The sequence below is a fragment of the Cryptomeria japonica genome, chromosome 7, assembly GCF_030272615.1.
Source record: "Cryptomeria japonica chromosome 7, Sugi_1.0, whole genome shotgun sequence".
Taxonomy (NCBI): domain Eukaryota; kingdom Viridiplantae; phylum Streptophyta; class Pinopsida; order Cupressales; family Cupressaceae; genus Cryptomeria; species Cryptomeria japonica.
In genome coordinates, this window is record NC_081411.1 from 119792262 (window position 1) to 119936440 (window position 144179).

The following is a 144179-nucleotide window of genomic DNA, read 5'->3' on the forward strand; positions in this document are numbered from 1 at the left end:
TAGTAACAAGCAATGAACATCTGCAACACCAACACTACAAGATATGTTTTCAACACAGACATTCCAGACCAATGCCAATCTGGAACAAGTTTGACATAAATGACAACCACAAAAACACATACTTCCAACAAGAAAAAGTGATAACCTTTGTTGTTTGGTGTTGGTTGTAACATGTTTCTTCATTGACAATAGAAAGAGACATATTTTACAAGAGTTTCCATGATTTTATGAGCTTTTCAAGTAATTTTTTGAGTGAGGTGTCTCCTTGTTAGGCTAACCTCCTCTTTGTCAATTTAGGAGTTTGTGGTAACCATCTTGTGGTTGCTCAGTGTGGATTTTGGTTGGTTTATCCTTCACAAGTATAGGCAATCCCTAGACAACATATTTACAGGGGTTTATGAATGATAGCAGCAAACAAATACCACATCTAAGTTGTATTCTTCTCATGAGCTGACCGTACACCTAAGCGAACATTTAGGGAGCTAGTCACCTAGGGTTTGAAGCCCAACTTGTGCACCTTGGAGTGCCCAAATAACACCTTAATGTTGGAACCCTTTTGAGAGTGGAAAAAACTAATTTATCATTGCTACAATAAGTTTTATGGGTGACCTATGTGGCTACCACCTTGTGTTTCACACCTGCTATCAACTATTTTAGAGCTATCTTCATCAAAGTGTAAAGAGCTTTTTCTAGTTATGCCTAAATCAAATATGTCAAGCATTTGCTAAACTGGGTTACTTGTTTTTTTATCAAATTTTGAAGTTACAGCTCTGTAGTAAAATTTGGAATTATTAATGTATGAGGCTATTTCATGATTTCACTTATTAATGACATTTCTAGTTGTTGAGACTTTTTTGAGTATTTGATAAATGGATTTTTAAAGCTATCTTAAGTATATGTGTTGCAAGTTCTTTTAAAAAACAGAAAACAAAAAAAAAAAACTATAGTTTGCAGTTTATAGTGTTCCAACTTTGGGGTGGGACATTACAAAAATAGAGTTAAAACCACCATCTCTTCAATTACAACCAAACATAAATAGTCTTCAAACATGATTTTGATCCAAGCTTATGCTAAAAGAATGGCTAAAGCATTCTACTTATTAAGAATATATTTTTCTTATCTCCTCTTTATCCCTAAGAGATATATGAAGCATAAGGAGACATGCTTAACAATGTTGTAAGGTTGTGATCTTAATTTTTCATTTATTCCCAAGCAATTCCTTAAGACTACATGATTGACATAAGAAATTACATAGTTTTATAATCTCTTCATAATAGAATTAGACAACTACAGTGTCAATAGAAAGAAATTGGAACATACCTTGCTAAGGAAACAACTTACATGTCATATGTAGAAATTCTTTTGAAATTTTGTGAACCCGTCAATGTAAATCCTTAGAAAAGAATATATGAAGTTGAAAAGCAATGCTTAACTAGAAAAGTATTTTTAATTTCCTACGAGAATCTATGCATTAAATGAAAAATTCAATAACCATCTCAAAGACTTCTTTCTTCCTTACTTGTAAAGTTGGTCTAAGGAAGCTCCAAGCCATCACTATCATAATTTGATATTATTAAATGTAAATATGTGATCCACTATTTAAATAATTTCCATAGAGGGAAAAATGAGAGATGCTTTTAGAAAGTGAAATTTGTAATACCATCAAAATGACTTCTTTTTTCCTTCATTTGTAATTTTGGTTTAAAGGAATTTTAAGTCATCATTCTCATAATTGATATTATGAAATGTAAATATGTGATCCACTATTTGAAACCCAAATCGGCTTCACTTTTAAACCCTATACTATAAAGTTTGAGGTGAACTCAAGTGGTGATAACATAATTCTAGGAAAGCAATAGCCAATATTCGTTTATGTGCAAAACATAAAACAATTGGTTATTGGCTCTAAATCAAAGCGTAACATTAGCTACACAAAAGATGAAGTTGGAGTTAAAAAATGTTTGACAACATAAAAGTTTAGACATTGGGAATTGCTAGTTAGAACCTAGCAACAACAATCTACAACACAAAGTCGGAGTTGTTAAAAGTAATTGTAATGGGCACTCGAATAGCTCATGCTCCTCCAACATCCAATCACTAACAATATAGCCATAATAGCCATAATGGAAAAGCTTTCTTGTAGCTGGCTTATAAGTTAAAAAGTTTTCTTGTAGCTGACTTATAAGTTAAACTACACATGAAAGCAGAGACTTACATTGCAGGTAAGTCACTTATTATAAGCTTTTACTTATTCTGTATAGAACTTTATGAATGAGCTAAATAGGTCAATGTGATGTGATGTGTTATTCAAATATAGAGTTTGAACGTCTATTACAACCAATGAATACAAAGAAAGATTAAAGATACGAGGTTTTTATTCGAAAAATTATGAATGTTTTAGCAAGTGCACCTAGAGAATGGCATAGACCGACATTCCCTAAAACCTGAGAAGTAATAAAGAAAACACTCCTAACTTCCGTTGTCAAAAACTCGCCCATTGAAGAAGCCAGTAGTGTGCACATAAAATGTCATGTGAAGCATTTGCCTTTCAATTTCAAAGCCCACTTGAGTCGCCTTTCACGCAGTTTAGTTTGTTGGTCATCGTTTGACAGATGTGATTTAGCTTCTTTGGATTATTCTTGAACATATGGATTCAACTGTTACATTAATACTTTTCTTTACTAATGCCTATGTTATAATTTCCAGACACCTTGGGGGCAAACTGCATCATAAGATGGACAATAGACATAATGACAAGGCCATTATTATTCAGCATAAGAAGAAAAGTTGAAATGTAAGCTTAGCAAATAAACGTACTATATTAATTTATTAGCATCGACTCTTGTGTATATTTTTTTATATAAAAATGAAGTTCTCACAACTGGTTATATTTAGATAAATAAAACCAAGTAGCCGTTCCAATCTCAAGACTCCATTGAATTTCACGACCCAAAGTAAAATATAAGGATCTAGAAACATATTAAGAATTTTATTTTACACATTTCTTCCTATATTATGGTTTTCTTTTTTGTCTTTCCCTCTTACTTTACCAGGAATGTGAAGAAAGCCCAAAATCGCTGAAGACATAGAAGACACGATGGAATATTGCAGCAACTTGAAAATAGTGTCCCCATTACTGTACCCCACAAAATTGATCTTTGCCATTATAATCTTGCAGCAATTTGGGAATTCTTACAACACATGGCCTGAAACAGGGAATTACATGCCTGATATATTATGAAATCATCCTTGAATCCTCGTTGCATTTCAATTACTACATAAAACCTCAAACATTGAACTCCTTTTCTGCTTGACTCATGGAAGTGATTGCAATAGGCTACACCCAAAATGGAAATCAGGAAACATGCTTTAAAAGTCTTACTCAGGCCACCAAAATTAGAGGCCCAATCCAGAGTTAGAGAAAACCCCACAATAAATTGGTGCTTGGTATGCTGCAGATGCAATTACCATAAAGACCCTTTAACTAATCAATCATCTAGCTTTTGGCAACAGATATTAACAATAAGACTCCTACATGGAATGATCACCTTACATGATGCATAAAAAGAAAATCATGCAACCTATAATAAACCTTGCATTGGCTAAGATTGGTAGGGCATTTGCTGCAGTAAAGGCATTATAACACTCCATAGTGCCATTCCAAATTTCACAGCACTACAGATAGATAAAAATCATGCTCACCCAAAACCACAGCAAGTCTCCTCATTGTATGAAAGCTTCCACAACTTTCATGGTCTCTAAATCATAAGTGTTTACCTACGTACACAGCATGCACTCCTGAAAGCTGAGAATTTGTGAGGAACAAACATTGTTGGCAAATGTTGGATTTTGTAAACATAGCATTTCAAGATTGTACAGTATCTTATATTAGACAAAAGAACTAAAAGATGAAGTCCTAAACATTTAAGGTGATTACGAAATTCAAGTTTTGTGTCTTCGAGGTCTGAATAATTTTCATTGTGATTTAATGTGCTGACAACACAAACACCACACCAGAAGATATAAGGTGAGTCTTTAACCTTTGGAAGAAGGCAAACCTAAATGTTCTCCCTCTTGAATACCCAAGTATAAACATTCAAAAATAACAAAGCTGAAACTTCAACAGTTATATATCTTTTGTGTTTGTTTAGACTTCATTGAAATTTCAAATGTGAATCCCATTGACCTAGATTTTGCAAGCACTATATGAATGGCAAGATTGCATCTTGTGCTTCATAAACTGAAAATGAATCACTATCTGAAACATCTTGAAAGTCACACTCACAAATCCAATATTACAGTGGACATGAGATCTTGAAGACACTCAACAGTTTCCAGCTCCTTCCCAAACTAGATTCTCAATATAGTACATCCAACTATGGTTCCGCGACATCGGTTCATACGTGTTGCTTGATGCCACACATGTCGCTCATTTTTTATACGTAAAACATCGACATCAGAAAGTGACTCTATAACATGGTTTGATCGACCAGGACCAATAACTCCACCAATTACATACAGATCATGTCCCATTCCTATCATTCCAAACCCTATCCTACGCGCACAAGAAGGTGCAGAAGCAATATATCTTCTCGACTCTGGATTCTTATGTTGTCGAATAATCATACTATTACTGACTACATAAAGCTCTCCTTTCACAATTGCCATTGGCCCTGGCAGCCAACCATAATCTTCCACTATCCATCCCTGCTCAGAGCCCTCAAATATCTGTACCTTTGACAAGCCCTTATGCAATACATGTAGTTTTCCTTCATATACAAAACCAGAGCATGCAGAATTATGAGTATGTTGTAGTTCAGCTATTGGTTCCCACACGTCTTTGTCAGGATCATATATCTCAGCATTGGAAATAGATTTTCTTAAATTAGTAAATCCACCAGCAACAATAATACGCCTATCAAGTACACAACAAGCAAACATTGCTCGAGCAACTAACATTGGAGCTCGTCTGATCCACTTTCTACACACAGGTTCATATGCCCACACCTCATCAGTTGCAAAAATACCTCCATGATCACCTGTCACTGGATTAACATCATCGCTACCTCCACCCAGAACAAACAGCTTCCCAGCAACAGACACCGCCCCAAAGTTTGTCAAGTGCTTGATTTCGGATGGCAGTGGAGGAATAGTCATCCACATTTCACAGACAGGATCATAAACTTGCCATATATTTTCCGGCTCAAACGCACTCACACAGAGAAACTCTTCTGTGACTCCTATGTCATCACGCACCTTGAAAAGCTCAGGGCTACTTAATGCAGAACGCCAAGCATGGCAAACCAGATGGAGTTGTGGATGCAATATGAATGGCACACGAGCTAGACACTGAAGAGCCACTGCATCTGGAAGCCCCTCAATCAAACCAGACATACCTACAATTTCTGAGCAGATTTAATCATATAATGCCGATCACAGTTCTGGAACTAGATATTGATTACCAATTGCTTCCTATGACAGCAATGCATCTAGAAAATTGCAGGAACTTCTTGTTTAATAGTGTACATTGACCCATCAACGTGTGCAGGCAATTTCTAATGGCCATAGCAAGAAGGTAACCAATGCAACTGCTTCAGGAAATTGTAAAACTTAACTCTAGATTAAGGTTTCTGACACCTTTTGCTCAGTAAATAATGCAGAGCATATTATCAGCAAATGACCTGTTTCAAGAAAACATGTACAAGATTTAGTTTCCCAAATATTTCATCCTTAACTAGTTGAATATGTCTTTCTTAACTTTAGTCCGTGATGACCAAAAGTATAACAAAACATATTTTTCATAACTGATTATTTCAATGTGCATCACATACTGCTCATTTTGACAAAAAAATGGCGTAAGGAACAGTAGCATACAAACATCTAAGCATCAATAATGTAATTTATAAGCAATTTTCTATAACGTGTACCTTTTGAAAATCATGATAATCATATGTAATTTTTTTATAAAAAAAAAAAAATTCAAATTTTGCTAATTGTCGAATCTAATTTTTTAAAAATTCTTTACAAAATACCTGTAACAATACCATGTCTCCCAGAATAAGTGAAAGCACTCAAGATTATCACTCATGCCGATATGCACATCTACAATCATGAGAATATGAGTGGATGGGAGAAGGTTTCAATCATGCATTGGTTTCTTTGTTGTGTTATGTCTTCATTGTTTAAGCACCAAACAAAACAAATAAATAATAAAAATATATATCCAACCATGTATCAAATGAAGTTCCAAAGCAATTCAAGAAGATTTAAAAATGACCCAAAGATGAGCATTACGGGAGCAAGAGAGGACCGAATGATGGTGCAGGAAAAAAGACCATCACAGAGGATGTAAGATTGGTAAAAGCACCTATTAGCACCTAGCAAACCAGTATTCAAGAGTCAAAATGCTACTATCTATAGAATCTATACACATGGCACAGAGATATTCTTAATAATGAAACAGTGACTAGCCTTCAGGGCAGAGAGGCTGCAAGCATGGTGCAGGAACCAAGGCCATCACAGTGAGTGTAAAATTGATATAAGCACCTACTAAAACAATATCAAACCAGTATTTGTATGGATCTCTTATATAATCATTGCACACAAATATCCTTATCATCCTAAAAGGGGACTGAAAAAATGAAACGAAGACTAGATCTTGCATGCACTAAAATATCAGGAAATATTGAAGGAGATGTATCACATAATTGTAGATGCAGGAAAGGATGGCAGCCAAGTGTGTAGAAACAACAATCAATTATGTGTGAAAAAAAGAGATACAATTATTAGTTAGGTGTCCAGGTTAAACAGAAAGTGATCAGAAATTCTATATGTAAGAGTGTAACGAGCCCGGGCAATACAAGGAAGAGTAACCAGCAAACAGGACATGGCATTCAGGATCATTAGATGATGATGTGAACGAGTTGCCACCAGCATAGATACAATTTGTGAAATAAGTTTAATGTGAAATAAGTTTAAGGAAATATTTAAATAGAAATTTAATTTAATTTTTTTGATATGTGTGACTTCCCCCCTATCATATAGCCATTGTACAATGTAAGGTTATGGTGCTTAATCTATCTGGTTTATTTTTGTTTGAAAAAATTATTTGTCAACAGTCTTGGTAACGTAAGTGTATTCAAGGAAAAAAGAAATTTTGTGACCTGCCTTGATAAGATTTTTTAAGGTGCTTAGTGAAGGGTCCTTTCTTTTTCAGGGGGGGCCTTGATAGCCAATTGATTTGTCAAATTAGTCTAGAACTCTAGAGTCTAGACTTCAAACCAGAGATTTTTTTATTGTCTAACATAAACATTGGCAAAGATGTTCCCATCAAAGTCATTCTAAGATTTTTATTTTGACTGGGTGGAATTCCGAATCCTAGGTATTTTTGTGTCCCTTGTGGGCAGTTGAGTGCAGCAAGGGAGGTTGTGATGGTTTCTTGGCAGGATTTATCAGACTGGAAAAGACGATAAAGTGTATAAAGCAGTATAAATAAATTACTGGAAAATAGAGGGCCTTAAGGACACATTATAGATTTTGATTGCAAAAGCTTCATAAGGGATTAGACACTTGCCAGTGATGACTTGCATGGAAATCCAACCAGTAGTATGACCAGCCAGCATCCTATCAGTGGTAGAGATTGTACATTAGTGGCATTGTGCTTTTAGGAGATAGGGATGAATAGATCTATTTCTGATTGAATATCAATAAATGATTGAGGGAGATGTATTGTACTTACATGTAAGGTGAACTGTAAATATAAGTGATCAAAATATTCAATGCAATAATGTAATTGCTATGAAGGAACTTGTAACCTCTTCCAAGCCTTGATAACTTTCATATTCTGTCTCGCTACATAAGACTGCAAGTGGTTGTATAATAGTGCAAGTAACCAAATGGCATCATGCTTTGCTTCCCACATGCAATTCAATTCCCAAAATAATGGAATTTAAACAGACAATAAAGGTTTCATGTGAAATCAATGCAGAGCAAGAGAGAATTTCATTCTGGATCATATGATGCTGAGATAGGAGCCCGTGATAGACAATGACAGTGAAAAGTTTGTCTAACGCATAGACTTGAGAATACCAATAGAATCAAAAGAGATGCCAATGCAGGGATACTCCTAGCGACTAACCTTATTTGTATTAAAAGGCAAACGGAGAACATTGTTACACTCTATTACATATAGTGGCCTCCAAGATACAAACATTTTGTTACAAAGTCACCATCTATATGCATGCAGACAACAAACTACAAACCAGCACAATCTGTTGCACTTCTCATCTATATATGCACACCAAGCCCTTATATATTCAGAAAACAAAACCTAAGATATCTATTACAGAAGGAAAAACCACGTCATAAAACAAATTTAGCGATATTCTGGATCATATGATGCTGAGATAGGAGCCCGTGATAGACAATGACAGTGAAAAGTTTGTCTAACGCATAGACTTGAGAATACCAATAGAATCAAAAGAGATGTCAATGCAGGGATACTCCTAGCGACTAACCTTATTTGTATGAAAAGGCAAACAGAGAACATTGTTACACTCTATATGCATGCAGACAACAAACTACAAACCAGCACAATCTGTTGCACTTCTCATCTATATATGCACACCAAGCCCTTATATATTCAGAAAACAAAACCTAAGATATCTATTACAGAAGGAAAAACCACGTCATAAAACAAATTTAGCGATATTCATTTCAGATAGGGCACGTCATTATAACTTCAACCAGCTAAATTCCAATTTTCCACCATCTAGACAAAAACCCATGATAGTAAATAAATCAGATTGAGATCCCAATGACTTGAGACTTGGAGACACCACTCAATCAGTGGCAAGGGATACTAGAGAACCTCAGTGAAACCAATGCTTCACGGAATTTGAATATTTCACCATCTCAATCATTTGAAATTCCAAAAAAAATCATTATCAATACCTAGAGGCATTCATGGACACAATATCAATGACATCCTGATCATTGTTGATATTGTATGCTTATGCACCTCTATGGTCATTAAGTGATTATTTTTACTTTGTTTTATCCACCCACCTACCAATTTATTCTCTTCCTAGAACTCTCTATTGTATACTATTGTTCCCTTGTGTCTCATTGACCTACTTTTGGTCATCCATAGATGGTAATAAAATTTATTCTTTCTTCTTACTTTCAAAACCAAAAAACGATTTTATGTTTTACCCTATATTACCAAGTCCCTCTCGACCACACACACCAAACCCCCCGGCCCCCCTTTTGCAATACCTATATGAGTTTGGTTCAGGTCCAGGTCCCAGGCTAGTTCCCCTCTAGGCTCGCCCAAGGTCTCCCTTCTTCAGTACCCTAGTTTCCCTATGGGTCCTTCACAAAAGGACCCACAAGGAAACCAAGGTGCCTGAGAGGGACCGTGGGTGAACCTAGGCCAAACCCAAGGGAATCCCAAGGGCTGCCCAAAAAACAAGAAAAAAAGAAAAAGAAAAAAAAAATTCAAAACATTTTTATAAACAAAAGTCCACCGCATACCTGATTTTTCTCTCAAGCGATAAAATTGTGAAAATGCATGCATCATGAAGGTTTGTGTGTTTTCAAAGGCCTTAATTTGGGCTTGGTGTCAAGAGGTATTGCAACAAGGAACGCATCAAGGGTACTACACCACTGGTGGCATTGCCCCCAACCCCCATGAGGGGTGCTGCCCCTCAACCCCACTGGAGTCTCAACTCCAAGAACCCCAGTAGTTATTAGGATCTCTTGTCACATACGAAACTTGATTACAATGAAGAATCGACAAGGAATTGGGATCTAACTCTTGGGTTGTTACATAACTAGCCAAAAATCTCTTTAGATGAGGCAGCTTGTACAATACATGGCTAGTGCAGGTGGCATTGTAATTCATTGTGGTTCAAGTAAAATCAAACCAAATATTTTCTTTGAAGCTTTTGATGAAGAGAATAAGAAGATTACAAAATACTGATTGTAATTTTCATTGTGTATTGACATTTGACAAATCACTGAATTATGAATTCGTGAGTATTTTCATTTATCATCATGAAGTAGTTTTTGAGATATGACAAAATCATCAGTTTCCACAAACAGTGAATTTGTCTTGACATCAGTGATTTTAATAATGTCTCCAAAGAAAAGTTGCCAAAATCCCTATTTTGTAGCTTTTTCAAAACCACATCCCAACTCAAGTACAATTGTCATCATTGTGCAAACAGAGTCGCTCCTTTCTCCCAAGCATGGAAAAATGCATTTTTGTAACTCTAGAGACCATAGTTCAAAAAATCACTAATAACTCACCAGACGAGCAAGTGTTCAAGGTTAGACAAGTCACACAAGTAGCTCGCCTACATATAACTCATGAGTTTCAATCAAAAACTTGGTCACATAGAAGTAAGATTGTTCATGCAATAAAAAGGTCATTTTCATCATTTATTTTTAACATAGGAGTTGTTTTTGTTTCAATATTTGAGCATTTGCCATGAAGGTTTGTGTGGTCCCAATGGCCTTAATTTGGGTTTGGCAATGACGGCTCTGCCACTCAACCCCACCCTATATTGCAATAGGAGTTTAGCCTCTTGACCCAACTGGAGACTTTATCATTCCCAAACCATGGTCTGATTTTAAAAAGCAAAAAATAAAATTGTATTGGGGCCATGTTTTCTACAAATGAAATTTTTAAAATATTAATATGTAATTTATTATCACATGACATTGTGATATGAATTAATCTCGTTATTTACTAGATTTGTAAACTTCTAGAATATTTACAAATTTATGTGTTTCTTACTATGTTATCCAGGGACGCATCCTCGGGCCTAAATCTTTCGTCCCCGTCTCGAGGACGTTTCAGGGACGGCCAGGGGATGTCCCCCCCCTCCAAATCCCCAAAATTCAAGGAAACGTCCCGGAAACTTGGGGATGGCAGTGATTCTCAAAGGGGACGCCCCCCTATCCCCAATTTGGTTTGGGACGTCTGTGACATCCCTTAACCATCCTAGGGGCAGCCAGGCATCCCCCTTTTCCCAGCACATTTTTAAAAAAAGACCCAAATGCTCTAAAAAAACATTTTTTAATTTTATTATAGGTCTGAAAAACTGGATCTTCACTAATATGGCAGGTAAACATGTCTGACTGACTTCCAAAAGCACTTAGAAAAAATGAGCAGCAGCGTGGTAATAAATTTCACAAACACTCAGAACTCGGTAGTGCGTAAAAAGTGGTCGCAGGTCTGTCTACAATATTGGACTTTTCACTGATATGAAAGGCAAACAGGTCTGAATCATAGCCAAAAGCACCCAGAAATATGAATAACAGCTTAGTAATGAGTTTCACAAACACCCAAAACTTGGTAGTGCATAAAGAAGCAGTTGTAGGTCATAATAGTAATGGAATACTATCAAAATATCCTCCAACCAGAAAGAAACAATGAACTACATGCAAACAAGTGCTAGCACATTGACAATGAATTTCAATTATGAATGCAGACTATTGACAATGAATTATGAATTATGAATGAATATTGAATATTGACAATGAATTTTGAACACAAATGTGGTATGTTAAGGTTCTATAATGTACACATACATGCTTTATCCATGTTTTCATATGAATATAATGTATATATAGTTATACATGTTTTATCTATTTTTTATATAAACATTTAATATTTCCCTATATATTTTAGATTTTCCCTATATTTTATATAGTCATCCCCTTTGTCATCCCCCCGCCGTCCCCAAAATTGGCAAAACAATTTTCCATCGCGGAAACTCGTCTCGCCGTCCCCTGCCATCCCTATCCCGGAAACTCAGGCTAACATAGGTTTCTTAATGTTTAGAAATTTTGCTTTTCTTTTTTCCCCAGTTTATGACGAATTCAAGTTTTTGAGCTATACTAGAGACATTAGAGGTATACATGACACTATTCCACCCCTTGTGCAGGGGTTATCTCTCTTATTATCATCATTGTAAGCTTATTTTTTAGCTTTTGTCATTAATGAGCAGAGTTTTGGTGGTTACAGACATCAGTATGGGTTTACCATAGACTAAAGACCCAGTGAGTACTCGATGATTCTAGGATTAATCACAGGTTTGCAGATTGGACAAGCGACTTGTGGGATAACTTGCAAGGCAAAATTGATTAGGTGAAACCAATTGTAGAAGAAGCAAGACATAGAACAAAATATATATAATCACTCATGGGTGTCAAAATATATATAATCACCCATGGGTGTCAAAATATATATAATCACCCATGGGTTCTTCTCTTGATGAGAGATCACACCAAGAGAAAAGAGCTTGTGGAATAGAGTGCTACAAGGTTTGCAAATAACTTTCTAATGTTGCAAAGTATAACTAATTTATTGACTCACTTGAAGCACATGTTTGTGAGTCGACCATTGCTAGACTCAACTTATTCAAAGAAGGTTGATGGAGAAAGCATCACAAAAAAAAAACACTAGAGCATTAGAGATTGTCAAGGTTACTTCAACTTAATTTCATTTTCAGCTTGAGTCCTCTATTTTTAATCTTTAAAAGTATTTTGCTTCACTGTTGTAATTTAAATTTGCCTCTACTTTGTACGTAACCGAGTCGTTGGTGTTGGATGGCGAGAAAAATGCAATGGGATATATTTATAAGGCCACGGATAAGGCCAAAGAGGCCATTCAAAACTATTACAAGGGGTATGCAAATAGATGTGCCCTTATTTGAGAGAGCATTGATCGGAGGTGGAAGAATCAACTCCACCAATCCATTCATGTAGCGAGGTAATATCTCAACCCCAAGTTCTCTAAAAGCTTCACAAATGCTAATGGAGGGGTTATGGAGGGCCTATCCACATATTGAGATGATGAAACCTACAAATGCAGTGAGAGGCATCATCATTTTAGAGTTGCAGAATTATAAGGTAGCTAGGGGCAAGTTGTGTTCTTCACAATTAATTGTATGAGGAAGAGACACCCAAACACTAAGTAAGAAAAAGTGAAGCCTTCTATCTTGCAAGTTATAAATTACAATTATAACTTGAACATTGTTTATTTACAAAAACTTGAATATCTTATTTGCAGGTTCTTGGTGGGAAGATTAAGATGGAAATACCCAAATTTGCAAAGGCTAGCCCTGTGAATTTTGTCTCAACCTTCTAAAGCTTCTAGTTGTGAGCACAACTAAAGTTTGCTTGATGCCATCCACACAAAGAAGCATAATAAGTTGACTCGACAACGCCTCAATGATCATGTTTTTATCCAATACATTTTTCAATTTTGGACAAAAAAGGTGAAAGACCAGCCAAACAAACTTACTGATTTGGATGAGATTGATCCCTACAATGATTGGATTGTGCAAGATGATGAAGCCTCCTTGTTTATAGAGGATGGGATTGTTGATTTCGAGAGGCAAGCTATGGAGGATGTGGTTGCAACAGAAGCAAGGGAGATTAGATTGGATGACATTTATGTGGTGGAGGAGCCACTGTCATCTAACAATAAGGTGGAGCCGCAAGCACAACATTCTATGCCAAGCAGGGAGCCAAAAATTAAGTGCGAGAACCATACCCTTTACCTTCCAATTTTTCTATAGTGTGGTGAAGAGAAAAATTAAAAAACTTGTAATGGTTATCTTGTCTAGATATGAAATTTATGATGGAAATTTTCAACGACAGTCATCTATGATATAGACCATCACTCTTTTTGATGCAGGTCGAAAAGAATGGTTTTCATCTTGATTTAACTATCATGAGAATCTATTTGGTAGTAAATGTCAAGAATCTTCATTTATTTGAGCCCTCCATGTTGAATGGGAACATATCATGTTGCCTTTAGATCAGGATCTTTCTCCAAGAGTATTAGATATACAACATGATGCATTTCTTCAAAAGAAAGAGAGATTAACACATGGAGAATGTTGTTTGTAGCTAGGTTGGATCCCTTCTAGGGCCGACCTAGTACATAAAATGCTAAGTAGCCTATCGGCCTTAGTATTTTGGCATATAACCCTATTTGGGTCAGGCCCTATTTGGGCGATGGGTGTAACTTGTATAACTGGCTGTTATATGTAAATTGTAATAATGATATAGGTCAAGACCTATTCATATAACTTGTAAAGCATTTGAAATTATATCGTATCTTGGCGCCAAAATACACAAGGCCAACCAAGGGTTATTGTATGTGTCATCTCCTATATATGAAAGGTGATTTGAAGATCACAAGCGAATTATCACTCTCATATGCGACTGATCTCTGCACTTGCGAATCTTCATAGGGCAGCAAATACTTGTCTCTGCATCAGCAAAATTGCCTAAGGTGGAGCGAATCTATGTTACTGCTGGCGAGGTCATTCTAAGGCTGAGCGAATACTATCCTGGGCTGCCGAACTTGTCTCAGACTGGGCGAAGTATCTTAGGACTGTCGAATTCAGTCTCAGATTAGCTTACTGTAACAACGACCTGCATATACATTCAGTCCTCTATCTTCAGATAAGTTTCGCTCTAGTTGATGTGTGCCCTAAAGGAGGGTAAAGATTGTAATCTGCTACTGTGTTTATTCTAATCAGATCTGAGACATTTCTTGCTGGGTTTTTTCACCTCCAAGAAGGAGGTTTTCCCAGGGTATCAGTGTGTTATGTGTTGCATTTGTGCTTTCTGTTTGTTTACTTTCAGTCTGATTGCTAAAATTAACAGAGAAATTCATAACACTTGGTTGATTGGCTTAAAGAATCAACTTCAAACCATGGCAATGTAATGTCCTCAACCCAAAATTTAATATTACTTCCAAATCTAGAAATAGATTCACAAATATTATACCGAATTTCGCCAAAAGCACCAGAATTAATCGACTAGTCTTCCATAAAAGGACATATGATTGAATGAAACTTCGAAGAACACCACTCAAATATATTTTATGATATCTTAAAGCATATTATCATCTGAAACCTGATTTATAACAGCAACAAAGTAAATATTGTCAAACTCCAATTTATAAGCAAAACCCATTAAAACTATTACAACTAAACACAATCAATGGCACTGTAAACACCACAAACTGATATTGTTTAATTTCCAAATGGAAAATACATACATATGATCTGATACAACATTGATATCAACAACAAACCCCTAAAAAGATATTTGGAATCACTGCAACAACATCAATAAAGCCTAGAACACAACGGAAAACTGCTGAGACTACTGAAATCTTGAAGCTCCAATGGAACCCCTAGATGAAGTTGCTCTACCTGAATCTCATGGGGTTTCCGTCCACTATCCACCTGAATCTAATGGGTTTCCGTCCACAAGCCTCCAATCTCCAATGGGTTTTCGTCCACTATCCACCTGAAACTCATGGGTTTCCATCCACAAGCCTCTAATCTCCAATGGGTTTCCGTCCACTGAGGAATTTTATGGAACAAAAAGTTCATACAATGAGAACTTGAGAAGTAGAAATGTAATAAAGATCAATTTTCCCATATATGCTTTGTATTTATCTTGTCCTTGGTCAATTTGGTGGGAAAATCATTAATTATAAATATTACAAATTTCCGCTCCTCTTACTTTCCAAATTTCCACTTGGTGGGAAAATCATTAATTAGAAATATTTTAATTTCCCACTCCATTCTTGCTTTCCAAATTTGCTCTTGGTGGGAAAATCGTTAATTAGTAATATTTCAATTTCCCACTCCAATCTTGGTGGGAAAGTCATAATTAGAAATATTTCAAATTTCCCATTATGGCACAAAATCCAACTCCCTACTAAGTGTTGTTTCCAAATATTTAATTTAATATTTGAATGTTCGTTTGATATTGAAAATATTTGGACATTCATAAATATTAAATTAATTATTCCCCTTAATCATGTCTAATTAACCCATAGAAGAATAAAATGGTTTAATATTGACGTAAAAGCAATTTTTAACAAAAGGGGACATGAAAAATCCTCCCTCCCAAAATTGCTTGTCCTCGAGCAACTATGAACATAGAGCTCCAAGGTCTTAATGTCACAATGTTTATTCATGAAAACTTGTATAAAAACCTTGATCCTTTTCTCTGTGTGGTGTAGCATCTTACACCAAGAGACACTATGCAAACTTGAAAGATCAAATTCATGAGTGACATTGTCATGAAACTAACAAAGATATCCAAGAAAACCTTTTATATATTCCAATTCCAAATAATAACACCACCAATGTGATCAATGTAAAATGGGTGTCCAGCCATGTAAAAAATGAAATTATCTTTGAAGGTACTTGCATACTTCTCAAACGCTTCAAGATCATCATCCTTGGAAATGCTTGTTCGATTGCATGTAGAGGATTGTAGTAGCTCATTATGAAGATAACATTATTACAAGTAGGACCTATGGTAAACTCTTATCTCTTTGTGATTATGAAATGTTTTCCACCTTTTGCAATACTTTACACCAAGATTATGCAGTTCTAATTCCATGCTATACTGATTACTTCCTTGAAATTTTCTTATGGTGCCGTTTGCTTCCTCAATATGCAATGTCCCCTTCCTAATTTGCCCTAATATCACAATTGCAACAAATTAGGGTTAGGGTTACATCTTACCAAATAAATCTCTTTAATCCGTTGCCACAAAAGGTTGTTCTTCAGTAATTTTGAACTCTAGAGAAGTCTAGAAAGGTCCAACTTCATCAACCACGACATCTCAATTGAAGCTCAATCAGTTGATGTCAACATCAACCAACCTATAAGCCTTATTAGTGTTCTACTCAAAAATCGTCAATTTCTTACTCTTGAGAACTTGGTTTTCTTCTCATCTGGAATCTTAACATTGGCAGTGGAACCAAAGACCTTAAGATAACTTACTTTCAGCTTCCTCTAGGTTCTTCTACTTCAGCGCCTATATTGGATATATGTTTAGCAATTATACTGTTGTAAATATTAATACAGTGCGAAAACACGCAATGGATTTCAAAGAATTGATTGAATGAACAGAATGAGCAAAACGCTCATAAATAATACAAGCTATTTACAAGAATAGCAAGTTTCTAAAAGAAACTGCTGAGAAGATCGAAGACGATCTTTCTAAAATAGAATATACACTGAATGAGCATTAATACTAAAATTAACATATTTTAATATTCTATTACCCTCCCTTAATGCTCAATCTATTAACTACACCTATAGACCCCCTGAATTTTACAAATTTATCAGGACCAAGGGGCTTGGTGAATATGTCTGCTGGCTGCTCCGAGGTAGGAACATACAGCAACTGGATGGATCCGTCTTCAACCAGCTGTCGAATATAGTGACAATGCGTTTCCACATGCTTGGTTCTTTCATGGAAGACTGGATTCTTGGCGAGTTTGAGCACTCCCTGATTATCACAGAACAAGGGAGTAGGACCTGCCTGGGAGACATGCATATCCGCAAGCATTCGCCGAAGCCAAACCGCCTCACAAGATGCCTTAACTGCTCCCCGATACTCTGCTTCCGTCGAGGAGAGAGCCACTGCCTGCTGCTTCTTACTAGTCCATGTGACAGCACCAGATCCCAAACTAAACACATACCCTGCTGTAGACTTACGGTCATCAACTGAACCTGCCCAGTCAGAATCTGTGTAACCACTGAGTATAGGATCAGAACTCCGAGTGTACAGAAGTCCATAATCAGAAGTGCCACTCACATAACGCAGCACACGCTTCGCTGCTAACCAATGATCAGCCTTGGGAGCTGTCATGAAGCGTGAAATGTAGCTCACTGCAAAACTGATGTCAGGTCTAGTAGCAGTAAGATAGATGAGACTGCCCACTAGTTGCCTGAACAGAGATTCATCCACAACTGGTGAGGATGACTGAGCTGAAAGTTTGAGCCCGGGTTCCATAGGAGTAGAGGCAGGTTTGCAATCCTGCATTCTGAACCTGTCCACAAGACTTCTAGCATACTTGGACTGAGAGAGAAAGATACTGGTCTCAGTCTGCCAAACTTCAACTCCTAAGCAGTAATGTAGAAGTCCCAAATCTGTCATATCAAAAGTGCGGCACAAATCCTGTTTGATCCCAGTGATCAAATGTGCTGAACTGCCAGTAATGATTAAGTCATCCACATAGACAACTACAAACAGAATATCATTACTAGTATGCTTGATATACAGGTTTGCATCAGATGGACTCCGCTGAAAACCATGATCTGTCAGGTACTTATCAATTTTCATGTACCAAGCCCGAGGAGCTTGTTTCAGACCATAGAGTGCTTTGACTAGTCTACAGACCTTCTGTTCTTGACCAGCAACCTTGAATCCTGGGGGTTGCGTCATGTAGACTTCTTCCTGTAAGTCACCATTCAAAAAGGCACTCTTTACGTCCATTTGATGGACTTTCCAACTGAACTGGGCTGCTAAGGCAAGAACGAGCCGTATGGTACTCATTTTGGCTGTAGGAGCAAAAGTCTCCTCGTAGTCAATGCCTTCTTTCTGTGAGAACCCACGAGCAACAAGACGAGCCTTATACTTGTCTAGGGTTCCATCAGCTTTGTATTTTACTTTGTACACCCATTTGCAGCTAATGGGCTTCTTCCCTGAAGGAAGATCAGAAAGGGCCCAAGTGTGATTCTTCTGAAGACTCTGGAACTCAGCTTCCATAGCCTGTTCCCACTCAGGTATACCTTTAGCCTCTGAATATGTCTGAGGTTCAAAAACACTGTGTATGTTAGCCATGAGAGCAAAATTGACTGTATGCTGCTGTTTGCTCTTATTACGGGAGGTTCTACCCTCAATGAGCTCAGTATCCCTGAGATCACCAATAGTCTTGGCCCACCATTTAGGCCGGAGAGTAGAAGTGCTAACATCTGGAGGAGCTGGAAGAGGCTCAGGATCAGGAACAAGAGCAGCAAGAGGAGGATTATTCTCCGGAGGGAACTCAGGTAGTGCATCATCGAAAATAGATTCTGCATCATCCCTCCCATCAGGCGAACCTAATGGAATAAGAACACTGTGAGGCTGACCATCAGAAATCTGCTCAGAAGAAGGGGACTGAAAAAATCCTCTGTCTTCATCAAATACAACATCACGACTGAAGATAAGACGTTCAGTGTCTATATCTATCAGTCTGTAGGCCTTATGGTGATCACTGTATCCTGTCATCATAAGTTTCTGGCTTTTGGAATCCAACTTGGAGCGCTTAGCATCTGGAATCCAAACATAGGCAACAGAGCCAAAAACCTTCAGATGGCTGATCTGAGGCTTCCGACCAGACCAAACCTCTTCTGGAGTCTTCCCCTTAACAGCCTGAGTAGGAGAACGGTTAAGAAGGTAGACAGCAGTAAATACTGCTTCAGCCCAATACTTATTCGGAACACTCCTGTGTTGTAACATAGAACGAGCCATCTCAACAACCGTACGATTGCGACGCTCAACAACACTGTTTTGCTGAGGAGTGTAGGGTGTAGTCAACTGGCGTTTGATGCCATGGGTATCACAGAAGTTGGAGAATGCAGAAGAACAAAATTCCCCCCCGTTATCTGTCCTAAGAGTAATGATACTTTGTCCAGACTCTTTTTCAACAAAGGACTTAAACTTCTGAAAGATACTAAATACATCTGATTTATGTTTAAGAAAGTACACCCACATCTTTCTACTGAAATCATCTACAATAAGCAAAAAATATTTGCAACCAGTAACAGAAGATGTATTCATAGGACCACAAATATCAGCATGAAGTAATTGAAGTACCTTAGATGCGCGCCAAGACTTTCCATGTGGGAATGAAGTTCGATGCTGTTTGCCAGCTTGACAGGCGCCGCATACTCCAAGATGCTGAGTCTGAATATCAGGTAACCCTAAAACAAGTCCCTCCCGAGACAGCTGAGAGAGATACTGAATGTTGAGATGTCCATATCGCTGATGCCACAAAGTGCTAAGAGGAGAAACACGAGCTGCCAGAGCCACTTCAGGAGAATCACCAGTGTCAAGGAGCCTATATAGGCCATGATCCTCTAGACCAACAGCAACAGTAAGACGAGTCTCCCGATCAATGATGGAGCACTTGTGAGCACTGAACACCACATCTAGTTGAGGAGAATTCCTCATAATCTGGCTGACAGAAAGCAGATTAAGTTCCATTCCAGGAACATAATACACATTCAGAAAAAGAAGAGTCCTGCCACCAGACTGTATCTGAACAGTGCCTCTGCCAACAACTGTATACTCCTCACCTCCGCCAAATACAACGGAATCACTGAAAGGTGAGAAGTCTGTAAACCAGTCACGCCGATGAGAAAAGTGACGTGATGCACCAGAATCGATGTACCAAGCAGAAGACCTGGCATGATCTGAAGACCTCTTAGCCATAAAAGCATAAAAGGCGGACTCCTTCTGCTCGGAATGTTCTGCAACATGCGCCTTCTGGTGTGACCCTCCCTGCTTCTTTTGTTCAGAAGCGAGCCTCTGACGGCAATCTTTCTTCATATGGCCGTACTTGTGACAGTAATTGCACTGCACATTTTTCTTCTTAGCTCCATCCTGTGTCTGAGAAGAGCCTTTCTGCTGAGAAGACTGAGAGGACTGAAATTTGCCTTTATCCTTCTGAAAGGATTGAGCTGTGAAGGCATTTTCCGAGGAGGCTGATGTAGTACTACTACCAAATTGCTGTTTCCAACGATCCTGCTGTAGAAGTTTGGTGCACAGTTCTGAAAACTTCAGATCAACATTAGTGGAAGTAATATTGAGGGTTTCAATGAAGTGTTCATACGATTTCGGAAGACTTTTTAAAGTGATTACAACCATGTCTTCTTCCTCCATAGTCCGACCAATAGCTTCGAGTTGATCTCGAATGTCCTTAATCCTCGTGAGGTGCTCCTGTAAGGACATACGTTCGTCCATCATAATGGAGAACAACTGATTCTTCAGAAAGAATGCTCGGCTCTTGTCGGATGTCTCATGCAATTCCTTCAGATGCTTCCAGATGTCAGAAGCTGTCTTGCCAGAAGGAATCTGCGGTAACTGATCATCAGTTACTGAGAGTTTGAGAAGCATGACTGCCTCCCGATTGCGTTCATCAAACTTATCTTGATCTGCACCAGGTGTACCAGGACTGAGTTCTTTGCCCAAAACAAGCTGGTCAAGACGCCTATATTCAAAAATGGTCAACATACGCTGCTTCCAGATGTTGTAGTTATGACCATTAAAGCGTTGACTGCCTTCGAGCATCAGATTGGTGAGAGAAGCCATTTGCACGGTTCCCAAGAAAGATTCCTGGCTGACCCAAAAAAATCCAAGGACAACCTAGAAAAGCGTGCAAAAAACCCAGAAGGATTCTGCTGTCAGAATCTGAATTTGCGGGCTCGAAAATCGAGGCACCCAGAAAAATTGAACAACAACCCAAATTAGGTTTCGAAAAACCCACCAAGAATCTGTAAGAAAAAAATATTTTCGATAAAAAAATGGAGGTAAACACCTCAGTCGAAAAATGCAGAATCCGTGGGCGCCATTGTTTTCTCAGATACAGTGACAAGTTGCAGGTGACTGAAGAAACCTTGGCCCGGAGAAGGAAGGCACAGTCGCGTCACCCGAACCAAGCCCAGAGTTGAAGTCGCGACGCTGTGTGTAGAGAGTTTCAGGTCGCGATCAACGCCGAAGACAAGTCGCAGGTGCCGAAGTGACGCAGGTCGCGACGCCGGAGGTCACGAACAGTGGAGGTTGCAGGGCAGATCGACGCCGAAAATAGAACACGACGCCGGGAATAGGTTACGAACCACGAACCGAACATAAATCGCGAAAAAACGCGACACCCCTGCAGCTCGCGCCAAAAAAAACGATCCCGCCCAGAAGCCAGAAAAAAAAAATTTCCAAAATAATTTCGAAAATTTCCACTAATTGGAAATTAGGATTAAAAAATTTTCGAAAAAATCCCTGTAGCTCTGATACCATAATACAGTGCGAAAACACGCAATGGATTTCAAAGAATTGATTGAATGAACAGAATGAGCAAAACGCTCATAAATAATACAAGCTATTTACAAGAATAGCAAGTTTCTAAAAGAAACTGCTGAGAAGATCGAAGACGATCTTTCTAAAATAGAATATACACTGAATGAGCATTAATACTAAAATTAACATATTTTAATATTCTATTAAATATTGCCTTGGCTGAAAACCTCTTGAGAACACTCCTCTTCTCGATCATACCTTGAACCATCTAAGTAATAGTACAATTCTGAATCTCAACTACTCCCCAGTTCTGACAAACGGTTAAGGAAAACTAAAGATCCAGGCTGCTGATGACAACTACAATGTTTCTCCTGCTTTCATTCAATAGGGATGTAGCATTGCAGAGGCTTTTCTCTAGCCCATTTTCACTACATCGAGTCTTTTTTCAGCTTGACTTCAACCCTAATACGGCAGCTATAAATTTAACATCTGAAAATAAAAAATGGCCAGTTTATTTTCAAACTACTTTGTTATCCCAGTATGTCATCATGATGCTTTATACAAGCATTGTGGAAGGAATCTTACTTTTGACTGCATATTGTTGGCATTTTGACAGTTCTGTTTTGAACTAATCAAAATGGATCAACTCCTTGCATTATTTAGACTTCTTGGATTGTTTCCTTTTAAGAATTTTAATGTCTCAATAGATAGGGTCGTAGGCTGCCTGTTAAGTTTGATTCCAATCAAATGATACAAACTATTAGAATATAATGTTAGAATACAATTTATATACACAGGTTTTATTGCTTATATTAATGATGTTATAACACCGCATTCATTATTTCTAGAAACTAACTTACAATTAAGCTCCAAACGCGATCTTAACTTCCCCATGCCATAATAAATACAAGCATACAATCACTGAAGTGTGGGCCATACAATTCTCTGAAACCCCATGCATTCATTCTTCCAATATTTGATATCAAAAGTAAGGATGCCTCTTCCCCTTAGAGTGGCTACATTAAGTCAGAGCGAGGAAGAACTAGGAGAGAGTACACTGTCATAAAGCAACTGCATATTTATTTCACTGTCCAATCTGCTGTCAAAACAGAAAGGTTTAAATCTGTTGTTCATCATCTCTACTGCTCACAGTCAAAAAGCAGCTAGCTGTAACTGTTGCAAAATGATTCTAGAAAATCCTGATTGACAGTCAACTGTCTTTGTTCAAGCCTGACTAATGAATGGAGACTAACTGAGATCGTCAAACAAGAAAGAAGACCTACTCTCAAAGTTTTGAAGGGCCAACTACCTGGCAGCTAACAGTGAAAAAGCCAATGCACAGATCAAAGCAGTTTGCTCAAGGGCCAGCTGTGCAAAAACCCTAACAAAGAAATAATAGGTCATGCAAAGAAGAGTAAGCATGGAAAGCAGGTGTGATCAGGGCTGCAATTTCTGTTCTTTTTCCATTCCCACCACATTTCTGGGTACTGAATATTCAAATTCTTTAACACTGTTTCCTAGGCTGCATAGTAATGGCTGATATGCAAAATCTCATATGTCTGAAGCCAAAAAATTGACAATTAAAAACTTTAATTTCTGGAGTCACAAAGTGCTAACAACTGTTGTGCAAAGAAATTGTGATAGAATAATTCTAGAAAAGGAAACCAAAATGAATTCAAATTTTGCATATTTTGATAACCAATAAGGAAGGCTAGTTCTTATTAAAAATTAAAAATTAAAAATTATGCATTTCTAATGAATTTGTAGGAGAAATAAGCCATACCAGAACCACAATGAGGAGCCTACCAAAATGGCCAAGTCACAGAAAGGGCCAGTAACTTAGTGGTAGAGCACCTCAAAAACTGGTATCAAAGCCATGAATAAGAGTAACCTATTCCTGCAATTGACTGATCGACGTGGTTGGCACTCATTTGGCTTACATGTCATATTATTATCTGTGTAATAAGTATTTGTTACATATAGAGCCTAAGTGGCATTCAAGAGGCCACCAATGAGCAAGCTGGATTTCCTGCAGCGAGTTTTGCAGTGGAAACAGTAGGCATTTGAGAGATTATAGGGATGGAATATGTCTTATTCATATAAAACTTCAGGAATTCTGGCTGCATTGACCTACATATCCAAAGGCAGCATAAAGTGCCAGCACGTGAATAAATCATCTGCACCAAAGTCCAGCACTTTTTCGTTTGGTGGTCAAAGCACCTGTTCTAGTTGCACACAATAGGCATCCTGTGGTTGTTACAGATCCTCCTAAGTGTGGCAATGTTTTCTTCTTATAGCATCCATTTTTGACATAATAAAAAGGACTAACTGTTTTTTATATAAAAGCTCATGAAAAGCAATCTATCAAGAATGTTATGATTTTGTTTGTTGATTTTAGTTTTTGGTAAGCCATAAGGATGGATTGTTATCTTTTTTTCTTTTCTATTTTTAAACCAACAGGGATATGATTCTGTTTTTCAATTTTATTTTTTAGTAAGCCATAAGGGTCAATGCACAGAGTTAAATGTAAATTATCTTCTATAATAAAAAGTTCATCCATATTCGTTGTCGTTTTTGTTTGTAAAGTTGGCTTAGCCAAATCCTAAGCAGTTGTTGAAGGGATCAAATTACCCAGCACGTAAGTTAAAAATGAAGACCATCCTCCAATGTGAATAAGTATGGCAGGTTGTCATAGAAAAGAAAGATGCAACTCTGAGTGCAAATGAACAAAGAGACTGAACTATAATGAACAGAACGGCATTGATGCTAATCACTCTCCATGGATGACCAAGTCAGACACATTCACAACAATGACACAGCTCATAAAGCCTGGTCAAAACTATAATCCATGAATGACATAGATAACAAATCTAGAGTGTCATACCTCAATCACAAAGTACATATAATCAAAATGTGAGGAGGATAAAAAGTAGATGAATCTTGCTGAGACTGACTGGCATAAAGAATCAGTTATTGGAAATGCAACAAACGGTACATGATGATAAAACTTGTTTTGATTATTCTATTAACTCTTCTACATTCATACAAGCATTTTGTGGCATCTTACAACACAGTTAGCAGATATGTCATTTATTTTGATATGGTTTGACTACTTCAACAAGATGACACCCAATAACAAAAAATTGAAGACAATGAAGAGAAAGCCTCTCTTCAAAGCAAAAAGAAAAGAAAATTCAGAATCAATGCCCGCAGTGGAAGCAATCTCATTGGCAACAATAAAAAGGGTTTTTTTTTTAATAAAGTCATGGCTCACAACAAAGATCAAAATGTCACATTTACAGAAATCCCATGACACCAAGGATTGTTAGTATAATGGGTGGGAACAGAAGAATATAAGGAATCAACAACGATTTAAAACAAGGCAACATCAAAATAATGTAGTCAATAGTAGAGACGAATGTGATGAGGAGGTCCTCCAGTTGCTTTTGCAATCAAACCTACATGCCAAAGATGGATATGATATTTGGCATATTGGCTCACCTGCAACCAATCACATCATTGGAAGAAAAAAAGGTTCACAAACCTGAATGAGCACAATGTAACTGACCATCTTGAAGAACACTACTCAAGAGAAGTCAAAGTTAAAAGGAATTATTCTTCTTCACCTCTAACAAAAAATGTTAAGTGCATAATGTTCTTTTTTAAGCCAGAAATGAAGAAGAATTTACTTCCAATTAGTTAGATGCTTGACAATAACCTGGAAGTGATTTTGATAAGGAAAATGGCAAACAATGTTGCACTGTAGAAAATAATAACACTTCTAAGATTATAGCTCAAGGTTTGCAAAGGGAGAAATGTTTATTCTTGATACTATTCCTTCTTAACACCTTGCTCTTCCTGTCATTGTTGAATATACATGTACATTGTGTCACCAAGGTATTGACCATATGAGTCCAAAATACTTAACTACATTAAATAAGCAGAAGATGATGATGCTTGGGTTGCATTAAGGATAACATGGATTTTTGCTTCAATCATCCTGATGCAAAACAACACAGAAATAAGTTTGTGAATAGTCGCTCATTTCAAGCCACAAATATTCTCAACTTAAATAAGAGTGATCTTTGTCAACCTTTGAAAAATCCTTCAATGGGAATACATATTTTCTTCTACTTGTTGATAAATGCCCACGAAAGATGTAGGTATATCTCTTGACAAAAAAAGCAGAGAAATTTCAACACTTCAGGCATTTCAAGGTTGAAGTGGAAAATCAATTTGGTAGTCCCATTAAAACTCTCCACACAAATCAAGGAGGAGTACATGTCTAAGGAATTTTGGTTCATACAAGGCATCAAATGGTCATTTGACAACTGCTCATACTCCAAAACAAAATGGAGTAGCAATCAGTGAGAACCGATCAAAGATACGTTCCATAGACCAATACTACCTCAGTTGATCAAGCACCAAAACAGGGAATCATGAAAATGCTCAAGTGTTCTTTCTCCCCTTTTCCCTTGCATCTTGCCTTTGTGCCTGAAGTCCTTTGGTCCTTTCTCCTTTCCTTCCCTTTTGGAATACCGAATGCGGGGAACTAATCTACCCCTTCCCTTTTTGGGAAGACGTATACTATCTCCCCGGACTCCGTAACCCAGACTTCCCTTTCCTTCCGGATTATGGAATGCAAGGAACCAATCTACCCCTTCCCTCTTTGGGAAGAGGTATGTCATCTCCCCAAACTTCGAAACCCAAAGTCCTCCTCCTCCTCCCTCTCATTCCTTCGGACTCTAGGATTCCCACCTCCTCTTCTGTTGCAGCATTTTTTTGAGGGTTCGACATTCATCCTCTGGTGACTACAACACTTCTAGGTGTGATCAACACTTGAGGCTCTTAATGCTCCACCAACTCCTGCAACTTGTCTACTTTCATTCATGGAGCTACAGGGGCGCATTTAATGATTTTTGCAAGATTGCCATCAAGTGGAGTCCAAGGCCATGCTTATTTGTGGTTACTTGATGGCCTTCATGTCAGGTCTATACCCTCTAACTTTGGAATGTCAAGCAATCTACCTTCTAGAAGTACTTTGCTTCTTGAGATTACCTTGTCAAGGAATGGATGGGTTTCTTGCACACACAACCATGTCGGATCCGTGCACTTCCCTACCTTCCTAGACTGACATTCCTCTGCGTGCACCAAGGTCAAGAGTTCCCCTCTTTGACCATTGGTCTCTTCTCTGCAACCAGTTTGCTATATATGGAGGATGTCAAGCCTCATTGTAAAGGGTTCTCTCCCTATTGGCTTGAGCTACTTTCTACACTTTCACTTCTCTTGAAGATTTGTATATTTTCTTGCATTTTTACAACATAAGTTTGGCCATTGGCCTGAGTGAATTGATATCATCATTCTTGCCTCTCTTCGACTTATGCATGTTGTGTATGTTTTCTTACCTTCATGATAAGTGTATGTTTTGTGGCTTTCTCTCATGTATATGATGTGTTAACTTGTTTCTGAGTGTGACTTGTGGGAAACCTTCTCCCCTTTTGACATTCAGGATATTCTAACCTCCATACATGTGTTTGGGGTCGTTCATGCAACTAAAGTTTGTGCATCTCCAGTGTATTTCAATTAATTCTTTGTGTCATTTCAGGATGGGGAGAGGAACATCTCTTATCTTGGTGCATCACTTCCTTTCATTTTACCATCTCCTTCTTCCCTTTTCCTCCACAAGTTGTTAGGATAGGTTTAGAAGTAGAATTTGGAGCGTTGAGTTGGTTCAACACCTGTACATGGATTGAGAAGGAAGTCGGCTTTCTCCAGAGATTCAACCCCTTTGCGCAAGGTCCCACACTTTGGGGTTGTTTCCATGTTTCACGAGGTTACTGAGTTGATAGCTCAACAAGGGTGCAAACGTTTGTGACAACAGTACCCAAATGAAAGAATAGAGTCATCCAAGAGATAAAGCACTACATTCTTACTAGAATGAACATGGAGAGCTAGTTGTGGGCTGAAGTTGTAACCACAATGGTGTACTTAATGGCACCACTAGGAGCTTTGGATTGTGTTACCCTTGAAGAAGCTTGGTAAAGAAGTTGAAAATAAAGCATCTCAAGTTTTTGGGAAAAACAGGTTATATACATGTCCCTAGACAAACATGGAATGAACTAGATGGAAAATGCATCAAGTGTATCTTTCTTGGGAATAGTTAAAAACCTAATGCTTATAAGCTAGTTAATCCAACAACTCAAAAGATATGCTCAAGTATAGATGTGATCTTTGAAGATTTTAAACAAGAACATGCAACCATGTCGTTGGAGGAATTGATGCCAAGAAAGACAACAAAAAAGAGATCAACGAAGACCTTGAGAAAGAAGATGAGAAAGTAGATCCTAATAATCAAGAAACGCTAGACCTGCAGATAAACAAATAAAAAGGAGGATGCAGTGTTTAAATTACTCCTAGAGTTCTTCACTCAACAAGAATTAGAGGCCAACTTGGACAGTGCAAGAAAATATGGAGCAAACCAAAAATGCATAGATAAATATGGTTCAATCTACAAAACCACAATTTATTAGTGAAGTATACGAGTTGAAAGAATGGACTAGTGCAATGAACATAGAGCATCATACCCTCGACAAAAATCACATATGGGAGATTGTCGATTCTTTAGCACAAACAAATCCCACAAGTTGTGGGTATTCCAAACAAAGTACAAGGTGGATGAAACTATTGACAAAGACAATACTCCATTGGTAGCAAAAGGATATGCACAAAAGGAAGGAATCGATTATGAAAGAACTTTTTCTCCACAACAAATTGAAAACAATCATGGTTGTTTTTAAGTATGCCACACAGCTCAGCCAACACATTCATCAAATGGACATTAAAACTTTAGGGATCTTCACAAGGAAGTTTGCATACATCAACCTAAAGCATTTGTAGCCAAAGGCAATAAAATCAAGTACGTCAATTAATGAAATCCTTGTATGGTTTGAAACAAGCACCCCATGCATGGCACATCAAGATTGATAGACATCTATGCACTTATAGGTTTTCTGATAATCTTTTGGATTATACCTTGCACATTTGGAAAAGAGCATGAAGAAATCATAGGTTTATGATCATATCATCACTAAGAATTGAGAAAAGCTCATTACTCAAGTGAAAAAAGATCTAAATAGATATTTGGCACGAGTGATCTTGGATTGTTGTTGTATTGCCATGGATTAGAGGTAAGGGAAAACACAATGTTTTATTTTTCTCTCAAAAAAAATATGCTAAAGAGTTTCTTCATTACTTCAAGATGACCAAATCTTTCCAGATCTAATAATTCATAAAAGTAAATGACACAATCTACAAGAAATTGGTAGGAAGACTCATATATAATACCCAAACACCTCATATGTCTTTTTCACCCTTAAAAACAGCCTCATGGAATCAATCATGCTCAAACCTCTTTGGGGAGCATCAACTCATCATCATTTATACTCAATTTCCTCACTTGGCCACTTTATATACTCCTATTTACTATATTACTACACTTATTAATGTCCTATCTTTTGCTTCCTTCATACTTGCCCTTACCATGGAGCCAAATTTGTGGAGATATTACTAGATGCAAGAAAACCCCTTACACATGTTCTTCTCACCTTTGCACCTTATACTTCACACCTTGGTCCATCATCTACAAACTATTAGGAAAATCAACCATGAAGATTGTTGATTTTCCCAAGTTTTATTGGGGATGTATTTTAATGTATATATCTGATTCAATCTGATACTTGCATTCTTGGAATTCTATGTGTTCTCAAATTGAATAACATTATACTATATATATTCCTTTGGAGAGGCATGTCCTTGAGCGGACATGTCTCTCCTTTAATTATAATAATTTAATCAATATTATAATGTTTCATCAATCAATTATTAATTTAGAATAATATAATAGATTAATATTGAATATTAAATTTATATGATTAATAATAATATAATAATATATTATTATTAATCAACATATATTATATGTATTCTAAATGATCATTCGACTGAAGCTACAAACATTAACACTCCCTCTTAGCTAGGGAGGATGATCAGACAGAATGTGTAGTGATCTCCCATGTCAACACTTGTGGCCCTCACCATAGATACACAAAACATAATTAACACTCCCTCTTAGCTAGGGAAGATAAAATCAATGCAAATGCATTAAGTCTAGATTAATTATGGAATAGAGAAAATATTATCTCACTATGATATCAAGAAGTATGGCATAAACAAGAATATCAAGGCACATGATATTCACCATAACTCAAAAATATCATCTCATGATATTGGGAGTATTTGCATCAACCATATGATGCTCATCACAGAGGACCATAGTCTCAAGGTGTGAATTTGCCTCCGTCGGCGATTCTATTCACAAGCTCTTGCGTGGATTGCCTCAGTCGGCGATTCTATCCATGAGCTCTCACGTGGATTGCCTTAGTCGACGATTCTATCCACAAGCTCTTATGTGGATTGCCTCAGTCGGCGATTTTATCCATGAGCTCTCACGTGGATTGCCTCAGTCAGCGATTCTATCCACGAGCTCTCACGTGGATTGCCTCAGTCGGTGATTCTATCCATGAGCTCTCACGTGGATTGCCTCAGTCGGTGATTCTATCCATGAGCTCTCACGTGGATTGCCTCAGTCGGCGATTCTATCCACGAGCTCTCATGTGGATTGCCTCTGTCGGCGATTCTATCCACACGCTCAAGTTATTGTAAGATCGTCACCTTCCAATAACCTCAAAAATACAAGTGGAAATCAATTGGAAGTCGTCACTTCCTTATGATTTACACAGGGCCCATAAGGCATTAAATGATTTCATTAGTATAATAATCAATTGAATCAAGTTTTACCTCATAAGTGTTTCACCTTCAATAGTGAAAATCCCTCTCAATCACTATGATCGAAATTGTCACAAGTTGACTAAACCATCTACTCCCTCTAAAGCTCAAGTTCTTGTATCAACCTCTTGTCCTCTTTTGAAATGTCAAACTCCCTCTACATCTGGTCTCAATCATCAATTCGTTTATAAGCATCAATTTATTTCTCCCTTTAATTCAATTTTATTGTGCTTTCGTCCTTAAGTTTAAAACATTTCCTTTCATAAGGTGAGCCCATATAAGAAATATCACGCATGAATCATCTCTCATCATAATTCCCTTTTAATGATGTAGAACATTTTCATAATTTTGATCAACACTTTCATTATGATCTGCCACACACAATCGTTAATAACTTTTGCAATTTACCAAATTTATCCAATCTCTTCGGTGAGATGTTAGAAAATCTAATTACAAACATTTCCTCCAAGTTATAGCTAGATCCAACGGTTAAAACAAAAGTTATGACATTTTTCCCAAAACTGCTAACCCTAGGTAGGGTTTCAAGTGACCTGCACCAAAGTCGTCATATCTTGCACAAAACTAAATCAAATTTGATGAGATAAACATATTTGAAAACTAGAAACACAAATCTTTCCATCCATATATTATAGTCCTCATTTTGAGGCCAACCAAGGGCCGTACAATGGCATATTTCAGACTGAAAATTCTAAAAAAACTGAATTCTCCAACCCTCTCCAACCTCCAAATTAAACTTCACGGGCCTGAGCTCTGATACCATGTTGATTTTCCCAAGTTTTATTGGATGTATTTTAATGTATATATCTGATTCAATCTGATACTTGCATTCTTGGAATTCTATGTGTTCTCAAATTGAATAACATTATACTATATATATTCCTTTGGAGAGGCATGTCCTTGAACGGACATGTCTCTCCTTTAATTATAATAATTTAATCAATATTATAATGTTTCATCAATCAATTATTAATTTAGAATAATATAATAGATTAATATTGAATATTAAATTTTATATGATTAATAATAATATAATAATATAACATAATAATATAATATAATTAATCAACATATATTATATGTATTCTAAATGATCATTCGACTGAAGCTACAAACATTAACAAAGATCAATGTAATGTCCCCTTTAATTAAATAATTAAAATTATGTTTTAATTATTTAATAAGGTTATTAATTCCTAAGTATTAAGTGACCACTTTTACATCAATGTGAAATTATAAGTGGGCCACATTACTATTTCCCAAGTTAAATTTTAAGTGACTTTTTAATTATTTTATTATATACTTAAGTCACTTTATTATTTTATTACATATGCACTTTATAATAATATTATATCATAATTAAAGTGCACACGTCCCATGATACGTGTTATCTCTTTAATTTGCCATAAAACCAAGTAGAAATAGAATGTGAAGCCACCAATTTCTGCCAAGTCGACCCCCTAAACAACTCCTTGGCCTACGAGGGTCAAATTATAGGCCAAACACTTCTGCGGACCGATCCTCATGAAAATGGGGACATTACAACGAATGTGTTAAAGTTATGAATATTAGTTATGAACAGCCACGATTGAAAAGCCATGGTGATAGATATTAGTTTTGTCAAAGAGCCACAGTGGTAACTATTAGATCTGTTTCCAAATGCCATGAGTTAATAAAGGTGACTGTTCCATAAATGTATATATGGATGCACACAGCAGTTCAAAGGTTTGAGAGAAAAAAGAATAATAAAAGATTGACATTATCAGACCTAAGGGAAGGGGTTTTGTAATGAAGAACCTGTATTGAGTCTACAGAAGAGTCAAAGACAATCTTAATGCAGATTGTTGAAGGAAAGAGAGTGATTATGATTGTGACAGATCTGTGGCAGCATTTATAATCAGATTTTCTCAGAATTAAGTGATCAGCATATAAGGTTGATGTGGAAAACATAACTCTTGTGAATACTAGGTTGAATGAGGGGTCGGTGCCTCTAAGTTGAATGAGGGGTTGGTATTGGTGCCTCTACAAATTGTAAAAACAACATTTATATAAAAGAAACTATTTATAGTTTTTATATCTATATTGTGTACTTGTATTCTTTAAACTTGAATTGTTTCAACAGCCATGGTGGATGAAGCAGTTGAACTAGATAACCTTAATAAATTACCCCCGATTGTACTACCATCAAAGGAACCTAAGTTTGAGAGATGATTATTTGGAGAGCATCATAGCTGAGAACCTTGATATGGATGATCAAAATGTTGAAGAGTAGACGATAGATTTCTGATTTTTGTTTTTTGTTTGTGTATCAGCATCAAACTATCAATATTTTTTAATTTAAATATGTAATTATAATCCAATACAAGATATGTAGTGAGTTTTGAACTCTTTGACTCTAACAAAATGACATTTGACGTTTTGATTTGTGTATTTAAACTTGAGTTGATGTTAGACTTTACCATTGTTCTTGTTTTCAAAGTTCTATGTCATGATATTTTTTGGAAATTATTAAATTATATTAAAAAAAGATTTGGCATCTCCAGGTACCCCGTCCCCTGTTTTTGAAGATTAGTTGCACCTGTACTAGTACAAGTCTCCAAAGCCTCCAAGTACCCCTATTTCCCAGTGACCTTGCTCCAAGACTTCATCCAACCCATTCCTCCAGCCTCTTATCATCTTTAGTCTTTTGCAACCGCTTCCATACATGATCTCTATAACTCTCGAATTTTTGTTTTGAGTTTCTTATGTAATCCCAACTCTAGCATCACACTCGCAAAAATTGGATTATGAGGTAAATAAATGCTCTTTAGTAATTGAAAGTAAACTCTTTAGTTTAAGTTGTTTAATTTTTAATCTACATTTTAGTGAGCCCAATTTCTAAGTTAAGCATAGACACATCCTTATTAAAACTCAAACATAAACACATCCACAATCTAATAACAATCCTAAACCACTAATAGTGCCACTTAGAAACTTGTCCTTATGTTGCTTGCCAAGAAAGAACACAAGTTTGATAAACTCCATCTTTTTTATGACACTAGCTTGATTCCAATATGCCATGTCATGCATTCTAAGTTGTTTTATGTACAATAGTTGAGTTGCCCAAATGCTACAATCAACTTAGGTCATTAGTATATGCAAGCATAACAACAAACAATAGAGAATGCCCAAGTCGACAAAATTTGTACAGCTTAGTTTCACAATCAACCATACCAATAGATACCAATAGCTATAACTAATGACTTGTCACCACAATTTTTTATTACAACACTATGAGGCATGAATTCAAATCTCTTGCCTCCATTTAAATGGGAATGAATAAATGGATAATAAGTCTGCAAATATGGAACATGGAAAACATCAGTACACATGTTGCTTTCCATATTAATGGAGCCTTTGCAGTTTGCACATAACATTTACGGGACTCAAGTTGCTCACAAATATATCATCCATAGGGCTGTCACTATGAGTACAAACCAAGAACTCATTGTTTGACAAATGGTGAATAGTCCCTAAATCCAAAGTCAATTGTGAGCCTTGTGAAACTTATTCATGTAGTAGATAGTGCAAAACAACCTAGATTGGAAGAAGACGGGGATTCTTAGTTCAAATTTCTTCTTATTTACCTTCTCCCTTATCTTACCTGCGTCTCTATCTTGCTAAGACTTAATACAAGGTGTAGATGGTTGAATCTTGGTACCTTTGGATCCATTAGGTCCTTTACCTATACCCTTTCCCTTCAATAGCCTTGGCCAAGCTTAGAACACTGATTAACTACTAATGCATGATGATGACAACTTCCTTAAACAAGTACTCCAATATGGTTCAAATTACCATGTTATCTTGCAATTGCTCACAAAAAGAATCACTAGTACCAAATAAGCTTCACCCAGAATATCTTGTAGAGTGTTAAAAGTGTAGACACGGGACTAAATGCAAACTTCCCATTTTGGAGAAGTATGTTCACAATCCATTGTTAACATTAAACTACTTTAGTTGCCATTGTACAAGCTTAACTTGAGAGATGACGCCCTCAATTTTAGAAAAATCATAACAGTTGAATGTAACTAATTCATTTTCCAATTTACATTACCTGGGCTTATTCTTGTTTCCAAATAAAGCTTCCATTTTTGTCTATATCATTCAAGGCTCAATAACCCCTATGAATGAAACTTAAAATCAAACAAAACAAGCTTGCTTATGAACTCTCTGACTTCATCACATCTGTTGTCAGTTTCGCTTTCTTACCAATACCATTGGTTTAATTAACAATTTCATGAAGGCCTTTGCTAAGGAACAGGTCCTCCAATGCGGAATTTCTATGCATAGTAATTCTAACATGTTCACAAGAAGAATAAAGGGCAAATAACTACACAATAGTGTAAAGCTTGAAAAAAAGCACTTTCGAACATATCATTTACTAAAAAATATCTGTATATGTCAAAGTTATGGTTCTTTGAACATTAAACATAAAAAAGAAATTTAAATGGTCATGGCATAGGAACCTTCTTTAAATTTGTGAAATAACAGGTAACACAATCCGAGAAAAAGGACCACAAGATTGTGTTGCCATAAAAAAATGCTCAAAGTGAAAAAAACTCTAAAGGCCTCCAAATATGAGGGAGAAAATGCCTGTCAAAGTTGAGACTTGAAATTGGAATCTCCAGCATTACGGTCAAAACCCTACCCACCTTAGCTAAGCACCTAGTTGCCCATGTGACTACCAAATGACACTAAAGGTGTAGCGCATAGTATCTTACCAACATATAATACAATGTATAATCTGGTTATACAGAGTCAAAATCAGCACAGAGACCTTATCTCAAATTGTGTTACAGTTAATAATGGTAACATGTGTACAACTATCTATAGCTAAGCAATGATGGTTGAGCCAGTTCACATCCTTGAAAACCTTGGGCAAATCAAACAAACAATGATAAACCACATCTTCCGAACCAGCAATGAATGATCAATTTGGTTGAATTAATGCACAATGAACATTAGAGGAAGAACAGGCGAATAAAAAAACTGATCTCAGACAATTCTAGGATTTTCCAACAAGGTCAGACAATCCTCATTTCAAACATAAAAACAACAAACATCGAAGTGTTAATTCCATGCTTCTGAGTGGGGGGCCATTGGTAAACCTTACAAATTCTCTACGTTGCTTAGTGGAAGTAACAGATCTTGCATCATGTGTGTATGGAATTGAGGTGTTAATTCCATGCTTCTGAGTGGGGGGCCATTGGTAAACCTAGCTAATTCTCTGTGTTACTTAGTGAAACTAACAGATCTTCTATAATGCATATACAGAAGTAGACTTTAAGGGGAGACTGTAATGCAGACCTTTTTTTAGTAGAGAGTAGTACAGATCCACTGTTGTACTGACCATAACATGAATTTGATTTAAGTGCGAGCAGATTTCTTTCCTCAGAAAAGAAGAGAAACATATATTGACTGAACACGAGTTGCATTTACCCATAAATAGAAATAACAATGTTTGTCCTTAATAAGCAATAGATTTCATCAATTCACAAGTGCAGCTATATAAATTCTGACCTCAGGTTGCCAAACCAGACAGACGATTTTGTAGAGCTCAGAAATACAAACAGCAATCTTTCATTATCGATATAAGTCTGCAATCTGTATTGCAGACATCAAAATTGCACAGAAGGACCCTTCGCACCCTTGAAAGGTATTTTAGTCAACAAATATGCTCGAACTGCCAATGTAGAGACATACCCAGGTCTGATGTAAATTGCAGCAGATTCAACCTTTATTTTCTTCCACACCATTAATGCCCAGCATAGTGACAACTTTCCTTATGCATAGCGGGAATTAATACACCACTTCACTGCTAAAATCCATACCTAGGGCATGACAATGTTGATTCATTGTCTTAAACACCTTTCTTCAGCAATAGCTGCTGAGATTGGTCAAGAAAGACCCGCACAAACAGCAAAGACAGACTAACCTCAACGTCCAGCAAATAATCTTTCCAAATGCTCATGAACACTGCAAATGACTCCAAGGTCTCACACCAATACATATGCTTTATAATGTCCACAACCTCCACAAGGCAGAGATGCACCTCAATGCAATCTTAGTTCAGCACTGGAGAAGATGACTTAATCCCAAGCCTAGTATAATCTCGCAATCCAACAAAACCATCAATATCCAAAGACCACACTACTTTGGCTCTCGCCCAAGAAGATTTGAACTCTTATGCCCAACAAAGAAGAAAATAATATCAAATTAAACCACAAACCTTCCAAAATTTGTCTCCGAAGAAGACCTCACAAATTTCTGGAAATCCAAACGTTGAATCCAATTACAAATTCTGAATGACTGCCAAATATTAGCCAGGGTAGATCTTTCACCACCGAAGCCAATATTCTCTAAGAGGATTTTTGTCCTCAAGAAAGCTGAGATGAACCAAGTCCAATCTCCAAAACCACAAGGGTTTTCAGATAGGGAAATAATAATCTCCAACATACCAAATGAGTTCTCAATTCCCTTTTTTATAAGCTTTTAAGGAATTTTCCACAAACTCCTTTTAAAATCACTTTATTAATTTATTAAGTCTTTTAACTCCAAAAGGTGATTTATTTTACTTTTAAAACATTTTTGGCACTAAAAGTCACTTTTTAGTGTCTCATCATTTAAATCTTTTCGTTCTCTTTCCAACGAGCTATAATCAAAGATCGGAAAATCGCCAAACTCAGCGAGTCCGAGTACGATTCATGCCCCCCGAGTCTGGCGAGCTCGAACTCGGACTTGTCCAAGTCCAGGGGGCGAACTCGCTGAGTTGGCGAGTTTGGCATAAACTCGCCAAACTCAGCGAGTCCTATGCTTGGGACTCGGTCGGCGGCAAGGCCCAAAAAAGGCCAAAAAAAATGCATTTTTTAAAGATTTTTTAAAATGAATAATCTCGTCTTTGTTCACTACAACCTTCGCCTGAGAATGAGAAAAATTAGGGTTACAACATGTCAGCCAATAGAAAAATAACACTTGATGCCCCTTGACCCCACCTTGGGGGCGCTGCCCCCAAACCCCCATTGAAAAATATGGGGGGAAACTGCATCAATAGAAGTAGGGAAAATTTAACCTCCGAGTCTGAAACTAATTGGATCGACCAGGTAGATATAGACGCTGAGACTGTAGCCATGGCAGAGGAGGAGTGGAGAGCACGAGCAGAGAAAGGAGATTCAGAGGCATATAGTGACACAGATGTTCCTAATGTTGGTGAGCATGGCATGGTGTCACGGGGAGCGGCTATGGCTGTCGAATCATCTAGGACCTACCTTAAATGCCTTCGCAGGGGGCCGGGGCCGGAGGGTGCAGGCTCCTCTGAGCCATAGGCTTGTAGTTGTATTTACCTTTGGTATTTGTATGGAACATTTGATGATGATCATATGATAACATGGATTTTTTAATCCATGAGTTTTGTAATATTGTATACATTTGACAATATTTATAAATCTATGTTTGTTATTTCCTTCACCTACAATTTGCATTTATGCTTATGTGATTGATATATACTTGTGTATGTAATCAAATGAGCCGAGTTTGCTGATGTTATTGTGTCTTTAAGGTGTATTCAATAAAGGGTGCATGAAACAAATTTTAAATCTTTAAAAATCTCTAAATTTCTAGAGTTTTTCACTTTCCCGAGTCCAGTCGAGTCTAAAGCCGAGTTTGACTCCGAGTCCCGAGTCCGAGTCCGCGTCAGCCTTGCTGAGCCCAAGTCGAGTCCGAGTCTCGTTTCTTTGGCTATAATACTAAGGTGCTCGATCATGTAATGTCCCTTTTCTGAAATAAGGTCTACTAATAAACAATAATAATAAAATTATAATATTATAAAAATTAAATAAAATATATTATTATATAATTAGAAGTTAATTAAGTTAAATGAAAGGTCAAGAGGCATGCCATGAAGAGTTGGGACTCCTTCAAACATGAGATATAGAAGGAAGAAGAGTTCATTTGAAAGAGGATATGGAATAAGGAAAAAAAGAATGGAGCATACAAATAAAGGAAGGAAAAACGGAAGAAAAAGGAATGGGAAGGAAATAAGGAAGTGATTCTCTCAAAGGGCAGAAATAATGAAGGGTAGTGACTCTTTCAAAAGGTGACAATTATGAAAGGCTGTGACTCTTTCAAAAGGTGACAATTATGAAAGGTTGTGACTCTTTCGAAGAGCATCAATAATGAAGGGTTGTGACTCTTTCGAAGGGAGATAATTATGAAAGGTTGCGACTCTATCAAAGGGCAGACATTATAAGTGCTTGGTATGATAATTATCTCCCAAGCAAATAATCTTTCGAAATGCTCATGAACAGCTCAATAATGTAATGTCCCTTTTCTGAAATAAGATCAAATCAAGCAAACAATCATTCACCAATATATCAAACCAGCATTCATTACATCATTACTCACCAATGCCTGAAATCATGCAATCAAAAAAAATTATTTAATCAATCAATCATGCATACAAATATCAATCAATCATGCATATTACAAGCATCTCCAGCAATCAATAAAAAGGAACCTCAATACAGATCAATGAAAGAAAGACAATCAATCCTAACTGTATATCTGATTTCAGAATTAATCTAAGGATAGTCAGCAGACTTGATAAGTGCTTGGTATGATACATAACGCATGGAACACTTATCTTGCTGAAATAATATGAAGGTATGATAAGTAATTAACATATTGCTAATATATATAAATATATGTGTGCGTGTGTGTGTTTCCATTCTTGCTATTATATTCATGCATAATAAATTATATTAAGGATTCCTTTAATACTTTATCCAACCAACTGTCCCATTATGGAGGGGAGAATGAAATACATAATAAGGAAGCAAGAAGCACTAAGATCCATCAAGTACGCCAACCCCGGGTGGGACCAAGAGGCCAAATGACAAGGTGTTCATTCCATGCTCTTGGGCTTGATGGAAAGGGATAGGCTCGAGGCACCTCATATGATTTCCCAAGGGACTCCATAATGTGGATGGGTTGTTAGGAAAAGTCTTATTGAATCCCGCATGCACATTATGTAATTTGCAATGGTGACTAGGATTCTCCTTATAACATTGTTGACTATACGTTTTCCAATCTTTCATGGATATTAGAATGATAACTAATTTGGTTGCAGGATCTATATCAAGATTCAAAGTTGGCAATTTGCAATTCCTAAATATACTTCATACCTTGTTTGGGAATTCTAGGGCAAAATATAGGAAACCCCAATAGGGGAAATTACAGATAAATTATTTTAATTAAAATGGCCACCTTAGTAAAATTAAGTAAATATAGCTCAATAATACACCCCATTAGCGAAAATGGTCAAAAAGCCTCGAAATTGAAAACTGACTGCATTGGAGTGATCCCAATGATGAAAGATGATAAACAGGCCCAAATAGGTGACTTACTAAAAATAGACCCTCCCTCCAAGAATCTTGGAGCCCAAACCAGAAGTTAGAAATTACATCTAAAAGTGTTATATGACTCCTCTAAATCATTTGAGCTCAGTAGTAACATCAAATTACCCCTCTGAACATGTTGACACAAACCCAAAAAGTCAACAGCAACTGCACTGCTAGAGAACCTGAAAATGGAGACATTACACTTCAGCAGTGACGAACTATCTGGTATACAACATGGATCTTTATGCATTAGTCCAAGCAATCAATAAATGCACACACTATTCAATTGGTAGGGATATAGTTGCACACATGAACCACAAGCTTTTTACTTGCATGCTCAAAATAAGTTGCAAAAAGTGTGACATTACAAATAGATGGGTTTTCTAAGCAGACTCATTTGGTGATCAAGTAAAAGATCGGAAGTAAAAACTTTATAGCAGAAAAGTTGTCTGGAGTACCTAATTCGAAGCCCATATCAGCTGTTACTACAATCACACGATTGGAGCCATTCACTAAAAAAACCTTTGAAGAAAAGTATAAGAAAGACTTAAATTTTGTGGATAAGTACAAATAGCTCCAAGAACAAGGGGTTGCAGAAGGAAGAGATGATACTTACTTCAAGGAAGGATTATTCTTTAGGCTAGGTAAATTGTGTAGAGCATAATATATTCTACTAATGAGGGAATCACATACCTTCAAAGTGGTAGCCCATTTTGGCATTGGAAAAACAATGACCCAATTTCAAAGAGATATGAATTAGCCTAGAATGCAAGTATAAGAGACAAAAAGTTTATTCAAGGATGCAAATTTTGTTGCACTTGCAAATCCACAATGCAAAAATGAGGACTGTATATGCCTCGTCTAGTGCCTAGTAGACCATGGTAAAGTGTTTCCATAAAAAATGAGTGGATTGCTAGTCAACAAATATGAGTATGACAATTTATTTGTCATTGTGGATAGGTTCAACAAAATATGAATTTTATCACCATGCAAGAAGACAACAACCAGAAATGACACAACAGATTTAACCTTTACCAAAGTGTAGGTGCACTAAGGGCTACCAAGATTGATTGTTCTAGACAGGTATACTCATTTTGTGAGTAAATTTTAGTCCACCTTGTGAGAGAAGATGGATACCGAGCTTCAAAAACAGCAGTGAATTTCATCCTCAATCAAATGGACAAACAAAGACGATGAATAGGACATCGGTGGTACAAATCATAGATAGTTATTACAGTAAGATGTTGAAGGCTTGGGATGGGTATTTGCCGTATATCCAGCACTCATATAACAAATGTAAAGAACCTGGGTTTTCTTTTCTTTTAATAATGTAACTTGAGCAGAATAAATTAGATATTCTGAAAACTCAGATCTGAAATGAACCTGAGTTTACTTTTTGACATTGCAACTCAAACAGAATAGATCAGATATACTGAAAACTCAGAGCAGGAGAAACAGCATGGTGGAAGATTAGATTGCCAGCCTGAAATCAACTTCACTTGCCACACAGTAAATAGTAATACTCAACACCATACATTATAGTTCAAATATGGCAAGGATCTGAGTGGTGAAAGAACAATGAATTCTGTAGATGAATAATGGTTCCCTTGATTTTGTCTTAGGGCAATCTGCTACTCCAAGTTAATCACTAAAAAACTGAATTCTGTCTAAGAGTGATCTGCTGCTCAGGTTTTGGCCTGCTGTCTCCCTTCTGCTGCGCTGAAGAATTTGTCAGGAGTGGTAGGGGTTTACCGTTTTGTCCTACCAAAATCAGCCTTCTGAGATTTTTTCCCCAGTAGACCTGTGTGCTTCATAAGCAGATTTGCAATGTCCAAAAGACACCTCAAGTTGAATTACCGATGCTCATATATAGGCACCAGCCAAGAAAACAAATCACGGGTCGGCCCAAAAGAAATAAAATGACCTTCTATAGGTAGGCCACCAGAATAACAAAGTAATTAATATTATATTAAATTTAATTATTTATTAAATTATTTAATGCTTATTTAATTAATAATATTATTTATTAATTCATAGTGTCAAAGGGCACTTTATCTATCATTTCCAACACGTCAACTGGGATTTTCAGTTCGAGAGATGACAACAAAGCAATTCATTCCTCTACAACAAAGTCACCAATTAAGGTATGCCTGGAAATTTGGAATCTACACCAACTAGTATTCCAAATTGCACTTGAGCAATAGGGAGAGCAAGGAAGATTGGACTCGCAACAAAATACATTATGGAGATGCAACTAGAGAAGACTCAGATGAAGTACAAGGTGACATGATTAGCATCATGAGGAGCATGGTCTCAAGGTTGGAGAGAAGGTATGGCTATCTGCAGGTAAAGAACAGATGCAAGACAAGCCAAGAATACTAAACCTTTTTAAGGTATGGACCATTTACCATCTTAAAGGCAGTAGGAGAGGATGCATTTAGGTTGAATCACCCTCCTTTCATAAAAATCCACTCAATGATCAATTGTGAATATATCCAACTATATGAGCCATCCACATTGGTTGAAGAAGAAGATGAATTTGTGCTACCTTAATGGAAGACTTGGTTTATAAAAAACAAGCAATACTTCCCAAGGATGTAGTACTTCAGAGGAAGCAGAGTGAGACCAGAAAGGGAGTTCATGAGTCTTGGAAGGCAGGACTCAATGAACAAACCACTGATCAATCCCATTGGCACTCCAAACAGAGGATGGGAATATTGATTCCTCATCTGATTTTCCCAAAAAGTCTTTGAGGGACCAAAAGCTTTCCTATAAAAGTAGGTATGATTTGAAAAGGATCCTGAAAGTCTATGGCATGTACAAAAGTGTTCATTTCAATATTTGGACAAGAGTGATTCCTTGTTGTTTTTCAATAGATGACACTCCCAATTCTCTTAGGGGGTAGTTTTGAAACTAATGGTGGGAAGAAGTGTAACTACTAGTGTAGTCCTATAACATAGCAGTGATCATAGAATAAATGGTGCCCTCACAAAAGTGTTGGGACAGTTTTGGGTTTAACAAGAAGTAATTTTGGTCAATGGGCAGCAATTTCGTAACACAAACTCAAAAAGAAAGGAAACAGAAATGCCATGACTCTTCATGTTATCAAGACAGTTGGGCTACTCGAATGCACAAGATTAAAGGCCAACATTCATTAAAAGTGAAGAGGAAGTCACAAATTGGCTACTCAAAGAGTGGGAATCACAAACTACTAGGCACGAAAGCAAAATGAACTCTCCAGTTCAATTTATGAGCAGACAAGAAAGATATGAATAAAAACATTGTAATCCTGCTTTCTGTACTAGTTGAATAGTAATATGAAAGATAGAAGCGCTATTTGGCACCTATCAATTTGGGCTTTTCCTTCCCAAATTGGGAGTTTCCCATATCTGAAAACCATGTGCATTGTGTTTTGTTTTCATTGTGCAACTGTTTTCAACGTAGTTTCATTCTAGATTTCACTGAAATATTCTATCAAAATGTATTTCAGTCTTTAGGTGATTTCATAAGTAACAACCCCAACTCAATACAAAAATAAGAGACTCAAAACACTCCAACAACAATTATATTTTTTTCTTCTAACAACATGCATTCAAATTTTAGTTTACCAATCTGATACAATTTACTGAGTACTCCCAACTTACAAAATCTATGCTAAATAATATGTACTGATCCTTAGGGTTTCCATTCTCAAAATGATAAGTCCACACCCTAAGGCCTTGGTCTCCAATGCAATATGCTGCTACAGCAATGCCACCTACATTGAACTGAGAGTAGAATGTTTTTTTATTTTCCATTAAGTGCCTTCTTTTCTTCCTTATGCGCAGTTCTATTTACCCAGCTGCCAATGAGCCTAAATTATGGAAAGTCGGTAAACAAATAGTGGCAGCTAACTACCAATTTGTCATGACCCCTTCTTTAGGTGAAGATAAATCAGAGCAACTTAGTCTATTTCCTATACGCTAAAGGAGATGATGAGGGAAATAATTTTAAAATAACGACTTTAGCCACTTTATGATATAACTCTCATAAAGTCCCCTTTTACTAAATGCCCTAGTTTTTGACCTAAATCACAAATCCTGGTTGAGACCCAAAACACAGTTAAAATAATAAGCTTTTTATATGCCTGAATGATCTGTATCTGATCTGCTGCTCTTCTTCAATTAATTCTCCTTCATTATGCCTGAATCTTACTAAATTTGATCAGATCTGTTCTTGCTCCCTTTCTGATTATCAATAATAGATTATGATCTAGTCATGATTGCTTTTATGCAATTGCTGATGCTTGTCCCTGTTCTGTCCTCCTCAGATTATCTCCTCTGATCCAATTCTCTTTCTGCTCATAAGATCTGTAACAATCTGCTCATCAGACTAAGACAAATATGCTAATGAATTTGGAAGAGATCTGCTCTTGAATTCTGAACACAATCTTCGAGGTTCTACTCAATAAAGCCACTCTAAAATTCTGAAAGTGATCTTCAGAATTTTGCTCACAAAGTCTGCTATTGAGATAGGAAAGATGAATTGAATTCCTTGCATAAAGACCTCAAATGGATTCTTATTTATATCTTCCAAAGCACACCCCTTCACCAAAAAGTGCACCTCTTTAAGCAAATCGGCCAAGTAAGAGGTAATTATATTTAAATTTACTTTTCCTCCCAAATTGGACGCCTATCCCCATGAGGTCAGCCCAACTAAAGTTTTTTATCTAATTTTTATTTTTTTTACAAAAGTGGGCGCCCAACCAATGGAGGGTCAGCCACACTAGTAAAAGTACTATTATTTATTTATCTATTTGTTTGTTTGTTTATTTATTTGTTTTTCTATAGTTGGCCCTAACCCTTGTTTAACCTAGGTCGGCTTTTACCAGAATTTTTGACCTTGGTCTTTTAAATTGCTATTATATATAATTGTATTTTCAGTGCTTACGGCTGTATTATGTTTCTATTTTGGCAGGGGCATAACAGTCCACCCTTCCCAAAGTTGCTTGTTCTCAAGCAATGTAGGTTTCTATTTCTCGAACTGAATCATGAAGAACCCAAACCAATCCTTGGAGATTTGTATTCCTTATTTGGTTGTTTGACCCAATGTTTGCACAATATCATGGATATCTCTTTGCATTAAATCAAGGGTGATCTTAACATATATTAAGATGAGAATTAGAAGCATGACACACATCTATGACCTTAAATGCAATGTACTTTCCTAAATAAATTCATATCTCGGTTTTTGTCAAATTCGAGGGGCAATAATTAAAAAATGTGTTTTTTGTTAAATCTGGCTCTCCAAAAGAGGCCTGGGATGTAAGGGATGGCCAGAACTCCCCGGGACGTCCAAAAGAATCCTAGGAGACCATTGACTGTCCCAGGGACTTCTGGCCATCCCCTACATCCCCAGTCACTCCAAGAAACATCCCAAAAATCTTTCTTGTTTTCTGCAGAATTAAGGGACGGGTAGAGTACTTCCAAAATCCATCCCCGTGTCCCCATACCATCCCCGGTATGGGAATGGGGGTACCAACACAGGGGACACATCCCTGTGGAGCATAGGGAAAAAGTAGTTTCTTCCAATGAAAAGAGATATCTCCTGTGTTGATGAAACATTTGAGTTGCCCAATGACGGGTTCATTAGGCTCTTCCACATGTTATCACATTTAAATTGCAAAAGTATAATCTTTTATTTTTGTGGCAAAGACCAAGTTGAGAATGTAATATCCCTACGTAAATATTAATATTTCCTACCTTATCAATTTATTTCTTATATAACCAATTTTCATTTTTTATATTTAATCAATGCCTAATATTTAATAAATTAATTTAATGTCTAAATATTTAATAAATTAATTTAATGTCTAAATATTTAATAAATTAATTTAATGACTAAATATTAATTTATAATCAATAATACCCTAAACCCCAAAGCATGATTGATTCAAGAAAGAAGTATTAAAGTATACAGCAGTGCGTTAAAAGTAGTTATTAGAGAAGCATCGAATTAGTAAGTGAAAGGACATGGTCCATGTGCTGACCAATGTGCACTTCCAAAAGGTGTGATTTGACTTTAAATACTGTTCAAATGGTGCGATTCCTAAAGGAAAAAAGAATATTGTCTTCCTTAAAAAAGGGTACAATTTGCCTTAGAGATTATATACTTATTGTGACTATCAACAAAGAGAAAGATACGTCTCTTGAATCTGAAAAGGCATATATCTTAGAAGGATATAAATAAAGATTAGAAATGAAGTTTGAAGGCATGGAAGGAAAATACAAGGAAAAGGCTGAGAATCATGTCTCACAAAATTAAAATTACAATTTGAGATTTGAGATCTGCTTGCCATGATAAAAGGGAACAGCCTGGTATGTTGGCTGATCCATATAATACGATGCTCTCATTAGGTATATATGTTGTCTATTTTAAGCAATATAAACAGTAATACAAGTCAGAAATATCTGACATGTAATGCAAACTAATATATAAAATAATTAAGATAAACAGTTTAACAGTCTTCTAAATCAGAAAAATTTAATAATGAAAATCAGAAAGAATATATAATATATATATATACACACACACATATAACAATAATAGATTGTAAATCAGACAGAACTCTTAAATAAACATTAAAGAGAATATGAATATACTATTCATTGTTGCTATTACTGTTAGTATTTAAGGAGATGGGAATGAGATGTTCCAAAGAGGGGCAGTCTAAATCCAAGCAATAGGTTAAGTCCCAAGATAGGGTAGGGATCAGCATCCCGTAAACTTTGAGGGCATAGTCCCAAGATAGGGTAAGGGCTTGGATCTGTAAACTTTGAGGGAACCTATTGTAGTTGGTCTCTAAGCACTTAGGTAACACGCATATCCTCCTTCCTTAAAACTGAAGTAGTAACAAAGGTTGGTAATTGCATTAAGAGTTATGGAAGACGACCTTTATTACCTAATATGGTTGATGAACAATTTACTTATTAATAATTGATAAATTAATTGAACTATGGATAGCACAGATTTGATTCATGTAAAAACAGGTTTGTCTCCTAATCAATTTAGTTTAAGTCATAAGTATATTGAAATAGATTAATTATGGTAATCAGGTAGGGGGCATTACAGAGAAGGCAAGAGGTCAAGTCAGCTTTAGAACTATTGTTAGTATGTTTGTGAGCAAACAAGTCACAAAATCAGGGCGATTTATTGGGAAAAATCGCCAAAAAACAGGAGAAAAACTCAAATAAATCTGCAGTAATGATTTGTCAGGTGTTCTTTTACTGAATACTATCATACAATTGATTGCATAACCTTGTACCTCACCATTTGCGAATCAATTAATGTAACTGTGTACCTATCCACAACAAGTTAAAAATAGGTGCCTTCAAGGGATGTGGCATCTCTGTGGGAAGAATGTGAATCCTTTGGGTGTATGTGTGAGGAAAACTTCAGTATGGTGTTTTTGCATGATATGGTAGTTTCATGCGGAAGTCTCATTTTCTTGAAGTTATAGGTATGTTGTGAAGGCTAACAAAGTTCATCAATGTGTATGAGATGAGCAGAAAACTTGAAAGGCTTTGTGTGCACATGCCAATGCCAGCTATTGAACAAATTATTTATTTTATGGAAGATGTGAATTAGAGGAGAACTTTAATTCTACAAAAAGGAGATTCAAGGAATGCAAATCCTCTATAATATGCAAGGATGTAAATATCGTCTAAAAATCGGCTAAATCGCGATTCAGAACAGAAAACGATTTAATCGCTTTTAAAATCGCGGTCGATTTTTTCTAAAAAATCACGAACTTCTGATAGTTTAAATCGCGAGCAGGGCATAAAAAATCGCATGTCGAAAAGCGGATTTAGTTTTAATGTGTTATTTTCATGCAACCCTAAAAAGCGAATATCTTTTAACACCCAATAAAGTCCGCGTATTGGTTTTTCAGCGCGCGCGAGTCTTCACGCGACGGCGGCTGAAAGAAACAATAGTTACAAACTTACAGGTGTGTGAATTCGTTTTTACCTTTTAGCGCTCATTTGTCTTCATGGGAGTCTTTGGCAAATTTGCGGTCTTAGTCAAGATTCGACGGGACAGGTAAGAGCACGAATTTCTCTATCATAGTTAATATTTATTATTTAAAGTTTAAACTCTATCAAAGTCTGCGATTCTGCCTGCCAGAACTAGAGACCCTTGATTAATGTTAATGTTACATTCATGTTGTTACATTCTGTGCAGTATTATGTCAATGTTACATCATGTTGTTAATTTCTATAACAAATTATGTAGGAATTATGTGCTTTTTGTATGAATTTGTAAATAATTCATTCAGAAAGCACATAATTCCTACAAAATTTGGGTAGTATTGTTACAAACTTACAATCAATGAACGAATTATGTACAAATTTGTAAATAAAAATAGAGATTTTGTAACATAATGTGTATCTGCCCAGAAAGCACAAGGATAATATAACAACAATCAGCAAATACTGCCCAGAAAGCACATTATGTTAATAGAAGAGAAAAAATTAGAAGAAAAAAACACACAACTACAAATACAATCTCCTCCTTTCTTTCTTATTTATTGATCAATAAATATAACAACAATCAACAATGGACAAAGTATATTTATTGATCCATGTTTGGTCTCTTTTGCTAGGTGTATTTCGAATTTTTATAAAAGATAATGGCTTCTGCAACTAGAGGTGGTACAAGTAGAGGTGGTGGTAGAAAGAGGGATCCTATGTGGAAACATGGCACACCAAGTGCAGTGGCAGGAGAGGTTATTTGTAACCATTGCAAGAAAACTATGACTGGTGGCATATACCGACTCAAAATTCACCTTGCACAAATCAGTGGACAAAATATTACAGTATGTGACAATAGCCCTGAAGAGGTTCAAAGGGAGGCAAAAGCAAGGCTTTCAGAATTTGAGCAAAAGAAGGGAGAAAAAAAAAGGACAGCAGAGGCAATGGCAGCCCCATCGAGGAATATCAGTTCTACAAAGTCAGAAAATATTGGGGTGGGCAGCAATACATTTGGTTTTTTCATTCCTCGTAACACTCCTGGTGCACAACCTGGATTGTTAGATACTTCATGGAATAAGGAAGTGCATCAGCAGACAAGAGCGGCAGTGGCTAGATTTTGGTTTTACAACAATATTCCGTTTAGTATTATTGAGAGCCCATATTGGGAGCAAATGGTCAGTGGATTGACCATTTCTGGTAAGGGGTTCAAGTCCCTCGTTACGATTTGAGTGGGCCATTATTGCAGAATGAGGTCCAAAACACACATCAACTGGTGGAACAACAAAGGAAGAATTGGGAAAGGAATGGCTGCACCATTTTATCTAATGGGTGGACGGATAATAGGAATAGGACACTCATAAACTTTCTAGTTGCTTCAGGGGGACAGGTGGTATTTTTAAAATCGATTGATGCCTCAGATCAAGTGAAGAATGTAAAAACTTGTGCAACATGTTGGATGAGGTGGTGACCGAAGTGGGAGTACAAAATGTTGTTCAGGTTGTGACCAATAATGCAGCTGCATATGTGGCAGTCGATAAACTTCTACAGGCTAGGCATCCATCATTATTTTGGAGCCCTTGTGCTGCTCATTGCCTTGATTTACTCCTCGAGGACATAGGGAAACTTAGTTGGGTGAAGAATGTGGTTGAAGATGGAAGGGAAATCACAAAGTACATCTACAACCACACATGGGTCTTGGAGCTTATGAGACAACACACTGATGGTAAGGATCTTGTGCGTTCAGGAGTCACACGTTTTGCCACAAATTTCCTCAACTTACAAAGCATATTACATGCATTGCCCAACCTGAAAAGGATGTTTGTGAGTGAAAGATGGTTGGAGAGCCCTTATTGTAGGAAGCCTGAAGCAAAGAAAGTCGTGAAGGTTGTTTTTGATGATAGATTTGCCAAACTCGTGGAGGAGATCATCAATGTAAGTGTTCAAGGTTCAAATTTCAATAGATGATTTATTTTTTAATTTTCTAGTATTACACATTGCTGATTTTTTTTAAATTTGTCATGTCTAGTTGTCAGAGCCGTTGGTGAGGGTTCTACGGATGGTGGATGGGGATAAAAACCCCATAGGGTATCTATATGAGGCCATGGATCAAGCCAAAGAGGCAATTCAGCACTTGTATGAGTCAGACAGGACCAAATATGAACCCATATGGCGCATAATTGATCGAAGATGGAACCGACAACTCCACCAACATATCCATGCTACTGCCTACTATTTGAACCCCAAGTTCTTTTTCTCCCGCAATTTCAAAATAGATGAGGAGGTTCAACTTGGCCTTGACACATGTATTCAGAGGTTGGTTCCTGATGAAAATATTCAAGACTTCATTGTTGATGAGTTGCAGAGGTACAAGAAGGAAGATGGGCCATTGTTTTCTTCACCTATTGGTATTCATAAGAGAGACACCTTGCTGCCAGGTAAAAAAAAATGTGCTCTTAAATTCTTTACCAAGTTATAAATGCCAATTTGTATGCTTGCAGATCTGTGGTGAGAAGATTATGGTGCCACAACGCCTAATCTTCAAAAGCTTGCAATCCGCATATTATCTCAGCCTTGTAGTGCTTTTGGTTGTGAGCGCAACTGGAGTGTCTTTGAGGCCATTCACACAAAAAAGCGCAATAGGTTGACCCAAAAGCACTTGAATGACCTTGTATATGTGTGGTAAAACCTTCGACTGCATGCAAGGAGGATACAAGGGAACAATTCATATGACGCACTTGTCATTAATGAGATTGATCCATACACAGCTAATTGGATTGCTGAACCTGATGGTGCTACTGGTGATATTGATGTGGATGCCTTTATCACTGATGATCAGTTAGATGAGATGGAGAGGGAGGCAACTGAATGGGCGGCAGAGGTGGCAGAACGTGAGGAGGCGGGAGATGAGTTTGTTGATCCAGAAGAGGCAGATTCCTCACCAATAGAGGATATTGCAGCAGCACCAACAGCTGCTGTAACACCATCTACTTCAGCACCCACTCAGCGGCAACATAGTTTTTTGAGCTTTAGTCAGACGCAATCTCTGATTTCCAGTTTTCAATGATATGAAACCATGAACTTAATATGTATTCAGACTTCACAGATTGATTTGTTTTGTGGTCTAGACTCTACAATATGTATTTGACTCAAATGTATTTTACTATTTACTATTTAGAACTTGAACTTGTTTTTTGGTATATCACTCTGCTATACGGTATGTATTTGACTCAAACTATGATTTATATATGATGGAAACCAGTAATATGCTATTGTGTTCTATAAATTTAGTGTATACATGTGTTTTTTTAGAATATTTTAAGAAATTATATATTTTCAAATGTTCGATAATTTTGCCAATTTTTTCCCGATTTTTTCTCGATTCCCGATTTTTTTTTTAAATTCGGCCAAAAGATTTATTGTCGATTAAGATATTTACATCTTTGATAATATGTATTGAACTCAAATTCATTTAGAGGTTGCACTTATTTTTTGGTATATTATATGTATTTAACTCAAACTTTGATTTATATATGATGTAAATAAGTAATATGATCTACAAATTCAATGTATATGTGTGTTTTTCAAGAATATTTTAGGAATTATATATTTTCAAACGTTCAATAAATTTGCTGAGTTTTTGCAGATTTTTTGCCGAGTCCCGAGTTTTCGAAAATTTTGAGCCAAAAGAGTTATTGCCGAGTAAGAGTTTTTTATCTTTGATTTGGAGATTCAATTTGACATTGGCCATCAAGTTTTAATGACAAGCAGGTAGGTTAGTAACAATTGTATAATCAAGTGGGAAGCAGAAGCATATACATAACAGTATATAGACATTGCGAAACCAGAAGAAGAATGGTTCCCATCAAAAAGATAAAAATCACCCTATAGTGCTGAAGAAATGAACTATAGCAATATTTTATATCAAAATGAAGGATTGTTTTGGTTATATTTAAATTTCCTACATATTCTACCAGCTTAATGCTTTGTTAATAAGTGAAACTCACTGCTTAAATGCATGTCTTGCAATTGCTAGGGAACTAGCTCGTCATTTAATACAATTTTTCCTCACTTTTTCCCAAATTTTTCAAAAAATCTTATACTTTTGGTTTGCCAATTTTTTTACTAAACGATTTTTGCTGCTATAGTTTAAACACGGTTATCTTTGCCAACAATGTACTTATCTAAGCCCACCAATGTGCCTATGGAGACTGAGAGAAAATTTATCAAAATATAGTAGAAATTTCTAATGCTAGTCAAATCTCTAAACAGCAAGAATATCACCAACTTCATTGTGGTTTTATTTATCATAAAACAATTGGTCATCCTTCGTAGCTTCCATATGATCTAGATTAAAAGCAATGATAGGGAGCATTGTCCACTTGATAAGACCATATTGCACATTGCTTGAGTTGGGTTGTGCTACATGGACATTGGCAATAAGCGTGATGAGAAAGACAAAGTCACCCTTCTATTTCAACCCAGTTATTCCATGGAGTAGTGCAAGATGTAGGCAAAGACATAAACCAATGAGTTCTACAAAATTATTGGTCTAGGCTCATATATCCTTGGAAAGCATAAAAATAGCTTGCTCTAGAGTCCCTGACAATAACTCCCATAACTACTTGTCCAAGATACATTTGTTTAGACTAATGGATACATTTTCCACTATATTTGTAGTTAGTAGTACACATACTGCAATATAGATTGCAAGTCACCATACATCCCTTCCAAAGCTCAATTGCATTTTGAGAGTAACTATAAATAAAATTTTAGATCACAAATTCTGAAAATTTGAATAATGCCCACAACAATCTGCTACAAGGCTAGTAAGAGCCTCACGCCGTTGTGACATTTTCACACATCACCCCATTGCAAATGGGGACCCCCCACTTTTTCACTTTCTAGGTTGGTTGTCTTAGTTTAAGTCATCTAGTAGTGTCTTTAGCTATTATTCTTTTACTAGAAGAGGTGCAGTGCCTTAGGTTGTCAGAAAGTGATCAAGTCATGTCTCTCTCTTTAAGTTGGAATGAGGTCAGTTTAGCTCTCAATGCCTTGGTGATGAATGATTTCTGATGATCATTTCATTTGATAATCACCATGCAGCTTTCAAGTTCTAGGATAGGAATGTTGAGTCTAAGTGTGGAGAACTGTCGGACAAAGTGACGTGCTTGATGAGAGGGTAGTCAGGGAATAAGCAATGACGAATAAACCTTGTTGATGATGAGGTTGCTTTTATGAGAAGTGAGGAAAGCCCTTAAAATGGATGAAGTGATACAAACAGCAAAATGGGACAAATTAAGTCACTTGCAGTGACCCCCTGAATCCACGACTTGCTTCATCACCACTTCCAATCAATGCCAAAATCCCCGACCAACTTCTTAGAGCCACTTCCAATGACCCTCAAAAAGTCCGACCACCTTGGGAGCATTTCCAAATGGCTATCAAAAGCCCAATTAAGATGAGCATGTCTTTCTTTTGGTGAGATCAACGCTTGTTGAGGTGAATACTTAAGGTTTTGAAGAGTAATGTTGCTTGTGATTGGTTAAGTCAGCTAAGTTAGAGTGGAAACATATTGAATAGTTCATTGAGTGAATTGTATTGATATCTTGAACCCACTTCCAATGAGGCTCCGAAACCCTGACCAATTGAGATGACTTCCACTTACCCTCCAAAACCACGACTTGCTTGCTATCATTTCCAGTTGGGGGTGAAATCCATGACCAGCTAGCAAGCACTTTCACTTGGGGTCCAAATCCACGACCAGCTGACATGACTTCCACTTACTCTCCAAAGCACAACCAGCCCTAGGACATTTCCACTTAGCATTCAAAAACCCGGCCTAAGGACATAAAAAGGTGATTGTGATGCTAGTGCCTTCATGAACGATGTTTGTGCTGCTAAGATGAGAATGATTTCAATGTTTAAACCTGCAAGTGATCAAAATTGATGAAGAGATGCAAATGGTTAAGGGAGGAAGTTAGCACTTCCAATACAGGCCATGACCACCTTGTGGTCACTGCCAATAGGGGTCAGAATTGCCAGTAGCACCCAAAATCCACGACCATCTTATGGTCAATGTCAGTGGTACCCCAAAAGCCCGATCATCTTGCTGATATCCAGTAGCACCCCAAAACCCCAACCACCTCTATAACATTTCCAATAGGAGCCTAAAAGCCTGACTAAGCATGTAGCATTTCCAGTAGGGTGTCAAAAAGCCCGACCACCTTGGAACCATTTCCAAAGACCCCTCAAATCGACACAAAAGAGCAGAATAGTGAAAAAACTCAGACCTTGAAGCAGTTCAAATCAAAAACTCAAATCAGGCCTAAGGCCTTAAAACATATAAAAAATCAGACAAGGTCAAAAAATCAGAGCATCCTTAGGAATGCATATCAGATCAGAAAGTTGGAAAAAAGAGTGAAATTTGTTTGATGCTGTCTTTGTTCATTTTGCAGATGAGAGAAAATGAAGGACTTCTATTAGAATATTTAATTATATTTTAGTCACCTATATTTAGTTCCTTGTTAATGGTCATTTAGCTTTTTAGTTAATTAGCTTTTAAGCTTTATTTAACATTTAGCTTTTTAGTAGTTCACTTTAAACGACTTGTTCTTAATTTAGAACGTCGTCCTTGTAATCTCTTTATATACGCTTGTATATTGTTGAATAGATTGTCCGATTATTGAATCATTCATTCAATTTATTTTTCATGGTATCAGAGCGGGTCGATGGGATTCTTTGAAGTTTGGCGAATTTTTTAATAAAAATTCATGGCCTTCTTTCTAGAATATTTTCCAGATTTTTTTTTTATTGTTTTTTTAATTAAAAAAACGATTTTGCTTTTTTGAAGGCTTTTTGAGGGTTTCGAGGGTTTCTGGTTCGTGGGCAAATTTCTTTGTGCTGGGCAGCAATTCATGTTTTTTTTAGGGTTCTGGAGATTTTCAAGCCTACAACCTGGAGGTTTTTTTTGCAGATTGAAAATTTTCCTAGGGTTTCTATGATTTTCGGCTAGGGTTTTGACCCTTTAGTTCAAGTCGAAATTTTATTCTGGTTGCAGATTCTTGATTGGCTTTTTTGAGACCTCAGCTGGGTCGTCGTCAGATTTTTTGGGGTGCATCGTTTTCCATGCCTCAATTTTTGAGCCGTCGGATCTGCATTCTAATTTCATATTCTTGGTGGGTTTTTTGAGAGCTTTTTTGGGTTGGTCTCAAATTTTTTTGGGTGCCTCGTTTTTTGTGCCTCTAATTTTGTGTCAATGAATTTGCCGTGGAATTTTAAAACAGTCAACGATTTCTGCTAATTCTATGGACGTCGGGAATTGTGGTGTCTTCTGGGCATCGTTTATGTTGTACATCCAACCTAGGGTTTCTGCCCCTTTTTTTTTGCATTTTTTGGGGAAAAAAATGGTCAATATTTTTCTGGTTTTTCTACAAAAAAATCAGAGGTATTTTTTTATTTTCTGCAAATTAATTTTTTTTCCAATTATTTTCAAGAAAAATTTCAGGTTTTAAGTTTGCAGAAAATTTTAATTTTTGGGTTTCTTCCAAACCTCGAAATTTGCACCTTGAAATTCGTGCCAGGATTCTCCTCCAAAGGTTTCAGTTTTTTCAGCAGCTGCTTCTATTCTGATTTTTGAATCAGATTCTTCTGTCTCATGCTTTCACTAGGTTGACCTCGTTCAACCTCCATTTTCATGATGGCATCTTTGACCAACATCATGTTGGAACACAGTCAAAAGTTCAACAGCTGCCACAACACCTGGAAACGGTGCATGTTCACGATATCTGAATATCGTTGCCTTGATCAAATTGATTTAGGCCAAACCTAGTCCAACAGGTCCCAGGGTTTTCACATTTTTTTTCCTCAAAAATTGTTCGCAGGGTTCAGAATTTTTTCCTTAAAATTATTATCTGTCATCTGCAAAGCTTGCGTGGGTTTTCTGATTTTTCTCCACAAAAAATCATGGGAGGGTTTGCTTGATTTTTCCTCAAAAATCAGGGAGTGTTGTTTTACCACGTGATGTCTGCTATTTTGCCGTGTGAGGTTTGTTGTTTTACCACAAGATGTCTGTTGTTTTTCCATGTGAAGTCTGGTGTCTTGCCGCATAATGACTAGTGTTTTACCGTGTGATGCTTGGGGTTTTACTGCCCGACGTTCCGGGGTTTTTTACCATATTTTTTCCACAAAAAATGATGATTTGTATCTTTAGTTTTGGAGGGTTTGCTGATATTTCCTCAAAATCATAGTTTGAAATTTCAGTTTGGTTACCCAACATTAGGATTGGATGGATTCTGGTATTCTTGGTCATTAACACTTTTTAGATCCAGGGAGGGTCTCCACCGCAGCAGAGTGTTCTTTTCATTTGTGATCAAAAGACCTACAATGTCTTTTGTAGGGTAGTTAGTAGATAGAATGACCATTAAGGGAGGGTATTAGAGTATTTAATTATATTTTAGTCACCTATATTTAGTTCCTTGTTTAATGGTCATTTAGCTTTTTAGTTAATTAGCTTTTAAGCTTTATTTAGCATTTAGCTTTTTCTTTTTAGTTAATTAGCTTTTAAGCTTTATTTAGCGTTTAGCTTTTTAGTAGTTCACTTTAAACGACTTGTTCTTAATTTAGAACGTCGTCCTTGTAATCTCTTTATATACGCTTGTATATTGTTGAATAGATTATCGGATTATTGAATCATTCATGCAGTTTATTTTTCAACTTCAAGATCAACATAAGGATGATAGCAAATGCAAAGGACATAATCAGCACAAAGATACACTAGTGCATTTCAACTGCAACATGTGACAAGACATACATGGAAGGCTTTACCAGCAGGTAGAAGGATACAAGGAAGTTGCTCGAAGGATATCAGCATCTTCAAGGCGAGAGAGAGGCATCATGTGCATATGCAATGACCAGCTTCAAGGTTGTCGTTGAATGAGAGATGAAGAAGACATCAAAGTCTGATGCAAGAAACAAGCACATGGAAGAATGGAGGGAAGACAATACAATTTGAAGGAATCAAAGATATTCACATTGATGGATGTAAGGGAGGGACGTCACATCATGAAGGCATCAAAGAACGACACTATAAGGCAACGAGTAAAGATCAATAGGACAACATATGACTATCTTAAATTTCCTCTGGAAATCCAAGAAATTATTGCCAATATAGCAAAAGAGTAATCTAAGACGAAGGCTTCAAGTGAAGGTAATCAAGTCAGAGAGATGATGCAACTTGGGAATATCTCCCACCATCACCTCAATCACATCAGACACTTGGAAATGTTCATTATCAAGAGATATTGCCTCAATGACAAACTCTTATGATGGGTTACAATGGCAAGTAAGCTAAAGTGGCCCCCAGTCATCACCAACTCACCTTTACACTTCATTCCAATTCAAGGCATCTAAATTCAATACACTTGACTCATCCATCAAGGAGGACAACTACCACATGTGGGCACAAAGTCCGATGTACCTAACCCAATCATCTATTGGTCGATCATTCAAAGGACACGTGTCCTATAAAATGTAATTCTATCATTGGTCAAGTATTAAATTCTATGTAATGTGTAACAAGCCCTAATTAGGGTTTCTATCTTTCAATCTTGACCATTGATGTGGACTTGATCCTAGCCATTCAATTGTAATGAGAGCACTATAAAAGGCTCTACTCTCTCATTAGTAAAGGTTAATAGTCAATAGTTCAGTAGCAATCAATAGTTAGTAGCAGCTAGAGTAGAGTAGAAGAAAAGGAGATTGTTGCCCAAACTTTGTTGCAAGAAGCATATTATTTTCATTGAAGATATGGTGAATTTCATGTGTTGATTCAACATTTGCATGATCTCTACTTCTCATTTATTTTCATGTTGATTAGATGGATGGAAGCTATTGTGGATGATTAATGGTGAAATTCTTATATTCATACTACTAGTATTTCGCTGATTGTGAAGTATCTTGCATGGTCAACTGAACTCTTTATAAGCTTAGCTTCAATTGCTACTTGCTCATTGATATGCATCCTCTTGATGGTGTCTATGTCGTTGGTGATGATTTGAATATCATACGCTTACCTTAGAAGATCACACTAGCTTTGTGGAGTTGTTCTTTGCATTTTGAGTGTCGCCAGGGAGATCACTAGGATGGCAGGCTCTGCTTGAGCCAAGGGGAGTCAACAAGTGCTCCAGGTTAGGGTTTCTTTGAAAGTCTCCCTTAGGACAAAGTTTTGCTCTTTTTGCTAATTGTGTCTTGTTTGAGTTTGAGGAGGTCAATGAAGCTTGGTGAGTGAATATCCTCTTTGAAGGTCTGAGTTAGGTCAAGTTGGTGAGTGATGAAGTCTGGAATGTCATCTTGATCTTCAAATGTCCTGAAATTTGGCTGTCTGGAATGTCATCTTGATCCTGAAATTTGACTAAGTCTACAAAATTCAAGAATCCTCCAAAAACTAGATTTTGCATTATAACTCCTGAGGTCCGAAACCACTCTCAAACATCCTGACAGTATATATGGAATATAACTTAAAGTATATTCTTTCTTATACTTAAATGTTATATTCCATATATGAATCCTGACGAAGAGACCAAAATGTCAAATTTTGCTCCTGACCCTTCCAAAGGGTCCAAAGCGAATTTCAATTTTGCTCCTAACCCTTCCAAAGGGTCCAGAGCGAATTCCTCTATATAGGACATTCTACTTTGATCCAAACTTAGAACTAACTCATTCCTAGGCATTATTGAGGGCAAAACACTTATTTGGAGTGAAGAAATATGAAAATGAAGTTAGGATTTGAGCATAAGGAGGAATTTCGCTCCTGACCCTTCCAAAGGGTCCAGAGCGAAATTCATATGAGACCCTTTTTTCTTCACAAAACCTTGAAGTGAATGCTAACTTGGACTGGAGGATGATCAAGAGAGGCCTAATAAGTTATATCCAAGCCAAAGAAGGGAGGAAAAAGGTGAAAATGAGCCTAAAATGAGAATTTCACTCCTGACCATTCCAAAGGGTCCAGAGCGAAATTCACTTTTCCTCTATTTTGCTCTTTGATATAGCCAAGTTTTGGATTTTTGAGGCATGGTTGAGGAGGCTTTGATGCATATTTACCTTTGAGAAGAGGTTTGAGGGGATGAAGTGGTAGAAATCAACCCAACAGGAGAATTTCGCTCCTAACCCTTCCAAAGGGTCCAGAGCGAAATTCCCTATAGGTCCTGTCCTTGGTCTAGGTTCAGAGCGAAATCCTCATTTGACCCTCTATTTTGCCTAGGACATTTGAAAGACCTTGTTTTGAGCTAAGTGGCAAATAGACTTGATGGTGATAAGGAGAGGTGAATTTGATCAAATTTGAAGGTGAATTGAGGCAATGGAGTGTGAAATCAACCTAATTTATGAATTTCGCTCCTAACCCTTCCAAAGGGTCCAGAGTGAAATTCTTGAAAGCACCCATTTCTCCTTAGATGAGGTCAAGACCTTGGTTCCTATGGCGTGGATGCAAGTGGAGTAATGTATATTTGCCTTGCAAAGAAGATTGGAGTTGAAGAGATGAAGAGTCAAGCCTAAAACTTAAATTTCGCTCCTGACACTTCCAAAGGGTCCAGAGCGAAATTCCTCTAAACCTCTCTTTTCTCTCAATTTTATGCCAAGACAAGTGTGGGTCAGGGTGAATTAGGATTGGAGATGTCCTTAGGCATGACTTTGAGTTGCTAGTAATCAACAAATTTGAAGGAATTGAGCAAAAACTAGAATTTTGCTCCTAACCCTTCCAAAGGGTCCAGAGCAAAATTCCTAAGATCACCTATTTCCCCTCCAAAACAGTCAAACTTTTGGTTTTTTTTGGCCTAGAGAGGAATGGAGTAACGTTTCCTTGACCTTTGAGGTGAATTGAAGTGGAAAAATGATGAAATAAGCTTCAAGAAGGTGAATTTCGCTCCTAACCCTTCCAAAGGGTCCAGAGCGAAATTCCTAAAATCCACCTTTTCCTTTCATTTTTGTGTCAAGCTAAGTGTGGATCAAGGTAGATTGAGCTTGGAAGGACCCCTAGGCATGCCTTGGAATGGATTGTGGCCACCAATGATGAAGATTTTAGGCTAGGACAAGGATTTCGCTCCTGACCCTTCCAAAGGGTCCAAAGCGAAATCCTAGATAGGTTCTGTCCCTGGCCATGATTTTTAGCCAAATTCTCCTTTCTAGCCATTTTGAGGTCAAACAAAGTGTTGCAAGCGTGAGAGAAGGATCCAAAGGGAGATTCAAGGGGGGACAAAGTGAGAAGAATGGAGCTAAGCAAGAGAAAACAAGCAAGGAATGAATTTCGCTCTTGACCCTTCCAAAGGGTCCAAAGCGAAATTATTCAAACCACCTATTTTCTCCTTGAGTGAAGCCAAAACTTTGATCCCTATGGCATGGTTGAAGGTGGAGTGAGGTATTCTTGCCTTGTAAGGTGAATTGAAGTGAAGGAAGTAAAGGAATAAGTCTAAAACTTGAATTTCGCTCCTGACCCTTCCAAAGGGTCCAGAGCGAAATTCTCAATTTCACCTAATTTGCTCATGATGAAGGTCAAGTTGTGAATTCCTAGGCTTTGGTGAAGAGAAGGATAGCGTATGCTTGCTTTGGAAGGCATTTTGAAGTAGAGACATGATAGAATTTGTCCTAAAATGCAAATTTCGCTCCTGACCCTTCTAGAGGGTCCAGAGCGAAATCCTTAAAACACTCCATTTTGCTCTAATTTTGCATCAAACTTGGTGTTGGTTGAGATCGAGGACATCCACAGACATCTATCTAAGCAAGTATGGTCACAAAGTGAGAAGAATTTGAGCCAAGAATGCAAATTTCGCTCCTGACCCTTCCAAAGGGTCCAAAGCGAAATTCCTAAATGGTCTAGTATTTTGCCTAGGTCCTTGAGCAAAACCTTGTCCTAGGCAATTTTGGAGGTGAATGACTTGATCTTGGTGGAGTAATGTTGAAAATGAGGTCTGATTGAGCAATTTTGTCAAAATTAGCTCCTAACCCTTCCAAAGGGTCTAGAGCGAAATTTTTATAGGGCCTGTCCCTGGAGAGGATATTGAGCGAAATTCCATTTTGATGTCTTCACATTAATGATTTAAGGTGGAAAATGCTATGTTGAAATGAATATGTCATATGTGCTTAATCATCCTTTTGTTTATTTTGCAGATGGGAGGAGACCAAGCCAAGACAAGGACGACCTATTCTAGTCCATCCTCATCAAGGACATTCCAAAAGCATAAAGGTGGACTCAAGGTGTTCTAAAGCATTGGAAGACTACAAGCGTTCAAGAAGTTGCCAAAACCTTCACCTCACCACACTAAGGAACCGAATGATGACAAGGAAAGGAGTTGCCAACACTTCAAGGCGAGGTTTGCTACCAGAGAAAGAAAACTTGACAGTGAGGAGGCCTCATCAAGCACATGGGAGTAAAGGAGGTACATCATTCATCACGTCAAAGACAAAGGAGGATCAACCAAGACACAAACGTCAGACAAGGTGGCATCCCAGTCATTTTTCCTCCAATCGGATTGGTCCACCTCAGCATGTCCAAATTCAATGTACCTAATTTATCAGGGACGGCACAAACTTCGATGTACCTACCCTCGCTTCCTATTGGTCCTCACTCCCGGAATATAATTTTCTAATTGGCTAAGGAAGTTGGTTGTAACAAACCCTAATTAGGGTTTCTATCTTGTAATCCTAGCCATTGGTTCTAAGTCAATCAGAGTCGTTTGTTTGTAAAGGGCTCCCTATATAAAGCCTTGGCTCCTCATTTGTAAAGGTTAATAGTTAGCTAATAGTTAACAGTCAGGGAATAGTTAATAGTTAATAGTGAATAGTCAGAGAGTAGGAAATAGGTAGAGTAGAGTAGAAAGAGAAGGCAAAGATTGTTGCCAAGATATTGTTGCAAAAGACTTGTAAATTTCATTGAAGAAATGGTGAATTCTATGGGTCGATTCAACAATTTGCATGGTCTCTATACTTCTCAAATTTGATTTCATGTTATTAGGTGAATGGAAGAAATTTGTATGATCAACGGTGCAATTCGTATATCCATACTACTAGCGGTTTGTTGATTGCAGACTTGCCTTGCGTAGTCAACTGGAATCATTCAACTTAAGCTTAACTTCAATTATCGCTTCTTCATTGATATGCATCAACCTAACGGTGTCCATGCTTGTAGCGGTGATCTAAACATCATAAAGCTTTCCTCAAAAGATCGCACTAATCTTGTGGAGATGATCCTAGGATGTCAAAGCAAGACTTGGTTAGAATTTCATCAAAGGTCATTCATTGCTCTTACGTTCTTAGTGTTAGAAATAGATTTTGTTTCAACACTTTTCCTTTTTTCCTTTTTCAAAATCAAGGGCCAATGAAATTCCACGTTCCAGTAATATCCAAAGCAAATTGAACGTTCAAGTCGTCGACAGTAAGTCCCCTTGTGATTCCAGCAAAATCACATCGTACCGCAAAGAGCTTATCCACACGTAGAGAACCTACATATCAGAACCTTGGAGTTATTCCGACTGATCCTTCAACGAGATCTTCAGTAATCGGGAAACTTTGTTCAAGAGAGGATAAGGTACCTTTAGGTATTTTATTCTGTGTTTGGTCGTGTACAAAAGACACATCAACAGTATCTTGCATGGTCAACTGAACTCTTTATAAGCTTAGCTTCAATTGCTACTTGCTCATTGATATGCATCCTCTTGATGGTGTCTATGTCATTGGTGATGATTTGAATATCATACGCTTACCTTAGAAGACCACACTAGCTTTGTGGAGTTGTTCTTTGCATGGCAAAGCAAAGCCTAGTAGAATTCTACTAAGTCATTAACAGTTTCTTACATTCCTAGGATTCGACTAGCTTCCTAAACCCTCACCCTTTTTAACATTTTTTTAGGCTAAGTGAATTTACACATTCCAACAGCATTCAAACATTCAAGTATCAACGTAAGCCCCCCTTGTGATTCCAACAAATCACATCATACACACTGAGTCTATCCATGTATAAAGTCAAGACCTGACTATCAGAACCTTGGAGTCACCTCGTATGATCACGAAGTTTAGCATAAGAGGAGATTTTGTTCAAGTGAGGATAATATACTTAGTATTTTATTTTGTGTTGCATGATGTCATATAAAACACATCAACACACGCCTAAACAACACTTGCTTAAGTGATTAGAGTTAAAAAGTGTCTCAAGCTTCAACCTTGCATTCCTATTGTTTGTTTTAACACATTTTGTATGCACTTGTCATTTCGCCTTCTAGTGATTTTGTCTTCTTGTAAGAGAGTTGGCGTCCCATTTGGAAGATGACTAGATTTCATCTTTAGTGAGTTTTTTGACTCGCATGTGAAGGTAGGCATCCCATTTTGAGGTAGCAAATTTAGCCATGTGTCGGCATCTTTTGATGTGTAAGGTCATCACGGAGGGAGTCACGAACACTAGATTATATGACACATACGAGCATATAAGACAGAGGTAACATTGCAATCTTGATCAACATTATGACAATTTGGTACACATGTCATGGAGCATCTTTGAATGTTAGAATGAGAACAAACCAAGGCTATGAAGTTAGGACGATCAAATATGACACTGGCATTATAAGTTTGTGATGAATATGCTAAAAATAGTCGTAAAGACCAAGACCAAGAAGACATGTTGGTATTTGAACCCATGCATTTGTGTGCCATACCTCTCATGGGTTTGTAAATGGGTTTCCAAACTATTTGTGGCTTCCAACCATTATGCTACCAGATTTACTCCAATTTTACATTTTGGTGATACTCCTGTAATAACTTGTTCTACAAGTGTATTGTATTCCCTTGGTTTATTGAAGAATACATTGGCTGCTTTGAAGTGTGGGGTTTTCCTACCAAAAGAATTTTCCCTGCATACATCTATGTTGTGGTATATTGCTTATTTTATGTTCATGTGTGTTTCTCCTTTCTATAGTTGAAAACATTAAAACCTCCCTTCCTTTCAATGAGACAATGCATCAAATTTTGAGAACACTCTAAAATGCCTCAGCTAAGCTGGAACTAATACTTCTCTTACATCCTCTAAACACTCTAAAGATGCTTCAACTATGTTAAAATTGATATTCTATTAAAACAATTCACGTTATAAAGGTCAATTGTAAAGGTTTGATGTAAAGGTCTTTCTAAAGGGCCACCTCTTTCCATTCTTGTTCAAATTATAAATTGATAATTCTAGGTGGCAAACTACTAAATCAACCATCACAATAGATCTTTGCAAGGACTCGATAAAATTCAATAGCTAAACATATAGATTGCAAAGGCTGGTGCATAGTTCTCCCTATTAGATCTCCAAAAAAAGTAATAAATAGATTAGGAATTTTATAATTAGCTTCACTCAAAAATTGAAAAAATAAATAAGTTTACTAGGTTACTGAATCATTGCCCTTATCCCATTGATTCCAAGTATGAAACAACTTGGAATCGGAATCTAGCACAATAGGTGTATGGAGTAGGGTCAAAATCGTTTTTTAGCCCTCAAATCGAACCCGCCAATTTTTTGGCGTTTTTAACCTGTTTTTTGGCTCCGACGTGGAGATTTGAAGCGTTTCCACGCAAACTCGATTGAGAACTAGCAAGAAAACTTCGATTCTTTCCGACATGCCTTCTCTAAGTGCCAAAAAATGGCAACAAATCCCTTAAACGCTGCATTATTTTCTTTTAAATACTCGCACGACCTTGCATTCACACGACAGACAGAAATAGGAGCCACACACAGACACGACTTTAGCCAATTCACACACCACACAGAGACACGAGACACACACAAAGTCGAGCCACACAAAATCAACGCACAGACAAAATAAAGGGAGGATTTTGTCTCACATAAGCTGCAGGATTTTGTCGCATGCAAGTAGTTTGCTGCCCAATAGATATATTTTAGGTTTAATATGTGGCTTATAATTTTATTGTTATAATTTTATTTTTATTATTATTGTTATAATTTTATTGTTATAGTTTTATTGTTATAATTTTAATTTTATAGTTTTATTTTTATAATTTGCCCGAAAAAAAAGTGTATTATAATTATATTAATATATTTTAAATTTTAGTATTTTATTAAATTTTATTAAATTTATTAAATAATATCTTAATATATTTTAATATCAAGATTAAATAATAAATATATGTAGTTTTTGTTTAGATTTTAAATTTGTGTAAATTATTTAGATTTAATTAATTAATTTGTTTTACTAATTTTCAAGCTCCTCTATACAAATTGTAGGGTGTTAAAAAAATTTACCATGGCAAATAGTTCTAATCTTGTCGTCAATCCTTCAATCACCGCTGACCCGACTTCACCATTATGGAGGCATGTACAAATACTAGAGCACATTCCAAGCAGAGTGACATGTATTTGGATGTGTACGGATGTGTACGAGGTGTGGTATTAAGTATACAAGTTCCTATAGTCAGGTGAAGGGGCATTTGTGTGGAATTTTTGGAAAGGGAATTAAAGCATTTCTAGGAAAAGAAAAAGCACCTATATCAGATTCTAAAGCAGCAGAACATATTAAGGAGCAAGAGGAAGCAAATGCAAAGGATAAAAGTAGATTGGGGCATCCGCTGAACAAAAGAAAGGGCTCACGGAAGCCACATACTTCATCATCTCATATACATAGTGTTGCTCCTGATATCGTAGTAGAAAGCCATCCAAAGAGAGCAAAGGGACCATTGGAGAGGGCATTTAATAATGATGCCAGAGATATTGTTGACCAATCCCTGCTCTATGCCTCTATGCAAACGGTTTATCATTCAATGTGCTCTGATCCCCCCTATTGGCAAGACATGGTAAGAAAAATAAATGAAGCTTCAAAGGGGTACAAGAGCCCAGGGTATGAGAAGGTGTGTACCACTTACTGTCAAAAGAGGTCAAACATATAGAAACTGCATTAGCTCCCATTAAGGCCTCATGGAAAGAAACAGGTGTGTCTATTATCTCTGATGGATGGAAGGATGCAAAAAATAGACCATTAATTAATGTGATTGCAGTGTGCCCTAAAGGGTCCATGGTTCTAAAAGTTGTTGATTGTGAGGGGCAAGTGAAGGATGCACAATTTATTGCTGACATCCTTATATAGTGCATAAATGAAGCAAATCCTCAAAATGTTGTCCAAGTTATAACGGACAATGCAAAGAATTGTAGAGCAGCTGGTATGATAGTAGAGACACGATTCCCACATATATTTTGGATACCTTGTGTTGTGCATTCACTCAACCTCATACTACAGAAGTTGGGTATGAAAATAAATTGGATCAAAAAGTCTATGCTGAAGCTGAACAGATCCAAATGTTCATAACAAACCATCACATGTCGCAAGCTATTTTTAGATCATTCTTGCAGCTAGAGCTATTGAAGGTAATTCAAATTTCAAACAGTACAATATCTTGATTTTATGTTATACTTAGTAATTTATTTTTTTTTAAATTATATATATATATAGATATTCTTCTTTATTTTTAATTACTTAATTTTTTATTTTCAAATAGGTTATTGAGACTAGATTTGCATCCAACACAATCATCTTGAGACGACTTGTGAAGGTTCAAGAGGCACTTTCCGGTATGGTTATCACTTATCAACCAAGCCTCGAACATATGGAGGCAATCCAATACTAAGAGGGCAACAAATCCAAAGCAAAAGATTCTAGATGACACTTGGTGGGATCGTGCAAAAAATCTTCTTAGTATAACTGAACCCATTCTGGGTTTGATTCGCTATACTGACATGGATAAGCCATGCTTGGGGGAGGTTTGTGATGAAATAGACTCGATGATTGAGAAAATAAAGTTCATCATAAATGCAAAAGATTTCATGTCCCCTACTTGATCGTTATATATATATATATATATATCAATTATTATTAATTAATATAATAATTACCAATGAATGATTATTTGAAATTTATTTATTAATATTATTATTTAATTAATATTTATATATTAATAAATATTAATATTTAATTAATAAATTAAAATTATATTATAAACATAATTTACATTATGTTGCTACAAAGATTAGTCATAAAGACTATCGATTTAAGGAAAGAACGTTGGCATAATTCAAATGCGATTTGAATATAAATAATTATGGATTATTAGCAGGAGGTTAGATCATATCCAACAAATAATACGAGTGGAGTAGTCAATACTGCTACATTCTCCATAATATCAGCAAAGAAAATGTTTATATTGCGTTGACCAATCATTGGAAAAGCTTTCACCGAATACATTAATACTGTCAATACCAATGCTTTGATCGATTTAATCACATATTTTCCAAAGTGATTAAGAGGGCAAGTAGTGTCCAGCAATCTATTAATAAATGACTTTAATAGAAGACAGAAAGCAAAGATCCACCTATCGATAGGAACATTCCCGTAAATCACCATAAAAAATGGAATGTTTCATATCCAGCTATAGCGATGATATTAAAGAAATGTATAAGACCAGAGATAAGCCAATATAAAGGAAGCTGTAATTGAAGATTACGAGATTATAGTTGAAGAACTAACAGCAGTCTTCTTCACGTCAATCAAGATTAGTTAGTCTTAACAAAGTGGTTAAGAGGAGCAATTAGTCTTTGACGGGATGCAATTGGTTATAAACAAATGTTACCATTTCAAATGGTCACACCTGGAGGAAGAATCACCACCTTACAAACAAACCGATGGATAGATATAAGTAAAGCATGCCAGCAGTAAAAGGGTAGGAAACCTAGCACGGAAAATAATTGATAAGGCACTGAATATACAGCAGACAAATTAACTGAGACAATTCGGTACGAGTTTCCTATGTGTATATAATAAGCACTGTGACTGTATATTAATATTTCTGCATATTTATTATTATTAATGTACTATGTTATGATTGATTATACACACCCAAATAGATGTCAGTCTGATTTAATAACATTCTGTAGTTAATCTTGTGATACTGTATACTCTTTGAGTGCTTCCAGCCATGGTAGAAAGGGTATAGGCAGAAGAAGCAGAGTTAGTCCATTGATTGGAGTCCATATACATCTATCTATTGTTCAGGATCATTTTGCATACACTTAATTGCTAAATCAGAGACAGCCTTGCTATTGACGTTCCATCATGATATTATGAGTGTAAACCATTGTGTATTAAATCATTATTGCATTGACTATCCATATTTACAAGTGTTTATAGTGAAATTGAGGAAACCAGTCTCTTGCAATTGGTTAAATGTTCCTAGTAATATAAAGGCGACATTACAAAAGAGCAGGACCCTGAAGAAACATTCTTCAAACAGGCGCAATCAATTTGTGTTGAGCGATGGAACAAAATGATTGCATTGACTATCCGTATTTACAAGTGTTTATAGTGAAATTGAGGAAACCAGTCTCTTGCAATTGGTTAAATGTTCGTAGTAATATAAAGGCGACATTACAAAAGAGCAGGACCCTGAAGAAACATTCTTCAAACAGGTGCAATCAATTTGTGTTGAGCGATGGAACAAAATGACCACCCCACTCCATCTTCTTGCCTACTCGCTGACTCCCAAATATTATAGTGAAGAGATCCCTGCTATGCCAACAAGGGTGCCACCATATCGTGATACAGAAGTTGGTGAAGGGTTTAGGAAAGCTCTTACTAAACTCTTCCCTGATGCTGAAATGGAAGATGCAGTTACAAGCGAATTTGCTGATTTTGCAGCCTCCATTGGTCACAATCTTGCTGCTCTTCATGACAAGTACAAGAAGGATGCTCACTCTTGGTCGTACCTCAATGGCCACAAATCGCCACACCTCCAACTTCTCGCAATAAAAGTTTTATCACAAGTAAGCTTATGAATTTTGACCCACTCAGTTGCTAGTTCTTCTTCAGCTGAACAGAATTGGAGTACATACTCCTTCATCCACTCAGTGAAGCACAATCGATTGGCATCGAGCACAGCAGAGGATCTAGTCTACATGTATTCCAACTTGTGCCTTCTTACTCACAAAAATGATGAGTACAAGGAAGGGGCAACAAAGATGTTGGATGTAGAACCTAAGCGTACTGACTTGGATCTCTCTATTGTTGGACAATCTTCAGAAATTGAGGAGTCAAGTAGCCAACATACTTTTAGTGCAAGTGGCAGTGGGGTTCCATCATCTAATGTTAATGTTGATGACAATCTTGATTTTGATGATGACCCATATGTGCTGATTAGTGACCTCAGAACTGATTACTGATTAGTGATTGTAGTTTGATCTTTTTAATATTTAAAAACTGAATTTAAATTAGTATGTTATGTTTCAAAATTTGAAATTTGTAATGGTTTTGTTTAGCATATGTATTGGAATATGGCATGCTAAACTTTGTTTTGTTTTTAGCTGCATATATATATATATATATATATATTTTATGGTGATTAAATTAGATAATGCCCATGACCTGATTTGTTACATTGAGGTGGCAACTAGCATGATTTCTCTACAAAACATTGATATTATGGTTTGAGTTTTGCTTTGGAAGCCCCCATAAGAAAAATGTAGAATTAATTACATCTAAAAATGGTCCTCATTGTCAAATTATAGCACTACCAATTGCAATACAAATAGAACATACCAAGTAATTATAGATGAAAATCATTGATCACATTATTCTAGGTAATGCTTGTCCAACCCAAATGTAGACTAGCGAGGATTGTGCATACACTTAGATTGTCTTCCTTGACTACAAGAACCACATTTAAAGTAGTTGACAATTACACAACCATCAACAAACACTAACAACCAATTCCTAGCATCTGCATTATTTGGGTGAAACCATAAAAACAAAACAAAACAAGTTAATTATATGACCTTCATCATCCCCCAAAGAGAAAAGTAGGATTCCTCACAAACAAGCAAAGAACAAAATAAAACAAATCATGCAATATCAAGCAAAATTGTCCATATTTTTTATGGCACTAGAGAAGAGGAAGGTCCTCACATGCCTGAACTTTGCACAATAAAGAGCCAATGGAAATCCTTGGAATGTTGAGCTTCTGATATAGCCAAAGTTTAATCTACAGTGGTTTATTTGGCTAAAGTAAAAATGATAACTTATTAATGACATGATTTCATCGCATCAAGAAAATCATGCACCATATGAGAAATGTACTCACCAATGGCCATATAGTTTTTATAAGTTGTGTCAGACCATAAAAATAGGTTGTCAAATCTAAATGTATATTTAACTTGGAAAAAACTTCTGCAAACGAGTCATCAGCCAGATACTGAACAATAGCAACTTGGAAGAGTGCTTCGTCTAGAGGAGGGCATACAACTAGCCACAAGCATATGACAAACTACAAGTGTACTAAGGCAACAGCAAGATGTCCAAACTGTTTTGGCTAAAAAGTGTACAATGGTAGCATAATAATCAGACCATATTGGAATCATAAAAAGTAAGCTATCATATGGTGAGGCCTTCTGGTAAAGATTGTACAACAGAATAAGAATTAGCAAGGAGGCTTATGGTGGAAGAAGAAACAACATATGAATGCCAATCAATCTAGCTGGCGGCAAACACTCCTGAGAAGTTGCGTACAACAGCAAAGTTTTGTTGAGCAATATGGGAGGAGAAGCATGCAACAAGAATTAAAACAAAGCACCCACAAGCCACTTCAATTTCAAACTATAGAATGGAATTTAGCTTGGGTGTATGATAGGAACTTCCTCAACAAGCCATGCAATGGAAACTCTTTAGTAGATGTCACACCAAAGGGTGTACAACAAAAGATTCTTTGGTAGCTCCAACTATCAATAATGCAGGTGATACAAAAGTGAAGCAACAAGCAGCAAGGGTTGTATGGCAACCTTAGAGCATCCAATATCCTTTTTTGACCATATGCTAGAATGAATATTGCTAGCTTTTCATACAATAGAGAATTTGTCAAGGTGACCAATACCTTTGCGTTCTTTGAATTGTTGAACTTATTGATGTACCTGATACAGGTAAGGCCCCTTAAAACATTTGTTAGCACATGAAATAATTGGCTCAGCATCAAAAAAATTAATAACTTCAACATTTTTGCTCTCGTCATCAACCATCAAGTTTTTTTCTAACAATTTCAATTGGCCTACATAGTGAATCATATTAATAGCTACCTTCACACTTGTAGGTCCAAATTTTACAAATCTCTCCCAAGTTCACTGAACTTTAACTAGTTCCTTCATTTCCTTCTTGTCATCTCCTACTATTTGTTCATCTTCATTAGTCTCCATGGCTTCAATAAAATTGCAATTAGTCAAAAATATTTCCCAATCCTCCATCCACCAATGGAACAAACTATCGAGGGAACTTGTCTCATCCTTAGAGCACGGATACAATTCAAGGATTCCGTCAACATTCGACTCCATAGGGCCTTGATCAATCTTCTCTATCCACTCTTCACTAGAGTCAAGATCAAATGAATCCAAGGAAAGCTATTTCCTCATTCACTATCTAATTCCTCAAATATTATATATTTCCAACCTTCATTTTCTATGGAAAAAAGGATCTTTTTTCCAATAATGGTCAACTTTGGCCAAGACCAACCAACCCCAAGCCAACAATGCATCATACACCTTCTTGGATAATGAGATGACAATGAAGTTTAGCAGAAATGCTTGAGTTCCAATGCTTACCTTTTGTCCCATTAGGACTCCGAGCACTTCTAACGTTTGTTGATCAACTCCTACCAACTAGAAAGTTGGCGGCCAAATAATCAATCAACTAGGCCAAGCTCCACCAGGTATCTTCTAAAAATACATTGACACCAAATCCACTACCAACAATTGTATTGGTTAGTTTATTTTCCACAATCTCCATATGTGGTTTCCATGACGAACATTGGATCAATCACTAGAACTCCCAATAATAGTTCAATAAATGGATCTTCAATAATCCCTATTTAGATTCTAAATAGGTGGTAGCATGCATCATTTCAATCCTCTCAAGTATAGTATTAGATAACATTCTTGAGTTCAAGAATACTATGCAATAAATTCATTACTTTAACTAGTACAGCCATTTAAAATACTTTCCTTGGAATAAATTTATCTAATTCCAAATAACTTGTTATCGTACTCGCATGTCCATTCAACAATCAACATGCATTATCCATAGCATGTTTCACCTCAACTCTTGCTTTGCAGTCTCTTTTTTTTGTACATGGGTCAACATACACAAAGTCTATGATTGCATGCTTGCATTAAATGTCCCCTTTTGGGAGGACCCTCGATCTTGCCCTAAAATCACAAATGCTATTAAAATAAGAAATGTAAGATAGTTAGGGATCATACCTTAAACAATAAATGTCTTTATCAAGATAAATCTGGTTAAGATCCTACAACCATGTTAGATAATATTTGAAATATAATTTATTAGATCAATTATTTGTATTTGGGTCAGTAATCACACATACAAGTACAATTATCATCATAATTCATTTGATAAGTCATGTCACCTCTAAATTTATTTTTTAAGTATCTAAACACAATAGGGTTGGAATGAAGGAGCACGATATGTTAGCCTGAAGCAATCCTTGCACAGCCCAAGAGCAAACACTCACCCTCTTGGCCCCAAGTGGAAAGGACATTGGACATCCAGCATGGGGTGGTCTACCTAGTGGGGTGCTTGTATCTACCCTCCCTATTCATGTCTCCTTAGTCATCCTCTTATGATTGTGATTTCTCCAACAATCAACCATCATAGAAGTTGGAAAGCAAATTGCAATAGGATGCTCGGAAATCCTCTTATCTAAGCCCAAGAGTAGACACTCACCCTCTTGGCCCCAAGTGACAGGCACACTGGACATCTAGCATGGGATGGTCTACTTAGATGGTGACCTCGTATCTGCTCCCCTTCCTTGCATTCCCTTCTCTTCTCTACATGATTGCTTGCCGGGTTATAAATAGATTAATGTTTTAGGATATGTAATACACATTAATATCTATACCAAACACATAAGAAATTGCACATTAGATGATATCTTCATAACACATACATTAAGCATACATCTCATGCATACCACAAATGGATAAGTTTGCTATTGTCTGCAATACATATAGAAACCACTGATCTGATCGATCTATATGATTGATTACTGAAAACTGTTCTATTTTCTTATACTGCTGACTGGATTGTTGGATCACTGGATATTGTTCTCTTTCATATGTGGATTAATGCCCCTTTGAAATGATTGCCTGATATGTTTTTCTGATTCGATTGATGCTTGGATCCATTCTATCATCCCATGCTCTTCATTGAATGATCTTAGTATACATTCTATTTACCCATATCTATTCCACTTCGCAATTCTGCTCGTACATTCATTCTTCTTCACAATATTAATATCACCTTCCTCAACATATATATTCCTTTGCAAATCTGCTCCAACTTCCTTAAATAGAAATCTGAAATACTCTTCATATTTTTCCTGCTCTAGGTCTGCTGTATATCTGCTTTAAATTAAATTTTCTCATTCCTTACTCCCATTTTCAACTCCTCCTCATCTCTTATATATACCTTTCAAAGGATGCGATCCTTCACTTCAGGTCGGCCCATTACTTTTGAAATTATATTTTATTTTTTATTTTGTTACCCTTTTCCCTTTGCTTCAGGTCCGCCCCTTACTTTTGAAATTATATTTTATTTTTATTTTGTTAACCTTTTCCCTTTGCTTCAGGTCAGCCCTATTTACTAATGTGTGGGTTAAGTGGCTATTTAAGGATGTGATTTGATTTGTAAAGGATGTTAACAGCGGGGGTCATGACAGTGTAACAACCAATACTATATTATTTATCTCTACATAAACCACATCAATGCTCAACTTCTACTTCAGACATCCACCATTTTCATGGTCTCCAAATCAACACCATCTATAAAGTAGTTTCATACTGCCTTAAATTCTCAGCTAATCCCTTCCAAAATGGCCTCATTCACTACACTCTTGATATTGTATGGTAGGCTGACATCTAGGCTGACTTCTACTTCAGACATCCACTATTTTCATGGTCTCCAAATCAACACCATCTATAAAGTAGTTCCATACTGCCTTAAATTCTCAGCTAATCCCTTCCAAAATGGCCTCATTCACTACACTCTTGATATTGTATGGTAGGCTGACATCTAGAGTCAATTTGAATTTGACTAGTACCTTCCCCCACTGTTGTTATTGAATCTATAATTACTTATGCTCCACAAGGAAACATCTCCTAGGTATTTCAAACTATCCCCACATCGAGAATGTTTCAAGGACAGATAGGAAACATCAGCAAAGTTATCCCCTACAAAAAACAATTAGGAAATGTTTCCGCTTCACCTCAAAAATAGAAAGGAATACTGGGGGGCAGCAGGAGTCAATAGGCTGGCCCCAAAGGCCCAGCTTGCATAAAGTACAATTTAGAATAAACACTAAAATGAGAAAAAGGGGTATAACTGTTATATAATTTAAATTGAATTGAGAAATCATATTACATAACTACTGTGTAATTCCCAGATCCATACCAATAAAGATTAATATGAACAGTTGCATTATATGTGCTATAATTTACTGTCATTTGTTTCAGTGATAATGGTCCAATATTTTCTCCCCTTGCATTTTGAAGGAATCTCAATGGAGTATATGCATTAAATTTGGAATACAATATTGGAAACAAAGCCCAAATGAATGCAGTATTAGTTTAACCCTTCATGTAATCGTGTAAGAAGGTTTTTTGTTGTTACATTTCAAATTTGCAATTGCCACCCAACAGATTATAGTTGTTGCGTAACAAGTCTTCAAATCTCATGCAACAATCGAGGAACAAGCTTTCTATTGTTGTGCAATAGGCTACAATCGTTACATAACAAGTTTACCACAACAGTCTTAATTTGTTGGGAAACAATCATCAGTTGTTGCATAACAAGTTTTGGTTTCTACAACAAGTCGGTCACAAAAACAGCTCAAATACATTTAGTTTGCCTAGTTTGAGGCTTTGAAGACCTGTAGATCTTGTTTATTTTTGTCTATTATGTAAATTAGTCTCATACAGACCTCTGATTTTTAAACCTATGATTTTTGTTATGTTTTTATTATACAATTGGAGTGAACCCTATGATTTTTAAACCTATGATTTTTGTTATGTTTTTATTATACAATTGGAGTGAACCCTACCCCACATTTGATTTATTAAAAAACAATGGGCAAAAATTTTGTTAATTTGTGTTGACTCGTGAATTCTCAATTCAGCTCTACTGTTATGCAATATGGTTCTTTAGTGTATATGATGAATGACTTATATACATGGCAACACGTCTCCCACCCCCTGAGACATGTCTCCAATACCACAGAAGTCCCCGGAAACTTCCTAACACACAGGGTTCTTTTGGCTGTCATCTCCCACCATCTCCGAATTTTCCCAAGCAGATGATGCTGTCTCCCACCATAAAACTTAGGGTAAAATGCATTAAAAGGTAAAAAAGGAAGGCAAATAAATAAAATAAGCCTGCATAATTTTTCGTGCTGATATTATGGATGATACAAAAATCCATGCAAAGTTATAGTAATTGGATCTACTGACAATATAGACTTTTCAAGAGGGGCATAAACAGTTGTATGGCTGATTTCTTGTCAATGTAATAGTCTAAAGAGAAATTGCCTTTACTATTTACTGTTATTACATGGCTGATTTACTGTTCTTGTTTTCAAAGTTCTATGTCATAATATTTTCTGGAAATTATTAAATTATATTAAAAAATATGGCATCCCCAAGTACCTGTTGTGACGTTTTCACACATCGCCCCATTGCAAATGGGGACCCATGTTTTTTTTGCTCGTTTTGCTCGTTTTCGCTTTGCTTTTTAGGGTTTTGGTTTAGTTTGTCAGTTGTCTGGATTTGGGTCAAGCCCTAGGGTTCCCTTTTCGATTTTCTCAAGCCAGAATCCAGTCAGTTTTGAGAGCTTTTTGAGCTTCCTTTCGTAGCATGCAATTTTGAATGAAATGAATTCGCCAAAAGGTCTATTTTCAATTGGAATTTTGAATGCAGAGTCTTAATTTGTCTAAGTGTTGATGATGAAATGTGAATTTTTGTCCAATTGAGGAATTTTGACCAAATTTTGACTTTTTTGATTTTTGATCCCGGGCGTTGGGAATGATTTGTTTTCGCCTTGTGAAGTGATTAAATATGTGAAATTATGTTATTTTGGCCTGTAGGAGCAAAATCGCTCCTGTCCCTCAGTGAAGGACCGGAGCTCGTTTTCAAATATCTTACTGTCTCTGCAGGGTCAAGATGAAGTTTGAATTGGAAGAGATAGAGAAAGGCGTAATCTTTCCGTTGAATATAAATTGAAGAATTTCACGAACACGGAAATGCCTCCAGGAGTCAAAATCGCTCCTGTCCCTCAGTGAAGGACCGGAGCTCAAAATCAAATATTGCCTCGTCCTTGCAGGATTTTGACGACTTGACGATTTGAAGAGGTCCAAGGAGAGATGTTTTATCAAATGAATATAACTTGAAGTGCCGTCGTGAAGGAGAATGACCCAAAATGTAAAAAATCGCTCCTGTCCCTCAGTCAAGGACCAGGACGAAATTCTTTGTAGCTCCCGTCCCTCTCCCAGGGACCAGAGCGAAATCCTTCATAGGGCATGTTCTGGATGAGGATCGAGCAAGTTTTAGGTTTGAAGGCAAGAAAGGAGGTGAGTTGAAACTGTTGAAAGCAAATTGAAGATTACCAAATGTCAACAAGGGACCCAAATGCCCAAGTTCGCTCCTGTCCCTCAGGCAGGGACCAGAGCGATTTTTGTCTTAGATGATTTTCTTGCCAAATTTAAATAATTTCCAAGGCATGGATGAATGAAAAGGTACATTACGAATCCATTGAAGATAATTTTTGAAGGTGAAAAAGAAAGATGAAGCCTACAGGACCAGGATCGCTCCTGTCCCTCTCCAAGGGACCAGGGCGATATGATGATTATGTTGCCTTTTCTTCAAGTTCAGGACATTCCAAGTTCGGATACATGGTGGTGAAGACATTTTAAGGCGTCTTAATCAAGCACAAAGTTACAAAGGTCGCCTATGTTGAAGGAATTACACCAAGACCCCTAGTTCGCTCCTGTCCCTCAGGAAGGGACCAGAGCGAAATTCTTATAATGGCTTAGATTTCGAAAATTTGTCAAGTGTCAAGCGACCAAGGGGATCAAGGGGACTTCATTTTACGCGTTGAAAGCAACTACAAGTTGAAGAAGACAAGACAAACTCAAAACCTTGAAGTTCGCTCCTGTCCCTCAGGAAGGGACCAGAGCGATATTGATTATATTGGCTAAATCTCTCAAAAATCACGTTAAGGTTTTGCAAGGTCATAAAAGGTCTAAGGTGTCATTTGAAGATGATTTACAAAGGTTTCAAACGTTAAACAATCATCAAATCGAACAAAGAGGCTATATCGCTCCTGTCCCTCTCCAAGGGACCAGGGCAATTTGCATAGGATCCTTCATTTTCCTTCAAATGCATGTCAAGGCAAGTTTACACAAGATCAAGGATGTCTTTTAAAAGGCAATGAACGAAGAACAAAGATGGAAGGATACAAGGATCGCTCCTGTCCCTCTCCAAGGGACTAGGGCGATGATCTTCTAAACATCAAGGTATCTTGTGGAATTCAAGCAAAACGAAAGTGGAATGAAAGAATAGCATTGTTTATCCTTCACAATGAAGATTGAAGTTCGAAGTTACAAAGGCGAAGGAGAAAACACATGGATCGCTCCTGTCCCTCTCCAAGGGACCAGGGCGATATTTGCCAAAACAATTGTTATCCTTTAAAGATCACGTTAAAACAAAGTTGCAAAGGGATTGAAGTGTTGTTTGAAAGGTAATAAAAGAGGAGTTGATATCAAGAACGGAGAATTTCAAGTGAAAAGATCTAGATCGCTCCTGTCCCTCCCCAAGGGACCAGGGCGATATCATATCTAAAGGACATTCATTTGCAAGAACAAGTCAATCAAGCTTGAAGGACCTAGCGAAAATGGCAATACCAACGTAAGGATGAAAACTTTGAACGTCAAAAACGCAAGGATCAAGACTAAGTTGATGGATCGCTCCTGTCCCTCAGTCAGGGACCAGGGCGATGAGGTTTGTACTCTTCCCAATTCTCCAATTTTGGCGTTCAAACAAGTTTTTGAATTTATTTTAAATGCTAAATCCGATAGGTCTTGAAAATTTAATTAAGTGGCATTTAAAAATAACGCATAACATTTATTAATTAATTTTGCCTTTTAAAGGCATAAAGTTAATTAATTATAAAAATAAGTTGAGCGCTTGAGTTTATTTTATGAAGGTCGGCCCTTGTTATTTATTTAAAAATCATTTTAATTGCCTCATTTTGGCAAAGTCGGCCTAAAGGTGAATAAGGGGTTAAGCGCCTATAAAGGAGGAGTAGTTCATGTCATTTTCACATCATCGTTTATCATCTTTTCATATGTGATTTGGAGAAGGCAAAAGAGGTGCGAGTTTCTATCCAAGGAAGGCGCAAACATCATCAAAGGAAGTGCGAGCTTGAAGTTAGAGTTAGGGCGAACTTGCTATCATCACGTCAAAGACCCCTCCTCCAAGATGGCGAATTGCTAAAGAGGATTGTTTATTTGGAGAGAGATCATGTTGAAGCCATCAAATTTTGATTTTTGCTTAGGCGAATTCCTTCATTTTGCATTCTAGTGTTAGCTCTCAAGAGAGGTATGGCGATATGGATTTATTGTTTTGATTTTGAACGTTGATCGTCATAGCTTAAATTTTGAATTTTGAAATTTTGAATTCCAGTAGCCCAATCGTCATTTAGGAAATGATAATTCAAGGACTTATCATGAAGTTTCCTAAATTTAATCTCTAATCTAGTTATTCATTGCAAAATCATGTTACTAATTTTGAAATGTTGTGTAGGCATCAAATGGAGATCTCATCAAGGAAAATCAAGCCGGATCAAGGACGGTCTTCGCCGGGACGATCAAGCCAGGACAGGGGCGACCTCTTTCAATCCAGCGTTCCAAGGCGAGGTACATCATCATCCTGCACATCAAGGGCACATGGAGTTAGAACAAGGGCTCGTTGAAGAAGTAAATAGTTCCAGATGAATTAATTAAAGCAAGCTTCTCAACAACATCAAGTTGAATATCTACCAAGTTACAAGTGTCAAATGAGGTGGCATCCTAGTCATCACGTCTCCAATCAGTGAGGTCCACCTCAGCATGTTCAGATTCAATGTACTTAACTCATGGAAGGTGGCACAAACTCCGATGTACCTACCCCGGCTATCCATTGGTCGATTTTTCTAGAGAGGACATGTGTCCAAGCAATACAATTTTATCATTGGTCAAGCATTAAATGTTATGTAATGGTTGTAACAAACCCTAATTAGGGTTTTCATTGTAAAATCTTGGCCATTGATCTTGAATCGATCTAAGCCATCGAATTGTATTGTGGGCACTATATAAGCCCTGACATTTCATTTTGTAGATATAATTAGAATTAGAGAGAGAGTTGTAAATAATAGAACGCAGTTAGTAGATAGAGAGTAGTTAGAAATTGATAGAATAGCAATTAGAGTAGAATAGGAGGACAAGGCAAGAAATTGTTGCCATTGATTGTAAACAAACTCCATTTTCATTGAAGTAATGGTGAAGTGTGTCGTTTCTTGCAATTTGCATGGTTTCTTGTTGAGTCTTCAATCTTAGATGGTAGATGATTAGATGAATGGAGGAAATGTGATTGATTGATGGTGGAATTCGTATATCCATACTACTAGCAGTTTGTTGATTGCAGACTTGCCTTGTGTAGTCAACTGGAATCGTTCAGCTTAAGCTCAATTTCAATTTGTCGCTTCTTCATTGATATGCATCAACTTGATGGTGTCTATGCCTGCGGTGATGATTTGAACATCATAAAGCTTCCCTTAGAAGATTGCACTAGCCTTGTGGAGATGGTCCATTGATGTCAAAACAAGACCTAGTTAGAGTTTCATCAAAAATCAAATCATTGCTCCTACATTCTTAGTATTAGGATTAGATCCTCTCTTCGCCCTCACCCCTTTTTCCATTTTTTCAAATCTAAGCTAGTAAGAGCCCGTGTTCCAGCAATAATCAAAGCAGATCAGACGTTCAATGTAAGTCCCCTTGTGATTCCAGCAAATCACATCATACCACTGGAGCTTATCCACACGTAGAGACCCTACATACAGGAACCTTGAAGTCATCCCGATTGATCCTTTTCGCGACATCTTCAGCATTCGGAGGCTTTATTCAAGAGAGGATAAGGTACCCTTGGGTATTTTATTCTGTGTTAGGCAGTGTACAAAATACACATCAACAGTACCCCAGTCTCCTATTTTTGAAAATTAGCCATATCCGTACTGGTACCAATCTTTGGTGTCTCCAAGTACCCTCGTCTCCTAATGACTATGCTTATATATGAACAAAATTGAAATTTCCTAATTTTTTAAGTTTCCCTATTTTTTTATGTTGTCCCACCATCCCCTATCATCTTTGTCCCGAAAACTCTGTGGAACATAGATTATTACTCCTTTGATTCCAATAGCCACCTAGAATTGCATTCTTGTTGTTTTGGAGGTTTAGTGATGTATTATTAGACTGCTATCCATGCATAGAATACTTGTGCTCTCATTTTTTAAATTATAAGGTCACTCCTTAGTTGAAACATCCATTATCTAACAAATATCATATAACATCTTTTTAGTTCAATTTACCTTGGTGTGGCACTCTGCTCTAAAATTTGTGCACTTTAAATTATAGGCTCTTTATAATCTCCTTAAAATGATTACACTAATCCCATTTTGCTATCACTACTGACATATAATTTGTCATCTTAATCTTCTTCCATAAAGAGTGAGCCAGCTCATCAATACAACCTTACTTTATTAACCCATCCATTAGTTCCTTGTCCAATATACTCAACAATTCTTTGAACTTCCTATTATAGGCTTGAATATTTTCATACTTGCCCTATCAAGCATTATATATTTTGGTGACAATTCCTCTATTGTCCCTCAATAGTTTGAATTCTTGTTCAAATGCCTTCCTTGATCTATGCCACATGTCTTCGTCAGTATCTAGAATATACATACACCAATCAATCACCACTCCTAGCAGTATTGTTGGGAAACGTCTCAACCAATGTCAATAGTTTGTTTGCCCATTCGTGGTCCATATGGTAATACACATCCCACAGTGCCTTGCAAGTTCTTCAAATCCATCTCCACTAAAATTCAACAACTACTTTCATCATTTGGCCTAACTAGAGTCGTCATTGTTTGATTTGACCACAATGTCTAAAAATTTTCTCCTCAAAAATATTAGTCAAGACATCTGTTTGCTCCTTAGGCACTCTGAAACACATCCAAATCCTCAATCCTTGTAAAGGATTCAATGATCCGAACACTAATAGCACCACCCTTAAGTTCCCCTCTTTCTACTCCAACCTTCTACGGTCATATCTTAGACTCAATTTCATTAATTATCAAATTTTGATGCCTCAAAAAGCCCATTCTTTGTCTGCCAAAACAGCCCTTAGATTTTGATTTACATTAAAACTACCCTCATACAAAGGGGGTTGGTAGACTCTAGTGATTCAATTGACTCTTCCTACAACCAAACTTGATAAGCAAGATAAACACGCCCTTCTTCAAGTAAGCGAGTTGCCAAGTAACCTTGACTGAGTCTTCCTCTATATGCTCTAAGACATTCATAATCGATTAAATACTCTCATGTCTTTGTTCTCCAGTACAGCTCCAACTCATGCATTGACTGCAAATTCTGCTTAAATTCTAGCAATGTAATTATACTAATAGATTTCTAGAGTCTACTATTTCTCAAAGCCTAATTATATTGCTGTTTAGGCTTAATGGCTACAAATTTGTCCACATCTAGCATAGTCATCAATAAGCTGTTTCTTTATGAATCTAACCTAATTTTCTATAAGCAATAGCACCAAATATTCACTGGCAAACAATAACACTACCAATTGCAATATAAATAGAGCTTGATAGAAAATACTAAGAAATTGTAGAGATGAAGATCATTGACTGTTTTATTCCAAGTAGTGCTTGCATGATCCAACTGTAGACCTGAAAGGATAATGTATACAATTAGATTGCCTTTTCAAACTACTAGAAGCATATTTAAAGTACATAGAAAAGCATATTTAAAGTACATGACAATTACACAACCACTAGCAACCAATTTCTAAAAACTACCCACAAGCCATAAAGTGTTTAATACATAGTTGAGTACACCCATATTAACAAAACATAACAAGTTACTTTGTACAAAGTTCTACAAACTACAAATGGTATGATAATAAATCATCGTTTGCATGCATGTTTCAAGAGTTCAAAAAAAAGTGATTTAAATTCCATTTAAACTTGAAGAAATGGACAGAATCTCTTAGAAGATAACGATTATAACAAAAGATTATGAAAAAGGAAGCCATTGGCAAATTGGTAATTTTGGGAATATTGTTTGTAAATTCCTTTGTAACTTTGGTTTGTTTTCTCAATTAAAGTTTCTAATGATGGACAATAAAATTATGAGGCCATCAAAAAGTCCACTAAAATCAACATCATGAGCTTTGAATTTAGACCTTTATTCTACACCATCCTAAACACCAAAAACTAATGGGAAACTTCACCTACCAATACTTCATTATGAATTTAACACGGTCTATAACATATAGAAACCTCCTATATCAGATGTATTAAAGACTTCCACCAAATTGCACATCAATAACTACATTACACATTAGATACCAACCATATAGTTAAAATGCTCCCCATAGTTATCTAATAAGAAAGCATATGACTAAATAACTCATCATTCAATCCAAAGTCAATCAACAATATGACAAAATATCAGTCTTATTGTAAATCCTAAAGAGTATCCTATAAAGTTTTTGAAGATCATGAACATCGCTATCAAAGGTAATAGAATAAACAGCTTGATTTTAAATATCTCTTTTCAATTTGGATTTTTTAACCTTTCTTTTTGTATTCCCCTGGAAAATCAACCTCTTGAATCCTTCAAAAGCTTGATCACTTTCTCAATCTTACTTCAAATGTCATTGTATTGCTACAAACATAGACTCAAAGAATGAGCACTATATTATACAAAAGCTTGATAGTAATGGATAGGATTATGTGCAACATCAATTGATACGGTGACTACTACATGACACCTCTCCATTTGTTACAAATCTGCACTACCTGTTATAAATATAGACCAAATTTCTATATTAATAAAATTGTGTCTTACTCTCTGAAGCCTTTCACAAAAGTCATGCCACAGTTTTTAGCACAGGAATTCTAATCTAAAATGTCTCAAGAGTACATTTGAGAAGAGAGATAAAGTGTATACAAATTCACATGTAATTGTCAAGAGGTCAGCAAGGCTGGAAAATTGTTAGCTTGTTACTTATAGTCAAGAATGACAATACATTTTAGACTTCCTAACAGGATTGTCACCTTATGGGGTACATATTAATGCTTCAAAAATCATGGATTTGGTAAAACCTTCACCATAGATACTGCTATACCAAGTAAGGCATCTAAAAAATTTATGCATCCCCATTAATATGATGTCATGCATATGTTAGCATATGCAAAGAAGAATTCCTAGGATTGGGATTATCTCGATGGTAAATAGAATATAAATTGGTTTAGGATCTGTCCATTATGCAAAGAAGATGTGCTACACAATGGACTCTTTCCATTATACCGTTTTTTTGTACATTTTATACAGTTTCTGAGTACCACCTAATTATAAAACATAAAAAACTAAAAAGAAAAAAATCAGCAATACAAGACGCATTGAAAGTTATCATAAAACATCAACATCAACCAAACATGGAATACAATCTCATAAATTGGATAAGGAAGGTCACTGACAGATTGCTCAGTGTTTAGCAGGAAATTGAGATAGGAATAAAGCCCAAAACAGACCTGTACCTAACCACATATTACAACATCAATATATTTCACTGATTGCATTGTATGCAAAAAAATAATCATATGTATGCTTCTGATCCTCATTTATCTCATTAAATCACAAGGTTGGAAAGATTTGTATCATTGAATTGTGGATTTGTTCCAACACAGTCATTATGGATACAAGGACAGAAAAGGAGACACCACTTTGGAAAAGGATGAGGGAGACAATGAAAAGTGCATGTCTACATTACATTTAAATATAGTCACTTGGAGGTGCTGATATGAGTACATTGACAGGATTCCCTCAATTAACCTTGGTTTCCCAGTGACCATGTACAGAGCAAATAGAGACACGAGATATGGGTACAAGGAGAAGAATGGGGACATCACTTTGAAAGAGGATGATGGAACCAATGAAAAAGCACATGACTACATTAAATTTATATAAAGTCACTCGGAGATGCTGACACGGGTATGCTAGATAGGATCCCCTGAATTAACATAAGTTTCCTGGTGACTGTGCAAAGCAAATAGATCCAGCCTGGGCAACAGATCACCTCAATAAATAATGACTACAAGGGAGTGGCTCATACCTCCCTCTTGAAAATAAGGTATTTAGTATTTCAATTCCTTGGAATGCAATGTACAAGAATTAGCCTTCAGAATGATAAGCATAAAGGAGTGGCTTATACCTCCATTGTCCACATTCAGATTTTGCCAAAATATGGTCTCTGTTCTAGTTGATAGAGAAATAAACAATAGGGCACTTTGAATTACATGTTATCATGTGGCATCTGATATTTTTTCATTTCTCCTTGTCCAAGGAAACAACCAAACATGGGTTCATCGGCAATCAAAAAAGAGTTTTTCTAAAGCAATTACCGCTACAGTTCAAGGTTTCATAGCCAATTGTGTATTTCTTGTTGCATGGCCCTTTGTTGCACTTCAGAATAAATTATTTTCTTCTGAAAATAGCCATGATCCATTAGCACTTTGGGAAATATTTACTAAGAGGCTTCCATCCCTAAGACTGAAAAAAGTTCTCATGAAGTTTTCCGACACTGATGTCCCCAAATGACCTGCTTTTGGGAAGCTTGTGTCCAATCCTCTAAAAATTACCTCCTAAATAAGGACTCTGAAAAGACTTGCCATCTCCCAAATTCGCTAGGAACTCAAGTATCAAGGTATGCATCTCCCTCACAAATGGAGACAAAAGATTTTATTGGAACAAGTTTAAGTACTTAATATGCTTTCCTAACACACGGAAATCAAAAGGCACAAATCAGCACTGTAGTGGACGAAATCTAAGCATCTTCCCTTAGTGCAGATCTTAATAAAATGTGAAGGAGAAACAAATAAACGAATTTTGATGGGAACTAATAAGTTTCTTTTCCATGGGGTGGCTTTGCACATAAGTTGACCTAATAGACCCCTCTCCAATATTATCTCCAAATACAAATACAATAAATACCATATACAAAGATACAAATTACTCATAAATTAAAAATATCAATATCAATCATCCGAAATTTTGTATTTAAGGTATTTATAAAGATTATCGATTTCTAAATATTCTTCATCATAATTATTAAGGTAATTTTTATTAGATTATGTATTTGGTTAATATTCATAAATACTATAAACAAAATATGATGACCAACATTTCCATTTGGAAAAGAAATAGCATATCACGTAAAGTGAAGAAGGAAAAGGATAAAATTCAGACACCACCACCAAATGCTTCTGCTCTCCACCTCTGTCCATGTGTCACCGCTCTTTTTGTGCAAAACAACGGGACACCAAATCCACCATATAACATTTTCTTCCCAACAAAAAGAAACACAGGCTAAATAAATATTATTTGCAGCCTAAAAAGAATTTAAAAATGCTGTTTTATCTCAGTGCATTTGTGTGGATTCATCGATGTTCACCTAGGGTTGTTCAAGTTCTAGATTCATCTGAGACAAACCCACAAGCTGTTTGTTGCACCACGACGGAATCCCCTGCCGCACCAAACCAGAACCCGAACTGGGTTTGAACCAGCCCCAGAACTGGGGCCTCTACTGAACAAACCAGTAACATAGGTTTTGGAAAGTAAACAAGTTTATTAGCTAAAGAAAATACATTTTCCAGTTAATGTGCCTTCTTTCTCTGTCTAAGCATTCATCAGCGAATTTGAATATAGTATCAAACACATAAAAATTCTAATGCTACCTATGACTCCTGATGATGGATCACAGATCATGGAGTGTGATGCGAAAAGTTGATGTTAAAATCTGCTACATAATATACACCAAAAGCTTTATTTATTTATTTCTTAATTATGGACTATAAAAATCTATTGCTTCTAATATATGAAAATTAATTGAAATTTTTGCTCAATAACTTGGATTGTAAGTTACTTCCCAAGTGAACGTTACTTTTTAGAGGATAGAGAACTGGGTTCGGTTAGCGGTAGCCTATAAAACATCATTTTACATCATTAATGTTTTACCATTCAAAGTTCAAACTAACTAAACGCTCCTGTCCCCGATCCACCTAAAACTTTCTAAACATCCCAGAGGGGCATCCCTGCATTCCCAATTCATATAAACTTCAAGTAACAATAGTCTAAAGCCAGCTAGGGAAGCACTTTGAAACAAGGTGTTTGCAGAAGGATAATGAAGATAACAGTGATCTCCATACAAAACAATCCATATCGCTCTTATAACTCATGCTTCTTCAATATTTATTTTGGCAGACAAGCCTGGAATAAGAATTTTTCATCTCTTTTCTAAGGTACCTTAGGATCTGTAAATATTTATGTGTTGTACCCGCCACAGTGCAGTCCTTCTGATATTCTAATATACAGGAAATATGCAAGTACTGCCAGTGTTCAATGCTGTATGGCACCTGATAAAAGTGAATTATTGGTAAACTGGTAATAAATTAAACCCTTGCTTGAAATTTTGCCACAGGTCATGGTCTAGTGCACAAGGTGGGGCAAATACCATGATAATGACTTACATTCAAGTCCCACTAGATTCATCGCCCATGCTGAAATGACCACATTAATGCAGTCCACATCACAATGAGACTAAAAATTCTCCAAGTTTGATGGCATTTTCAAGTAAATTATACTAAAGGTTGTTGTGTTTCAATATATCTATTATGAATAAAAAATAATTCTCTTAGAATTAAACATTTATTCAGATACTGCTAGTACTTCTTGCAAAAATCAATCTTCATTTTAACAATGGTCTCTTCTCTAGTTACCAGGGAACTCCAGTATATGAAATCGCCATCCCCACACCCACAATTTTGGTGACTTAAATTATACATGACATACCTCTACTCTTGTTCATTTATTCACGTATCCTTAATTTCAATGGCATCCCCATCCCAATACTGGTACACATAACCCCACATCTCTACATAACTATAGTCTCTTCCCACAAATTCTCAAATTAAGATACATTTTATGTTAGGAGACCTCGCTCTAGACATTAAGCATTTCAGTAATTAAACTCAGATAACATCAATTACAGAACTTTTTTTCCCTCCCATTAAATGGCATAATCAATTAACTTTTTAAGCATTGAGCTGCCTCTTGGTAACTAACTAATAAAGGTTTCTCAATTGAACTTCAATGACACTGCAAGAGGCAACCCAGGAAGCAACCTACGCTCAGCTGGAGCTGAAGTGGTGGTGCAATCCCCTTCAGGCCTCTTTCATTTAAGTGGAACCTTCTTTATGGGTTCCAAATTGAACAATCACACAGAAGTTTTAGAGGTGATGAGGGTTTCAAGATGGTTGTCGCTATCGGCAATAAGAAGCTGGAAGTTGAAGGAGATTCCTTAACTATCATTAAGGGGATGCCTAATAATTCTCAAATATTGTTGAGGAAGCATGACTAGATGAGAGAGCTTGGCAAATGTTGGTATTGATCAATATCCTTTCTCCGTTAAAATAAGCAATCTCCCTGAAGATTGGGGAAAATCATTTGTCTCTACATTGAACATACTCTCTTTCTTCTGGCAAAGTGAGCATTCCTGATTTTTGTTCTCCCCCACTCCTTTAAATGAGGGAAATAGTTATTTTATCTGCACTCATTTGATTCATGTGATGCTCAAAATATTTCTGCATACTATCTCGTTGCATGCAGGGTTGGCAATCTTTGAAGTGTGGGAGCTGCCATCAAAGGGGTCTGCATACTATCTCGTTGCATGCAGGGTTGGCAACCTTTGAAGTGTGGGAGCTGCCGTCAAAGGGGCGTCCCTACTCCCTACTGGGTCTGTTGTTTTAGCAGGCAGATTTCTGCATTGATCTTCTGTGCACTGCAAGATGTATCATGACTATTCCTCTAGGGGCTCACCCTACAGTGGTGGTGTTTCCAGTCATCGTCTACACAGCACACCGCATCCCTGACGTGGATACATCAAAGAGAATTTGGGGGAGGATGGGTTGAACAATACTGATATTCTTCATACCAGGGCCTCCATCTTGGAGGATTTCATCAACAAGCTAGGTGACAGGACTCCAGATTCTGAGACTAGGTCTCTTTCTATAAAGCATGCATAATTGACTGTCTACTGCTATGATTTAGCCCTTTGTGTGGACAATCTGCATGATCAATATCTGGAGATATCAAGTGTGTTTACCCTGCCAGCTATTTCAAGGGGCAACCCTTCTAGTTAATGTTACCATTATCTTCTTTTTGTTACTGATGTTGTTGTGGATTTTGTCAGTTTTGTACTTTATTGGAAGGTTTTGCCTTAGGCCATGCTTGCTGGCTAAGAGGCTTTGTTTATCATAACTCGTTTTTTGCCTTCATCACTTTTGCTCTCAGGTTTGTCCAGCTCTTATCGTACCAGCACTTCAATTTCGAAGGGCAAAGGCCCCTATAGAATCCTCAATCAACCTATCAAAAAATTCATCAATTAACAGAACAATAAAAGAAACCATTTAATTAATTCAGGTTTCTGCATTTCACTGTCTCACTTCATGACAATGCCATACCCAAAATTGACAGGGTGTATTTCTGATAACACAAAGAAATGACACAATGCAATTAAGAAATACAATCTGCTAAGCAGGTTTACCAATGAAAATCCGAAAAATCATATAAATGAAACAGCCAATGAATTGGACAGATTTCTCTACAAATACTTTTCATTCGTGAAATCTTACTAGTTACAAATCAATAATAGCCAGGGCCCACAGCTTCCCTTCCACGCTCCCCAACATCTCTCAAATTAAGATAAATTTGATGTTAGGAGCCTTCTGCTCTGCACATTTATTCATTTCAGCAATTATACTCAGATAGTATCAATTACAGGAAAGAATATAAGAAACCTTTTTATTAATTTATTTTTCTGGATTTGATTGTTTTGTTTCTCTATATAACAATAGATTGAGATGAATCTGTGTAATTTCTGGTAAAACAAAGAAATGGCATGACCTGGGGGATTTTAGATAATTAAATTATTAAAGATATGTACCTGCGAAAATCTCGAAAGGGGAATAAAAGGAATCACACGGTAAAACACTTACATGGGTACATTACCAAAAAATAAAAAATAAATATTAAATTCAATCATGACATCTTACTTGGTTTTAAAATAACGATAGCCCTCATACGAAAACAAGACCCAACATTCGAACTGAAACAAGCCTCTTCAATTTCAATACAACACATAAACCATCTCCTCGATTCAATTGGAGAAGCAATGTACACCAAACCCAACGTAATTTGTTGTAAGAGAATATATAGCACCGGAATTTTTTACGTCAATTGAAAGAATGTTCACTGAAACCCTAGCGGACAAATCCTAAGAGACAAAATCAAAGGCTTACTATATATTTTATTTTAAAATTATATATGAATCCGTATTGTTTTTTTTCACCGAAATGAGCCCTGAGCTTACCTTTCGATTAATTATGAGGCCCGAAATCTGTAGAATTACTTAGGGAAATCCTGAACATAGTTACAGAAAAACCATAAATTTTGACATTTGAAGGCTTCGGAGGAAAAAACAATTTTAAGAGAGAAATTAGGTCAACAAATTTAGGGGCAGGTATTACCTGGTCATGTGAGATTAGATGAACATCAATCTGAGTCAACGCCCTTCCTAGCCGTATGAAAACAGGACCCCCATGAGTAGATTTTAACCTCACGGTTCTTAAATGCTCTTTTATTAGTCCTTAAAATGTTCCTCGGCTACCATGAGTAGATTTTAACCTCACGGTTCTTAAATTGGATTAGATATTCAAAACAAGGGTTTAGGGTTCAGCCCAAGGTTTAGCAAACTAGCTAGTGCACTTGCAGGTGAAAAGAGAGCATGATATTATTTTTGCTTTGTTTTTGCTTTTTTTAATTATTAATTTTTTTTTAAGGTATAAAGAGGAAAATAAATTTATTTTTTTAAAATTTTATATCATTTATAAGATAATTTTGTTATTTGATATTATAGTACTAGTCTATGTTGATATTCGTTTGGTTGAGAGTCAATGACTAAGGTGGATAGTGTAATGAAAGAATATATCATCATTTTCATCAATTGTTCTCAATCAACTGAACCACAACTTTTTTCTATGTAAGAGCATTTAGGGTGTAAAAGCAATTAAATTGCATCACCAAAAAAATTTGTTTATTTTTTGTGATGAAGTTATGGTTCATTTAAGGAATATGTAGGATTGTAAAGAAACATGATTTGTGAAATGTATATGAAGTGGAGTTACCAAGTGGAATTAACATTTCACTTGTGTTCAACCTTGTTGATTTAACAGAGTATCATGAAGGAGGCATGAAAGATGGACTAGCGAAAGAACAATGGAATATTTTGGCATCTACTCCTAAGAAGGAAGAGACAAAATAAATCTTGGATAGCCATGTGGGTAGAAGTACAAGAAACAGTTAGTATGAGAATATTTGGTCAAGTCATAAGGAAGGCTTGTTGAATATTCTTTGTGGTTGTCTAAAGCAAAGGTTAATTGTCTTGGTTTTTGTCAAACACTAGAGATATGACAAGGTCACTTCTCAAATTACCTTGAGTGTCTGCACTTGGGCTTCACCCACTAGGCAATATGATATCACGTGCGTCCATATTGGGGGATTTAATATCCCAAAAATCCGAAGCAATATAATGCAAATATATTAAGGGCGTAGGAGTTTTATAAATGGCTATCCTGAATATGAATATTCAAAGGTATTTTTTATTAGTCAAATGCCAAAAGCAGGGGTTGGACACAGCACTTTCACATGTGTTATCATCTGTGGATCGCAAGAGTCAAAAATTCAAAAGCATTAGCTATAACAAGATTTTGTTTATGGTCATCCCTTCTTATGTGTGCATCCATGTATACATCGTCAAGTCGACAAGATGAGATTTGAATTTTGTCGAACTCAGAATTTCACCGGCGAGCTTCGTTTTGCTAAGTATATTTCACTCGGAAGTAGGGGCAAAAAGCAAGAACAATTTAAACATAGCCACAAATTGGCACCACGAAGGACAAGTTGGATGCAATAAATGTGTATTTGAATTTAGATAATATTCATTTTGTCAACATAGTGTTCATTTAGAAGGCGATAAGTAAACCTCACAAAAACCTACAACTTCAAGCCATTATCAAGATTTACAGTCAAAGAGGAATGAGGAACAATACTTAATCAGTTATTTAGAAAAAATCGTGTCCCCTCCATTGAACTATTATTCTAATTCATTTGTTTTAACTTAGTAATATTGACTATGGAAAGCAGTAATCCGTCTGTGAAAATAATTAGGAAACTAGGGTGAAGAACACATGAAGAACCATCATTTGATCTATAACCAAGAGCTAGTGACTACTAATTATAGTTTACAATAGCTAACAATACCAATAGAAAAACACTAGAAAAAATGTCGATGAGTAAGTATGGAGACCTCAAATAGAGAAAAAGAAACTGTCACAACAACATAATATATTAGAAAACTATAAAGTTTTTTTTTACATAAGGGAGCAGCTCTCATATGTTCAAAAACAAAAAACAAGTACATAGATATTAAGAGTGGGGACACCACAAGGACATAGTGGGGGGTGGGGGAGGGGGGTGTTATTCATAAGAGGGGGGACATAGGGGTGATCAATGATACAGATAACCAATCCCCTTTCCAATCACTTTCAACCTTTATATGATCTCTTCAGGTAACAAATTTCCATTAGTACTCGTGAAGGCCTCAAACTCATCCAAGTTGTATTGTTGACCTACCCCAACTTTGAATAACTTCCATGCTTTAGCCATTTTGGTCTTTTTTTCCTTTTGCATTAAGATCAAAAAAACCAAGCATGATCTTTGACTGTGGCACAATCTCAAGGGTATCCAGCACAGTCTTCACACCTTGAACGTTCTCCTCCTTCACTATGTGATGCACAATACCATAGGCATTGAGGGCGTATCCCAAAATCTGGACGATGGGGGAGATCAGGTTCTCATATACAATTACATCATGTACATGCAATATTAGCCCCAAAATTCATCCCTAAGATGTTTATCATATAAATCTTGTCATCATTGTTCCCTCTATTGAATAGGCAGGCAATCTACTCCTCCGGGGATTCTCTGAGATTGTTTGTGCATACACACAAACACTTAACACCAAAGGAATTCACCATTTTTTGTATATAGTCTTGATGAAGGGAACACTTTTTTATAGCCTTCATAGCCTTCATATCCGAATGATAGAAACAAATCTCAAAACATAGCTTTTGGGGATTTGTTTATGAAATTATTGCCCAAATCTTCAGTTTGTTGCAGATCGTCGTTGTTTTATTGAAAAGGATAAGACCCTTTCATCCATCTAATGCCTATTATACATTCAAACCTACATTTTGTAGCTTTGAATGCAAAAATATATACGATTGGAGAATCTGATCAATTACTTTTCAATTCTGGCAAAAAATAAACTCATCTCAAGCTCACATTGAGCTCCAATGTAATCTTTGTTTTATCCTTTTTGTGGCCTCACAGATGGTAGACTTTGCCGCCAAAATGGAGATTTGCAATCTTATGGAATGCAATTGCAGTTCCATGTGAAGCCATGTCATTCTTTCCAAGTAACAAATGACGATTAACACTTGTCTGAAACTAAAAGATCTTATAAATCATGCCTCGATAACCCTAATTGGAATAGCAAGGAAAAGAAATAGTTCCTTGGGGCAACTGCCAAGGAAAACAAACACCTTCATTGACTCTTAATTTTCCCATTTCCAAATTAACCCCTTCGTGTGTAAATTTGACTTTCCTTTTTCATTTAGTTGTGGATGCACTAGGATGAAAATACACATCATTTCATAACATATTATAGCCAGACTTTTGAATTTTTTTTATAATTTTATCCTTTACTTAACCAACTAAGAGGTACATGTGGATTGAAATGCAGATGGATCCAATTGTAGATATGGAATATGTAATTGTTATTGGTGAAGAAAATTTTGTTGTTGGCACAATCATTTGTAGAAAAGGTTGTACACTTGCTGACGTCCATCATGAAATTGTGGATGATGAACTCATTGAATATCCTTTCGATTTTATCAATGGGCTTGGGCATCCTTTAAATATAAAGCAAGAACAAAAAAATAAAGATACAACAACACTTGTAGGCATTAAGAGGAAACATGACATGGTGTATGTCAGTACACTTGAGTCAAATATAGTGGAAAGTACACCAAACCCTCAACACAATAGAGAGAGTGTGGAGGTAGGTATGCATAAACAACCAAATGTTGGAGATGGGTCTAAGTCAGTGGAACAAACCATAGTTGTTGATCCTAATTGTAGCGTCCTAAAATTGCGACACTTGCAATTTCGACCGCATTTGGGTCTTCACGATGGCGGCGCAACGTTGAACCTGAATGAAGACCCCCAAACCTATTTACGACATCAAAAACTGCATCTTTTCTGTACCTTGGCCTGATCCTCCTTGCACCCTGTTGTCCTGGGAGGTGGGACCATGGCGCCCAGTGCCCTGGTCCCTGGCCCTATTTTGGGCCCGGTCTCTTGTTGGGCATCGGGTCTTCAAGTTTGCAATTTGGAAAATAATGTTCCTAGGTCGGCCTAAGGTCGGAAAAATCAGTCTCCTAACCCTAATTGACAAGTATATAAACTACATTTCCCCTCATGAAAAAAAAAAAAAAAACATATGTGTACAAGAGGCGGAAGCGATAGGCAAACATTCAAGCATTCAAGCATTCCTTCAAGCAATTGAGCATTCTAAGTCTCCATTCAAGGCTAAGTGTTGCATTCAAGACAAGGATTCAACCATTGAAGAGGAGATCACCTACAACACACAACATACAACATACAACATCATTACACCTTCGCATGTAAGAATACAAACAGTCTTACAACAAGGTATCAATACTTGATTACATTACAAACATTTACATTTACAGCATTCTCATTTCTTGGTTAATTCCAAAACTGGGGTTTGACCTGAAGGCAAACCCCTAATCCCTAACCCCCCAATCCTCCTCTCTTTTCTATGTGTAGGTTGCAGGTACGCGGCTGTAATTGAAGATCTGGAATCCTTGTGCAAAGACGAACAGATCCTCCCTCGTTTCGTGGATTTTTCGGAGGACCGTGTGCACTCCGGGTACCATCGTCCCGTCAACTTTCGCTCAAACTTGCAGGACAGCATCGTCTCAACATTTTACTGCTAATTTTAGGTCCGTAGCTTCATCCCATGTCTCTATCTCCGTCTACAAGCAAATCTTTCCTACTTTTACATACACTCCTAGTTCAATCCTTCTATCTACATTCTTTACAAAAGAGGGTATCCTTGCTATCTCAACCCTTGAAACTCATTTAGAATTCAATCTTGCATTGTGTGGGATTGGATCTTGTGAGTTTCAACCCCTCTTTTGAATGTAAAGTCTCTCCTAAGTGAAAACCGTCAATCCTAGTGACCTCCTTTCTCTCTCTTTGGAGTGGGGGGAACACCTAGGGTTCAATTTTCCGCTTTACACTAACGTATTGGCATCTTGGAATTAAAAAGTAAATATTTTAATGGAAGAATTTGTCAATGAGAAACTTACTCTCAAAGTATATTCAAAAAAGGGAGAACCTAAAATAAAGATCCATTGTGAAAGTTGTGGCATTTATTATGGAACATGTGAAGTATCCATGGCAGCACGAATAGTTAGTAACTTCAAAAATAATCATATGAAAACAATGTCCCATCAACGTCCCATTTTAATGGAGGGAAATGGTGAAAATCATTCAAGTAGCATAGAAAAGTAGACAATAGTGGTTAGAGATTGATTTGAGATTGATCAAGCAATTAAACTTCTAGATGATCTCAACAAGACACAAGAGCCTAATTTGTTCAAGATAGTGGAAGCAACACTTGCAAACTATGAGGATAAGAAAAAACTAAGAGTGGAATGTACACGATGCAATAAATGGTTTTGTTTGGTGCCAGCAAGTGGTAATATTGTAAGTTATTTTAATGAACACATGAAATCAAAGAAGCACACCACTACTACAGACGAGGATTCACATGATACAATTGTTTTAAGGGGTGGCGCAGTCGAGAGACCCAAGAAGCTTACCAATGATAAGTCCCAACAAAGTTTGACTAGGTTCTTGGTCCCATCATCATCATATGTATTACATAGGGGTTCTACAAGTGCAGATCCTTCTACTTCAAGTGTGTTAACTACCCAATTTCAAATTTATTTTGAATATAATCTGTTGTAATTTGTACATTTTTTGTTTTATCATCTTTTTAAAGGTCATTCATTGGCATTGATGCTACAATGTTGGGGGTATTGGTATTCCCATATAAATAGAAATGGAGAGAGATTAGACACAAATGTCCTAATGGATGATCAAAGCAGTGGAAAATTATGGGCCATAGAGAAGCATGCCAAGATGATGTTATGTTATGAGGGTAATGAATATTGTATTGATGGCACATATAGGCATATTCATTACAAGAGGGCTTTTGAGACAAGGATCCCCTTTGAATCATTGGCATGCAGCTTTTGTAAGATGATTCCAGAATGTGATGACTTTAGGATGTGTTTATATCGTGAATCAAAATGTGCTAATAAAAGACATGGAAGGGATACATAGAGATGGAGAAGACTAGACTATTTGACTTAAAATGAACTCAGAATAGTTGCTAGGGTTTCAAATGCTAGCCAAAAATCAACAATGTGATATCTTTGGTGGGTTTAGACAAAGGTTGCTATACTCTTTATTAGAATGAGATCCCTAAAGGAGAAGTTGTTTGAATCGACGGAAAGGAAGGATGTCTTTAGGTTTTGCAAGGATGTGTGTGAGGCACATAAACAAGGAAAATTACAAGGTAAAGATGTAGTTTGGGATTTTGTCAAGGATATCTTTCACAACCTGATGCATCCAAAGGCGGGGAGAAGGTATAGTGCATCCACTAAATCCCTTTATGAGATGATCAAGTTATGGGGAGGTCCTAGATTGCATAGCTTTACTAGCTTGAATTTGGATGGTCCTTCGATTTCTACAACTTTGAGGCAAGTTAGAAAGTCATTGGCATACATCCTAGGGGAGAACAACTACATTTTTGAGGTTGTAGGAAAAGTGTATGCTTCTTATAAAACCAAACATGGTATAGATGGCTCAATTCATGTCTACCTTGCTAAAGATGACACTACTATGAGAAAGTATGTTAAGTGGGTAGCAAAAAGTGATACATTGGTGGGTTTTTGTGGTAATAAAGAAGAACATAAATGCCAATCACATTTCTTGGTGACAGTTGGTTAGGGAGTTGTAGGTTATGATATCATAACAAATTCTCTTAAGAACAATGTTATTGGCCACTATACACGTGTTATTATTGCAAACCCTTTACATGAAAATCTTCCTCGTTTGGTTGTGGTTGTTCATCCAACATGCAATAGGTTCAATGTAAATTTTGCTCGTCAACAATGGGAAAGAATAGAATTTTTGTGGAAGAGACATGTAGAAAATAATTTGGGACCTATTGTTGGTCATTCCTCAAATTAGGATAATAGAAGAAGACAACTTATCTTGATGGAATATTTATTTAACATAAAGTATTCGATATCAAATTCCTTGGGAAGGGTGGAGACTAAGTGGGTTATCCAATGGTTGCAATGTAACAGGATTGCATGACTAGGACTACATCCACAACGACAAAAATCTATTGAATCCTTTATTTAGTGGTCAACGAGATTTTCTTTTAGGAGAAGAGTTGATAAGTTTTAATCATGTTAGGATGGTTTATAACACTTTTAAAGTGGATGATCACAACCTTAAAAGTGAAGATATAGAGAGGATATATCGACAAAATTGGGGTTCGGCACAACGAATTGCTTCGAGGCATGTTCAAAGTTGTTTGAAAGAGATGAGAAGCACATCCAGTGGAATGGTAGCTAGGTACAAAGACATGTCTAATGATTGTTGCTAACTATATTGACATTTTTATGTCTCAGAGTCTGGCTCTTTGGGAAAGAGTGTGAAACACTTCACGAGTTAATCATTTCTTCACGTTATGGTTATGTTGGCTACAAAAAGAATCTAATAATAATATCAACATAAATTTTATCAGTAGAGAGGCATATCAAAATGTGAAAATTTCTTGCCACTTTGTAGTTTTGTTGTTGAGATTGTTTCGAGATCAATACTCTCACTTGACATGTGTTTTGCACCTGATTGGGTCAGATGTATGTGAGAAGTTCTTTAGCAAAGTTGGTGGGATGGTTGGAGCAGAAAGGGCCTATGATTTCACCAATTTTCTTCACGTCATTAGAACCCTTAATAGATCTGCAGAAGAAGAATCAAATGCCCAAGGGCTTCATTTTAATAAATCTCATAAGAAGCAAGAAAGTATCTAGAATAGATTGCACCAAGAAAGGATACAAAACGTTTACATGTTATCAGAGTATGATTCAATATCTACGGATGATAAAATTATAGAAGCCCTCAAGATAGGATTGAAGGATGCACAAGACATTTTATCATCTCTTGCCATGCAACCGGAGAATCCCATTGGATCTTCTTGTTGGGTTAAACCATGGACGGAGGACCAAAATTATCCAACATTCCAAGTTGTGGATTAAGTAGTTGATGACTCTCCACCAACTCATTCCAACTCTATATTCCAATATATGTCCTCAATGGCACATAATCATGGTGAATTGAAAATAACAAAAAGTGAGTGGAGGCATGAGTTAGATGAAATTTTAGATTCCATTGATGAAAATGTAAAAAAAAATTGTAAAACCAGTGGTAGAGCTTGATGGTAAGGATATGTTCAAAGCTTGCTTGGTTAGTCAATTGAATGGAATTCCAACATTATCCAAAGATAGGTTGAGTAAAGTAAATAATGGGGTCTACTTTAGGCAAGATGAGAGGGCCCCACAAAATGTTGTTTCAATTAGCTTTAGAATTGGATCAATTTGCAGAGTGTTGTTTGTGAGCAATTCAATACCTCCCACTAAATGTACTACAAGAAGAGGTGTTTCTCTAAGTACAAGACAAGGTGTTTCTTGTGGAACCTGGTACATCGGAAGGGTTCAAAGAATACAGAGGAAGGATGGTAATAGGGTGTTTGATTACCATAATGGTGTTGACCTTTTCGATAGGCTAGAAGGATTTGATCTTCAATTATGTTTGTATAATAGAATAAAGGGGCAATGCATGTACAAGTATGATTTGACAAATCATGCTTTTGTGGAACTTGATTCTGTCATAACAACAACCAACTTATCTTAAAATGATAGGAATGATACATACAAAATAGAAGAAAGAGATAACAAAAAAAAAATTCAGATTTTGTTTTTGATTAAGACAAACGGGTTTTACAGGGACCTAAAACCCAAAGTCAAAGAGAAATACAATTTTTTTTTTCTTCAGATTTTGTTAAAAATATGAACAAGGTGTATTTTCAAAACATTCTACTTTCTTCTTCATTATGCAATCCCATATGTTAGATTGTTTAAAAATATATTTTTCTATCAAATCTAATTTTGGTTTTATAATTTTTGGCTTTAGGTGCAATGAATATTCTCAATGGTGAATGTTTTGGATAGCTCAACCAATTTGTTGCTACCTACTTCTCGGTGTAAGTTTCTTTCATCAGCCATTCATATTTTGTAGTGAAATGAAATTGGAGAAAAGATAAAATATGTTCTAAATGAATTTTCAATACAAATTTGGGTCTCACATGGCGATCCAAATGTGCAGGTACATGGGTTGACAAAAAATCATATGCCATTTATGATGTCAATGGGGTTTTCAAATCAAATTTTAAGGTGCTAGAAGGTCATCAATCAAACAACTTGGCATGGTGCATTCTCTATACAACTCTATAGGCATTATATTTGCATTGTTTAAAATCAGGGCAATACCCTCTATGAACTTGAATGAGACCAATTAGGTTATCCCATTACAAGTTGATTGTTGGTGTTAATTGTTGAAGGTAGATGCGAGTTTGTCCAGACCTTTGTTGCACCATTCATTTGTATCATATTTCAACTTTGCATAATAATAAAGAAATTGATAAATTGTAGAAGGTTCCTCGTGGATTTGTTGTCTTTACTTAAGAAACACTATAAGTTATGTCTACCTTGCTGCAATATAATTACATAATTTAATTTTTTTCCTTGAAATAAACCTACAATTCATACTACACATTCACAATTGATTGTAAAGACATTTGAAATAATGCATTGTAGACACATCCATTCATATAAGTAAACACATAAAATAGGAGACAATATGAATTTTATTGTAGTAATTTCATTCAACTCAATTGTGTATACAATTTTGTAAAGCAGTAAAGAGTCTACAACTATCTTCTATTATCAAAAAGCTCAAACATAATACATTCTACCTGCCCAATAGAATTTTCAGAACAACTTGCAGATGGCCTTCAATTCCTTTTTATAATAACAAAGGAACCATACAAGCTCTGGGCAATCTGCACATGTTTTAAAATATCATTAGCCTCAACCAGAATATGCTCTTCATGAGCAATTATTTCTTCTTTTGCAATAATTTGGTGCAAGTCTTTATATGCTTTTCGTAAGCTTTAATAGCCACCAAAGCATTTTGTCTATTCAAGAACCTTGAACACTGAACTCCATTTGTGACATTCCTTCTAGTTGCTTATGAAGGTTTTCTTCTACTTCGTCAACATCATCAAATACTTCATTCATTTTGTGTCATGGAGAAATACTTTCCCAAGATCTTCTTTCCACTCAACTTCATTTTTATCTTCTCTTGTGTCTGTGAAAAATGTTGGTGGTTGTGTTCCTTACACTTTATTGAAAATTTTCAAAGCTTTTCCTAGATGCCCATGATATTTATGATGTTCATTCAATAATAGATTGATCTCTGACAATATAGCCTTTGTCTCATCCATTATAGTTACTAATTGCAATTAAACATCATTATCAAATTGACTTCCATTTTGCTCAAAAAATTATAACAATTGTTGCTTTCTCTTTATGTACCTCTAAGTCAATTTCGTTCCAAACTCTACTTTCTTTTATTTTTTTACAAGACCAGCAATATCTTGGTACTTGTTCCACATTGTTTGCAAATGAGGTAGCATCAGTACAAATTTAGCATCGATCAATTTTTGAGCCATTTTGAACTTATAAATTTTTGAGATCATTACTAAGCCTTTGAGTTTCCTCTTGAGCCTTGGCTAGTCATCTTTTTGCTTCTATCCTCTTTTCCTTCTCAGTGGCCAGGTCAATCTTCAATCGAGTAGCATGATGCTCTGTAGACAATAGAAGACCTTGTTGTGTAGAGGTTCTTAATCATTCATTTAGCTCACGATTCTTCTAATCCAACTCCTTGTTCTTAGTTGTGAGCTTCTCTACTATAGCCCTAGTAAATAATGTAGTATTTACATTCAAATCTACAACCTGTTTTGCAGTGACATCTTCCACCCTGTAAACCATAAAGTGCCCCAAAATCTGTTGTGGATCTATAATGGTGATAGGCCTCTTGTTAGGTGGATACAAACACCATATAGCCAACACTTTGTCACTAGGCTTAAAATCTAACCCATAGTGCAACTTATCTATTCCTTCATCACTTAATTTCAGATCCAAATCTTGATATCTCTTGAGATTGTTAAAGGAAATGCAAGAGGACATATATGTCCTTGGAAGGAGCATACATCCCACTTCTTTTAGTATTTCTCTTCCCTTCTCTTGGGTCATATCCGTGGTTTCTTCATGGACCTCCACCCTAAATTGTTTGACAACCTCATCTATTTTCTCTGGCGGAATATCAAGAGCTCTTTCATTCAATTTCCTTCCCTTTAATTTATTAATAAACACTTTGACCTCACTTGTATTGATGAAATCATCATCAGATACAAACTTCTTAGAAGTTAGAGCTTTGAATTCATCTATTAAGAAATCGACAATTTTTGCAATGTTGCCATCTAGATTATTTGGGGGCTGCTAAGCTAGCACATGCACTTGCATTTTCATTTGTTGCATAACCTCTTCCTCTTCCTCATGGGGTGCTGCACTTTCTCCCATGTCTTGTGATACTTCCAATCCTACTGATGGAGTGGGAGACATTTGAGCTAAAGGAGAAACATCCCTATGTCCTTCCACCATGATGGATGAGAAACTGGGTGAAGATGGAGAAATGATTAGCACATTTGATGTCAACCTAGATTCATGTTGGAGTAATAACTCCATTATTCTAACTTTATCATCCACATCTGCAAATGCACCCTTGTATGTAGGGTCAACCAACTTTCTTTCTTTTTCAGCTTGTCGGATTCTTATCCATTCTTTAACCCTTTCCATAGTGGCTTCATAAATGGGGCAATTCCTTGTTAATTCATCTTTGAGGACAAGCATGTGACTGTATGCGTGCAAGCCTACACAACTTCTTGCAAATGTGATGTATCATTTTGGATCAAATTTTTGGCCCTCTGAATGTAGGGGTAACTTATAGCTATCCAAGAGATTGATGGCTTTTGCAAAGCCACTTGATGAAGAAACCTAAAAATATCCAATATGAAGATAAGAAGGGAGAAAAGAGGCCTTATGTGACTTATCAAAAGAAGCATACGCCCCACACATTTGTCTGATTATTTCTAGATATGCCAATCCGCCAGGAACTATCAAATACAACAAATGTGGCCATCCCTCAAATCCATAGATTCTTATGTAAGTATGCTTCTCTATGATGTACCAATCACCCCAATTATGGTTTATTTTAATGTTTATCTCGTGTTCCCTTCCTTTAGGCCTCAAGAACTTCATGATATTATCTGACAACCTTGGAGGGTTATGACCAAATAAACCATACAGTTTTTTAACAAAATGCTCCTCAAAACATAAATATTGGGCATGCATATAGCCACAATCCCAAATAGATGTCCACAACTTCATGGGATACCTTGCTCCATCATCATCAAATTCCTTAATGCACAAATCATTACTCTAGAATCTATTTCTCTACCCAAAAAATAGTAGTATATGCATCAATAAGGAATACCATTTGAATGTGATAATTGAACTATTCCTTTGGATATAGATTAGGACATTGTGAATCCCTTCTACTACAAATTGAGGATAATCAAAAGGTCTATTTCAACATTGCTTTAGACATCACAAATCAACTTTATAAGTACCTCAAGCATGTGTAAATATCCCTCAAAACCAAGCACTTGACATATAGCATAATAAGTCATCTGAAAATACTTGTGAACAAATCAATAGTATAAGGTGGTAGGCTTGTTTTGTCAAACTTTTGAAGTCTTTTATCCAACCCGGGCCTGTGAAGTGGTAGCCACTTTCTCCTATAAATCCCCTCTACACTGTGGTATTCTACTTTCAAGCTACCTAGGTTGATAACCATGTCATTACCTACTACATCCTCCATGCCAAACACTTGACAAATAGTGGCTTTACTAATTTCAATCAAGTTCTCATAAATTGATTAAATGCACCTTGTATTGGGATTGTATTGCTTTGCAATTACTCTAACCAAGTCCACATTTACAAAGATATTTAGGACTACTAATCGAGAAAACCCTAGCCTCTAGGGATTACACTCAAGGTCTTCTCTATTTGATTTGCTGTAAAAATATTTGAAAATTTTGTGTCCTCTGAATGGCATATAAGCTTCTTTATAATTCCTTTGTGAGTTATGAAATCTCTCTACATGCCTTGCAATTCTTGGCCTTTGAGAAGACCCTGGCAATTGAGCAATTAGGTCATCGTAGAGGTTCATCTCCTTTGTTTTTTGGGTTTAGGGCCTTTTGCTATAGAGGCTTTGGATGCGGTTGACATGTTTTCTAATTTCTTAATTTTATAGAGGAACCCTAAAGATTGTTTTTTGGTTTTTGCTTGCTATGGATATGGTTTCTAATGTGTTTAGCCTCCAAACTTTCACAAATTACAGACAAATACAAGAAAAAAAGAAAGAAGGCAACTCACTATCCAAATTCCCTTGTCTACAATTCTTCTTTAGCATCTCTATAACACAATCTCCAGAGCTCGAGCTTGCCTTTTCTTTCACCTTCAATCTCAAAAATTTTCTCAGAATTGAGAAAATTCACTCAAATTGGTGCTTTTATCAACTATCTATCTACCATGTGTCTACCTTTAATATCCTTCGTGCAAGCTTTCATTCCTTGGAACAAGCAGTTAAGCAACTTTAAAACTCCACCATTTATTTGATTTGATTGACAATTGTTGGCAACATTTGAAAATTTTCACAATTTTTTTTACCGATGGTCGACTTTGCAACACTTTGCATCGTTGGGTAGTTGAAACATTTTAAAATCATCATCGATGAGTTTTGATTCTACCAAAAACCAATTACGAAATGCTATTATGACTTTTTGACTCGGCTGGATGTTGAACTTTCTCATATGTGTCATCATTTCCCTCCTACCATGATTATGTTGATTACACTATCTAATGACACGGATGTCACATATTTGTCATGGTTTAACAACCTCCTGCATCACTAATTTGTTGGGATGTGTAAGAATATTTTGTCGATGGTCATTTCTTTTGATGTGTACATCCATGTATGCATCAACAAGTCGACAAGATGATGTTTAAATGTCACCAGGATGCAGAATCTCACCAACAAGATTTCTCTTTTTGAGTGTCCATCCACATGTGCATAGGCGAGTCAACAAGATAAAATCAGAGCCTCCCCTAAGCACACGATCTCACTGATCTATCCACATTGGTATCATCAAGTTGCTGGGATTGATGACATCCTAGTGGGACCATGATTTATGAGTGACTTAAAGCACATGCTTTGAAGATTAAGTTACTAAGACATAATAGGGGATTGATGACTTAGGAAACATAAAAACATGCACGTAGAGACTTAAGGAAAATATACTGATCGACAAAATAACGCAAGCCTAGGCACGGTGATGAGCAAGGTCATTGATGTCACAACTTGCATCATTTCAATTCTTTTATTATTGATATAGGGTGTGTTTGAAAGCTGACTGCGATAAGGATAGTCTTAATTGTGGGGAGGTTGTGCACTGTAGAATAGTGACTAAGGTTGGATCATGCTCCGTCAAGAGCTGTCAGCATCTGTCTAGAGCTATTCCTAAGACTGCGATTTCTTTAGAACTTAAAGAATTTTCAAGAATGAAACTACAAAAAATCAATGATCCTAAAAAGAATTTGAATATGTTGCCAATGATTTGAACATCACAAAATTAAAGATCTTAATCATGGAATTTCCTAATCCTAATCTTAAATAACTTTTATCTTTCTACAAAATCAAATCTATCATTAAGTTCTAAAAAGAATCCTAATGTATGTTTGTTGAAAAGGAAATCTAATTTACGCCTATAGAAAATAAACCTAAATTATAGGTGCAGAATTGAAATCTAATTTAAACAACCAGAAAGCAATTAAAATTCCATGATTTAGTTTCAACAATGCTTTTGTTCTTTTCTTAGTGCCAGATTCTTCATCTTACTAAAAAAGAGAAATTACATTCACTTGTTGTAAAAAAACTAACAAACAATTGAAGATTAAAACCTCTATGCATCTATCAAGTCAAGATCTAAATGAAAATGAAGCAACTATGACTTAACACTTTATTCTAACTGAGACAATTTAACAAAGATTCTGAACAATGTGAAATAAATTCCAATGAACGAAATTAAACATAAAAGAGAAAAAACACAAGGATCACCTCCCTTTGGTTGAGCAGGCCCTGCTCTCCCTCTGGTGGTATCCTCAATACACAAATTCTTAGATCAACTTGTTGGTTTTCATTGAAATTTACTTCCAATAGGAAGTAGAAACAAACTTGTTGATTACAATGTGGAGCTCTACTACTGAATAACTTACTGACTGATTTTCCTATTACCTTCTATAGACTCAACGAGATATTTATAGATATCCATTTATTCAAATTAAAATTTATGTTACCTACTTAAAACAGAGTAACAAATACAACATAATTGAAATAAAACTTAATTATCGAACAAGTAAACTTCAAAATGAAGTTAATGTTTCAAAGACAGCTAATGGAGTAAACGCAAGGAAGATCAAGATGATCTTCAATCTGGAGCATCCCAACATCTGTCATCAAATAGGTGGCCACTCAACTAGAGTTGACTAATTTAGCTTGCTTGTCCCTCAAAATATATTCAAAAATACATTTATGACAATAGAACATAACAAAGCAACATGTTTCTGATTAACACGACATTCATACTTGCAATTTAATTAAAAGGTGAAATATTTAACCATAAGATACTATTTCTAATATTAATCCTAATAAGTAGAGTATAATAGCAAAAATAGATAAACATGCAAGTAATAAGGATGTTGCCATGCATATTAGTTCATAGATAATTAAAAGTTTTAAAACATAAAGTATGATTAATAGTGTCATGATGAACCCTCATCACACAGGGCTGGTTAATGCAACAACTTAAGAGGAAAATGTTACCAGCCAAGCCGTTCAACTTAAACATAGATGGAGTGGAGATTGAAGGTGATTCGACTCTGGTCCTTTTGTTCATTCTCCTCAAAATTCATTTTTTCTCATTTAATGTTTGGTTGAACTCCTTACATTCTTACTTTCCCCTCACACATGCCAATGGACAAATGATGTACGATGTGACTGAGAATGATTATTTTTCTACAAAAGATTTTGCGATGGATATGTTTTAAGATTTCTAGGACCTCTACTCATATCACATTTATTCTGCATTTATGATCTCTTTATTATTTAGTTTTCTATATATTTAGGTATTCACAACTTCTCTTTTTGCATTCCATTTCAGTTTCTTCTTTTCCACACTATTTGCCTTGCTGCTTTTTTTAGCTTTGCATCTATGGATTCTCTTATTCAATTGATTTCTACCAAACAACAAATGGATTTTCTTGGGGAAATTTCAGATAGGCACCTCTTAGGGGTTTTGAATTATTTCAACCCCCTCATTATTCATGCAGTCAAAAATATCTTGGGGGGGGGGGGATTGTATCACGACTTCTCATAGATACAGAGTGAATACGAACATCCATGTTGTATTCCTAGCTTCGATTATCAAGGCGGGAGAAGCAAAGGTGACGACCATGCGCTTGTGTCAGAAGCTCTTCGATGATGCTTTTTTGGGACATTGAAATAGTCGTTGCTAATATTGATGATCGTTTCACAATTTCATCCCCACAAGACTATTTTGCAACTTGTCGTGGGAATCACCAAGTTTGCAGGATGCCTATTCTTTCTAGAGTGTGGGTGGATGTGTTTGAAGCAAGAAGACCATAAATTATCAAGCATATGAGATTTGTGCAGAAAGTTTTGGGTTTGAAGCTTAGCAAAGGTAGGGATTGGTTTGAGGAATACATCAATGAGGAAGGATTTGACACAAACTATGAACCAGAGCATCATGGGTTGGTTATTGAAGAAGAAGTTTGGCCTTCTAATGATGAACCACAGCTAGGACACTAGGTGTGGTAGGGGCAGACATTCTAGGCCCAATCCATCACTAAGGTCTAAAGATTGCTTTTCCCGTTCATTTATTCTTCTTGCATGTCACTGCTACAACAATTTCAAGATTTTGATTTTTTGTTTTATAATATGAAGAATGTATAAGCCTGCAAGCTATATTATGTAAGAGACTTTTCTAGTTTTGCTTTTATGTTTAGGGAAAGTATATGGGTTTTACAATGATTCTACTAAATCGTTGTTTTTGATATGATTGTTTGGATTCCTAAGGTCTTTCCAGAATCCTTACAAATTTTGTAATACCTTTAAATCATTAATAATATATCTCGTGTTTTTGATAAAAATGAGTAAAAAATTACAAAGATTGTGAATACTTTTTTTTACACTTCAACAATTCAGCCTTGCAATTATTGTTGACGACATCAACTAATAGGAAGATGAAGGAATAATTTTAGTAAAAATATTTAAATGTTTAAAAAATTGGAAACTATAGGAATGCTAAAGTAATGGAAAAATTGTTTACAATGATTGGTTGATTGAAAAAAAGATTTGGTTGATAACCATTCATTCTGATGTGTCCATCCACACGTGCATCGGTGAGTAGGCAAGATGAATTTTTAACATTTTCGAGACATAATTTCACCGACAAGTCTTCTCTTTCCTTGAATGTTGACCACACTGGAATTGTCTGCAATTATTGTTGATGGCATCAACCAATAGGAAGATATAGGAATAGTTTTATTAAAATTATTTAAATGTTTAAAAAATTAGAAACTATAGGAATGCTAAAGTAATGGAAAAATTGTCTACAATGATTGGTTGATTGAAAAAATGATTTTGTCGATGGCCATTCATTTTAATGTGTCCATCCACATGTGCATTGGTGAGCAGGCAAGATGAATTTTTAACGTTTTCGAGACACAAAATTTCATTGACAAGCCTTCTCTTTCTTTGAATGTTGGCCACATTGGCATCGTCAAGTTGTTGGGATCTAATAAGTGTTTAAGAAATTTCCCAGTGAACCTTCATCACCATTCCTTCACTAACTCCTTGTTCATGTGGACATCGTCAGGTCGTTGAAGCTTCGAGAAGGGTATCACCAAAAATTTGCTTCTGTTACGAATTGCCTATGCAACACCTAGACTATACCATTGACTGTGGTTTTTAATAAATTAAAAATTCAAATATAACAAGTTTTTTATTTTTCAATTAATTATTAAGCATGGTCAATGGTACAGTCTAGGTGCTGGATAGACTATATCGTGGACTTCCACATCATCTCGATGGAATGCAATATAGACTTCAATGACAACCTACTGACTCCTACGTGGGACCATCACTTCAGAGTGACTTAAAGCACATGCTTTAAATACGAAGTTACTAGGACATAAGAGGGGACTTACAAGCACTAACACATGACTTAGGCAAATAAAAACATGTGTCTGAAAACTAAGGAAAAACTATACTGACTAGTAAAATAACAAAAGCCTAAGCACATGGTTGATTAATGCAATGAGATAAAACCCTTATAGACAACTTAAGAGGAGATCTTATCAGTTGAGTAGGTCAACTGAAAATTAAAACAAAAGACTGCCTAAGGTTATTTGAAAATTTTAACCCAAAACATCTTATGCAACCCATCAATTAATATTAGTACATTTTACCAAATCTAGAGTTATGCTTAAAACCCAGCCAACTCTTTATCATAACATAAGATAGAAATATAAAGGGGTATGGAAAATGTTAAAGAAAAATTGATGCAGACAATATCTGGTGAAAACAGGGGGTTTTTAATTTGGGCTATGTATTGGGAGGGGTTGACAAGAAATGAGTTTAGGGTAATATTTTTTAAAAATAGGGGGTGTTGGATATTGATTGTTGAGAAGTTTGCTAGAATGATGTGTTGTCATTGATGTCAACATATTCATGTGTATGTTCCAATGTGGTAGTTAGATTGAGTAAGTTGGTTTGGCCAATGTGTTGCAGATGAGTTGTTGCAGTTTAAAAGGTTTTTGGTATGTTTCTTGTAGATGGTTCATTCCTGTTTGCAGAGGTTTGCATGCATATTTGATCATGTTATGGGATCTGGTATTTTGGTTGGTTTTCAGTTGTTTAGTGTTGCCAATGTTCTGGTTTCTGCTCTGCATTGCTCCAGAATAGAAATATCTTGGTTTGTGGATTTGGCAGAGTGTTTGGGACGTTCATATGTGTCCTCAATTAAAATGGTTCATGATTTGGAGATCCACAAGTGTATCTTTCAGTTTGTCAGTCGGTTTGGTTAATGTTCTTGAGGTTTGGTATAATGAAGATGCAGATTCTAGTAAGATAAGTTGGTGTGGATGTTGCTGGTGTAATTCATGTTTCTTGTGGATGTTCCTTGATCATGTCCTATACATGTTGATGGTCCGCGTTGATTATTGTGCATGTTATTGATCATTTTTTTGATCCGGTGGTGTTCTTCATGTTATACAACTTTCTTGGTCGATCGGATGCTTGTTGCGTGTTGCGAATGATTGCGGCATAATTCCTGGAGGTGTTGCGTGTTCGAGATGTTGATTTAGGTCCATGCTATGTCTTAGCCAACATTGTATTGGTCCACATGTGAATTGATAGCATGCATGATCATATTTTTGTAATATGTTATGAGGGTTGAGCTGACCTTGAAATATAGGTTGATGATTTGTATAAATGCATGTAATTGTGATGTGAGTGATGTATCTGTGTGTGCGAATAATGTAATAATCATTCGGTAGTAGAGGAGAAGTATGAAGAAGTAGGAAAGAGAAAAGTTTGAGTTATATCCTTAACCAGAACTGTAACCAGGCATGAGAAGATGCTATTTCATTAGTTCATAATCCTCCAAATGTAATTCAAATCCTTTTGTAAGGCAATGAGCCTTCCTCAGGGTTGTAACCCTTCTTGTTTTTTAGCAGTGAGGTCTAGGCAATGTGCCTGAATGCATGTGCATTCCCCATTGTAATATATGTATACTTCTAACAAGGTATATTGATATTGTGGGTTTCAGCCCCACTGTGTTTTTTCCCTTAATCGGGTTTTCCACGTCAAAAATCTTGGTGTTGTGTGTGCTATTGATGTGTTTTTGATCTTTGCCTTCACTGTTATCAATAAAATTTGAATTTGAGTTGATTTTGAATTGAGTAAAAGTTTGTGAGCAAACTGATTCACCCCCCTCTCAGTTTGTTGCCTTATTGCCAACAATTGGTATTAGAGCTAGATCCTCTAGAAGAAGCTTGACCACTTGAGGAGATCTAGGATGGCAACCTATGCTTTTAAGGAGGATAGTCTGAGATTTGATTGAATGGACTAATCTCTTTGGAAGAACCGAATGGAGTGTCACTTGAGATGCATTGGTGAAGACTATTGGCTGATTACTAAGAACAAATATACTACTCCTGTGAATGGTCCTACTACTCTGGATGAGATTGAGGAAACTAACTTCAATATTAGAGAAAAGGAAGCATTGTTGAGTGCCATGACTGATTTTGAGATGACTAATGTGATGGATTTGCAGACTGTTCATGAGATATGGAAGAAGCTAGAGACTTTGTATGAAGGTGACAACCATGTGAAAGTTGCTAAGTTGCAAAGCCTGAAAGGAAAGTATGAGATGCTGAGAATGGGTGAAAATGAGAATATTACCTCTTTTATGTAGAAAGTGAATGAGCTTGTATTGAACATCAGATGTGCTAGTGGACTGTTGGAAGATTTAGAGATTGTAGCTAAAGTGTTGAGATCCTTGCCTCCTACCTACAAACACAAATTTTATGATATTGAGGAGATCCAGACTATGATAGATGTGACCAGAGACATGCTAATTGTAAAGCTTGCTACTTTTGAGTTGAGCGAGTTTGGTGAATCACTTCCTAAGACATAAACTACATTCAAAGCTACCACTTCCAGAAGGCAGAAGTATGATCTAGGAGAAAGTTCTACAAGGGTATCTATATATGAGAAGGAGTTGAGAGATCTTGAAGAAGACGAGAGACAACTTCAGGAACCTTAAGCCCCAGTTGCCAAAAGATTGCCAAAAGGTATCGGTAAGTATGAAGGAAAGTTACCTCTTAAATGTTTTTCATGTAGTAAGATAAGACATTTTGCCTCAAGGTATCCAGAAAGAGTTTCTAATTTCAAATATAACAAGCCTAAATATCAAAAGAAGTGTTATTATGCTATTGATGAAGGTGTGACAGATGATGAATCTGATAAGGGAAATTCAAGTGATGAATGGGTGTTTATTGCTATCAAGGAAGATGTTCTGGTGTCTATTGAATCTACTAGCTACATTAGTTAGGAGAAAGCTTTGGCTGCTAAGGTTGAAGAGAAAGATGAATGGGTTATTGATAGTGGTTGCTCTCATCACATGATAGGTGATAAGAGTAAGTTTGTGAATATGGAAGAGTATGATGGTGGTGTAGTGAGATTTGAAGATAACAAAGTTGGTATAATCTGTGGTAGAGGTTCTATTTCTCTTGATGGTAAGCATAACACTGATGATATCTTGTATGTTGAAGATATAAAGCATAATCTTCTGAGTGTTGGATAGATGGTTGATAAGAATTATGATTTGCAATTCAAGAATGGCAAATGTAAGATCTTAAGTAGCTTCGAAATTGAGATTGCATTGGGTAAAAAGACAAAAAGTAATATCTTTCACTTGAATGTTGGTGGTAAAAGTTGTTTGATTGCTCAGATTGATGAAAGTTAGTTATGGCATAGAAGGATGTGTCATGTGAATTTTGATAGTATGATTAAGATAAGTTCCTCTCAAGTAGTGAGAGATCTTTCTAAGTTGGTAAATCCTACTACTCTGGTATGTAAGGAATGTCAATTGGAAAAATAGACAAGAGTTACTTTCAGAAGAAAATAACATTGTTCTAATGGATTGTTGGATATTGTTCATACTGATTTGTGTGGTCCCTCTAGAGTGAGAAGCTTGCAGGGTGACAGGTACTTCACTTGTTGATTGATGACTATTCAAGAATGATGTGGGTTACTTTCTTAAAGGAAAAATCTAAAGCATTGGAGAAGTTCAAGTTTTTGAAATCTATGGTTGAGACTAAGTCTGGACTAAAGCTGAAGTGTCTGAGATCTGACAGAGGTGGTGAATTTATTTCCAGTGAGTTTAATGCCTTTTGTGAAGAACATGGGGTGAAGAGACAGTTATCTGCTCCCCAAACCATTGGTCCAGTCATTGGTTAGGAGGGACCTCAAAGAGATCAATCCGGACCGGGAAAAAAGAGTAAACACAATGGAAACAAGAAGATATGATGGAGGTGATGCAGAACTGAATGAATTAGATCATGAAAATTGATTATAGCTAACCGGTAACATCCGGGTTACAAGATTCAACTCACTAGCATGCCACATACATGCTCAAATACAAAATTGGTCAACTCCGGACCTCTAATTCTTGGGATCTATCTTCTATGTTCTATCTGACTAGTTTATGATGCTTAATTCAATTGATTTATATGATCCAAGGAGATCCGATTGGCCCAAAAGGGATCAAATGCCAAAGAACATGAATCAAACATGTAAAACCAACAGGTCGACCTCTACCAAAGAGATTCCTTTGGAAAATCCAAAGGATGAAGTGTGGATCAAAGGGAAGGTTGGCCACATGCCAAGGAACATAGGAATCAACAAGCTAGGCTCTGCAAGCTACAAAAAGGATCCGGTAGATTCACCAATGCAAATAGGTCCAAGTGGTTTCGGTGTTAGAAACTATCTCGGAATCCATAATCGATAACTTGCTAGAAAATGATCCAAATGCTCCATGGTTTAGGAATAAAGAAGATGATAATCTCCTTAATAAAAATCTAGCTTCGCAAGATTCGATGAGCCAATGCAAGAAAATGCAAAAAGAAATGTTGAAATTGCCAAAAAAAAAATGAAAAAAAAGAAGAAATATTTTTGGTTGATGCAAGATTGTCAAGAACCGGGGATGCTCCTGCATCAACCCCTCAGCAAAATGGTGTTGTGGAAAGAAAGAACATAACAATTCAGGAAGCTGCTAGAACCATGATGATTGAAGGAAATGTTCCAAATATTTATTGTAGAGAAGTTGTGAGTACTGCAGTGTATACTCTCAACTGGGTGCATATCAAAGGTGATACCAGTAAGACTCCTTATGATTTATGGTTTGGTCATGCTCCTATAGTTAGATATTTTAGAATTTTTGGTAGTAAATGCTATATCAAAAAAGATGAAGATTTAGGAAAGTTTGATTCTAGATGTGATGAAGGAATCTTTCTTGGTTATTCTACTAAGAGAAAGGCCTACTGGTGTTATAATAAGAGATTGAGAAAGATAGTTGAAAGTGATAATGTGAAGGTTGATGAAGGCAATGAGAGACATATAAGATCTTGTAGATATGATTCAAATGATTAGGATGTCAGTGTAGATAAGGGAAAGCAAATGGAGACCCAGATTCAAACTCAAATTGGTCCGAAGATGTCAAAGAATGAAGGAGAAGGTACTAGTGCTTGTGCAAAAAAAAAAGAGTTCAAGAGTTTGAAAAATCAGAAAAATCCTAAGACTCCCAGGTATGTAAGATTGAATCATTCAGAAAATCAGATTATTTGTGATAAGAATAAAGGTGGGATGACTAGAAGAAGAATTGTTGAAGAGATTTGTTTGATTTTTTAAGTTGAACCTAAGGATGTTAATGAAACATGTAAAGATTAAAACTAGATTAAATCAATGGAAGAAAAACTGAATCATATTCAAAATAATAATACATCGATTCTTGTTCCCAAACCTAAGGATAAGAATGTAATTGGAGATAAATGGGTGTTCTGGAATAAATTGAATGAAGAAGGTGAAATGGTTAGGAATAAAGCAAGACTTGTTTGTTTAGGTTACTCTCAGATGGAAGGAATTGATTTTGAGGAGACTTTTGCTCTGGTAGCTAAAATTGAAGTTGTTAGATTATTTCTTGCCTATGCCACTTACAGAGATTTCAAAGTTTATCAGATAGATGTCAAGTCAACCTTTCTTAATGGTGAGATGGAAGAAGAAGTGTATATTGAGAAATTGGATGGTTTTCTGTTGACAGATCAAGATGATATGGTTTGCAAGTTGAAGAAATAATCGTATGGATTGAAGCAAGCACAAAGAGCTTGGTATGCCAGATTGGATAAGTATTTGCCAAAGCTAAAATTCAATAAAGGTACTGCTAATAGTAATTTGTATTTCAAGACTGATCATGATAACATCTTAATTGTTGAAGTATTTTTTGATGACATTATCTTTGGTGAAGATGATGGTTTGTGCAAAGAGTTTTTTGATGATATGCAGAGTGAGTTTGAGATGTCAATGATTGGAGAGATGAAATTCTTTTTGGGATTGCAAATTACTTAGTTAGATAAGGGTATGTTCATATCTCAATCCAAGTATGTGAAAGAGTTGTTGAAGAAGTTTGGTTTAGAGGACACTAAGCCAGTTGGTACTCCTATGGTAACCGGATGTAAGCTGACAAAGGATGATGATTCTCCAAAGGCAAATCATATTAGATACAGGTCAATGATTGGTGGATTGTTATATTTGACTCAGACTAGACCAGATTGTTGCCTATAAAATTTTTTAACTTTGGAAAGTCGCTTCCCTGTTTTTCTCTTTTAGCTTTTATCGTGGCCTTTCCGGATTCCTTAACCTCTGTCGCGGAGTTCTCAACTTTTAGAATTACTCAATAGACCAATCAACTTAGGGAAGTTTGTATTATGCCTGCGCCTTTAAGAGGTCAGGCTTGTGGATGCTTTCGTAAGAAGTTTGTTGGTTGTGAAGTTGCTCGATCTCCCGACTCTCCAACATTCCTCGTGTTGTGGTGGACATCCAGCTCTCAAGAATTTTAAGGACATAGTTGGTCCTAATAAAGGATGTTTGGTGTAAATAGAACTAGTGGTTTTGATACCTTGGATGTTAACACAAGTAATAGTACAGATAGTTTTCGCTTGGTTGCTGACATAATTAAATGGGGCTGTTAGGATGATAAAAATAATGACTTTTAGATATCCCTCTTTCCACCTCGTCGATTGCCATGTCATGCATCATTTTCAAGAAACAAATCAAGCCAAGATATGTGAAGTACCGTCATTAATGATCTTTGAGCAACCCAAATACGAAAAAAGGTGGCAACATGCATTACTTCATTTGATGTTGTCATTCTTGCAGAAAACATTAAAGGTAATTTAAGGGGAAAATTGCTGTCATAATTGCATGTCTCAGAATGGTCTTGCCTCATGATGATGAACTGCCTTTTCATAATCCAAATTTGAACTGGCTAAAGATACAGCAGGAAGATATAATCTGCAGTTACGGTCTTTTACATGGAAGGCACAAATCGATTTCAATGAATATAGAAAGACTGTCACCCTATTAGATAAGATTGCAGGACAAGCTGAGAATCATGAGCAACGTCTGTGAGATGAGCTATCGGTGGGGTTGACTTTGGAAAAATGGTACTCCCATTTGGAAGAGGTCTTGTATTACAACCCAATGTTGACCCGATATAGTGGCACATTCTTTTGAGCATGTCTGACTTTTTTCGAGCTATTGTTTTTGATTAGGAAAAATTCAAAGATATCTTGCTGACGCTGGTCAAAGAAGAAGAAAAGGCAGATGAGATTGACAGGCTGATTGCAGAGCTGAACCCAATACCTGGCGATGGAGCTTGAAGGTCTTGAATCCTTACCTGTTGTGAGGCGGTTTATATTTTGTGTTGCTCTTTTGGATTTCATTTTGAAACGGTCATGATTAAGACCATTATCTTTAGTAACGGTTTCTTGGGAATGAAAAAGACAAGAAGGTTATAGCTATAAATAGGTAGATTAGTTAATTTGAAAGGATCTTTTGGGCAAGCTTTGTTTTTCTCATTAGAGCAAAAAAAAAACTCTTATGCATGGGCTGTGTTGGAACCCTAATTATTTGCAAAATTTAGGGTCCCTAAATAAGCAAAACCAGGAAACACCCCTAAAAATGCCCATCCAAATATTGAATTTGATAAGCAATCCGACCTTGCAATTAGGGTTACCAATTGTAAATGACCATGATTATCCTTATTGATCATTTTCCAGTCAAATTTGATGTCTCTGTCAAGTAGCAAAATTTAGGTACACACTAGTCTAGTCACATAGCTATTCCAAGGCCACCTTTGGGAATTAATTCCTTTGCATCTGATGATCATCATACAAAACCATCTTGGGACAACATTGATGTCATATTCATAAATATTCCTGCAATATTTTATAAACATTGGAGCTCGTTTGATAGTTTTCCTAAGCTCCAACTTTTTCGAGTTTGCATTGTCCTCAGAACAACATATTGTCAGAAACACTCTAGAAGCCAACTTTGATGGATAATATCTCACAGTTAAAGATGGATTTTACAAAACCATTTTTTGCTTCAAATTATTGCCTCAGATGTCTGCATGCTTTCCAGCATGGGTGGTCTAAAGAAAAGTTTTGACAGGATTTTAAATTGTTTCCTAACTGCCTTGAGCCAAAAAAAGCATCTGGAAAAAGTTTCAAATTTTGAGATCCTGAAAGCAACCCACCTATTATTTTGGTCTCAAGTGATTTTGGTTCCGATATCATAATCATACGATATCATATGGTATATTATTTTAATCTTCTCTAGAGCGAGCGATGTAGCCGGCAAGGTCAATTTATAAAAGAGGTACTTGAAATTTGCAAGCTACTAAAAAATGGATAAGAACCCCATGTTTTATTTTAAATATCATAATGGCTTGCTAGTTTTCATGGCTTGAGGATGCATAGTTTGACTACAGTAGAAGTTCTCTGAAATGACAAGAAGACAAATTAAAATATTTTAATATTTTTCTATAGTTTCTGATATCAAATTAAGGAATAATTAAATATTTAAATCATCTGAGAGGCAAAAAGCTGAAAGGAGGTAGTTTGGTCAGGTATTAAAGTGGAGATGCAATGGTAGATATGTGAGCGAGATGAAATCACAGACAAAGCACAGTAATTGTTTGCACCACTCTTCCTGAAGGTATCATCACATACAACAGTCCATTTACACAAAATGAGTTTGTTAAATTTTGAAAAAGAAAAACTTTCTGGAAAATGCAGTTGGTAGATATTAAGCCAAGTTTGCAGCCTTCAGCCAACATGGTAGCCTTGGAATCAAGCATGGACAAATAAGGATATAAAGCGAGCAACATATAAATGTATCGAAATGGTATGTGAAACATACAAGCTGAATTAGCAGACATAACACATGATTTTTGCCTTGAGGAAATACGGTATCATGGAATGCAAGGTTGATCTATTTAAAGGTTTTAAAATTTTACAAGCAAATACAATTCACAGGCATCGAACCAGATTATATGACTTCCCAGCGGGGAGTTTCAAACAATGATTGAAGAAATTCAAAACAAATGCAACTACAAAGATGGGTAAAATTGTTGAAAAAACAATAGAGCTTATTTAATAGTCCTCAGATTTTGATGAAACTATGATATCTATAAATTTAAAAAGTGTTTCCTCGAAAGGAAGAGTTTCATCGATAAACCCTATGAATTAAAACATAGAGGAGTGGGGCAAAGATGAAGCAATAGGAATAGGTAGAAGTGTAAAAGTCAATCACATAAATTTTGCCAGCATCCTCCTTGTCTGCAGCAGAGGTATTTTGTTGCATATTGACGTTGCAAATTCCATAGTGGATAAATGCAAAATGGAGGCACCGCAAAGGAATAATGTTCGTGACACTAAAGTAAAAATAATGATTAGTAAATCATTTTATTGGTGAGGGATATATTTCACTGAAATACCAATGGCAAGAAATCATAAAAGGGTGAGGAAATAATTTTTACTTAAGGGTGAATGATATTATATGGTAAGTGTAGAAATTTCATAAAATTGAGATAGAGTGGGGTAATAACTTAATTGGTGAAAACCTCAAGAAAATAAACTATTTGGTAGAGGATATTGATTAAACATATATATTACCAAAGTGATATGTATTCTGGGATTAATTTATCAAGGTAAAACATTTGATATGAATCTAAAAATATCGAGTAAAATATTGTTACCCAGTGTAAAGTGTTTTCCACAGATAAGGAGTACGGAAGAAGAATTATGTTCTCCTAGGTAAAGATGTCTTCTGGAATGTTTGGGAGAATTAACCTCTAAATTGGTGAGATGATTCAATGAGATTATGAAGGCCAACATCAAGTAAAAGCATTATTTTTAAGGAATAAAAAATGTGGCGAGTGAAATAAGTTCATAATTACAAGTGAAAGAATATGAGGGAAATATTTTACCAAAGGGTCTTGTTTCACTTATAAGAGTAAAATGCAAAGTTAGAGGGGATTTTATTCTTACTTGTACTATTCCACAAAAGGAATGGAGGGTAGAAAGTTTTATTCATAGGTGAGGAATTTTTACATATAAGAATACAAATGTGAAGATGTTGGCTGAAGAGGAGTGATAGTCATTACCAAAGATTAATATATTATGAAATACTTTAGTCATAAAGTATTATTCACAGAAAAAAATAAAAATTAAAGAGTGATAAAAGAAGTATCCAAATCTTGGAGCCAATTTCCGTAAAAATACAAGCACGGGGATTGTCGGCGTAGGAAGAATGTTATTATTTTTGAAGTCTAAAGATTAAAGTGATTAAAATTAAATATTTTAATCATAGTTGATTAAATGTAGAGTTGCACTGAACAAAGTGAAGGGTCATAACCCTAAAAAATATAATGTATATGTGTGAAATCAAGAGCGAAGAGATTGGGGGACATTTTTTTAAAAGAGATACTATAGCCTTTGGCATACTATTGTACCATTTTTGAAGTTTTTAATAGAATCAATCATTTTCTTCTACATATGTGTTGTAGATTATCTCATTTTCTGTAGGCAGTTGTTTGTGATATTATCTAAAGGAGATAAGGCTATTCGTATTCTTACAGCGAAGTCTATGTTCCTATATTATAAATTTGGATTAAAAAGATCTACTCGTGGATTGTAATTGTTCCTTGTAGTTCTTCCTTGAATGGTCCCTTAAGGTTAGGGTTAAATTCATTCAGGTGGTTTATGATATAAACATTTAACAGATCTCATAAGAAACAATAACTGACAGATTTACCAAAGGGGGTAGGTTTAAAAACTGTCTCACAAATCAAACATTAAGTCCTAGGGAAATATAAGACTCTATAGCCCAAATAACAAGAAAGACACTGGTCATTCACAAATCACAACCTTTACCATATTAATTACCTTTGCATTAAAACTATAGGAGAAGTGAGTAGGATTCATAGAACCAATTAGCAATGGTATACATACATATAAATTTCAAGTACAAAGATCGAATAGCTTCCACAACAACAATCTTGAACTCATCTAAAATCACCTATCCTAGGAACCTATGCCATTCTGAAGTAGGGAGAATTTAGATCAAGATACTCAATCTGCTATAAAAAGCATTAGTCATCGAAAACCACTAGTGAATAGGTATACCCTCCTAGGTCTTGCAGAGCCTAAAGTGAGGGAGTTAGTGACCAAATAGGTTCACTCTATAAGTTGGCCAAGTCAATTGGAGGGTTTGATCATAGGAGTTGGCATTTCCTTAGAACCTATCCAATATGTTGATTTGAGATCCAACAGATTGGTGACTCTGCTGGGGAGAGTATTCATTTAAAAAGACTCTACTGTGTGAAAGAACTCATATAAAAAGAAACAAATTTCCTCTTTAGAGAGAGGTGGCGACTCTGAAGTAAAGAGAATAAGTTTTACGTACGGGAGGAGGTCAATAACACAAGGCCATCCAATAGTACAATTGAACTTTGATCAGAAGAAACAAAAAGAAATTTTGTCCTCTACGAAGGAGGTGGCGACTATGTGTATAATTAATGAAGAAAAGATCAATGGTTGATACAATATCAATCCAAAATGTATCAGTATCCATATTCTTATGAAGCTCCGTGTTTAGGGATACACCATACATATACAAAATGATAACTTTATGAAGCATACAAGTCATTGGATTTCAATAGCATCCCTATGTATCCATATCCATTTCCCTATGAGCTTAAAACTTGTATGCCGAGGTTTCACGGAGCAGAGGGTGAATCACCAATTGAGCATTTGAAAGAATTTTACTAGTTTATTGAAAAATTTCAGATTTGTGTGGAGGAATTGATCATGAAACTATTCATGATGACACTGGAAGATGTTGCAGAATAGATTTTTAGGTTGTTGTCCCCACAAAGCATCTCATCATGGGAGGAACTTGAATGGTGGTTTGTAGAGCATTTATATGACATCATTGAAGAAAATGTATCTGTCATCAATCCATCAGTCTATTCTCCACAACATTTTACATTCCATAATCAGATTCAAATAGGTCATTATATTGATCCTTTCACACGTATTAATGCATTCTTCAGCATAAGGAGAAAGGAAGGAGAATCTATAAAAGGATTAATTGGTAGAATGATGACAACTTATTTGAAAATACCTGATGATATAAGGCCTAATATATCTATTCTCATGGATTTACTCATGAGGGAATGCAGACCTAATAATTTGGAATTAGCGTGTTCGGTTGCTATGGAGATGAACATGACATTGCATGATATACGTGAGAAGAGTAACATCAACATAAGAGATGCAAATGAAGATGAATATATAGGAGAATCAGTTATCCATTTGGAAGGCCCATCTGATGTAGATTCAATTGATTATGTTTGTGAGTATGAGTCAGAACTTGAAGAAATTATTGTTGATAGTGATGATGAGGAATGGTCTCCATGTGAAGAAGCATACTTGTTTGACAATCAACAAGTGGTTGATTCATCCATACATGAGAACTGCGATGATTTAATTGGTGAAGAAGAAGAATATTCATTTAGTAGTGAATAAATTTCAGATTTGTTGGATATAGAGTATCATAAATATAAGAGAAATTCAAAACCTCTATCTCCTACACAGATAAAATTTGATACTGAAGATATGCATCATAGAAATTCACGGAAGACAGAGGAGGTTGTATCTAATAAAAATGTGCATTGTGATCAACACATAGAAGAAAATACATTTGAAAATGGCCTCCAAATTTTTTCAAATCCATTATATGGCGAAGTCTCAAAGGAACCTCAATTATTTTGCCAAGGCATATACACATATGGTATGTTTGAATTTTTCAGTCCAATGTTTGAAGAGGAAAAAGTAAGTTTAGATAGAATGAGCGGTATAGTGATGGATGTTGGTTCAGTGGGAAAATATGAGGTGTATAGTTCTATGGAGGAATATGAAACAATATCTGAAGAAGAAAATAATTACTTCTTGAGTTCCAATGTTGACATCGCTAAGGATGAAATAAAAGTTGAACAACAATTTTTTTGATTAAAGTGGAGAACCCCTATAATATAGGGATGAACAATAGTGCATTTGCGGACATGAAGATACTTCAAAAGGAAAATAGGAAAAAATATAAGTTTTTAACTTTTTATGAGGAAATACCCGAAGAAGAGAGTAAAAATATTTTGAACCCTAATGTTGATATCTCACCTAAACCTAAGCATGAAGTAGAAGGCAAAAACAAATGTCAAGTGGGTAATGTGCAACATGTTGGAAAAAGAGGAATGGGAAATAAGATATATGTAAACCAGGGACAATTTCAAAGTGTGGATATAATAATTTATGAAATTCCAAAGTCCCCAAAAGTAAGGGGAAAAGGAGAAAGTAATTACCCGAGTAATTACTCAAAAGACCATTATCCGGGTTAGAGGATAAATTATAATAATAGAAGTCACTATAACATATATGACAAACATGGAAAGATGACAATTGATGTGCCTCATGATGAAATCAGATTGGTCAATGATATGTGCCAAATTGGAATGTTGTTGCAAAATGAGAATCAGGTGTTTGATCCAGGAAAAATGAGTGTTCATGTTTTTGGGACCTAGGGGTCACCAGATGCAGTTTTAACATAATCTACAGAAGGGAGGTGATTGGAAATGGTCTACTCTACCAGAGAAAACTGGATTCTTGCTATGCCCACAAGGGGCATACATCCCTAGATACAACCACTATTGGAACCCTAATTATTTGCAAAATTTAGGGTCCCTAAATAAGCAAAACCAACAAACACCTCTAAAAATGCCCATCCAAATATTGAATTTGATAAGCAATTTGACCTTGAAATTAGGGTTACCAATTGTAAATGACCATGATTATCCATATTGATCCTTTCCCGGTCAAATTTGATGCCTTTGTCAAGTAGCAAAATTTAGGTACGCACTAGTCTAGTCACATAGCTATTCCAAGGCCATCTTTGGGAATTAATTCCTTTGCATCCAATGATCATCATACAAAACCATCTTGGGACAACATTGATGTCACATTCATAAATATTCCTGCAATATTTTGTAAACATTGGAGCTCGTTTGATATTTTTCCTAAGCTCCAACTTTTTCGAGTTTGCATTGTCCTCAGAACAACATATTGTCAGAAACACTCTAGAAGCCAACTTTGATGGATAATATCTCACAGGTCAAGATGGATTTTACAGAACCATTTTTTGCTTCAAATTATTGCCTCAGATGTCTGCATTCTTTCCATCATGGGTGGTCCAAAGAAAAGTTTTGATAGGATTTTAAATTATTTCCTGACTACCTTGAGCCAAAAAACGCGTCTGGAAAAACTTTCAAATTTTGAGATCCTAAAAGCGACCCACCTATTATTTTGGTCTCAAGTGATTCTAGTTTCGATATCATAGTCATACGAGATCATATGGCATATTATTTTAATCTTATCTCAAGCGAGGGATGTAGCCGGCAAGGTCAATTTGTAAAAAAGGTACTTGAAATTTGCGAGCTGCTAAAAAATGGATGAGAAATCCATGTTTTATTTTAAATATCATAATGGCTTGCCAATTTTCATGGCTCGAGGATGCACGGTTTGACTATAGTAAAAGTTCTCTGAAATGACAAGAAGACAAATTAAAATATTTCAATATTTTTCTATAGTTTCTGATATCAAATTATGGAATAATTAAATATTTAAATCATCCGAGAGGCAAAAAGCTGAAAGGAGGTAGTTTGGTCAGGTATTAAAGCGGAGATGCAATGGTAGATATGTGAGCGAGATGAAATCATAGACAAAGCACAATAATTGTTTGCACCACTCTTCCTGAAGGTATCATCACATACAACAATCCATTTACACAAAATGAGTTTGTTAAATTTTTAAAAAGAAAAACTTTCTGGAAAATGCAGTTGGCTGATATTAAGCCAAGTTTCCAGCCTTCAGCCAACATGGTAGCCTTGGAATCAAGCATGGACAAATAAGGATATAAAGTGAGCAACATATAAATGTATTGAAATGGCATGTGAAACATACAAGCTATATTAGTAGACATAACACAAAAAATTTGCCTTGAGGAAATACGGTATCATGGAATGTAAGGTTGATCTATTTAAAGGTTTTAAAATTTTACAAGCAAATACAATTCACAGGCATCGAACCAAATTATATGACTTCCCAACAGGGAGTTTTAAACAATGACTGAAGAAATTCAAAACAAATGCAACTACAAAGATGGGTAAAATTGTTGAAAAAGCAATAGAGCTTATTAATAGTCCTCAGATTTCAATGAAACTATGATATCTATAAATTTGAAAAGTGTTTCATCGAAAGGAAGAGTTTCATCGATAAACCCTATGAATTAAAACATAGAGGATTGGGGCAAAGATGAAGTGATAGGAACAGGTAGAAGTGTAAAAGTCAATCACATAAATTTTGCCAGCATCCTCCTTGTCTGCAGCAAAGTTATTTTGTTGATTATTGATGTTGCAAATTCCATGGTTGATAAATGCAAAATGGAGGCACCGCAAAGGAATAATGTTCATGACACTAAAGTAAAAATAATGATTAGTAAATCATTTTATTGGTGAGGGATATATTTCACTGAAATACCAATGGCAAGAAATCATAAAAGGGTGAGGAAATAATTTTTACTTAAGGGTGAATGATATTATATGGTAAGTGTAGAAATTTCATAAAATTGAGATAGAGTGGGGTAATAACTTAATTGGTGAAAACCTCAAGAAAATAAACTATTTGGTAGAGGATATTGATTAAACATATATATTACCAAAAGTGATATGTATACTGGGATTAATTTATCAAGGTAAAACATTTGATATGAATCTAAAAATATCGAGTAAAATATTGTTACCCAGTGTAAAGTGTTTTCCACAGATAAGGAGTACGGAAGAAGAATTATGTTCTCCTAGGTAAAGATGTCTTTTGGAATGTTTGGGAGAATTAACCTCTAAATTGGTGAGATGATTCAATGAGATTATGAAGGCCAACATCAAGTAAAAGCATTATTTTTAAGGAATAAAAAATGTGGCGAGTGAAATAAGTTCATAATTACAAGTGAAAGAATATCAGAGAAATATTTTACCAAAGGGTCTTGTTTCACTTATAAGAGTAAAATGCAAAGTTAGAGGGGATTTTATTCTTACTTGTACTATTCCACCAAAAGAATGGATGGTAGAAAGTTTTATTCATAGGTGAGGAATTTTTACATATAAGAATACAAATGTGAAGATGTTGGCCGAAGAGGAGTGATAGTCATCACCAAAGATTAATATATTATGAAACTTTAGTCATAAAGTATTATTCACAAAAAAAATACAAATTAAAGGGTGATAAAAGAAGTATCCAAATCTTGGAGCCAATTTTCGTAAAAATACAAGCACGACGATTGCCAGCGCAGGAAGAGTGTTATTATTTTGAAGTCTAAAGATTAAAGTGATTAAAATTAAATATTTTAATCATAGTTAATTAAATGTAGAGTTGCACTGAACAAAGTGAAGGGTCATAACCCTAAAAAATATAATGTATATGTGTGAAATCAAGACCGAAGAGATTGGGGGATATTTTTTTTAAAAAGAGATACTATAGCCTTTGGCATACTATTGTACCATTTTAAAAGTTTTTAATAGAATCGGTCATTTTCTTCTGCATATGTGTTGTAGATTATCTCATTTTCTGTAGGCAGTTGTTTGTGATATTATCTAAAGGAGATAAGGTTATTCGTATTCTTACAGTGAAGTCTATGTTCCTATATTATAAATTTGGATTAAAAAGATCTACTCATGGATTGTAATTGTTCCTTGTAGTTCTTCCCTTAACGGTCCCTTAAGGTTAGGGTTAAATTCATTCAGGCAGTTTATTATATAAACATTTAATAGATCTCACAAGAAACAATAACTAACAGATTTACCAAAGGGGGTAGGTTTAAAAACTATCTCACAAATAATACATTAAGTCCTAGGGAAATATAAGACTTTGTAGCCCAAATAATAGGAAAGACACTGGTCATTCACAAATCACAACCTTTACCATATTAATTACCTTTGCATTAAAACTATAGGAGAAGTGAGTAGGATTCATAGAACCAATTAGCAATAGTATACATACATATAAATTTCAAGTACAAAGATCGAATAGCTTCCATAATAACAATCTTGAACTCATCTAAAATCACCTATCCTAGGGACCTATGCCATTTTGAAGTAGGGAGAATTTAGATCAAGATACTCAATCTACTATAAAAAGCATTAGTCATCGAAAACCACTAGTGAATAGGTATACTCGCCCAGGTCTTGCAGAGCCTAAAGTGAGGGAGTTAGTAACCAAATAGGTTCACTCTATAAGTTGGCCAAGTCAGTTGGAGGGTTTGATAATAGGAGTTGGCATTTCCTTCGAACCTATCCAATCGATTGATTTGAGATCCAACAGGTTGTCTGTTATTTTTAACATAGAAGAATTGTTGGTGGCTTTCATATATTTATGAGCTTTGAATTATGGCGTATGGTTGTTTTTTTGTTCTTTGAAATGGATGTCAGTGGTGAATTTATATTGAAATGGTAGATGATTTGATATTTCAGTTGTTGTGGAATATTAGCTATGAATGGTGTTTTGCAGTAGCTTTACTTTATAATCTAAAAAATCCCCAAAATAGTGTTAGTATTGTGATTACCTATATAAAGCTTTCTAGTTTAAAGCTCTTTCCTTATTTGCTTTCCGGTCAAAACCATATGAATTGTTTGTTTATTCATTGAAAATCATTAGAAGGTAGCTACCACCTTGTAAAATAAGCAGAGAATCAACTAGTTTGTAATTTGTTAGGTTGCTTCAACTGTGGTTACATTTGTCATCTCTATGGGCGTGAGAATATAGAGTTAGGTGACAAATCTGTTAACCAACAGATTTTTGGTGACTCTCTTGTGGAGCATTTTAGTATGCCTTGGAAAATATTTTAAATCTCTTTTGATAAGAAGGCTGTCGACTTTGTTGATTTTCCACCTAGAGAAAGGGTTGCATTTTAGTTCATGGAAAATCTTTGAAAAGCGAGAAAAGTTGTTGAAACGGTGCTCAATGAAATGTCCATGCCATGGAACCGGCAAGGGCAACAAAAGAGGAAAGTACATTCCTGGGAAAATGTAAAGTTCATCCTGAGAAACTATTATCAACCTCTTTTGAAGAAGAAGTGACATCAGAAGAATCTAAAGGAGCTCATGTTTCAAGTTGGCTTTGTCGGGGTTTTGATAGGGACTTCTGGTGTGGTGTAGTTGATGATAAATGTCACATTACTAAGATTGAGGTCGAAAAGTTCATAAGCATTTTTGGTGGGTTTGGGAGGAAAGAAAGATCGTCTCAAACTACCTTCCAAGATGGACTCTTGCATGCAAAAGAGGATGAAATCTTCCCAAATTATGACCCTATGCTTTTGGAATATAATAATGGGATGTCATCATATGCTACTTGTGTGAGTCATGTCTTGTCTACTGATAGGATAGGAAAGGATCCTCTGTCTAAAGGTTCTTTTATTAGCACGGTCTACCCTATACAGGGTGAAACATTCGAAGAAGACTTCTTTTCTTTTTCGAGGGAGAAGTCCCCTACATAAGGGATGGAAATTAAATGGAATCCTTTGTATCCCCGGTATTACCTTGTAGAATATTTTAAGGATGCCCAGACAAGGGATAACCCTCTTTTTGAAGTGGTGAACTTGCAGTTGGAAGAGGTCCTGTATTACAACCCAATGTTGACCCAGATAGTGGCACATTTTTTTGAGCATGTCTGACTTTTTCCGAGCTATTGTTTTTGATTGGGAACAATTTGAAGATATCTCGCTAACACTGGTCGATGAAGAAGAAAAGGTAGATGAGATTGACAGGCGGATTACAGAGCTGAACCCAGTAGCTGGCGATGGAGCATGAAGGTCTTGAAGCCTTACCTATTGCGAGGCGGTTTATATTTTGTGTTTCTCTTTTGGATTTCATTTTGAAATGGTCATGATTGAGACCGTTAGCTTTAGTAACCATTTCTTGGGAATGGAAAAGACAAGAAGGTTATAGATATAAATAGGTAGATTAGTTAATTTGAAAGGATCTTTTGGGCAAACTTTGTTTTTCTTATTAGAGCAAAAAAAAACTCTTATGCATGGGTTGTCTATTGTTTTTAATATAGAAGAACTGTTGGTGGCTTTCATATATTCATGAGCTTTGAATTATGATGTATGGTTGTTTTTTGGTTCCTTGAAATGGATGTCAGTGGTGAATTTATATTGAAATGGTAGATGATTTGATATTTCAGTTGTTGTGGAATATTAGCTGTGAATGGTGTTTTACAGTAGCTTTACTTTATAATCTGAAAAAATCCCCAAAATAGTGTTAGTATTGTGGATGCCTTTATAAAGCTTTTTGGTTAAAAGCTCTTTCCTTATTTGCTTTCTGATTAAAAGCATATGAATTGTTTGTTTATTCATTGAAAATCATTAGAAGGTAGCTGCCACCTTGTAAAATAAGCAAAGAATCAACCAGTTATTAATTTGTTAGGCTAGTTCAACTGTGGTTACATTTGTCATCTTTGTGGGCATGAGAATATAGAGTTAGGTGACAAATCTGTTAACCAACATAGATATTATTAATGATGTGTGTCTTGTTGCTAGATTTCAAGATGATCCTAAAGAATCTCATGTTATTGCTCTGAAGAGAATTTTCAGATATTTGAAAGGGACAATTGATTTTTTTTATGGTATCCTAAAGATGATGACTTTTCTTTGAGTGCCTATATTGATGTTGATTGGGCAGGTGATGTTGATGACCAAAAGAGTACTAATGGTGGTGCATTTTTCTTGGGTAAGAAGTTGGTTTCATTGATGAGCAATAAGTAGAATGCTATATCTTTGTCTACTGCAGAAGTTGAATACATTGTTGCTACTAGCAATTCTACTTAGGTGTTATGGATGAAACATATGTTGAAGGATATCAAAGTTGCTTATAATGAGCCTACTACTATATATTGTGATAATTCAAGTGCTATCAACATTTCTAAGAATCCGGTATTGCATTCTAAGACTAAGCATATATCAATCAAGTTTCATTTCTTGAGAGAGAAGGTGAATGAGAAGGAATTCATAATGGAGTTTGTTTCTACAAAGGAATAGATTGCGGATATCTTTACTAATCCTTTGCCTAAAGATACTTTTGACTATCTCCAAGATAAGTTGGGGTGGTTGCCCCTCCTAATGAGAACTAAGATGCATTGAGTTGCGTTAGTCCAGTGGATTTCACAAAGATATCTTGTGATCCGAATTGATGAGGTGACTGCTACTCAAGGGGAGTAGTTAGTGTTGTGGTTCAGATGTTCAATTTTGAGTGTGTTTGGTCAAAGGGAGAGATATTCAGATTTGTGAGATTGTTCCAAGGGGGAGAAAATCATGATTTGCAGTATGAGCCTTTTGCATTGATGTCAAAGGGGGAGAGAAGCATATGAAAAACTGCCATATCATATGAAGTAGAGAATTTGTGTGCATGATCTTAGGGGGAGTTTGTTGGAGTTGGTTATTTTTTTTCTTTGCATTGATTGCTTTTCACATTCATATATTGCCATCTATGCCAAAGAGGGAGATTGTTAGATATTGATTGTTGAGAAGTTTGCCAGAATGATGTGTTGTCATTGATGTCAACATATTCATGTGTATGTTCCAGTGTTGCAGTTAGATTGAGTAAGTTGGTTTGGCCAGTGTGTTGTAGATGAGCTATTGTGGTTTAAAGGGTTTTTGGTATGTTTCCTGTAGATGGTTCATTCCTATTTGCAGAGGTCCGCATGCATATTTGATCATGCTATGGGATCCAATATTCTGGTTGGTTTTCAATTGTTCAGTATTGCCAGTGTTCTGGTTTCTGCTTTGCATTGCTCCAAAATGGAAATATCTTGGTTTGCAGATTTGGCAGAGTGTTTGGGATGTTCATATGTGTCCTCAATTCAGATGGTTGATGATTTGGAGATTTGCAAGTGTATCTTTCAGTTTGGTTAGTGTTCTTGGGGTTCGGTATAATGAAGATGAAGATTCTAGTAAGATAAGTTGGTATGGATGTTGCTGTTGTAATTCATGTTGCTTGTGGATGTTCCTTGATTTTGTCATATCTGTGTTGATGGTCCGCATTGATCGTTGTGCGTGTTATTGATCATTTTCTTGATCTGGTGGTATTCTTCATGGTATATGACTTTCTTGGTCGACCAGATGCTTGTAGCATGTTGTGAATGATTGTGGCATAATTCTTGGAGGTGTTGCATGTTCAAGATGTTGATTTAGGTCAATGCTATGTCTTAGCTGGTGATATTGTATTATTCTGCATGTGATTTGGTAGCGTGCATGATAATATGTTTGTAATATGTTATGAGGGTTGAGCCAACCTTAAAATATAGGTTGATGATTTGTATAAATATATGTAATTGTGATGCAAGTGATGTATCTATGTGTGTGAATAATGTAATAATCATTCGGTAGCAGAGGCTAAGTATGAAGAAGTGCGAAAGAGAAAATTTTGAGTTATGTACTTAACCGAAACTATAACCAAGCATGAGGAGATGCTATTTCATCAATTCATAATCCTCTAGATGTAATCTGAATCCTTTTGTAAGGTAGTGAGCCTTCCTCAGGGTTGTATCCCTTCTTGTTTTTGAGCAATGAGCTCTAGGCAGTGTGTCTGAATGCATGTGCATTCCCCATTGTAATATTTATATACTTCTAAAAAGGTATATTGGTATTATGGGTTTCAACCCCATCGTGGTTTTTCCCTTAACCGAGTTTTCCACATCAAAAATCTTGGTGTTATGTGTGTTATTGATGTGGTTTTGATCTTTGCCTTCACTCTTATCAATCAAATCTAAATTTGAGTTAATTTGAGTTTAAATTGAGTAAAAGTTTATGAGCAAACCGATTTACCCCCCCTCTCAATTTGCCGCCTTGTTGCCAATAGGGGGATTCTTTAGTATGCCACAAACACATGCGATATAACCCAGGTTCACTAAGTGAAGCCCTCATGAATGTCTGATGAAGGAGCATTCAAGATGGAAGATCAATCTTGCATGACCAAAAAAATGTTTATTTATATTTATATTTGGTTTGGTGAATACATTTTCAATTAAGGCTAAAAAAAAGGTTTATATATTTTTAATAAGTTGGTATTTGAGCATGTATGGACCTAGAAATTTATTCATATCTTTGAAATTGCAAAAATAGACCATGATTAAAATATTAATCAAAGATCAGTTGTAGATAGTGAGATAATAAAGTTTTGAGGTTCAAAAATCTTATTTAAAAAAATGTTCAAATTTGAATTTTAGATATTTAAATGATCTTTTGGGGGGTAAAATAATGTTTGCTTCGTGACTTGAAATAAATATGTTGTAAAGCACTTCAAACTTTATAGTGTAGAAAAAGAGGCTCACTTGGGTGCTCGAATCAAAGTTATGGCTCTAAACAATTGACCTATTTTTAGTTAAGAAAATAGGTGTTGTACACCTTGCATAATAATGTTTATAATCATAATATTTATTTATTATGTGAGTTTCCCATGGACATATAATGTAATATTTATTTATTTGATGTTGCACATGGACGTGTAACATGTAGAGATTTCTTGGGAATATTCTCAAGACTACTTGATGAGTTGTATTGTAATATTGGGATATACATTATATTGTATTTATTTAATATCGGGGAAATTAATTTAATAAAGTACCCAATATTAGATGTGGGGTCAAGGGGGTAGGTAGCCCATGGTATTTGCACATGGTTTTGTAGCACATGGTTTTGATGTAATAGCACTTGGTGGTTTTGTGGGAGCTTGTGTTTATAAAATCAACCACAAGGGTAGTTGTTTGGGTTGAAGCCAAGTAGTCAGGTTAGCATTTGTGGAGGTTGGAAGCATGGCATGGAGGTTGGAATCATGACATGGGATGTGTGGTTACATGCTTGTTCACATGGAGTGCTTGTTGATGGCTAGATTTCAGAAGCTTTCATGGTTGTATTGTAATGTTTCATTATTGAATAATACATGGTGATGGATGTTTTTGAAGGCTAGTTTTTCCGCTCATTAGGGTTTTTCTAGGATATATCTTATGTCATCTTTGATGGGTATGTTGTCTATTATTTGCATGTGGATTCTATGTGATTATTTTGTTCAAATCTAAATTGAGTTATGTGGAAATTGTCATAAAGTTGATTGCAAGTTTCCTTACATTTTTTAAAGGAGGGAGTTACAAATTCAAATTATGCAGGAAGGTGGCAAAAGTTATTGAAGGCCTTTTTTTGACATATTCCAAGAGCATATTGGGAGTTACAACTCTTAGGAATGGGAGGATTGATTAACCCATCAATGTTGAAGGAAAAGCTCATTTAGGACTTGGTGGAATCAGATTGAAGCTCTACTGATTGAAGAGTTGGACTTTTAGTGTTAGTGTGGGTGTTGTCACCATGGATAGACTAGCATGTTTAATTTCTTGAATGCAATGCAACCCATGTTGTTGTAGTAAGAGGTATTAGCCATCTATTTGAATATATATATCTGAAGCTCTCTTATTTTGCAGATAATAAGAATGATTACATATTCACATATCATGTGCTTCTTTCAGGTTGTTTTTTGTTGTGTGTGGTTGTGTTTGAGGGGAAGTAACCTTGGATCACTTTTAGTTTGTAATATTTTAGAGTAAATTATAATTAAAATAATAATAAGTAAATATTTTAAAATTTGAAACTATTTGAAATAAAAGTTTGAAATTTAAATTATAAAATAAAGATATTTAGTTGGGTCATCTAATGCTTGGGTTATTTTAGAACAACAAAAAAAAAAAGACCTTCATTTAAGGGTATCCAAGTGAATAATAGGATTATTTTTGTTGGGAAAATGATGTCTCAACCTTGCATTTACATGAGGTTACTATTTATAGTAAGTTTCCGTTTGAGCACAAAATGGTGCAAAATTCTCCTTAAAGCTTCGAATTGGCTAGATAAGTATTTCGACAAATTTTTTGTTGTAAGATCTTAACTAGTTTTGAAGATATTAAAGTTTTCATTTTTGAAGGGTGTGATAAAAGGTTTAAATTTAATTTTAAGGACTTTAGAGGCTCCAAAATGCCTTGAAAAGTGGGTGTAACCGACACAATGGGTTATGGAGTAATAGAGCACTCTATGAGCTTTCCACCGCATCAAATTGTTCGTCAATCAGACACCCGATTCACAAGTTATGGCCTCTAATTTTGGACTCCTGAAAGAGGAAATATAAAATGCATCAGACACATAAATGAGCTGTAAAAGGGAGGAACACGTGTTGATGCATGTTTTGACATGTCATAGGGCATCTGATTGGAGATAAGGTTGGCTCTACTTTATTGGGTGGTTTTATCCCATAGTTTTGTAATACCGTTTAACGATTTCTTGTATTGTATCTCCTATATATGAGGTGCATGAGATAGAGGTTGTGTGTAAGAGTCTTATGACTATTGAGTTACCTCTGAACTTTTAGTTAGTGGTACTCCCGTGAAGAGATTTATCTACAAGTATAGTATAATATGTTATTGATTGTTGAATAATATATTGAGCTACTTTTGGAGTGTGGGTTTTTTCTCCCGAAAGGTTTTTCTCTCGTAAATCATTGTGTTGTGGTACGCATGTTATTGTCTATTTTTGTTAATTTTTTGTAACTATTGTAATGATTTGTAAAAAAAATTGTATTACCCTCATCTCAAGGTTAGCACAAGAAGTTGTTTCACTACTTATCTTCCTTACAAGTGGTATCAGAACCTGATCACATTTGGTTTCAGTTGTAGGTTGTTGGGTTTTTTGAATTAATCTAGATTTGAGTGGGAGCTTGTGCAAAAGATATTTTTTGAATTTGTTGTAGGAATTTTCAAATGACAAGTTTGTCAAGGAGAATAGAGGTGGAGAAATTTAATGGAAGTAATTTTAAGATGTGGAAGTTGAAGATGGAAGATTTGCTAATAAATTAAGATCTGTAGGATGCTATTGATGTGAATGTCTCAAGACCTAAAGATCCTACTACGGCTGCTCAGTATGATGTTATGGACCATAAAGATAAAGGGTCTAATCAAATTGTGCCTGACAGACTTTGATCTAATCAATGTCCATGAATTTTTTTTTTACAAAGAAGCTATGGACTAAGCTTGGTGAAATGTATCAAGCGAAATATTTATTGAATCAGATTTTCTTGAGGAAGAAATTGTATTCCTTGAGAATGAAAGAGGGTGGATGAGTTATAGACCACGTGAAAGCATTTAATATGTTGGTAGCTCAATTGGTTTATGTTGATGTTAAGATGAATGAAGAGGAGAAATGTCAGAGCTTTCTTTGTTCTTTACCTAATTTGTGGGATTCTTTTGTTATAGCTATCAATAGTACTTCTATTGTTTTGAAGTCTGAAGATGTGGTGGGTGCCTTGCTTGGTGAAGAGTGTAAGGATACTTGCAACCAACTTAATGACAATTTCCACATAACCCAATCTAGATTTCAACAAAATAAACTCATATAATCCACATGCAAAGAATATACAACATACCCATCAAAGATGACACAAGATATATCTTGGGAAAAACCCAGCCTCCGAAAGTATCCATCACCATGTATTAATCAACAATGCAACCATTATAATACAACAGTAAAAACTTTTGAAACCCAGCCATCAACAAGCCATAAACAAGCACTCCATATGAAGAAGCATGTAACCACACATCCCATGCCACACTTCCCACCTCCACAAATGCTAAACCTAGCTAACTGACCAACTCAAACAACTACCCTTGTGGTTGCTTTTATAGACACAAGGCTCCCACAAAACCATCAAGTGGTATTACATCAAAACCATGTGCTAAAAAACCATGGGCAAATACCATGGGCTAACTACCCCATTGACCCCACATATAATATTGGATACTTTATTAATTAATTTCTCCAAGATTAAATAAATACAATATAATATCACAATGTTACAATACAACTCATCAAGTGGTTCTAAGAATATTCTCAAAGAATCTCTACATGTTACACGTCCATGTGCAACATCAAATAAACAAATAAATATTACATTACACGTCCATGGGAAACTCATATAATAAATAAATATTAGAATTACAAACATTATCATGCAAGGTGTACAACACCTATTTTCCCAACAAAGAGATGTGGATGAAGGTATCCATTAGTTTGAAGGAAGCCCTAATTGTTCATGGAAGACTTAAGGAAAAAGGCAAGAAGAATGAGAAGCACAACAAGTCCAAATCCAGAGGGAAATCAAAATATCCTGGAAATTCCAAAGTCATTTGCTAGAATTGCGGTAAATAAGGACACATTTGTAAGGATTGCAAAGAAGAAATAAAGAAGAAAAAGAAGAAGTTTGATTTTGATTCTCAGTCTGAGAAGGAAGATGGTGATGCATTCATTGTAGCTTTGGCTGCTCATGCAGGTAATGATGCATGGTTAATTGACTCAGGTGCATCTTTTCATATGACTTCCAATAGAGATTGTTTTTTTGAATATGAATAATTTAATGGAGGTAAGGTGTACTTGGGTGATGATTCACATTTAGACATTGTTGGTCAAGGTAAAGTTAGAATCAGGTTTCCTAATGGTAGAATAAAAAGGATTAGCGATGTGCTACATATCCTTCGATTAAAACAAAATTTATTATTTGTGAGAAAACTGATAGATGTGGGTGTGCAGGTAGTCTTTGTTGGTAATTGACACTTATTCGGTTTAGTTGTGTTGTCATTGATGGCAACACATATCATTTTGGGTTGGACACTTAATTGGTACTAACTGGTATTCATGATTCGACAATCGACATTCAGGGAAACCAACAAACTAGGAACTGGTACATGAGGCCGACATAGGAAATTGATCTGGTAGGTCTACACGGTAGCAATCAGCGACATTGGTCATCAAGTTTAATGTATTTATTTTTGTCTAGGCCAACATGTAAATAAATTGCAATATCATTGTAAGCCGACATAAGGCATTTATGTTTATGTTTATGAAGGGTATTTAAGTCAGTCCTATTTGGATATTTTGGACAGGATAGGAGATGACATTGAGAGATATACATATGATGTGAGATATAGTGATATAGTGTGAACAATATTGATCGAATGTATGTGAATATAATATTCTATAGTCGGTCTTGGTTATTGGTTTTAAGGTTTGGGATGCAGAGCAAGTTACCGGTAAAGGAGGACACAGTGGAAACCGATACAGTCAGTGCTTGAACTGGAACTCATCCAGCATAGCAGATGCATTCTCTGAGTTCAGAATTTTGTTTGTAAACCAATATTTGGTGTTTGTAGTCAGTGAGGCTCCTTTTGTGATGAGTAGTGTGCTCTAGGCTATTGGCCTTCCTGCATGTGCAGACCCCTATTGTAATATTTATTCATTTGGCTAGTGGATAGATATTGTGGGTTACCAATCCCACTATGGTTTTTCCTCCTTGAGGTTTTCCACGTATAAATCTTTGTGTTATGGTGTATATTCTTGTGGTGGCATTATTTGTACTTGTTGTTATATTCTTTTATGGTTACCGGTTACTGAAACACTTTGTTAATAAGGTTAAAATTTATCTTACCGACAAAACACTGATTCACCCCCCCTCTCAATGTTCTTGGATTCCAACAATTGGTATCAAAGTCTGGTGCCTTGGAGTAAATCTAACAACTTAAGGAAGATCCTGAATCCAAAATCCATGGAGACGAGTATGGAGAAACGACTTGAAGTAGCTCTTGAAGACTATGATGCTGAAAGGATGGAAATTTTGAAATTGCAAGATGAGTTGAACTCTGCAAAGCAATTCATTCTTATCCTATGGGAGAGGTTGCCATCTGCTCAAGCTAGAAGGAAGGAACTTTTACAAAATCAGGATGATGAAGAGAAGAATGCCCTTAAAGAACAATGCCAGAAGCTGACTCTGGAGAACACTATCATGAAGAATGAAATGCAAGCCTTAACTATGAGGATGTCCAAGGATATTGAAGATTGGAGAAAGAATGAAGAAAATCTTAGCAGATCTTTGAAAGACAGATATGAGGAATGCATTAGGGTGGCACATGAGAATGATATGTTGAGAACTGAATTGGTACAATCTTAGAATAATGAGCTGGAGTTGGAAAGATTGATAATAGTCCTAAGAGGAGATTTGGATACTGCAAATGAATACATAGACAAGTTCAAGGATAGTTCTACAAAGCTTGATGAACTACTAAAGGATCAAAGGTGCAAGGGAGACACTAGAGGTCTTGGATTTGAGCAAGGAGAAAGCTCCAGTACTGCAAATGAAGTTGAAACAACCGATCAGAAGGAGAATCCACCTATCAACCAGAAATCACTGGTAAGGCAACCCAGTGCACATGAATTCAATGGTAGATGTTTTGTTTGCAATAAATTTGGTCATATGGCAAGACATTGTAGAAATCGAGTAAATCAGGATAATAATGCAGTTCCCAGTCAATGTTCAAATTGTAAGAAATATAGTCATAGGACAAAATATTGTAGAGTGAATGTGAGATGTCATGCATGTGGAAAGTTTGGACATATGGCTAATCAATGCAGGTCAAGGAATGATCAAGGATACAGTAAGGCAATTTAGAAAAATAATGTCACTTGCTATGTATGCAACAGAATAGGACATATTGCTAAATTATGTAGAAGCAAGAACAATCTGGTAGGAAATGATAAAAAAGGAAAACAAAAAGTTGATGATATCTGGAAAGAGCATGAGAGGAAATGGGTTAGGAAATCTGAAGATCAACCAATAGAGTAGAATGTTCCTACACTAGCAGGAAACTCACCTGGTAACTAAGGCATTAGCCTTAGGGGGAGGCAAATTAATGATAGATTCTGCATTACCCCTGGTAGCGGTCTGAAAGATTGTTTTAGATCTTGGAGAATTTAGTTTGAAGGTTTCCCGACACTGAGATCATGGATTTTGAATCCGGTATGATAGACCGATACGCATTTACGTCAATGAGAAATTAGGGTTTTCGCAGAATAAAAGAGAAATGTTGGTTCATTTTTTATCACATAGCATTTAGAGCGAAGCAGAGCGATTTTAAGGCAATTCAAGGCAATCAAAAGCATTTTCAAGTGAATTATAGTGCATTTGGTGCGGATTTTCAAGAACTTTCACCGACGAAGGTTTTGAGGTATTTTACCAGTTTCGAGACTATCTTTTGTTTGAATTGGCTTCTGGATCTACTCCCGCTCTGGTAGGTGTGGCTACCCCTGTTATTGTTGACATCAAGCATCATCCATGCCTGATTTTCATGCAATGCCCTCAGATTACAAAGGTTGATGATTCAGTCGATGCATTGTGTAGGGTTCCAGACAGAGTTCTGTATGTTGAAGATGTTCATGCATATATCCACTGCACTCTGGAGGATTTAGGTTCAACTGTACATGATAAATTTGTTGGATAGGAGGGGATTGATGAAATCAAAATTTCAAATTATGAAGGATTAGGGTTTCATAGACATTTTGGAGATGTCAGAATTTGAAGATAAAATGATCTGGTATGTACTAAGTCGTGTCCACGGGGAATTCATATGGTTGGACCGACCTTACCAAATCACCAAGGTGGCTATTCGTGCAATCACCGGTTTGCCCCAAATTGGTCAGACTCCCAAAAGAAAGAAAATACCTAACAATGAGGTTGAGAAGTTAACTGGTGGAACTTTTGACAACCGATCAATGAGGATAATCACTATCAGAGACAAAGTTGTTCAATTTGCAAGCATGATCATCGGTTACAAGGTAACCCAATCAAACTGATTGAACTCTATTTCTAGTTCATGCATTTACTGTGCTCATCAGATGGTCAAAGGAAATGATAGGTATGATTTTTGTCAATGGATGTGTGAAGAGATTATTTTAAACCTAGGGAAGATTAAGGGTAAAAAGAAAGGTGTTTTCCGGTATGGCAATCTTGTTGTTTGCTTGATGCTTTTCTTTTTGAATGAGTTATTGGGATACAGTAAAACTCAATGAGCATTTGATATGCTGGTAGGAAAGAAAATAAAGAATGCTATAAGAGGTTTAGGATAGGACAAGGAGAGAGACTCCATTCTATGGGGTTATTTCAAATAATTTCAGAAGGCTATGAAGAAAAGAGAGAGAGTTCCTAAACATATTGTTGATAAGTACTCTACAGAAATCTGCTTTATGGTTAAGAAGGATGAAACATTGATGGAAGCAGTGCAACCATAGAAGATCCGGATCATTGAGATGGGTTATGAGGTTGATGCTAATATCTTAGACTTATATGCCAAGACTCTTATTGATGCCTCGGTTGATGAAACTGAGAAAACCTTTGGGACAATAAAGTAAAAGGAATCCGAAGTTCAAATAGGTTTTAGTTAGAAGAAGAGGGAAGGAAAAATCAAGAAGGTTGGGGAAGCTATGGAGAAGATGTACTTTGAAATTAAGCAGATCATTGGATTGGCAGAAGAGTCATCTCCAACAGCAATTCAGACTCCACCGGTAGCAACAACCAGTAAGGGTATACTGAAGAGGAAGAAACCAAAAAATTATATTACCCCTGTTGAATCCGGTTCTGATACTGATGTTCTGCCCCTAAAGATTCCCTAGACATACATGAAGATACAAAGGAAGAAGCCTATGGAAGGAAAGGTACAAAAAGTGAAGGTCACTCATCTGGCAAGCCAAAATAAAATTTTGAAGGAGAGGAAACCAACAGAGAAGAGGAAACTGGTTAAAGAATATACTTCTACTCCCGACAAGAAGAAATCATAATTAGATATATCTCTCAAATCTAGTAAGAGTATTGAGGTCACTCCTCCTCTCTCTGTTGCTGAATTGATAGACCAGATAACTAAAGATGGAATTTTGAGTAATATCCAACATTATTATGAACATATGGATGATAAGGATCAAATGGAGATTGAAGAAGCAATTTTGTTATATTTAGATATATATAAGAAGGTATTACTTGAGATTGAAAATCAAATACTAGGAGATTTGTACAATAAGCTAGATGCTAGGAGATTATTTGCAGTTGAAGAGGATAAAAATATAAAGTTGGAGGAGTTATTAACTATTTGTGGTGCTATAAGTGATGAGGAGTTGCAGCAGTGTCTTGAATATGCTAATAGAACAATTTTTCAGAGTAAACACCGACATGTGAGCCTCATGGTAGGTAGAGTAAATGAAATAGTTAAGTAGACCCGTGAGACATGGGTAAAATTCTTTGTAGACAAACCAGATTTCTTTATTGCATCGATATTTCCGCCTAAGTCTAGCATTGAAGACATATCTGTTAATGGTAAGGGAAAAATGTATATTGTGTATGGATTCATCGGTTTTGGGACATAAATTAACAGAGGATATTCCTCTGACAGTATCACTTGTACATAATGTAGAGAAATCGGTAGATAACTTTGAAGTTGTGCATGATAAGCAGGATACACCTGAACAAAATATTCCATATGTAGAGGTTATTGATGTGGATACAGATAATAAATAGGTTGGGGATGTTGAACCTTTGGCAACAAATGTACACACTAAAGAGGCTAAGGTTGAGATGGTTACTGCACCAAGTGGCGAAGCCACCGATGCTAGTCAACAGGTTGGATAGTCCAGTCATTCATTGTTGGCACTTGGATCATCCAGTCAAGTTGATTTTGGGCAGAAGAAAATTGAGAAGCTGAGCATTTTTGAATTAATGTTTGTTGCAACTCAAAAGTTGAGGAAGGAAGGATCAGAAGACAAGTAGGTCATTGAGCAGGCCATTCCGATTTTGTAGCAGCTAGTTCCAGGATACTCTAGTCTGGTAGCTAGCTCCTTTGGTAAACTTAAGAGTTTGACTGAACCTATTGCAAAAGCGTTTAAAACTATTCAAAAGATATCAAATCGACAATTGATAGAGAGATACAATGCAGCTAGGAAGGTCACCTGTGACTATATGATCATATCAAACAAGGTCAAGATGACATAGTAACTTACAAAGATTGATGAGGCTCTTAATCAGTACAGTTGTATATATAGGTCTTGTACTAACACCGACAAACTTACAACTGACTTGGAGGTGAAAATAAAAGCGGCAAAGGCCCGGTTGGAACATCTGTCTAATAGTTTTGATGGTACTTAGTCATTGACCAATGTCATTGATGGTCAAATTTTGGTCACAGAATCTGAGATATCATCCTTGGAGAAAGATATGAACAAATTAATCTGGCGAGCTAGGGAATTGAGAGGATTGGTAAGCCCTTGGTTGAACACTTTATTACTTCATAAGAAGGAAAGTATATAATTGATGAATAAACCCACACCGGTGGCTCTAACATAAGAAGAACTACATGCATACATTGTTAATGGGTTTGTAACTATTTTGGGAACTTTGAAAACTAGTTGGGGTACTTACTTAGGATCTTTGAAGGGTGCGTACCCAGATATATTCAAGTACATCGAGATCTTGTAAACACATTTTGATTTCATTCTTTCATTCTTTTGCCTTGCCTTTGTCATTGATGTCAAAGGGGGAGTGGTTGTTGCGAAAAATGTCAAGGGACATAAGAAGTAATGTATAGCTCAGGGGGAGAAGGGTCAGTTTTGGTCATCAATTTATGAGGAATCGGGACAACACTTCAGCGATTCATTTTTCACATCATTGTTGCCATCAATGCCAAAGGGGGAGATTGTTGGCAATTGACACTCATCTAGTTTAGTTCTGTTGTCATTGATGGCAACACATATCATTTTGGGTTGGACACTTAACCGATACTCACCGGTATTCATGATTCGGCAACCAACATTCAGGGAAATTGACAAACTAGGAACTGGTACATGAGGCCAACATAGGAAATTGATCCAACAGGTCTACACGATAGCAATCAACGACATCGATCATGAAGTTTAATGTATTTATTTTTGTCTAGGCTGACATGTAAATAAATTATAATATCATTGTAAGCCGACATAAGACATTTATGTTTATGTTTGGGAAGGGTATTTAAGTCAGTTCGGTTAGGATATTTTGGATAGGATAGGAGATGACATTGAGAGATATACATATGATGTGATTATAGTGATATTGTGCAAACAATATTGATCGACTGTATGCGAATATAATATTCTATAGTTGGTCTTGGTTATTGGTTTTAAGGTTTGGGATGCAGACCAAGTTATCGGTAAAGGAGGATATGGTGGAAACCAATACAATCAGTGCTTGAACCGGAACTCATCCAACATAGCAGATGTATTCTCTAAGTTCAAAATTTTGTTTGTAAACCAGTCTTTGGTGTTTGTAGTCAGTGAGGCTCCTTTTGTGATGAGTAGTGTGCTCTAGGTTGTTGGCCTTCCTGCATGTGCAAGCCCCTATTGTAATATTTATTCATTTGGCCAGTGGATAGATGTTGTGAGCCACCAATCCCATCGTGGTTTTTCCTCCTTGAGGTTTTCCATGTATAAATCTCTGTGTTATGTTGTATATTCTTGTGGTGGCATTATTTGTACTTGTTGTTATATTCTTTTATGGTTACAGGTTACTAAAACACTTTGTTAATAAGGTTAAAATTTATCTTACTGGTAGAACATTGATTCACCCCCCCTCTTAGTGTTCTTGGATTCCAACAGTCTTTTCTGATGTAGGATGTAAGATGATTAAGGGTGCTATGATGATTGCTAGAGGTGTCAGGTTTGACACTTTGTATAAGCTAGAGGCATACACTATTGAATGTAATAGCACTTCTATAAAAAGTAAATTTGCGGATACTTTGTCAAAAGATTTGAGGGTTTCACCTTCAGTGGATGGACATTGATTTTGGGTACCTAATGTTGCTTTTTCTTTTGAATCAAAGTTACCTGCAGAGATGACTATGTTATGGCACCAGAGACTTGGACACATTGGAGAAAAGGGTGTAAGGACCTTGAAAAATAAAAATTGGACCTTGAAAAATAAAAACCTTGTTGAAGGTTTGAATGATTGTAATCTTGACTTTGATTTCTGTGAGCATTGCATTAATAGAATACAAAACTACATTCAGTTTTACTTGAGTTCTCATAAATGTTATAGTGTTTTGGATCTTATTCATTCTAATGTGTTTGGTCCTGTAGATGTTCCTTCCATTGGAAAATCCACATACTATGTTTTATTTATTGATGATTTTAGTAGAAGGACATAAGTATACTTTCTAAAGAGTAAATCTTAAGTTTTCAATCGATATAAAGAATTTAAAGCAATGGTTGAGTTGTAGATTGGAAAGAAAATTAAAGGTTTGAGGATTGATAATGGCGGTGAATTTTGCTCTAATTATTTTGATAGATTCTCTAAAGATTGTGGCATTAATAAACATAAGACAACTCTATATTCTCCACAACAGAATGGAGTTGCAAAAAGAATGAACAAGACACTAATGAAGAAGGCTAGGAGTATGTTGAGTGGTGTTGGTCTAGAACAAAAGTTTTTGGCTGAAGCTGTTACCACTGTTTGCTACTTGATTAACAGGTCTCTACATCAACTCTTGTTGATAAAACACCTATGGAAGCATGGTCAGGTCACAAGCCTTCAATGAGATATCTTAGAGTTTTTGGTTGTGAGGCATATGCACATGTGCCAAAGGAGAAGTGAATAAAGTTGGAGAACAAGGCCATGAAACGTATCTTTATCGTGTGAAAGGATACAAGCTTTGGGACCTTGTTGCACAAAATATAATTCATAGTAGAAGTATTATTTTTAGAGAAATTAAGTTTCATTTGATTACATTGTAGCCAAAATAGAATTAACGAGAAGATGTGATTCAATTCCCTTCTACACCTGAAAGAGTTGAATCGAGACCACTTGATAGGCAAGAAGTTGAGGAGAGCTCATCTAGCTCTGAATCTTCAGGAGAGGAGGAAAAATCTCCAACTCAGCTTGTTCAAAGGTCTACAAGATATAGACAACCACCTGAAAGGTATTCACCTGATGATTGGAGATGTATTTTTGCTTTGAATACTAATGCAGATGAACCTAGATCTTTATAATAGGCATCAGGTATGAATGATACAGAATCCTGGAAGATTTCTATGGAAGAAGAAATGACAACTCAAAAAAAAAATGATATATGGGATCTTGTACCATTTCTCGAAGCATGGAAACCTATTGGTTGTAAATGGGCATTCAAGAAAAATATTGGTTTAGATGGAGGCATTGAGAAGTATAAAATAAGGTTGGTTGCAAAAGGCTACTCTCAGGTTGAGAGTGTTGATTATGGTGAGATATTTTCTCCTATCGCAAAAATGACATCCAATAGATTTTTGCTTTCTATTGTGGCTGCTTATGATTTAGAGGTTGAACAAATGGATGTGAAAATTGTTTTTCTTCATGATGATTTGGATGAGGATATTTATATGACACAACCAGAGCACTATGTGGTAAAAGGTAAGAGTAATTTAGTTTGTAAATTGAAGAAATCTTTGTATAGCCTCAAACAGAGTCCTAGAATGTGGTACCAAAAATTTGATACATATGTGTTGAGTTTGGGATTTGAATGTTCTAATTCAGATCATTGTGTTTATTATAAATTTGATGGTGATCATTTCCTGCACATTGCATTATATGTTGATGATATGTTATTCATTGGTAAAGGGAAAGGTATGATTTCAGAACTAAAGTCTTAGCTTGCTGCTAAAT

At 36.1% G+C, this 144179-nt stretch overlaps 1 protein-coding gene across 4 annotated transcripts; it reads right to left on the minus strand.

Annotated features, from left to right (window-relative positions):
• Positions 1-4019: 4019 nt before the first annotated feature.
• Positions 4020-90448, minus strand: LOC131040616 (F-box/kelch-repeat protein SKIP30). 4 transcript variants are annotated; one of them, XM_057973574.2, is made up of 5 exons: positions 90247-90448; positions 90090-90139; positions 89353-89450; positions 82256-82326; positions 4020-5681 (listed from the first exon to the last, which is right to left on the minus strand). In XM_057973574.2, the coding sequence occupies exon 5, from the start codon at positions 5392-5394 to the stop codon at positions 4351-4353; it is 1044 nt and encodes a 347-aa protein (XP_057829557.1). In that variant the 5' UTR covers positions 5395-5681; positions 82256-82326; positions 89353-89450; positions 90090-90139; positions 90247-90448; the 3' UTR covers positions 4020-4350. The 4 variants fall into 4 exon arrangements, with proteins under 4 accessions (XP_057829557.1, XP_057829554.1, XP_057829553.1 ...); XM_057973571.2 differs by lacking the exon at positions 89353-89450; XM_057973570.2 differs by lacking the exons at positions 89353-89450; positions 90090-90139.
• Positions 90449-144179: the final 53731 nt, after the last annotated feature.

What these genes read in the sequence shown, in the direction of transcription:
- LOC131040616 (XM_057973570.2), bottom strand. Translation starts at nt 5,394, where the DNA reads ATGTCTGGTTTGATTGAGGGGCTTCCAGATGCAGTGGCTCTTCAGTGT.